General features: G+C 40.7%; 4 pseudogenes; 1 reads left to right on the forward strand and 3 right to left on the reverse strand.

The window, feature by feature from the left end:
- Window positions 1–1,647: 1,647 nt before the first annotated feature.
- LOC114095838 (neurofilament light polypeptide pseudogene) lies at window positions 1,648–36,414 on the reverse strand (annotated as a pseudogene).
- Window positions 36,415–43,158: 6,744 nt separating this feature from the next.
- LOC114095837 (cTAGE family member 2-like) lies at window positions 43,159–72,797 on the reverse strand (annotated as a pseudogene).
- A 3,897-nt stretch (window positions 72,798–76,694) lies between these two features.
- Window positions 76,695–77,748, forward strand: LOC114095836 (E3 ubiquitin-protein ligase SH3RF1 pseudogene; annotated as a pseudogene).
- A 44,497-nt stretch (window positions 77,749–122,245) lies between these two features.
- On the reverse strand, window positions 122,246–124,051 carry LOC114084097 (melanoma inhibitory activity protein 2-like; annotated as a pseudogene).
- Window positions 124,052–144,179: the final 20,128 nt, after the last annotated feature.

The following is a 144,179-nucleotide window of genomic DNA, read 5'->3' on the forward strand; positions in this document are numbered from 1 at the left end:
TCTAGGTTCCAGAGCTTTTTTTTAGGTTTTTCAATATTTTATTATGGCACACAAGAGAGCGATGGACAATGGACTTACTTCAACCAAGTGTTTCTCAAACCAGTTTCCATTTCGCTAATTGTTTTACATGTATTTTGCATCTGTCTTAGAATTACCACATGCATCATCCCATCAGCATCAATGGGAAGAACTTGGTTTCTGAGGAGACTCCTAATCTTTACCCAGGCTGATATGCTGAGAGCCTTCTTGGTACCATCCATATCATGGTAGATAAAGAAATATTTTATCTATTTTCTTAGTCACATATGTTTGACTAGATACAGTGCAAAGAGATCAAATAACTTTAAATGTAGACCACTTTGGTTTCAAGTGAAATCCATAACCTTTAAAGGCCTAAAAAACAGATATTGAGCAAAACTGGCTAACAAAGCAATTGCTCAAAAACAGAAGCAGAGCAGAAAATAATCAATAAATTTCATCTCTATTCCACACCAAATACAAGCGCAAGAGTCTTCATAAACTTAAGGTGCATGTGGACAGATGGATTGTACATTCAGTGAAACTTCCAACCAGGTAAGTTACCACTGGAATCCAAGTATTTCCCAATTAAGACATGCAGAACAATGCCAATGTAACATACAAATACATTATCTCCCCGCTAAGTGACTGATAACAATTTCATAACTGGTATCTGTAGTTTTTAAAGGGTTTAAAACTGTGTGGCATTAAATATTGTCTATTTGAGTCAATAGAAGGAAGCTAACACCACACTGAATCATGAGCTCGGGATTTCAGTCAACATCTTTCCAGTGGCAAATGACCTTTGGTATTCTTTCTTCTCCCTAAATTACATGCTAATTTTAAAAAAATATTACTCTTGACTACATCAATGCTCAGATTTCAACTTCTGACCATGATAATTAGATGAAAAATGTTAATAATGACAAATATATAGAATTCCTATTCTATACATATTTTGATATTACATACTAGTTTACAATAAAGGATAGACTTGTCACATAATTTCAGAATTGTCTCCTAGAAACCATTCTTCACATAATATAGTACACATATGGGACAAAGTATACTGTTACTTACTCTTGTTTAGTACCAATAAAATTTTTGAGAGAAAAGATTTTATGAATAGTCACGACCTAATTATAGCACTAAGAATTTCCAGTTAAAGAAGAAAAAATATTTTAGTTGTTAAATTTTTGATTTTACAAAAAAAAATTGTAGATCAATAGTCCACTTGTATATGGTTTATATCATGCTGCCATTAAGGTATTTTAATTAAGTCAACAACCACAACAAGAAATGTGTCATTCAATGTAACTTTATTTACTGTTTATTACACAAGGTCTTTAATTTCTAACCACCAAGGGTTCAAAGGACTATTTTTCCATGAATATAACATTGACATTAGTGAATTCATTTATTCATGTTGTGTTTTTATGGTAAACCTCTGAATGATTCACATTACCATAGATCCTGAACTCATAAGCTTGGACCATGCACAGGCTGGCAGCAAGCCATAAAGCCACTCTGCAAGCCAAAGGATACTCTGCCTAAGGAGAAAACTCATAGTATAACATTGAATGTCCAATCGAAGTCATCTTAGAATTATACATATATTGACTTCTTAATTTATATACGGTCTGGAACTCCACTGGTTGGATGGTGGTGAGGTTGACCTGATTTCAGGAGAATTTTTCCTGGAATAATTAAGGAAAGGGGGCTGGATGGATCTTTCTTCTTAGTTGCTTGTTCCTCCCCAGTACTTTCATCTTTCTTCTCATCCTCTTCGGCTCCTTTGGTTTTCCTCCTCCTCCTCCTCCTCCTCCTCCTCCTCCTCCTCCTCCTCCTCCTCCTCCTCCTCCTCCTCCTCCTCCTCCTCCTCCTCCTCCTCCTCCTCCTCCTCCTCCTCCTCCTCCTCCTCCTCCTCCTCCTCCTCCTCCTCCTCCTCCTCCTCCTCCTCCTCCTCCTCCTCCTCCTCCTCCTCCTCCTCCTCCTCCTCCTCCTCCTCCTCCTCCTCCTCCGACATTAAGAGGAGAAGAAGTTGGCGGACATCAAGTAGGAGCCAGTCTGCAGACTTCCATTTCCATAGGCAGATCAGCCAAACAGCTGGGAGCATTGGGAGTAGGTTAGCTGCCCACGCCGGTGAAACCGAGCCGGGTCTCCGCCTTCCAAGAGTTTACTCTAAACTGCAATCTCGATATCCAAAGCCATCTTCGTGTGGAGGAGTCTGGGTATTCTTTTAGGTAAGGTGCCATTTCGCTCTTTGTGGTTCTCAGTTCATTTTGTAATTTGTTGATGGTGTCCTGCACAGCACTGCTTGTCCTCTAGCTCCTGCAGCTGCTTCTAAAAGGCTTCGTCCATACCCCAGCATGCTTCAATCTCCAGGGTCTTGGCCTTGAGCAAGCAATGATGGCTCTCATCATCTCTCATCATCTCTTTCTTAGCGGCGCGCACCGCGTGGGTGTTCTTGGCTGTGCTCTCAGCATGGTGAAGTGGCTCTTGCACTCTTGGGCTTTCTGCATGTTCCTGGAGGCCAGCTTCCTTGATGGCGGAGAGGTCGGGCTTGGAGGACACGTCCATCTCCAGCGAGATCTGTGCGTACTGGATCTGCATCTGCAGCTCTGTGATCTCCTCCTCTTGCACTTTTTTTTTTTCAAAAAAGCGATTTTGTCCCTAGGGCTGATGATATGCTTTTCCAGTTCAGCGCGGGCCAGCACCGCCTCATCTGCGCCTTTGCGCCATCCCATCAGCCGGCCCTTGGCGTCCCAGCGACTCAGCACCTCCTCTTCATAGCGCGCTTGCAGGTTGCGCAGAGTCTCCTCCAGCACTTCGCGTACTCCCTGGAGCGCCTGCTTCTCCTTGGTAGCATCTTCCACCGCCAGGTGCAAGTCGCTGTCTCCCGCTCCTACAGCGCCCAGAAGCGGGACGGCTTGGAGTGCTTCTGGCGCAGCACAAGCAGCTCTGCTTTGAGCACCTTGTTCTGCTGCTCCAGCTCTTGCACGCGCTCGAGGAAGCTGGCAAAGTGGTCGTTGAGGTCCTAGAGCTGCGCCTTCTCCTGAGTGCGGATGGACTTGAGGTCATTGCTAATGGCGGCTACCTGGCTCAGGTCTAGGTTTTTCAGACTGTGCATCAAAGAGCCGGAACTGCATGAGCAGCTGTGGCGCATGGGGAGCTAGGAGACAGGCGCCAAATAGCTGGCTTGTGCGGAGCGCGTGGTGCTGTAGCAGCTGCGCTCCCTAGAGTTGTGCGCCCAGGGTGTCTCCACAAAGCGCCGCTAGTAGGGGATAAGTAGTAAGGCTCTTCCCTAAGGAACTCAGGGTGGTGGTTGGTACCCCCCTGGCCCGAGGCGGAGATGGGGGCCTGGAGAGGAGGAAGGACAGGGGAGGAAAGGGAAGGCTGAATTGCTGTGTGCCTGGGTTCCAGATCATACTATGCACTTTTGGTTAAGACTCAAATTCTCTGAGCCTTCTTTTCCTTATGCATAAGTTGGATAAATTAACACCTATTCCATTTTTTTGGGTTGTTAGGGAGGCTAACAAGGGTAATGTGAGTAGAACAACTTGCAAAAAAACCTAGCTGAAGATAGATATAGAAGGCCTGAGTTCCTGCCACCTCCCAACTGTAAATTAGTCTTGGAGTCCTTTGGGGGGGGGAGGGAAAAGGAGGGCGGTTATAACTTCATTGTTAGTTTATTTTTTTCCATTTTGAAATTGAATCATAGGCTATAAATTTTGAAAACGGGAGTGATAATCATGACCGTGGTTATCTATTTTTGAAGGGCCTTGTTTTTAGAATGTTCAGAATAGAGACATCTGCTCCAACTTTCCCCACAGGTAAACCAGGAGAATTGTCACTTTCGTTTCTAAACATGATCCTAAGTTACAGAATTTTAGAAGCCATTAATTACTTTCACTTAGTACGATTATATAGCCAGAGGGATACACTTTATCTTGGAAATTTATTTGGCATTAATCTGAATGCCAGTAGAACTTAGCCTTTTCCTTTCTCTTTGTTTTTATTGTCTAATTATTCTCTTCTTTGCAATTCAGACATCATGTTATGTTACTAAGCCTTGTTCTGGCAGCTTAAATAATATTAAACAGTATTCAAGGCAGACCAGATACAATTCTAATATCTGTTTGTATATTTTGAAGGACTTTAAAGAAGACAAAATGTGTATTTCATCAGCTCAAGTGTAAATTGTACTGTTGTGGCTAAGTGCACAGATTATTATATCATAAATACCTTGTCAAATCTAGATTTGACATTGTGACTTTGGAAAAAGTGTTTTCTCTGTAAGCCTTAATTTCTTAATTTATAAAAATAGGAACAATTATACGATCTCATAAAATTGTAGTAAGGATAAGGAAGGTCCTAGCACATAGGACATACCCAGTCTTAGCTCTTATCTATTATAATGTCACAAAATGTTTGAAAGTAGGTAATGTAAGTTGTGTTAAAAAATATTGCATTTAATCATATCATAGCTATTTACATTTCAGAATGTAAGTAGCTAAAAGATGAGTAAACAACACTGTGATCTTTTTACAATTGAACATTCAGTTTTTTGCTTTACCCACTTTCATGTGGTGATTCATGTGTGTCATGGCCTATGTTAAATTTCAGTGATATTTTTATTTGGATAAATTGTATTTAGCTTCCTATTTCTGTCAGATGATAGGAAAGTAATGAAATAATATATGAGAATTTGACCAAAGTGAACCTGAAGCCATCAACTGGATATTTTGTTAGAAAAGTAATAATGAGATAAAAATGTGAATTATCTTGAAATTCAGAATGACTTCATTCTTTGGTTGAATAATACTGATATCTGCAGTTTTCCTTTTGATGATAAAAGTGCATGAGAGGTAAGCATTTTTCTTTACATGAACAATATTTGGGTTTTACATAGTAATAGCTCTTTTAAAAAGTTTAAAATTGTTCCCCAGTATATTTATTGCTGTTTTGCTACTCTTAAACTTTATTAATAGGGTATCTTGTTATCCTAAATTATTTCTTCCCTATTAACATTATTTTAAATCCTGTATTATTTCTCTTTTATCTGATTTTTTATTTGAAAATATATTTTAGTGTATTTTTATGAATCTTTATACAAAAATGCTTTAGTGTTTATTGCAGGCAGATCATATGCAGTTGAATCCATTATCAATGTACTATTGCCAGGCTTATGATGAAAAACTGTGATTATAATTTACTATTTACTAAATATTATTTTATCATTGCCAACTAATGTTAGGACTATTTAAACATTTAAACATTCGCTGGCATGATATTTAGAATTTGTTATTAGAGTGTCATAGGAAGGATGTACTGGGTTGGTGGTGATTGGCTTATCCCCATCCACTGAACCTTCCACTCTTCTTCCACTTTGTCTTCCCTTGGAAAAAATTATGTTAGAAGCCCATATCTATAATTCGTTCCAGCAGTACCATCTTGTTTCTTGGCACCAGAAGTTAAATTGGTTCTTTGTGGTTGCTACTGAATTTGTCATATTGTTAGACAACCTATAGGGTGTTCTTACTATATGATCCTAATTTTCTTTCAACTAATTATTGATTATTATTTAGAGAATCTTCTTTTGCCATTTCTGAGAGCATATCAGGACTTTATTGTGACATAATTTTCATATATAAACAAATTGTATGTCAGCCTGGAGATTCTTTACCCTGTATTATTTTTTTGTTGAGTTCTCCATTTCAAGAGAGATTAATTTAAAGTTAACCATGAAGGTTTACTATTTCATTTAAAGCCTGTGTATCCTTTTAAGAATCATTAAAATGTATATTTAAAATCCTATTATTACTACCATCATGTCCCAATTGTGAATATTTAGAAATTTCTATCAGTGGCTCAGATAACCTTCTAAAATCCAGCAATACTTTATCCGTGTTTAAAGATAACAGCCTGTGTGACTATTGTTTTATTTTGTAGATGAGGTGGTTCTACTGTCACATCTAATAACATTTAGAAACAATTTAAAAGTAGAATTATAGAAAGTTCATCTGAATTTCAATAATTAAAAATAAATTCCCAAGCACATATTTCTACAAACTTCAGCAGTTTTTTTCATCTTACATTCTCAAATAGACACTTTTGATGAAATCAAAATTATTTGGCCCACTTTTTTCTAAAGTAAAGATCATAAACAAAAATAATATCTTAAGCTCTTAAAAAATCTGCATAGAAAACAGATAGCTTTTACAAATATTTATTTTATAATATTTTATTTGATTTATTTTTTTATTTATATATGACTGCAGAATGTATTACAATTCTTATTAAACATACAGAGCATAATTTTTCATATCTCTAAGTGTATACAAAGTATATTCACACCAATTCATGTCTTCATACCCTGTACTTTGGATAATAATGATCATCACATTCCACCATCATTTATAACCCCATGCCCCCTCCCTTCCTTTCCAACTGCTCGGCCCTATCTAGAGTTCGTCTATTCCTCTCATGCTCCCTCTCCCTATCCTACTATGAATCAGCCTCCTTATATCAGAGAAAACATTCAGCATTTGGTTTGGGGAATTGACTAACTTCAGTTAGCATTATTTTCTCTAACTCCATCCATTTACCTGCAGATGTCATGATTTTGTTCTCTTTTATTGTTGAGTAATATTCCCTTGTGTAGATATGCCACATTTTTTTTATCCATTCAGCCACTGAAGGGCATCTAAGTTGGCTCCACAATTTAGGTATTGTGAATTGTGCTGCTATAAATATTGATGTGGCTGTGTAGTATGCTCTTTTTAAGTCCTTTGGGTATAGATTGAGGAGAGGGATAGCTAGGTCAAATGGTGGTTCCATTCCCAATTTTCCAAGAAATCTCCATACTGCTTTCCATATTGGCTGCACCAATTTGCAGTCCCACCAGCAGTGTATGAGTGTACCTTTTTCCCCACATTCTCACCAACACTTATTGTTGTTTGTGTGCATAACAGCTGCTATTCTGACTGGAGTGAGATGAAATCTTAGAGTGGTTTTGATTTGCAGTTCTCTAATTGCTAGTGATGATGAACACTTTTTTTAGATATTTGTTGACTGATTGTATATCATCTTCTGAGAAATTTCTCTTCAGATCCTTGGCCCATTTATTGATTGGGTTATTTGTTTTTTTAGTGCTTACTTTTTTGAGTTCTTTATATATCCTAGTTGTGTCCATCCCATTTATTGATTCTTGATTTTAATTCTTGCACTACAGGAGTCTTAATAAGGAAGTTGGGGTCTAATCCCACATGATGGAGATTAGGGCCTACTTTCTCTTCTTTTAGACGCAGAGTCTCTGGTTGTATTGCTAAATCCTTGATCCATTTTCAGTTGAGTTTTGTGCATGGTGAGAGAAAGGGGTTTGATTTCATTTTGTTGTGTATGGATTTCCAGTTTTACCAGCACCATTTTTTGAAGAGGCTATCTTTTCACCAGTGCATGTTTTTGGCACCTTTGTCTAATATAAGATAATTGTAGTTTTGTGGGTTAGACCCTGTGTCCTCTATTCTGTACATTGGTCTACCAGTCTGTTTTGGTGTCAATACCATGCTGTTTTTGTTACTAATGGTCTGTAGTATAGTTTAAAGTCTGGTATAGTGATGCCATATGTTTCACTCTTCCTGCTTAGGGTTGCTTTAGCTATTCTGGGTCTCTTATTTTTCCAGATGAATTTCATGTCTTCATGCTGTTTTTAAGTCCTTTGGGTATAGACCGAGGAGAGGAATAGCTGGGTCAAATGGTGCTTTTTGTATTTCTATGAGGAATGCCATTTGGATTTTGATCAGAATTGCATTAAATCTGTATAGTGCTTTTGGTAGTATGGTCATTTTGATAATATTAATTCTGCCTATCCAAGAGCAAGGTAGATCTTTCTATCTTCTAAGGCCTTCTTTGATTTCATTGTTGAGGGTTCTGCATTTTTCATTGTATGGATCTTTCACCTCTTTCATTAAGTTGATTCTCAATAATTTGAGGTTATTGCAAATGAGGTAGTTTTCCTCAGTTTCTTCTCAGAGGATTTGTCACTGGTATACAGAAATGCCTTTGATTTATGGGTGTTGATTTTATATCCTGCTACTTTGCTGAATTCATTTACTAGTCCTAGAAGTTTTCTGGTGGAGTTTTTGGGTCTTCTAGGTATAGAGTCATATTGTCAGCAAATAGTGCTAATTTAAAATCTTCTTTTCCTATAAATATCCCTTTGATTTCTTTCATCTGTCTAATCACTCTGGCCAGTGTTTCAAGAACTATGTTGAATAGAAGCGGTGAAAGAGTGCATCCCTGTCTTGTTCCGGTTTTTAGAGGGAATGTCTTTAATTATTCTCTATTTAGAATGATGTTGGCCTGAGGCTTAGCATAGAGAGCCTTTATGATGATGAGATATACTCCTGCTATCCCTAGTTTTTCTAGTGTTTTGAACATAAAGGGTGCTGTATTTTGTCAAATGCTTTTTCTGCATCTATTGAGATGCTTATAGGATTCTTATCTTTGAGTCTATTGATATGATGAATTACATTTATTGATTTCCTTATGTTGAACCAACCTTGCATCCCTGGGATGAATCCCAATGGATTATGGTGCACGATCCTTTTGATATGTTTTTGTATTCAATTTGCCAGAATTTTATTGAGAATTTTTGCATCTATGTTCATTAAAGATATTGGTCTGAAGTTTTCTTTCTTTGATGTGTCTTTGTCTGGTTTGGGGATCAGGGTGATATTGGCCTCATAGAATGAGTTTGGAAGTGCTACTCTTTTTCTATTTCCTAAAATAAATTGTAGAGTATTGGTATTAGTTCTTCTTTAAAGGTCTTGTAGAACTCAGCTGTGTATCTATCCAGTCCTAGATTTTTCTTTGTTGGTAAGCTTCTGATTGTGTCTTCTATTTCAACACTTGATCTGTTTAAATTGGGTATCACTTGGTCTGTTTAAATTGTGCATGTCTTCCTGATTCAATCTGGGCAAATTTCATGAGTTAAGAAATTTGTCAATGCCTTTAATGTCTTCTATTTTATTGGAGTATAAGTTTTCAAAATAATTTCTAATTATCCTTGGTATTTCTGTAGTATCTGCTGTGATATTGCCTTTTTCATCACGTATGCTGGATATTTGAGTTTTCTCTCTCCTTCTCTTCATTAGTGTAGCTACTAAAAAGTTTCTTCTTAGCAAAAGAAACAATCTGTAAGGTGAACAGAGAGCCTACATCCTTGGAACAAATTTTTACCCCTCATACATCAGATAGAGCACTAATCTCTAGGGTATATAAAGAACTCAAAAAGCTAAACACCAAAAAAACCCAAATAACCCAATCGACAAATGGGCCAAGAACCTGAACAAATACTTCTCAGAAGAGGATATACAATCAATCAACAAATATATGAAAAAATGTTCATCATTTCTAGCATTTAGAGAAATGCAAATCAAAACTACTCTAAGATATCATCTCACTCAAGTCAGAATGGCAGCTATTATGAGGACAAACAACAGTAAGTGTTGGCAAGGAAGTAGGAAAAAAGGTACACTCATACATTGCTGGTGGGACTGTAAATTGGTGCAGCAATATGGAAAGTAGTATTGAGATTCCTTGGAAATCTGGGAATGGAACTACCATTTTACCCACCTATCCCTCTCCTTGGTCTATACCCAAAAGACTTAAAAACAGCATACTACAGGACACAGCCACATCTAAAGATAAAAATCTATGTTTATAGCATCACAATTCACAATAGCTAAACTGTGGAGCCAACCTAGATGCCTTAAGTGGATGAATGGATAAAAAAATGTGGCATATATACACGATGGAATAATACTCAGCAATAAAAGTGAATAAAATCATGGCATTTGCAGGTAAATGGATGACATTGGAGAAGACAATGCTAAGTGAAGTTAGCCAATCCCCCCAAAACACATGCTGAATGTTTTCTCTGATATAAGGAGGTTGACTCTTAGTAGGGTAGGGAGGGGGAGCATGGGAGGAATAGATGAATTCTAGATAGGGCAGAGGGGTGGGAGGGGAAGGGAGGGGGCAGGAGATTAGCAAGAATTGTGGAATGTGATAGATGTCATTATCTAAAATGCATGTATGAAGATACAAATTGATGTCAACATACTTTATATACAACTAGAGATATGAAAAACTCTGCTGTGTATATGTAATAAGAATGCATTCTGCTGTCACTTATTCTTTTAAAAAAACAATAAAACATTAAAACATAAATATTTAAAATTTAAAAAAAAGAAAAAAAATTGTAATGCATTCCACTTTCATTGATTTTCTTTTAAAAAATCAATAAAAAAAAACAAATGAGCACTCTTTGCTATTGCTCCTTTGACTTTTTTTTTGCATGAGTCTATGTGTGAAGTCTATTCTTTTCTATTTATTGATGCACTATCATTTTCTTATGATCACTCTCTAAATTCTTGGGGCTTTATAATAAGTACTGGAATGAGAAGGTATTATTTCTTTAAATATGTTATTCAGGATTGTGTAGGCTATTCTAGGTTTTGAATATTTGTGAAAAATCTATAAAAGAGGTTAATGAAAGTCTGATTTGGAATGTTGTATTGACCAAGTTGAGATGAATTGGCATCTTAAAAATATTCAGTTTATAAATAATGAAAAAGGTGATCTATTCATTTATTTAGATTTTATTTCCTTCCCACAGTATTTCACAGCTTTCTGTGGATATATTTTTGTACATAGTGTGCTATATTTATACCTGTTCCATTTCTTAGTAATTTTGTAAATGGCATTTTTTAAAGATTTAAAGTGAGTTGTTCATTGCAGGTGTAAGGAAACTCAGTGGCCTTTATGTCATGACATGGTAGGTCGTTTCCTGTTAGCTCCATCTACCGTCACTAAACCACGGGATACTTGCTTTGATGCATTTCCCCTTGCACTTTACAAAATTGTGACATTAAACACCTGTGTATCAACGTCCAACCATTTAGTGGGGATTCAACAGGGGGCAGCCAGGAACAACTCAACAGTGATCTCTGAGCGTTCTGTGCTATGCCCTGGCTGCCAGCAGGGAGAACATGAACCCATCTTGGCAGTTTCAAGGACAGAGAGCCTGTTTCCCTCAGGAAGGGAGCCTGTTTCCCTCATCCATTGCAGCTGGGGAATGAATTGCAGGGAGCTCACTGGAGGAAAAATCTCCTGTATGCAGCATCGATGGCAGAGAAAGGAAGTTGGTGGAGGAGGGGGGTTTGCTTGGCTTTTCCCTGATATTTGTTGACAGCCTGCAGAGAAGATCTCATTTCTGGAATGTTCCATATTGAGTTACCCTTTTCTTCCTGACAGAAAATTTTATGAAAACTTACTTTACAGAAATATCAATCATTGCAGGGGTTAAAAGGCATAAATCAACATGCTGTGTTTTTTTTTTTGTTTGTTTTTTTACAAATTCAATATGGATAGATCTTCCAAACAAAAGTTGAATAAAGAAACTATAGAGCTCAATAACACAATCAATAAGTTAGAATTAACTAACATATATAGAATATTTCAACCTGTATCAAGAGAATACACTTTCTTCTCAGCAGCACATGGATCCTTCTCTAAAATAGACCATATATAATGCCACAGGGAAACTCTTAGCAAATACAAAAGAGTAGAGATACTACCATGCATTTTTTCAGATCATAATGGAAAGAAATTGGAAATCAATGACAAAATAAAAAATTAAAATTTCTCCATCACCTGGAGACTAAAACAACATGCAACTGAATGAACTATGTGTTACAGAAGACATCAAGGAAGAGATTAAAAAATTCTTAGAGGTAAATGAGAACATAGACACAACATATCAAAATCTCTGGGTCTTTAGGAGAACTCTTGACACAGATTCAGAAAGGGATCAACATATTCAGAAATTACAAAATTACAGGACCTGTGGTCAATGAGTTGGGATGATATCAAAAGCTTGGTCTTTATCTCCATTGCCAATCTAATAACAAGGACAAGGTTTTGAGAAAAAGAAAAAAGGTTTTCTTGACTTGCTAGCAAAGGAGGAACTTGGGACTGCCACTCCAGAGGCTGTGATTTTCTCTGCCTGGAGTAACACAGGGCTTTTATAAGAGGAACACAAGGGTGGGGAATCCAGATATTATCAGTAGATATAAATCATTAATGTCCATCAGGTGTCCTTGAGTGACTCATTGCTCTGAACCTTAGGTATAGAGTTCCTCCCTCCTTCCCTCCCTCCCTTCTCCCCTTTCTCTCTTCCTCCTGGACAGTGAAGGACAGTATAATTTAGTACAGGACAGGAACAATTTTGGTCTGTTTATCCTATTGATATGGAGTGTGAGAGGCAAAACAAGAAGAAAAGGAAAAAGAAAAAGTTTTACAATAAGCTGCTTGTGATCAAGCAGCAAAGTTTATACTCAAAGCATGAAGTGGACCCCCATTACAGGGACAGGCCAGAGCCAGCAGAATCTTGTTGGAGCCCAAATTAAAAGGGAAAATGTGTGCTCATGTGTCCACCTGTCATTAACTTATATCATTTATTTTTCCTACAGTGTTAAAGTAGTTGCAAATATCTTTTAAAACAAGTGCATTTAAACTCATGTTATTTCAAATTTAATTATGTTATTTATACATAACCAATTTATTTTTACTTTCCTGGATTTTATGGAAGCAACCTCTCAATAATGTTTTTAAGATAACTTCTTTGTGTATCTGACTTTGAGAGCCACATTTAGTCCATATTTTTGGTCAAAAAGCCTTATTTGTACTCATTAGAGGAAAAGTATTATGTGGGAAAGTGAAATTCAAAAAGTCAAGCTGATTCCAAAGTATCTCAAAATAATTTAGAACACCAAAGACACCATAGCTGTTAACATATTATTCATACAGCGTCTCCTCTGTGCAAGCATTTAGACATAGGTTGATTAGTTTCATAACTGTTTCTGAATGGGATTTGGGTAGAACTTTATAACAATGTTGGATGATATTCTTACTTTACTGGTGTTGTATATTGATATGATCTTTTGTCTATTCTGACCTTTTGTAACTGCAATACTCTATCTAAAATTATACAAAATTAATCAATTGTTTTTCCTATGTGACTTTGAAAAGTCAACTCTACTGGTTCCAGTAAAGAATCAATTTTTAACATAATTAAAGTCATTTTTAAAGACTTATGTAAAATATCACTTTAGACTTTTTACACTTAAGTCTAATCCATTATAAACTAATGAGAATCTTAAAAAAAAAACCAACCTTTCCAGAATAAGTTCAATTATACCAGGTACAAATATGTAAGTACAAGGAGCTCACTAACTATGCTATTCCAAGTAGATGAAAAGCAAAATTGATATTATACTATAGTTCTATGGAAATAAATTAAAACCTATTCTTTCTCCATATATGAATGCTTGGATTCATAGGCAGATAACAAAATTCTCCATTTCATTCCCTTCTTGAGTAACTAGCTGGATATAACTTCTCAAAACCCTACTCCATAGTATTGTCTCTCTTCTTTTCAAGACATGAATTTTCACCTTTTTAATTTTTTAACAGAGGTTTCAAATCAATCACTGATGCCTTCCCCTGGGTTTTATTTGAGAACTTTTCTCTGAGATTCATTTTCATTCCCATGCCAAAAAAAAAAAAAAAAAGAAGAAGCAAGGCATGCCCTGGAAACCCCTCTTGTTTTACTGTGCTTACACCCGCCTACATCCACATTTACCCTCTTTTGATTAGTATGAAAAGAACTGTGCTCATATAAACAGAAGGGAAGGTCCATGAATATAATCAGTCACCTGCATCCTGGTCCCAAATCTGCACCATTATGCCAGTCTGCACAGGCGACTGGGCTCACATATGGGAGAGGTGTTCAACAAAGAAAGCAGTAGAGACATCAGAAGTACTTCCACTCTGGGTGGGGACATGTGGAGTACTTGTGGTCTAGCAACTGAGAACTGAAGGAAATTGGTGTGTATAGATATACAAAATATCACTCTTTTCACATAGGTCACATTCAACCAGAACAAACAGCTTAACTCAGTTCAATGCACAAGGAAGGATTAAAAGGAACAGAGTTGTAATTACTTTACTTTCTATTTTTATTTTATTTCCTGTGACTTAGAATCATATTGGGTAGTTTTAATGCACATTCCAAAGCAGTGTGTTGTGGGAGCAGCAGGTGAGTCAGTAAATGCAGAAAGTGATTTTTAAGCCTGACAGGCCAGAGAAACACCAGAATTTGACTAGATGGATTTTTTTCTCTAAGCAGAATTGAACCACAATGTATAAATTCATGGAATGTATTGTAAAGTGAGGGAAAGCGACTAGGCAGCTGAGATCACTCTGTGCCTGACTTTTGCCAGGTTCCAGCTAGGTGGGCTTCAAGACATGGTAAGGAGTGCATAGGCAAATTTAAGGACTTTACAAGCAAATCAGCTAATCCCACAGATAATTTTGACTTTGCCATGCTAAGTAGTCAGTATCTTTTGGGACCATGGTTAAATTATATTGATTGACAGGGTCCAGCCCAAAGTTATAGAGGGTAGGGAGGTTTATTTTGATTGTGTCTTTCTATACATGGAGGAAATTTCCTTCTCATTTACACCAGTGTTTCATGCAGCCACCACAAGCTTTCAAACACAGTGGACCCCAGAAAAAGCTTTGTCATAGTTATTCATTTCCACATATAATGGAAGTCATGCTATTTGGTTTCCTTAAAGGAAGATATATATATACATTCTGTTCCATAGGGCAGTTGTCCAGCTGTGTCCATGAGCTGCAGCTGTGGCTCTAGTTTTCACATTTGCTTCCTCTGCACCAAGGTGGCTGACTGAAGATGCCACAGGAGATGAGAAGAGGAGGACAGAGGCACCTCAATGTACAACAAGGAATCATTTTATTATGCACATCTGTTAGGATACTGTCTATTATATAAATACCTTAGCTCTAAGCGTAAAATGCAACAGGAGTGAATACATACAAATTGGATGATTCAGCAACACATAAGCAACCTGATCAATCTAAGTGAGAACAGTACCAGCCTGTGTCCCATCACCACATTTACAATACCATATTTCCTGTCCAAGTTGTCCCTATGGATTTGGCAAAGAAAATTATGATGACAGTGAGATGTTACACAACAAAGGAATAAGACAACCTCACTCAGAGATGAACAGTTCTCTATTGGTAATGTTTTCCTGTTTGTATGCCTTGTCTAATCCCTTTGCCCATGGACTAGCAACCCACACCACTGAGGCCCTTTTGCCATTCCCATGGCCAATAGACTCAGTTGGTTCCCTCTGGAAGCTCCTGTGGCAACAAGTACTGCTTCAGGTTTGTCCACAAGGTCAGAGCTGCCACAACCATCCCACAACCTATTGTCAAGCTCTGTAAATACAGTATAGAAGAAGAAAGCATATTGCCACTCTTCCCATAGGAAAGCACAGTCTGTTTTAATGTGGCAGTTGATCCCAAATGTCTTTCCTTATCTTTGGCCTCTTTCAGAGCTGTGACAAAGGCCCAAATTGAACTCATTTATTGCCCTTACAGTTCCATAGGACTCATTCAAAACCTATTAGGGCAGGAGTAAAAAAAAAAGTATAGGGATGTTCTTATGCTAATATACCCAAGGCATGTATTTCCTCTATGTCTCTATGTCGCAAGCCATCCATGGGCTATGTGTGGACTTTGTCTGCATTGCAGCCTAGTGGATAGTAATATCTGGTGTCTATGTACTTCCAGTGGACATTTCCTCTGTGTAAGAGTGCCCAGAGACATTGTGAATTTCTATCCTGCTCTTCCATGTCCCACATGGCACCTGAGATGGGTGTTACCTGCCAAGATGCCAATCAACCTGCTGACTGCAGGACAACATAAAGCAAGACTCTGCCCTTGAAACCTTATTCCTGCCTTTGATGTACCCCCCACTGGAACCATTTTCTTTGTGTAGCTCCAACACCTGTGTGGACTAAACCTATCAGGGGCTCCACTTTTGAAAACATATTTCTGATTCTTTGTCTTTTGTACTTCACTAATTATTCTACACTTTAACTTCTCAGATGCCTTACACCCTCCTCAGCAGGAAAAACAACTCCCCAACAAGATGCTGGCCATTCCCCATGCCACTACAATGATTTGTGTTTAGAAAAGCACTTGAGATGTTTCAATTCCCAGTAACATAAGACCAAGCTTTTATTAAGTCACACAATGTCTTTAAGATTAATCCTAATTATGGAGTAGAGTGATGTCAGCTTCTCAATATCCAGGAAGGTCTGTTTGAGAATTTAGAAAATTTATATACAACAGCAGGACACAACCAAATAACCCCTGAACACCAGAGAGAGACCCCAAGCCTTTCCAGCTTGGAGGAGTTTACACCCCATCCTCTGTCTTGGAGGTGTGCTAACTTTGAGCTGGTGGTGTAATGACACAGAAATTAAAGCCACATGACCAACATAATAAAATTTAAGTGCTCATTCAGTTTATGTCCACGTCACAGCTGCCACCACAATCACATAAAATAGGATCAGATTATGTAAATACACTTGTGGAAAAACAAAGACCATTGTTGTACTCCTCATGTGGAAGTATATTGACCTTCTTTTCCTCATTGGACCTCTTGTATTTCTTTTGCCTTCTAGTGTAGCTTGAGAAATATGAAGTGCCAGTAAAGGGCTCAGGAATGACTATAGACATCTATGACACTGCCTCATAGATGCTTGAAGAGTGGTCCTTCAGTTCTACTGTGAATGGTTCATTATCAGGACCAGTGCAGATTGCTGCATGAAGGGCCCGCTTCATCCCTAACTGCCTTAGGTCTTGGAGTTCTTCCATGGGTTTCCATCACAGGGTGCCATGTTTGACTCTGCCACATTGTCCCAAGCATAGTTTCAGGAAGCTATCACCAAGAAAAGTAAAGAGATGGCAGTGTCCTCATTTACAGCTTAATATATTCAGCTTAATGTAGGGCAGGTGGTGACTGATGTGCTCTTACTCTGTTAGATATACTCTAGTAAGAGTATATCTTCAGAACAAGTGCCCCAGATCCAAAAGAGCCATTCTATTGTACTTTCCACAGATTTTTGCCTAAAATTATTCCCCAGTTCTACCAGCAGAGTATCATCTCTCATGAAAATATGCATGTGCTGGTGGGGAGGGGGGAGATCATCATCCTTCTCTCCCAATGACATTGGCTACTGTGTCTTGGCCTTTTCAGTTATGACTATAAACTCATCTGTCACTTGGCATTGACACCTAAATTGGCTCATCCAATCTTCTTCAAAGATACTAGATGGACAAGGAACCAATATATGGAAGTCCAGTCCTGAACAGGTATTCCAAATTGTAAAATCTATGATAACCAGTCACCTCCCTTTCCTTTGAGTAATGAAAAGGGAGAGCAGAGGGCCCAAGTGCAGCCAGAGGAATCATGGTGAGTGAGGAGCAGGAGGAGGGTCACAGAGAGACAGATGGGCTGGGCAAAGAGTAAAGAATATCACCCTTTAAGCCTCTGGAGACCCAGGGAGACTTAATTGCCATGAAGCCAATTCCTAAGACAAAGGACTGAAGATCTTGCAAGAGAAGACCTGGGACTTCATTGCCTGACTAGTGTGTTGGTGATACTCTCCATTGAATTTTTAATTTGGCTTATTAATTCCTTCCTTTTGAGGATTTCTGACTCATTCTTCTTCAGGATCTCTATCTCCTTATTGAAATAGTCTATTACTTCTTGAATTTTCTCTCTGATTTCATTTCTTATGCCATCTTTTACCTGGTAGATTAGCTTAACCATGAATTTTATGAAGTCCATCTCTGACATTTCTTCCACTGTGGTGTCAATGGAGTCTATTGTCCATAGTTTCTGTGTTATTTGGGATCATTTGTTCCCTTGCTTTTTTATATTGTTGGCTTATTAATTCCTTCCTTTTGAGGATTTCTGACTCATTCTTCTTCAGGATCTCTATTTCCTTATTGAAATAGTCTACCCATCTATCTGGATGGGTCTGATGCTGTAGAGTTTTTACCTTATGAGTTTATAGTGGTTCCTCTATGTCATTAGTACCTCACAGATTGGAGTGGGGGGATCCCACTCATAACAGTAATGTATGTAAACATTGTATAGCAGTAGACTAAGTCCTTAGATCCTATTTGGCTTGCTAATGTTAATTGGTACAATATATAGATAGTGGGATTAACAACTTCCATTAGTAAAAACCATAAATAATTATGCATTATATGTGGCTTAAAATCAAATAATAGATGTTGTCTATGGTTTCCACCATATTAATTATTGCTATGGCATTGATGGTAGGTGTAGATGTCATGTATCTCAATTAGTTTTAACAAATATTAAGGATAGATTTGAGTATGAGGAAAGAAGGAGAGAAAAGAGAGTAGAAAACTATTTGCAATTTCAAAGGGTGAATAGGGCAGATGCAGTGGTACTTAGGATATGTTGTTAATGAGAAAATGAAGAGAAAACAGAAGAATCTAAAGGATGAAAGGGATATTGAGATTTTGGTGTCAAAAATAGAAAAAAGAGAACAGGAGATAAGGGAGATAGAGTAGTGGCAAAGTCGATACATAAAACAAAATCAAAATCAGCTAATCAGAATTGCTAACCCTCAAAATACAGAACAGGGGAAAATTATATCTTCAGGGGGAAAAAAAGAAAAATGAAAAGAAAAAAAAGGCTAGAAATGAGGAGAGAGAAATAAATATTAATGTGTGTAGGAGTTCTGGATCATTCAGTACACAAATAAAACAAAAGCCCTTCACAGATGTAGAAATACAATGGCCAACAAATATATGAAGGATATATAAATAATATTCAATATCTCTATTAGTCAGAGAAATTAAAACTAAACTGAGATTTAGTCTCACAGCAACACTAAATGTTGGCAAAAATGTGGGGAATAAGATTCACACACATATTGCTGGTGGGAGTGCAAATTGGAAAACAATAAGGATTCCCCAGAAAACTTGGAATAGAACCACCATTTGACCCAGTTATCCCACTACCTGGGTTATACCCAAAGGAGTTGAAATCAACATACAACAGTGATACAGCCACATCAATGTTTATAGCTGCTCACTTCACAATTGCTAAGCTAACAAACCAAACCTGGGTGTCCTCCATCAGATGAATGGAAAAAGAAAATGTGGTATATATACACAATGGAATATTACTCAGCCATAAAGAAGAATGAAATTGTGGCAATTGCCACTAAATGGATGGAACTGGAGAATATCATGCTAAGTGAAATAAGCCAATCCCAACAAACCAAAGGCTGAATGTTCTCTCTGATATGTAGATGCTAACCCATGATAAGAGAGGGTAGGAGAGGGAAGTATAGAAGTTAATTGGATTAAACAAAGGGAAATGAAGGGAAGGGAGAGGATTTTTGGCATAGAAAAGACAGTAAAATGAATTGGATATATTTGCCTATGCTTATATGGAATACAGGACTACTGTAACTTCACATCATGTACAACCAAAAGAATCATATCCAAATTGGAATAGGTTGCACTCCATGTATGTATAATACATCAAAATACACCCTACTGTCATGGGTATCTAAAAATATCAAATAAAAAAGAAAATAGAAGGTAGATCAGTGGAGTAGAGGATGGAGAAGGACAGGAAAAGAAGCAACTGTCTAATGAAATTGACCGAATTATGCTATATATATATATATATATATATATATATATATATATATATATATATATATATATATATATATACCAGGATGAATTTCACCTTTGTGTATACCTATAAAGCACCATTTAAAATAATGAATATGTAGGATACAAGTAGAGGAGGGGAAGCAGAACAAAATGAGAGGGAGGATGGGACAGATGAGTAAGTACTGAGGACTAAAATGGAGCAAATTATACTCCATACATGTAGGATTTTGCCAAAATGAGCCCCACTATCATTCATTATTGTGAAAAACTATAGTGCACTATTAAACATTTTAAAATAAAAAAGTAAATGCTAGGCTATGCAAGAAAAAAATTTGGGGTCCAAGTTTTCTCCCATAAACTACTACAGCTCTGATAGCCATGCTGTCCCCAGTTGGCACAGTCCTGCTGCTGGTACTGTTGACTTTTTCAGGCTGATACAGAAGCAGCAGTGCTCCCTAAGCCAACCCCAGGCTGCTCCACGCTGCCATAAAAGTGGGGAAAGAAATGCCTGAAAGAAGAATATCTGTCCCACCCTCAAGGCTCCTAAGAGCAGGAGAGCAGTGCTGGGTGAAAATCTTTCATCAGGCTGATTGGGGAGCTATTGTCAAATATAGCTGCTAGAGTGAGGCCACAAAAAGGAATAGGCCCATGCCAATGGAACCAAGGCTGCTGTGGTATGGAGGAGAGGGCCACCACCTCCTCAGCATCTTTTGGTTTCTATGGAAGAAAACCCAAGCACTCTGCAGAAGGTTCTAGATCTGAAGAAGAGCTGGATCTCACAGGATGATGTGTAGGCCTTGCAGAGTAATAATATGGCTGTGGAAGCCTGCACCATCATTCAGACTGCCCCTTCTCCCCCACACTGCCCCTTCTTCCCAAGACTGCCTCAGATGATGGTGTGGGTACCCACCCACTGTACAAGGCAGTCATCTTCCAGTCTCCTGCTGCCTCCCAGAGCAGCTCTGGCCCATGATGTGATGTGCATCATGGGTTAGGGATCTGCCATCCAGTGGTACGATTGGCATTGGCCCCTTGACTTTCATGTGGTGGGCACAGTGGGTGCAGAGACCAAGAGCACCTCTCTAACATCCCAGTAGCCACACGCCTGCGAGGAAGTGGAGAGTCCCCAGTATCTAAGAAGTGCAGCCCAGCAGTGGACAGTGGGCCTCGCCCTTTGCCCTGGGGACTTTCTCTTCACCAACTGTTCTTCCCTGCCAGATCCCTGCATGCCCTTTCCCATCCCCTGTTCCAGCCATACGTCAGAAGAACTGGACTCAATGCGCATTTGGGCAACGGAAGTTGGCGGTGTCCTAGCCCAGCTGCCTTGGTCTCTACACTCCTCTCTAGAATAAACCCTACCAAGTGCGCTGAAAGGGCAGCCTCTGCAAGCCATGTCGCGTTCCAACCGGCCATCTTGGTCTATTGACCGCCCATTAGCCTGACCTGCCAGCCTCCAGCTCCTAGGCAGGATCACCCTGCTGCCCCAACATCTACCACTTCCACCAAGAAACCTGTCATTTTGTGCATTGCTCATCTGGCTGCTACAGAGGCCCTCTCCTGCAGGTGGCGCTCTGCTCTCTATGGATCCTCCCGCTGCCCTCCTATTGGGGACCACAGGGAAAAGCAGGCACTGTCCACTGTTAACAAGGGAAGGTTCTGACCCTCCAGAACCTCAGGAGCCTCCTCCTGAGCCTAGACCTTTTGTCTTGCCTTCACCACTGAAGCAGGTCCATCATGCTGTGCAGCTCAGGACACCTGGTCACATATCTCCATTTTCCTTAAAATGAGGGCCCAAGAGCAGCCAGAGGAACTGATGGCACCAGCAGTGGAAGTGGCTGTGGTGACACAGGACAGAAACGAGGAGGAGGAGGAGGAGAAAATAGAAATACAGGACAATTTGGAAATGGTGTCCCTAACAATGGGGGAGTAGAACTCTCCAAGCCTCTAGAGACCCAGGAAGACATTGCTGGGTCCAGCCTCATACAAGAGAGGGACCAGGTGCCTCCAGTGAACTTGTCTGACAGCCATATTGCCCCAGGTGGCACAGCCCTGTTGCAGGTGTGCTGACTTTAGTGCAGCCTGATGCAGAGGCACCAGGGCTCCCTGAGCAGCCCCAGACTGCTCCATGCCTCCAGAGAAGTGGGTAACGCAAAGGTTGGATGAAGACCTTCTGCCCGGTTCTCTAGGCTCCCAGGAATCAGGAGAGGGGGTGGAGGGGAAAGTCTTCAACTAACCCATTAGTGAGATATCTTCCACTCATAGCTGCTAGCTGGAAGCCTCCCAATAGAAACAGGCCCCCCTGTAGCTACCACTGCCAGTGGCATTGAGGTGAGCTGCCACACCTCCTAAGTGTCATATTGTTCCTATGGAGGAAGACTTAGGCACCCTGCAGAAGAAGTTTTGGTCTCCAAAAAAAGAGCAGTATCATGGAGGATGACATGGAGGCCTTGGTGGGTAAGACCGACTGCAATGGCCTGCACCACCACTCTGAATTCTTTCTCCCCACTTGTGGTCCCTGCAGGGACTATAAATCCATGGCTCCACCCACTGATGCCTTCCAGATCCCAGCTATTCTTGCCACCACCAGTGGGCAAACCAGGCTCCTTCCCCTGATCCTGTCTGCCTACCTTACCTCAAACCAATTATTATTATTATTATTATTATTACCAGGTTGACTGATTTCTTTTTTATTTTTTTAATTTGTTTTAATTAGTTACACATGACAGTACAATGATCTTGACATATCATACATTTGAATTAGATGGGGTGTAATAGACATTATTATTGCTGTATGTATATACATGACTGCATGACCAATGAGAAATCAAACCAATTATTGATGAGGAGGTTGTCTTCATCTGTCTGCTCCTGCTACTCTCTGGATCTCTTGAGGCTCAGTCATAATGTGGGTGTCCTTGCTAGTGAGTATCAGTGCTCTACTCACTTGACAAGAGCTGCCTCACCCGCCATTTCCCTCCTCCTCACACATCATATTCTGGAGCCTTTCCCTTCAACCTGCCTCCTACAGAATGGAATCCCCAACCATCAAGTCTGTGGATTTTCCTTCTTCTCTTTTTTTTTCATTCCCAGCTCTCCTTTAATCCCTTCCACCAGCAAACCTGCTAGAATTGGCCAGCCTCCTAACTCTGGCAAGGAAATCTGCCACCTCCAGTACCAATGCATCCACATTCCTGATGCAGCAGCCAACTGCCCATCTGAGGTCCCTGCCATGGACACTACACCCTCTTCTATGGCAGAAATTGTTATAATTGTCCCAGGCTCAAATAAGCAGCTCCTGACATGCCCCCAGGTCCATAACTCTATCCATTATAGGCAGGTGGAAAATGGACCAGTCTCTCCCAGACCGCCTACTTTTAGGTTCTCCTGCCCCAACTCCTATGGGGAGTATAAAGTATAAATATCCCTTTGTTCCACACACCACTCTTCAGCCCACATCTGAAAACACTCATGAAGAACTAAGGAGAGCCTCTCTACAACACCCCTCTGCTCATGTTATTCCCAGTTATGGATCATACATTGGATGCGTTCTTAGATGACAGAGACTCTATATGATCAACATTAAGTCTGCCATCGAAGGTGCTATGGATACCACCCCTCTATGCAAGACTGCCATCTTCTAATCTCTCTTGTCTTCCAGCACTACTCCAGCCCATACAACAGGTTGCTCGCTGGTTATGGAACCTCTCACCCAGTGGCAGCATTGCTTCTCTCCCTTCATCCACAAGTTGACATGTACAGCTGGTGCAGGGACCCAGCTCTACTCTCCAGCATCCTAGTAGTGCTGAAACCACCTATCAGCACCCCCCCCCCCACACACACATACATTATACATACTATGGATTACAACTAGGGCTGCTGGTGGGCAGTGAATGACTGCACAACTCTCTCTCTTTGGGCAACCCAGGAAGCCCAGCCCCTGCTATGGGCAAAAGCTTTCTCACAGGTAACAGCTGAGTGGCAGCACAATGCATCCAGGACCTATGGGTATCACACCACTGTGGACAATTTTGCACACCAGCCCACAACCTGACAACCGAGGTACTATGAACATGGTGTAGCCAAAAGGTCAGACTTGGGACATGCCAGCAGGATGACAAGCTCTAGAGACAGCACTCCAATCTTTGCTAGCACAATTCCTAGCCCAGTGGTGTTCATGGGAACTGGGGCTCCTAAAGGTGGAGGGCACTATGGGTTTGCAATACCCACATCAGGATCTAGGTCTAATTCTGGACCCCACTGGCACAAGGCTGGATCTAAGGCAAACCAATGTGAAACATAGAGGAGAACTTTGTGGACACTCAGCTTGACACACATGGCTTGTCAGCTGCCTTGGCTGATGGAAGCTCTGGTCCATTATTCCTGGCCTTGGACCTGGTTAGGGTGTCCTCTGCTAGTGACAGGGGCTCCCTTTTCCTCACCTATTTGCCTCAGTAGCCATCCTCTTTCCCCAGTGATGTGCATACAATCCTCTTTTTTTCTAGTTCATCTGTCTCTGTTCATGCATCTTTCTAGTTCTTTGACTAAATGGTGGAGAAAGAAATGGCATGTGTGGGTGGCAATGTGTGGACCCCAAAATTGCACAAGAATCTGGATGCAGGGAAAAGTATATGTAGCAGCCACCTTTATGGAAGTCTGTGAGAAGACACTAGAGGAATGCCAACTAACAGACACAATGTCTGTATTCTTAAGTGATATCCATTGGTCCAAACACTACTGTCCCTAATTTTTTAAAGACAGAGTAAACAGATATATAATTTGTTGATGGGATTGCTAATTAGTGTTTCTTGTCTGGAAGGCAATATAGAGCTTCCTCAAAAAATAGGAAGGAACAACCATATCAACCAGCTCTCCCACTCTTTGATGTATAACCAAAGGAGCTAAAATCAGCATACTGCAGGGTTCAAGCACAACATATTTATAGGACTACTCCCATTAGTTAGCTATGGAACCAACCTAGGTTCCTGTGAACAAACCAATTGATAAGGAAAATGTGATATAAATGTGTATATATACACACACACAGCCATTATACATACTATGGATTATTACTCAGTCATAAATAAGAATGAAACTATGGCATTTGGCAGTAAATGGTTGGAACTGGAGATCATCTTGCTAAGTGAAAAAAGCTGAACCTTAAGTTGGTTCACAAGCTGAACCAAAGTAAGGAGAAAACAGAAGAAAAGAAAAATTGTGTGTGGGGGCGTGTTCCATGAAAATAGAAGAGACATCAGTGGAACAGAGGATGAGGACTGAGGGGAGGGAAGAGGAATGAGAGAAGAGAAGAACAGTGGAATGAATCTGACCAAACTTACTATGTACATATATGAATACTCCACAGTGAATATCACTTTCATTCATATCCATAAAGTACTAAAAATAAATAAACCAAAGAAACATCAATAAAATACAGGAAAGGGATCATAGGAGAGAAGGAGTATAAGAAAAGCAAAATACTTTGAACTGAATTGGCATAAGTTATATTCCATGGTTTTGCAGTTACATCAAGTGAACAATTCCTCATGCTCTTTCCTGTGGCCTGCCTTCCACCTTTGTCCATGCTACACCTCCACATCCCCAGGGTGCTGTGAATCTGATCTCCATGACTACAGATGTGTCAATACTTTTTTAAATGTATGAGTATAAATGAAGTGATCTGTTTGTCTTCCTTCAACAACCATGATTTTGAGAGGAAGAAATGTTTTTGTTTGCGTCAGTGACCCATGTGTGTGTTTTTCTGTATAGTATTCCATTGTAGGAGTGTACCATGGGAAGTTTTTCACTGAGCTATTCGTGGATATCTATATTGTAGTTTTCAGTTAGTAAATGTAAAGCAAGTGTGAATGTCTCTTGAAAAATATTATAAGAATATACAAAGGAATAGAAGGGCTATGTCATAAGCTAGAAGTAGGTTTTAATTTTAAGTGGCTGGATTTTCTGCTCTCAGAGGGATTGTACCAAACCACTAATGGTGCAGAAGTATTTTATTTCCTACACTTTCTCACCAACATTTTGTATAGTCAGACATTTAAGTTTTAGCCCTTCAACTGCTATGCTGTTTTGTCTTCTTGTGGTCTCAAATTTTATTATGATAATAATTTCATTATGATAAGTAATTTTTCATGTGATTATTTGATGTGTGTATAACTTTCTTAATGATATCTCTTTTGAAATTATTTTGCCACTGCTTTCTATTTTATTTTAATTTTCTAACATTTGGGCTTGGATTATTTCATATGGCATAGAACAAATTTTTATATGATTTGCAAACATTTCTATCAATCTTTTTACTGCTCTTTCATTCTTATAGAGATATCTTCAAATATCTCTTTGTCATCTCAGATGTCATTTTTGCTCCTTTCTTGTTCTTGTGATGATACTGTCTATAGGTAATCTTCATCTCACCCGAGAGCAAAAGGACTTTGTCCCACATTTAGACCCATAGAAATTTTGTAGATGTATGTTTTGAATTTGGGCTCTATCAAGTAGGAGACAAATCCCTATATTTTGAGAATGGTTCTCTAAATACCATCCCAATATGCTACCTGTGCACAGAAACTCTTCTCAAAAACTCTCCCCTTTCTCCACTGAACTTCCTTTGTACCATTCTTCAAAACCAGTTGTCCCTCTATGTTTGACTCTGTAACTATACTTTTCCACTGACCTATTATGAATGATTCTTAATCATAAAAAAATTTTCTCCCTGACTGCAGTTCATTACTTATGGACATTGGCTCATAGCATTATGGCATAAAATTTTACCACACATACCTAGATATATCCGAAATGCATTTTTATATAAAATGCATTTTATAGGTCTCACTGGGATTAGTTCCAAAAGACATTTTAAATATTAAAATATAAAACTTGCATATTATACAACCTAATAAGCTCCAAAACTTTCATGTTAATATATCCTAAAAAAAAGAAATTGTTTGGAATAGATGACATGTGCAATATTGATCACAACTCACACACACAAATGCATTAGAAATCCCCAACAACAGAGTACATCAAGCAAAACAAAACAAAACAAAAAAAATCAGACCTTGAAGGCAGCTCTCTTGAGACAAAGAAGAGAAACAAAATAGAAAACATGAGGGAACATTTGAGCTCTTTGTACACCATTAAATGCACAAATGTTCACATTTTCAGAACACCTGAATATGAAGAGAGTCAAGGTGAGGACATAGAAAACCCATTCATTGAAGTCATAGCAAAAAAAAAAAAAAAAAAAAAAAAAAAAAAAAAAAAGAAAAACAAAAACAAAAAACCTCTCCTCATCTTGGGAAAGATGTGAACATCCATGTACAGGAAGCATATAAGACCCCATATAGGCACTGCCTGAAGAGAAATTCACCATGCTGTATGATCCCCAAAAGTATAAGCCAGAGAAAGAGATACAAAATCTACATGAAAAAGGCACTAAGTTGAGTTCAAGCTCTTGTCCTGGAGCAGTGGAGCAGTGGTCTGGGAGGTCTTGCAAGTTCCTGAGATGTTCCCAAGCCATATCTCCTAGTGTCTCAGAGTAAACTGTTCAGCATCTCTATAGTGACTGTAATGCTTTGACAATCACATCTTCCTGAGACCCAGTTTTACTCTGACTTTTCTTTCCAAACTCCATTTACCCTCTCATTTCTACTCATGATCACAGTAAACCTGGAAAAAGTTTGGTGGCCATATCCATACAATAGGCTGAATCCTGGGCTGCCTTGAATTTCCTCTAGCAGAATAATGAGCACATCACCTCTAAATTCAGCCACACAAACAGTGACAGAACATGTGCAAAATATAGATAATCTCTATGCCAGAATGTAACATAAATGGCCTCCTTTTGCAATGGTGTCCTCCTCTGCTGCAATCTCAGGAGCACAGCCTTTCCTATGGAAAATACTATCACCATACTGGTCTTCTGCACCTCCACCAGAGTCACCCAATAAATTCCACTTGCAATGTTCAATTCTTTCCCACCTTGCATCTCTAAAAGTTTCAAAATTCCTACCTCAAATACCCCAAATCACCAGAAGCTCCTGAACAATGTGGTCACACTCACAAAAACAAGGATCTTCCCTTGGGGTACTAATTTCTGTTGTAGTCAGCTTTTTTCCATCATCACCAAAAGATCTGACAAGATTAGAGGAGGAAAATTTTATTTGGCTCACAGTTTCAGAGGTCAGTCCATAGATAACTGACCCCACAACTCTGGACCCAAAATGAGGCAAAACATAATAGTGAACAGAAGAGTGTGGTAGAAGTTCCCAGTTCAATACTTGGCCACCAGGAAGGAGAGAGAGAGCAAAGTCACCAATCCCCAAAATTTAAACCCCAAAGCCATCCCCCCAGTCACCTATTTTTTTTCTAACCTACTCTTTTCTGCCTACAATTACCCACCCTGCTAATCCATATCAGTGGATTAATGAACAGATTAGCTTAAGTCTCTCATACCCCAATTCATTTACATCAAAACTTTCTTGCATTGTCTCACATATGAGCTTCTGGTGGACACCTCATTTTGAAATTATAACACCTGATATTGGACTTATTCAAATGTGGTTTGTCCTGTGATGACAAGATTCCACGGAACCCAGACTGAGAGCAATGAGAACGGTCCCTGGAGTGACACTATAAGATCACAGTCTAATGGAATGTGACTGGATAAACTGAGATTCGGTTTTCAACAGATGGTTTGATGTTTCATTTTTGCTGGATTCCTTGGTTACTCCATATCCATATAGACAGTTCAGCCTGAATGTATTTGATAATGAAGAATAACTGGGAAAAACACAATTCTGACTTTGTCACCCACATTGGCTTCTTACACTGTGGACCAGTACAGGGACATGCTCTCCTAGGGGCCTCATAGGGGCTGGTAGTCTGGGTAGTCTGGTGTCCCTGCTGCCTGATGCATCACTGCCACCTGATGCATCATACCTCCACCCAGGTATGACCTATGCTAGACCCTGTGCTGCAGTGACCTATGTGCTCCCCCTTGAGAGGACAAAAGTGAGGAAGCAGGCTAAAGATGAAAGGAGAGGCCACAGGCCCCAGCCCCTCAGGAATTATGGGAAAGGGAGGGATGGGTGTCTGTTTAGGTCACTGTCAAATATTTGGGCTTATATTTTTTTCATATGGCATAGATCAAATTTTTGTACATTTTGCAAACATTTCTATCAATCTTTGCTCAACAGTCAGTCACAGTGATCCATAGGCTCAACTGACAGTTGCCAATAACCCCAACACATAGACAGGTAGTCAAGGTCACCCCTTTGGATCCCTAGTATGATTGGATTGTGGCAGTTGCTGCCACTCCTGCATTCCTGATAGGACACTTGCCCACAGCTTTGAGACTATTTATCTATGATGTCTGTGAAAAGCTTGCCCTACCACATCACTGCTGCTGCTTCTACTAGGCCATGATTAGGTCCTTTCAGGTGTCTTGGTTTCCCAGAGGACTCTGCTTGGCCTCTTCAATAGTCATGGGCACTGAGGACATTTGCTAGACCACAAGTATTCTATATGTCCCCACCCAAGTATTTCTGATGTCCACACTCTTTGAGAAACTCATCTCCCACGTATGACAGCCAAGATGAGGGAGCCTAATAAGCCTGTGCAGACTGCCATGAGAGTGCAAATGGGGTTCAGCAGGCTGGTGCCTGGCTACCTTCCTGCACCCACCCTATTGTCTATAAATGAACAATGACTTTTATGCTTATTGTGCTAGTCCGACACCTCTGTCCCTTGCACTGCTCACTTTTGCTACAGCATAGGCCCCAAGAAAGCCTCTTGCAGATGGTTTGATTATCTATTCATCAGTTCTCTCTTGGAGAGAGAGAGCTGATCTGCTTTCACCATGAACGGGTGAAAACAAGGAAACACTGGCCACAGAACATCTCATTGTCAACTCCAGACCCACTACTTGAGCTTTTGCCCTCAGTGGAATGCTCTTTGAAGGCTCCCACAGCTCCACTGGAGGTTTTCAGCTGGTGCAGAAGAGCAGAGCAGGGGACCCAACCCTGTGAATAACCCTGTTTCAGCCATAGTTGATCCTACTTTTACTCTATCACTGGGGCCAAAACACACAGAAAACCCACATTTCAGTTTGATCACCCAATCCCACTACAGCAAGGGTGTCTCCAGGGTGTATCATCTAAATAAATGGTTCATTAATAAAAAGAGTCCATGAGATGAGCCAACTGACCTATTTCGTATTTACACCACAGGAATATTATGTATGTACTGTGTTGCACGTGGAATACAAGACAAGAATGAGAAATGTACACAAGGTCCCCCTTCCCCACAGCTTTGCTTTCCATGGCTTCAGTTACCTGTGATCAGCAGAGATACAAAAATGTTATCTGTCTTAGAGAGAAAGACTACATTCAGATTAATTTTTTTGTGTATTATTATTACTGTGTGATTTCACTATTAGTTATTGCTGCTAATCTCTTCCTGGGCCTGCTTTAGAAGCTGAACTTTATGTTGGACACAGTGGTGCATGCCTGTAATCCCAGAAATTCAGGAGGCTGAGGGAGGAGTATTGTGAGTTCAAATCTTGCCTCAGCAAAAGTGAGGTGCTAAGCAACTCAGTGAGACATTGTCTATAAATAAAATGAGGGCTGGGGATGTGGCTCTGTGGTTGAATGTACCTGAGTTCAATCCCTGGCACCAAATAAAGAAATTAATTAAATTAAATTAAAGAAAGAAATTGAGCATTATCATATGAGTACTTGACAACAAGGTCATAGTCACTATGAAAAAGAAATATAGAGCTCAGCACACTGGGAATATAAAGCCCTATTCTAAACTTTCACTGCAAAGTCCCAAATCAAATGATCTATTCAGGAAGCAAATTCCTTGCCACACTCCTGAGTTATGTAGGTACTGAGAGATTTTCATGTCAGACTTTTGGATGTCTCAACCACAGAGAAATTCAGATTTAGTGGCTCTGTGTTTGATTCTCTAAGTGTGGTTCACAGCCTGCAGTATCCTGAATGACTTACCCAGTTTAGACTCTTTTCCCTACCAGTAACCTCAGGCAATCACAGCACTCTAAGTGTGGAGAATCCCCTGTCTAAACCACTCCAAGACATCCGCATTTATGTTCAAGATCACATGGTGATACTATGTGTTATCAGGCCTGAGAACCATCAATGACACCACAACATCAAAATTTCAGGAGCCAGGCTATACCTAGACCCCATAAGGAATACACAGTCAAATGCCCAGGTGATTTTTCATGGACCTGTGGGGGCAAGATGACAGGTTATACAGATGCCCCACCTTGGAACTTCTGCAATGTTGGGTTCACCTGCAAAGCAACTTGTACCTTAGCCTCTCTTTCCTCCATCTTGGAAACTAGCCCTTCCAACTGCATACTGGCAATGATATCCTTTTTCCTAGAGATCACAGGTCAGAGGAGACACCAGAATACCTACCCACCAAAATCCTTCTGCAGGGAATGAGGCAGTAGATGCGTCCACACTTCAGACACATGGGTATTTAAAGATATTTAAGGCAGACAGGACATCTGCATACTTTTTGGAAGAGTTTAGCCTATCCTTTTTGGGGTCAAATGCACATGAAAGGAAATTCCCATGAACTCATTGACCATTAATTTAAAAATACAGGACTTTTTGTATGCAGAGCTACTGTGTTGCAAGTTTGTCTTTACCAGAAAGACACCATCAGAGCATCTCCCTGTTTTCAGAGATTTAATATTGTATTTGGAAAAAAGTCATAGATGGTTAGTATGCTTTGAACTGAGCAAGAGAAATGGCCTCTGCTCCTGGAGTCTCTCAATCTGTGCAAATACATGTGCCCAGATATGACCTGGTGAAATCTATGTCAGAAACAGTGAAGGTGTATTGTCATCTCACCATGCACAAGGGATCCCTAGCAACAATCATGGATGCAAATAAGAGATCTGGTCTGTAGTCCCTGAACTGCATGCCACACTCTCTTCCTACCACTCTTAGAGTGTGTGATTCAGGATGATAATTAGTGAGTAGTCTGGCAGCACTTGTTGATTCAACCATTTACCAATTTCCTATGAGGTACATACACTGCTCTTTTCTTAACTGAGACAATTTCTTGCTGAATTGCTAAATTCCAAAGCCTGGCTTCAAACTTGCAATCCTTCTGCTTGTTTCCCCAGTAGCGGAGATTACATGCATGTACCAACCTGCCCAAAATTACTTTTTACTTTTTCAAAACTGAGGATAGAACATAGGGACACTTTACCAGTGTCCTTTATCCCTGGCCCTTTTTATTGGTTATTTTCAGACACGTTCTTGCTAAATTGCCTGCATCTGACCTCAAATTTATTCTCCTCCTCCCTCAGCCTCGCAAATAGCTGGGATAATAGGAGTGCACACCACCCCGCCTGGCTCATGTAACTTATAACTGACAAAAACTGCTAAAAACATAATTTTGGACTTGGCATGCATATTTTCCTTGACTGGGGGCCTTCTCTGGGAGGCACTTTCCAAGGTCTGCTTACTGCATGTGAATCTTGTGGCCCACTGTGACCTCCATCACTGTGGCCCAGTAACAAAACAGTCACCCCTGCCTTGCAGCCAACAACACCAATGCCACCTGTGTGATCTCCCCTAGGAACCACTTCATGATGACATCACAGTCTTCAAGGGGCAAACCTCTTCCTCAGTTCCCTACACATTTACAGAGGAAGTGAAGAAGTGTGGTGTTACCCTAAGAGTAAGCATATGTGAAGTCACTGAGGACATTCCTCTTGTGGAGAAAGAAGGCATTCATGGGCTTGATTGAACTTTTGTGGATATTTCACCACCCTCCAGCCAGATCAGTTTTGACCTGTTAAGTTTGAAAAATTTTCAAACACAACATTGTTGTTTCATTACTGCTGGTTGCAGTTGAGCCTTAGAGAGCTCCAGTACTGGGTGCTCTAGCATTAATTGATGGTGGAGTGAAGTATGGAAGATGCAGCACCGTCCCTAAGACAAAGACAGTGTGGGACTTTAAACAGCAAGCAACTCTCATATTTGGAGAAACATGAAGTAAAAATTCAGCTGTGTTGCATTCAAATTCAGCTGTGCTTCAAAAACTTCAGTTGCACAGAAGCAATTGCTGCATTCAGTAAGTCATGGTACCTGATGCTACTGCCTTGGAAGTGTAACTTGAGATGGGGCCTAATTGGGTGTTAATGTTATCTGAAGTGTTGATGTCCTCGATGTATCTGAGGGAGCTTCCATAGGAGTATTGGAAAAAAGTTTCACCAGGCCAAAGATGGGCAGAATTTCTCCCTGTACGTTTTGGTGATGATCAACCGACTTAGACACAGGCAAAATATTCTTACTGTTCAGCAATTAAAATGTGTTATACTTTGGGTATGAGTTGTCCCCCAAAACTCATGTGAGACAATGTAGCAATGCTTACAGTGAAGTGATTAAATCATGAGAGCTATGTCCTAACAGGGCAATAATACCAATGGCTTAATCATTTGAGAGGACTAAGGTACTAGGTAGTAACTGCCAGCAGGTGATATGACTCAGGAGGATGGAGGTCACTGAGGGAATGCCCTTAGGAGTTATATTTTCTCCCTATGAGTTTGCTCTCTCTCTCTGCTTTCCTGCTGTTATGAATGGGGGAGCTTTCCTCTGACATGTCCTTCAACCATGATCTTCTACCTCTTCTCAGGCTCAAAGCAATGGCACCAACTGACCATGGACTGAATCCTCTGTAACTATGAAAATGACTTTTCCTCCTCTAAATTGTCTTTGTCAGGTATTTGGGTCACAGTAACAAAAAAAAATGACTACCACAAAAATTGCTTTTCTTTTTCTTTTTTATTTTTCAGATGACAAAATGACACTCATTTTATTTTTAAAACTCTGGTGGAATTGTTTTCCATATGACATCCCATTTTAAAAATTTAATGTAAACCAACCTGTGGGTTACTTGCACTATACAGAATTGAGCGGCATGTTTACAGATGTCTAGAAGATTCACAAATGCTATTCATTAGGTAGTAATTTTTGTTGCATTTTTTTTTCTAGCATGTATTCCACAGTAAAAGAAAGGGAACATATTGGTGTTCTTCTATAAAAATCTTAATAAATGGAAAATGGCAATTTTCCTGAGAGAAGATTTTTTTTCTTGAAATGGTTTTCTTAAACAATTGGGAATATAGAAAGGAGATGTAAATGTAAAAGAAGTATAACAATGTCTAAGTTAACATTTTTCTTTTACAGGATTGAAAGAACCATTAAGGTAAAAGGTTTTCATTCATTATAAAACCGCTCTTGAATCTTATGTAAATAATGTAACACAGATTTCTGCAAAGCAAATTGCACTTTTTAAAACACTATTATATACATGGGAGAGAAATATCTTATTTGCCACCCTGTGTTCAAATTCTAGCTTATATCACTCAGATCAGTCAGGCAAGATGAACTTGGAGAAACTTCAGTCACAGTGTATGTTAGAGTATCTATGCAATCTTGAAAACTGAGAAATATTTTCACAAAAGATCCAGGAACTCACTCAGTTTCCAAGATGTGTCCCAAGTGGCCTTCAATGGTTTTTCCATGAATGCTTGTGAAATCTGCATATGGAACAGGTATGTAGAAATTCTGGAATAACCAAAATCAATCAGAAGAACCACAAGATTTGAGGTTATACACATGAAACCTTGTTTTAAAGAATCTCTCTCCATCTTCCTTAGCAGACAAGCCCCTGTCCCATTCCCAGTTTCTGCAAGCAGTGCAGGAGCCAACCCAGAGGCAGGCTGGCTGGGGGTGACACTGGCTAGATGGAGCCATTCCTGTTTTACTGGCCCACCTCTAGAGAAGCCTCATCTTTTCTTACTCTTCAGCAAGTCTCCTGGGGAAACACATCTCTTTTAGAGTCAAAGGCAAGGAAATCACCTTGGAGCAATGTTCTGTTGGCGTTTGCTACTGTCAGGGCTACTGGACAAAATCAGTCATAAGAGGTGCAAGGCCTTCTTCAGTGGTGTTCCTCCTTCCTCCTGGCAGCAGGGGCTCAGGCCAGGGCCAGAGCATACCTGAAATCCTGTTGCTCTGAGGATGCAATACCAGCAAGCAAGGCCAGACTATGTAGAGCCCTCCCATCTTGACTGGAATACCTGAGCTTGCTGTTCTGGGGTTGGTGCCCCTCCTGCACCACCCATCACTGGGGCACCTGCACCTGAGGCTGTTGGATGCATTGGAGAAGAAATATTTTTGCTGCAATCCTCTTAGTTAGAAGAGGTAGAAGTTGGTGTCATAGGAATACAATTCTTATTAGCAGAGCAAGTCTTTGACTTATTTAGGTCTTTAGGTTTTGTTTCCTGATTGAACTCCTTTTTTCATAGCATGTGGTCAAGACACCCCATGAGTTTCAAGTAGATTCCAAAAATGGCACACATAGTTTCACCCTCAGGGCTTCTTTTGTTCTTGGTGTGCCAGATGGCACAGGACAGTGGAAGCCTCCATAACAAAGGTATGTGCTTCTGGCTGATGAGGGGCTAGCTGAGGCCATTCAGCTTGTTGTAAAAGCCACAGGCTTTGCACAAGTTAGGAAAGTGTCCTCCAGTTGCCACAGCAGCATCTGGATGAAGCCACAATTCACACACTAGGGGCTCTCTGCCACATTCTCCAGCAGGTCTGTGCTGGGCACCCCAGGTGCCAGGAGTAGGATTCTATGTGGCCAGGCAGATATCAGTGGTGCAGCCATGTAGGGCAAGTATGGACTCAGTGTTGGTGGTGTTGATGGTGGTATGTCTGGTTCAGGGGCCCACCAAAGACACTGAGCTGTACTTGTGCTCCTGGCTGCTCATAGGCACCAGAATGCACCTGCCACTTCCTCCTATACTATGCCATGGGGTAGCCCCCAGGATCCCATTCTGTGCCATTGGCCATGGCAATGGCTCCACTAATAGGGGAAGCACCAAGGTGTGCACCTCAGCCTAGCCAGGGAAGTCAGGCTCTGTGGCCCAACCACTGGATACACTGCTTCTTCTGCCTTATGGGGGACTGTGCACTGAGGCTTGGGGACAATCAGGGTCCCCATTGAAGACAGGCTAGACAGCATGGAACACACATGGATGCTAGGCACGCAGACCAGGAACTGGCCATCTCCATAGCACCAGCTACTGTGGCTGCAGAATGTAGGAAGAGACAGGTACACCCTGGAAAGCTGCAAATCCCTAGCTGGAGATAACAGCGTACTTGTGGGTATATGCTCACTCACGCACTCAACCACCACCACTACCCAGCTCGGGGCGCCTCCAGCAGCAGGCCAGTTGGGGTGGACTGCGGCATTCAGTCCCCAACAACCAGCACCACTGGGACCAATGGTCAGAAGGACGCAGATGGCCATGAGAAGTCCCTGCCTGCTGTAGCTACTAGCAGCGCCTCCTGCAGGCCACCCACCTGCCACCCTCCGCATGGCCTGGAGCTCTTGCCCTGCAGCCAGCTTCTCAGTGGGCAGAAGGCACCCTACGTTCTGGGGGCGGCCACCAACTTTGTGCAGCAGCCACCAGCGCCTTTGCACACCTCCTAGCTTCGGGCTGAACACGCAGCCAGAGCCGCGCCCTCCATGCCACAAGCAGCCCAGGCAGGGGTACAGGGCGGCCCCAGCAGCGCCGCTATCCTGCTGGGGACCAGCCTCCTCGGGTACCTCAGTGGGATCTGGCAAGGCAGAAGACCATGGTAGACAGTGCATGTATTGCCAGCGAGGTCTGTACCAGTTTCTAGGGCCTCAGGTCAGTAGGCAACATAGCCAGCAGTGCACCGGCCATCCTGCCAAGGCGAGCACTGGACATTGCACCTCTTTCAAGAATTTTAAAGTTCTCCTTGAAGAGATGATTGATATAATAGAAGCAGATGGAGATACAAGGAAGCCAAATGATCATGAATCATTGAAAGAGAACAGTGGGGAGTTGACAAGACTCTACAATGGGCAGGAGGAGTGGTAAGATGCTGTCATTGAATTGTACAGTGCATTTATTATGTATTGACCCATTAGTGAATTCACCATCCCACGTTGGTTAGCAGGGTTTTAGCTGGATAAGCCAAGGCTCTGCTTCTCATGCCTACTGATCCATGCCTTTACTTTTCTTTGTCCACCACAGATCACGTCCCAAGCAACTCTATCTCTGGGTGTTTTTCAATCACCTCCAACCACTCCAGCCCTGTGTCTGTACACTGCTGCCTGAGAAATCTGCAACCAGACCCAAGTACTGACACTTACTTTATGTTCTTGTAGACCATCCTGTGGATCTTACTGAAGAGCTTCCAAATCAGAGGCATAGATTCCCCAAACTACCATCTGATTGCACAGAACCCAGGGAAGGACTGACAACATGGAAGTCAAGGCAGAAGGTGCTGTTCACATAGCATGGACTCAGAGGTAGGAGAAATGGCAAAGGCACCCAGTAGCCACACCGTGTTTATGTTTCTGTTTTGTATGGTTGGATCCTAGAGAGCATTTTTGTCTTCAGAAGTGAATGGGATGACCCACTAGACAGTCACACACTGAAGGTAGGACACTAAGGGATAAGGTCTCTATAACTGCTGGAGGACACTGCTGCTTTTGAACCTGGGGAAGGAGTTTTGAATCCAAAAATATGTCTGAATGCAGTTCTCTTTATCTTTTTTATATCTTAATGACCTTGTGTCATGAGATCTGATTCCATGGCCTTTGAGTGTGCTGTGTTTGTAACCACCTTTCCTAGCTCTACATGGAAAGTTGACCTTTTGCAGTAGATGAGCTCACTATCCCGTTGTCACCCAAACATCTAGATTTGGGCTCTGATTGGCGATGACCTCTTGGACAACAAGCCCAGAAGATCTTATTTGGAATTATATTTACTTCTGCCTAGACTCTTTCTGCTCTGCAACAAATTACCTGGGGATGGTCATTTAAGAAGAAGAGAAATTCCTTCTTCACAGCCCTGGAGACCATGGAGTAACAGATCCAGGTGCTGAGCATTGGACTGCTGAGGGCATTTTTGCTGTGTCTGCACATGGCAGAAGGCAGGAGGACAGGACACTGGTTTGGGGGTGGAATTCTCACAGGCACCACCTGCAGCCAGGAGACAAACTTCTTCTGTCATTTGCCAGGTGGAGGGAGAGCAGTGCACCCACTCTCTGCAGGTTCAGGATGTGCAGCAGCATCACCTTCTCTTCCTCACTGTCAACATCAGGGCATAGCGAGGACTGGATAGTTCAGGAATGTTTTGTCTGGGATGAGTTTGTGTGCCCCACCATTGTGGGGAGATGAGGGGAGAATAAAAACCTCCTGCACCAGAATCCAGTTTAATAGGAAGAAGGTGATGAAAGGATACTAAGAGGGGAAGTGTGAGATTCAGGGGGTGGATGCAGAGTAAGACAAATAGGTGCCTGTGTTCTAAAGTGCTTGGCTCACTTTTTTGGGAGTTGACATAGGAAGAAACTGGACACACTGAAGGGAGCTCTGCAGAGGCTGCTACTGTGTGAGCTCACAAGTGGAGACAAGAGGATGGGACAATCTACGAATTTCATTTAAGCAGCCCCAGAACACTCTCCCAGGGAATCCATCACCACTCCATAGCTGCTCCTCCTGCTGCCAGGCTGAGGCTCCATGTCTCCTTTATCCAGATTAAGAGGCTGCAGGTGCTTCTGGGACCAGAGTGTGTGACTCAGAGGGGGCTGCCCACTGTGTCCCTGATAGAGATGCCATTAGAGAGTTTCAATCTCTTACTCTGCAGGGACTGACAACCATCTGCCTTTCCATCCCCCAACTCATCAGGGCCCTGGTCAGTGAATCACTAGGTGTGAAAGGACTGAGAAAAACCTGGCCTTCAGAGTATCCCAGGCTCCTCATGCAGGCAGGACCACCCACTGCACCCAGATTTGCAGCCCTGTGGGCAAGCAGTCCTGGCCTCAAGCAGGGGCACTGTGGCTTCAAGGATGAGTGGGACACATCCCAGTCCTGGAATCCCACAGCTGCTGAGAATTCCCTTATGACCTGGGTGACACCCTGTCACCATTTCTCAATCTGAGGACTGATGGAGTTGGTGTTTATAGATATGTAATATATCATGTTTTGCACATATGACACATTCAATCAAATCCAATACCTATTCAGTTAAATGCAGTGCTAACATGGAAAGGTTAAAGGAACAGGATTGTATGTTACTTACCTTCCTTTTTCCCCCTTTTGTGACTGAAAATTAAATAATATATAGTCAGTTTTTTTGTTTTTCTAATTTGTTCTAATTAGTTATACTTGAGAATAGAATGCATTTTGACACATCATACATAAATGGAATATAACTCCTCATTCTTCTGGTTGTACAAGAATCAGAATAACACTGGTCATGTAATCATATATGCACATAGGGTAAAAATGTCTGATTCACTCTATTATCCTTCCTATGCCCATACCTCCTTCCCTCCCTTCACTCTCCTCTCTCTAATCCAAAGTTGTGAGTTAACATCTGCATATCAGAGAAAACACTGGGCCTTTTGTTTTTTGGGGATTGTCTTATGTTGCTTAGCATAATATTCTCCAGCTCCTTCCATTTTCCAGAAAAAGCCATAATTTCCCTCATCTTTAAGGTTGAGTAATATTCCATTGTGTATCCATAGCAGTTATTTTTTATCCATTCATCTGTTGAAGGGCACCTAGGTTCATTCCACAGTTTAGCTATAGTGAATTGATAAACTTAGATGTGGCTGCATTACTGTATTATACTGATTTTAAGTGCTTTGAGTATAAACCTAGGAGTGGGATAACTGGGTCAAATGGTGGCTCCCTTCCAAGTTTTCTGAGGAATATCCATACTGTGGTTGCACTGATTTGCAGTCCCACTAGCAATGTATGAGTGTACATTTTTCCCACATCCTCACCAACATTTACTGTTGCTTGTATTCTTGATAATTGCCATTCTGACTGGAATGAGATGAAATATTAGAGTAGTTGTGATTTGCATTTCTCTAATTGCTAGAGATGTTAAACATTTTCCCCTAAGATTGTTGATTGATTGTATTTCTTCTTAGTGAAGTTTCTGTTCTGTTCCTTAGCCCATTTATTAATTGAGTTATTTATTTTTGGTGTTAGGTTTTTTGAGTTCTTTATATATTCTGGAATTTAATGCTCTATCTGAGGTGCATGTGGTAAAGATTTTCTCCTATTCTGTAGGCTCCCTCTTCATGTTATTGTTTCTTTTACTAAGGAGAAGGTTTAGTTTGAATCCATCCCATTTACTGACTCTTGATTGTACTTCTTGCACTTTAGGTCTTGTTAGTGAAGTCATTTCCCCAGCCAATATGAGACTACTTCTTTTTCTATTGGGCTCAGGGTCTCTGTTCTAGTGCTTAAATCTTCATCCACTTTGAGTTGAGTTTCAAGCAGGGTGAGAGATAAGGGTTTAATTTCATTTTTTACTTATGGATTTTCAGTATGTCCAGCACCATTTGTTGAAGAGGCTATCTTTTCTCCAATGAATGTCATGTGTATGAAGTAAGATTCCTTACTACACAGGAGCTAGCCAATGCAAATGCAGGTAAATTTGCAGAAGAATTTAAGAGGTTTGGAGTTACACTAAGAGAAAGAGTATGTGAACCCACTCTAGACACTTCTCTTGTGAAGAAAGAAGGCATCCATATGCTTAATTGGCATTTTTATGATTTTGCACCACCTTCTAAACAGATTGTTTTGATCTGTTAAGTCTTTGAAAAATTAACTTTCATGCGGCACCTGGCTGTTTCATTGCTGTCTGTGGCTCTGGGGGACTTTGGAAGCTCTAGTGCTGGTTTTTCTAGCATTAATTGAAGGGGCACTGCAGTGTGAAGATGCAGCCCAAAGCAGTGTGAGGCTTTTAACAGCAAACAACTCTTGTATTTAGAGAAGCATCATTTAAAAATGCAGCTGCACATCAAAGACTCCAGTGGGCACAGGAACAACTGCTACATTCAGTAAGTCCTGGTACTGGTACCTGATGCTACTGCCTTGGAAGTGGTACTTGACATGGGACCTAATTGGGTGTATTTATTAGCCAGCATATTGCTGTGGTGATTCAGTCTGAAGGAGCTTTAGTACAAGTATTAAAAAGCAGTTTCACCAGGCCACAGGATGGACAGAATTACAGCATCTATGTTTTGGTGTGAGTTGTCCCCCAAAGCTCATGGGAGACAATGCAGAGATGCTCATAGTGAACTGATTAGATTATGGGTGCTGTGACCTAACAGTGAGCTAATCGTGATGGCTTTGACAGGATGATTTTAGAGGACTAAGGTACTGGGTGGTAACTGCCAGCAGGTGAAGTGAGTCAGCAGGAAGGAGGTCCATGGGAGCATGCCCTTATGGGTTATAGTTTTTCTCCGAGAGCTTGCTCTGTCTCTCTGCACTCCTGCTGTCATGGGACAGGGTAGCTTTCCTCTGTCATGTGTGTTGGCCACGACATTCTGCCTCTGCTCAGGCCCAGAACAATGGTGCCAACTGACCATGGACAGAAACCTCTGATATTGTGAAAATATGTTTTCCTCCTCTAAGATGTTCTTGTTAGGTATTTTGGTAACAATGACAAAAATGTGACTACCACAGAAAATATTGCATATTATTTTTTACAGAAGACAAAACAATATCCCTTTATTTTTAAAATTCTAGTTATATAGTTTTCCATATGACATTCCATTTTTCAAAATTAATGTAAGCCAACCTGTGGGGTAGTCCAGTATACAGACTTTATCAGAGAGTTTAAAGATGCTTAGAATATCTACAAATGCTCTTCATTATGTAGTAAAGTTTTGTTATTATTTTTCCAGCACTTATTCCACAGTAAAGGAAAGAGCATATATTAGTGTTCTTGTCTAAAAATTCATAACAAATGGGAAAAGGCAATTTATTCTGAAAGAAGATTTTCTTGAAATAGCTTCCTTAAACAATTGGGAATACAGAAAGGAGATGTAAACGTAAAAGAAGCATAAGAAGGTCTAAGTTCACATTTTTCTTTTAAATTATTTTAAGTACCATTATGTTGAAATATTTACATTCATTATAAAAATGATTTTCAATGTTATGTAAATGACTTAACTCTGATTGTTGCTATGCAAATTGAACTTTCTTTAAAAAATATTGTATACATGGAAGAATAATATCTGGTTTACTAACCTGTGTACAAATTCCAATTGACCTCAGATCAGTCAGGCAAGATGAACTTTTCTAAATTTTTTATTTATATATGACAGTGGAATGTGGTACAGCACAATTTTTCAAATCTCTGGTTGTATACAAAGTACATTCACACCAATTTGTGTCTTCATACCTGTAATTTGGATAATAATGATCATCACATTCCAGCATCATTAATTACCCCCATACCCCCTCCCTTCCTCTTCCACCCCCCCCAGCCCTATCTAGAGTTCACCTATTCCTCCCATGCTCCCCCTCCCATCCCACTATGAATCAGCCTCCTTATATCAAAGAAAACATTCCACATTTTGCTTCTTGCAAAATACTCTTCTTCCATGATAGTCTGTCTCACCTCATGACCAGACCAATGGAGCTGGCTTCCCATAGACTGAGACCTCTGAAACACAAAATTTCTGCATTTTCTTGGGTCAGAGCAGAGCAGACAGCCTAACATAGACAAGGAGATCTCTGAGAAATGTGGTCCTCGGCAACAGCAAGAATACTGCATTCCATCATTTCAGAAATAGATGTGTGTGTGTGTGTGTGTATGTATACACACACATATATACATATGTTAGAATAAATTATATATATGTTAGAATATATATATATATATATATATATATATATATATATATATATATATATATATATATATATATATATACACATATATATGATAGAAGAAGACCAGGAGGAGGAGCAGGGTGAGGACCAGTGGAAGGTGGAACAGATGGATGAGGAGGAAGAAGGGGAGGACAGTCAAGGCACCTGAAGATTGAGGATCCATTCTGCAGGGGGTAGGCTTGGAGTGGAGCGGGACCTGGATATGGGGTGTGGGAAAGTGAAAAATGGGAGGTGCCACAGTACTTCTCAGGTGAGGAGGGATATGAAACACTGGAGGGTAACTCCCTCATTGGGACTGGGCCTCATGGAAGATCAGGGTTAGTGGGATGAAGCAGGAGAAGAGAAGAAGGGATTCCCCACTCATCATTACTTAGTGAGGGGGAAGGAGGATGGACAGAGAGGTTTAGGTGTCCAGCAGGCTTAGTTGCCATTGATTGCTGGCTGGATATCTGGGATGTGGGAGGGGTCTGGTTTGGGGTCCATTAGTCATCTCACTAGGGCCCCAGGTGGGGCACATGAATACACAGGCAGTGTGGTGGTAGAGGCATCCAAAGCTTCTATTCTCACCTCCAAGACCTCCATCTTATTCTTCAACAACTTCTTTGCACCTAGAACCTCTGTGAGCAGATTGCCTGTGTTTTTTCCAGACACTGGAGGGACCTCTTAGCAGGTGGCAGTAGACCATCTTGATGGCAGGGCTGCTACAGTGGCAGGGCCATAGGCATTGTCTACTTTCTTCTTTTTGGACCTGCATGCAGAAGCTCTGGCTTGAGGACATCTTTCTGAGGGACCACAGAAATGATTTTCTCCATGCACCACATGGGTTGCGCCCTGGGAGCCTGGAGAGCTGGGAAGATGGTGTTTCTCCAGCCTTTCTTTGGCCCACTTGTCTGGAAGTGAGGAGCAGCTGGGGTCTGTCTCTGGCAACACTGCTGTGTCTGCATCAGCCTGAGCCATGGGCAGCCCTCTTGCAGCAGGTCTGTGGGAGCTGCAGATGACAGGTCCCCCTCACAGAAGATTTTGGGAATGTCCTGGGCCTTCTCTTGAAATGTGTTTCCTTCTCCAGACTCAGGACTGGATTTCAGAGAACTGAGGTCTCCTTGGGTCTTCAGAGGCTCTACTGACGTTTCTTCCTCTGTTCTCAAGGCATGCGGTTCCAGAACCTCATGACTGTTTCTTTGGGAATCTCCTCCTCTTACCGGTGGACCACTAATTCTTCATGCTGCTCTTTGATTGTCAGCTTCATTTTCTCTGAATGAGGAATAGGGTGTTGAGTAGGTGTCATGTTCTGCACAGCCCAGTGGACTTGCTCTACTCTTGAAAGCAGGAATACTGGTCTGCAGTGAGGAGGAGGGACCCTTACTGTTCTGGATGGTCTGAACATCTATAAGTTGGTATAAGACAGCACTGTTTTTTATCAGGGAGGCACCAGGAGACCAGGGGCAGGATCCCCTGAGAGGAGGGCAGCACCTGTAGGAGAAGGCCTCTGAGGCAGCTGATCCAGGCCTGGGAGGATGGCGATGCTGGCAGAAGTGCCTGGAGGCAGTTTTGATGGCAGCTGCTGGAGCAGCTCGGTGATCCTGCCACGGAATGGAAGCCTTATGGGTCAGGCATGCCTGATGGTCCAAAAGGGACAGGTGGCTTGGCCTGCAACCATACTTGCTCAGAAATTGACCATTCAGATCAGCTGGGGAGGGCCAATTTGACACCACTGAGAAGACCAAAGGAGCTTGGCTGGGACACCTGTTCCTCTGGAGACCAAAAGAGCACTGTTGAGTTCACCTATTCTGACTTCTGGATGGAATGCATGACAGAGAAAGGGCTTGGTACTAAGCCCTGTTGGTCAGAGGAAGGCCCCCAGATAGGGAGTAAGGCCCAATCCTGCATTCCTGCAGAACCAGCACCACACGCTTGAAGCCAGTATCTGCCACTATCTCAAGCAGTAAGACTCTGCACCAAATGATTCTCATCTCTTCAGAGTACTATTCTGGGGCTGCTTTCCTATTGGTTATTTGACATTCATACCATGTGACTCCAAATGATATCTGTATGGATTCTGCTTGACATGAGGAAGTCATCTAGATTTATCAATTACCCAATCAAAACTGCCACCAGTTACCCATGGACAGCTCTACTCATGTTTACTCAATCATTTCCAGAATAATATAGTTTTAGAAAATGATTAGAATGGTGTGTGAAAGGAACTCAGGAACCAGTAATTGTGCCTGCCTCTTTGATGTTAGATTGAGGCAAAAATATGGACATTTTGATTGGAAAAACGTCCAAATATATATATATATTTGGACACACACATACTCACACATACACACATATCTATTTCTGAAATGATGCGATGCTGTATTCTTGCTGTTTACTAGGACCACATTTCTCAGAGATCTCCTTGACTATGTTAGGCTGCTCTGCTCTGACCCAAGGTAATGCAGAACTTTTGTGTTTCAGAGGTCTCAGTCTATGGGAAGAGACAGACACTCATGGAAGAAGGGTATTTTGTAGGAAGCCTCTAAACTCATGGCTTGTATGAGGCAGAAAGAAAGGAGGACCAAGTGACAAAATATAATCTCCAAAGATGTGCCCACAGCGACCTCCTCCTTCCAGACATGCACCTTCTCCATTTACCACCCAATGCAGCACTTCTACCAAATTATGAATCCACCCAATATATTTATTCATAGATTATGGCACCCATATCATAATGTAATAAATTCAACCTCTGATAATTCCCATATTAGCTCACTTCAGCTTTTGAAGTACACTGAACTTCAATATTTTATATGCCACCCATGATCCCCCAAAGCTATTAACATCTCACCCTGGAAAATGTGTGCAGTATATTTCCAGGAGATGCCCAAATCTAAATAGTTTCAGCATTGCCCCACATTGCAAGTTCAGAGTCTCTTCTGGGACTCAAATTAAACTCTTGGCTTTCAGACCTTGTATGAATCAAAATCAACTCATGTATAACTAACAAACAGTGGCACAGAGTATGTATTTCCATTCCAAAGGGAGAAATAAGCACACAGAAAGTAAAGCTGTCTATGTTCAAAACCGAAATGCAGCTGGCTAAAAACTCCTCTTTCCCCATGCTCAGCATCTTGGCACATGTTGTGGACAGTGGGCTCCAAAGAACTTGGGCAGCCCTGACCCATATCCTCTCACATAGGCTAACTGTATCCTTAGCCAGCAACATCTCCTGACATATAGTCCACATTGCCAGTATCTCTTAGTCCCAGGGGTCACTACTGAAGCTTCAACTTCTTCTCCAACTGCACACATGTCCCTCTTAGGGCCTACTTACATGAATTCTCACTTTGTTAGAACTTTACCTTCCAGGCTGACCTTTGCAGTCTTGTGGAAGCCTTTATGACCATCTAACTCCAGGATCCTGCATTCCTGCAGAACCAGCACCACATGCTTGAAGCCAGTATCTGCCACTATCTCAAGCAGTGGCCAAGCCTCTGAGGACCATGGAAGGGGCAAGTTTTGTGTGGCTGAGTGAGCATGGAGAACAAACTTCCTAGTAGTTTCTCTTCTCAGTGGAATTTGTATTTTCATATCTTGTGAACATGATTTGTGAATCCGGCCGATTCCTGAAATGACCTTAAGCTACTTCTCTACTGTGTCTGTGTAATTTCTTTAGAATCTCTTTAGTGACTGTAATGCGTTAACAACCACAATTCCCGAGGCCCAGAATTACTCCCCCTTTTCTGACCAAAATGCAAGCTTACACTCTTCCTTGTGCTCCACATTCTCCCAGTAAACATGAATAAAAGCTTCTAGCAAAAATCCACATCACTGCTTGAATGCTGTGATTCCTTGACATTTCCTCCATCAGATTTGAGTATATCACCTCTAAGTTTAGTCACAGGAATGTGATAGGACATATGCATAAAGTAGACAATATCTTTGCCAGAATGTAATATAAATGTCTCCTAGTCCCTTTTCCAGCAGAGTCCTTCTCCTGTGCAAACTCATGAGCACAGTGTTTCCTAGCAACAATCCTATCAGTATTTTGTTCTTTAGAGCTTCCACCAGAATTACTTGATAAGATTCACTTACAATGTTCAAAGATTTTCTAGCTTACATCTCTAAACTATTCAAAGGATCTATCCCAGTTACCAAAGTCTCCACAAGTTCCTGAACCAAATATTCAGTCAAGTCACTGCAAACAACTCACATGTTGATACCTATTTCTATTCTAGGTGGCTTTTTTTTGTCTGTATGAAAGAGATGACTAGAATAATTAGAGGAGGAACAATTTATCTTTCTTAGATTCAGAGGTAGACCATTAGTCAGCTGTGTTCCTAACTCTGGGCCCAATATGAGGCCAAACATCATGTCAGAAGAGTGTTGTTTAAGAAAGCAGCTCAGGCATGGCCACTTGGAAGCATAGAGACAGCAACTCACCAGGCACAAAATGGAAACCTCCAGGCATGTTCACATGGAACTACTTCTTCCAGCCAATACCTACCTGCTTACACTTATCTCTCGTTTAATCCTATGCATGCATTAAAGCTCCTACAACTCTATCTTTTCACCTCAAAGCTTTCTTGCATTTTCTCACACAGGAGCTTCTGGGGGACACCTCATATTGAAAACTGTAACACTTTATGTGTCCTGTTCAAATATGATTTGTCCTGTGATGCAGAAAGTCCATTGAAAACATGCTGAGAGCAATGAGAATGGTCCCTTGACTGAAACTATAGGAGACCAGACTAATGGAAAGATTTTGAATAAAATGTGTCATTTCACAAGTGTTGGTTTGTTTTTGCTTTTTGCTGGAATCTTGTGTCACTCTATATCCAAAAGCAAAGAGAGTTCAGCACCCCTGTGTTTGCCAACTAAGATAAACAGAAAAGACACAGTCCTGACCTTGACACTCATATGGGTTATTTCCACTATGGACCAGTACAGGGACATCCTACTGCATGGTGTCTGTTGTCCGTGCTGCATGCTGCATCACTGATACCCCCTCACAGCTCTAATCTCTACTGGGACTGCACTGCATTGAGAGAAGGCAGGCTGAGGACCTTAAACTATACTACAGAGCAATAGTGACCCAAACAGCATGGTATTGGCATCAAAATCGCCTCATAGACCATTGGTACAGACTAGAGGACACAGTGAATGACCCACATAATTACAGTTATTTTATATGAGACAAAGGCACTAAAAACGTACATTGGAGAAAAAATAGCCTCTTTGACAAATTGTGCTGTGAAAATTGGAAATCCATATGCCACAAAATGAAATTGAACTCTTTTTAATCCTAGCTGTCGATCACTAAAATGACAGGGATGTAGCTCAGATTTAACCAAATTATGTTGTAAAAGATGAATAACTCATGAGCTTCCATGAATTACTAAGCATAATGGACAAAGTTCTATGACCCAAGGAAAGGTAGTACATGCTACATACAAAAGCCCAGTGTTGAGACACAGTGCACTCCTCATACAGGCATACCTGTCACATGTCATCTTTAGTAGAATCCTAAGTTACTTGATTGGAAGTGGAGGGGAAGACGGTGGCGAACAGAGTGCATCACCCCAGTGTACCGCATCACTGCACAGGTGAATAACGAGTTAGAACGACCAAAAGCTATCTTGTTAGGAATTTCCAGCAAAATTGGGGTGCACTGAAACCTAGAGGAAGGATTTCCATCACCGAGGACTGGTTACTGGGTCTCAAACGCGAGTGAACTGTGCGACCGGAGATCCAGGCTGACTGATCCGCGGCCCACCCCGCAGCTAGAGTCGGCGGGGTGCCGAAAAATGGCACTGCGGATTCTGTGGAGTCCTGCTGGCTGTGCCCTCACTGAGCTCTGGGCTGAGTTTGGGGTTTGAGACGGGGGAAGGAAGCGGTCCAGTTCTATCCCCCACACCGGACAGTCCACCAAGGAAGCCAGCGGCCACCATCTTGGAGAGCTGACATCACCATTGCCAGTTTCCGACAGATTGCAACAATAAAACAGGTGTGTGTTATTCAGCCCATCTCCCATACAGCTGGGAATTCGCATAAAATCTCTCCCTGGCTTTCCGGGGGAGGGATTATCAGAAGGAGCCTGAATAGAGACGTGGGGAAAGGTAAAGGCACCTGATCTCCAACTCTCCCTCCCATCAGCGTCGAAAACGAAACCTGTCTTGCCAGCTCTGGGGGAGGGGCAAGCAGAAGAAATCAAAACAATAAGGTGCCGGTTCCCAATAGCCACCCTCCACACCCAGCAAACTGCAGGCCCAGAATACAGTTAGAACTGCTGAGAGGCATCACACTGGGGAAGGCCTGGCTAGCAGGAGATGCCAGGGGACGAGAGGCCAGGAATAAACCTAAGTTAACAGGTTTTTGAGAGACACCATGGTGGGGGGGAGGAGGGAGCGGCCTCACATGGACTGTATCCAACAGCCAGAGGGCAAAATCTTGGCCTGGAAGGCACAGCACCACCTACTGGAAGCGAAGAAAATAGAAGCCTAACAGTGCCCTTTTTTTTTCTCTTTTCTCATTTTTTAAAATTCTTTAACTTTTTAATTTAAAATTTTTTTGTTAATTTTTTTTCAATTGTAATTTTTTTAAATTGTAATTTTTATTTTACTGCATTTATTATTATTATTATTTATCATTTCTTTTCTTTTCTATTCTTTTCTCTATCTTTCTTCTTTCACTCTCTCTTTCTTGGTTTGCGTCCTTACCTTTTCCCCATCTTTCCTCTTAAGCATGAACACCCAGATTACATATAACTTACTAAATGCAAATAGATGAATATTACAAATAGGCCTATAGTCCGCCTAAGCCCTTAACTACCCCCAAGTACTCCTGTCTATTCTCTTGTTAATATCCACCTGCATTTGAACAACCTCCCAAAGAAGCTCACATATACTAACCTCCATACCATCAAATCGCCTGACCTTAACATAAAATCCTAAGTCCAAACCTCAATTCTCTATATGCCATCAAAATATGAAGGATTTTAATGAAACTAATGAATTTACCTTAAATCACAATTAAATTCAACATCTCTAAACATTGTCTCCTAACACAAAGGAGAGATAGTGGAACTATAAAACCCAAAACAAATTTAAAGGAGAAAAGAGAAACACAGCAGTGAAACAGAGTTGGAAAGTAACTTGAGAACCATGAAAAAACAAGGGAAAAAAGGAGTACCTTAGAGAAGACTTTATACAGAAAGTTCAAACAATGAAAGTATATTTTGAAAATGAATTAAATAAGCAAATTCAAATGGCAAAGAACGAGCTCCACCCGGAAATAGAGATTTTAAAAAAAATCAAACAGTAATCCTAGAAATGCACACACATGGTCCTTGGAAGCAAGCAGGAGTGGCCATACTCATATCGAATAAAATCAATTTCAAACCTAGTTAATCAAAAGGGATAAAGAAGGCCACTATATACTGTTAAAAGGAACTATCCACCAACCAGATATAACAATTATCAATATGTATGCACCAAACAATGGTGCTGCAACATTCATAAAACAAACTCTCCTCAAGTTCAAGAGTCAAATAGACCACAACACAATAATTATGGGTGACTTCAACACACTGCTCTCTCCATTGGACAGATCCTCCAGACAAAAGCTGAATAAAGAAACTATAGAACTCAATAACACAATCAATAACCTAGACTTAACTGACATATATAGAATATATCAACCATCATCAAGTGGATACACATTCTTCTCAGCAGCACATGGATCCTTCTCAAAGATAGACCATATATTATGCCATAGGGCAACTATTAGTAAATATAAAGGTGTGGAGATAATACCATGCATCTTATCTGATCATAATGGAATGAAACTGGAAATCAACGATAAAAGAAGGAAGGAAAAATCCTGCATCACCTGGAAAATGAACAATATGTTACTGAATGATCAATGGGTTACAGAAGACATAAAGGAGGAGATAAAAAAATTCTTAGAGACAAATGACAATACAGACACAACATATCGGAATCTAGGGGGCACAATGAAAGCAGTTTTAAGAGGGAAATTCATTTCCTGGAGTTCATTCCTCAAAAAAAAAAAAGAAAAAAAAAAAACAACAAATAAATGAACTCATACTTCATCTCAAAACCCTAGAAAAGGAAGAGCGAAACAACAGCAAATGTAGTAGAAGTCAAGAAATAATTAAAATCAGAGCGGAAATCAACGAAATTGAAACAAACAAACAAACAAAAAAAAAACACTGAAAAATTGATAAAACTAAAAGTTGGTTCTTTGAAAAAATAAATAAGATTGACAGACCCTTAGCCATGCTAACAAAGAGAAGAAGAGAGAGAGCTCAAATTACTAACAAACGGGATGAAAAAGGCAATATCACAACAGACACTACAGAAATACAGAAGATAATTAGAAATTATTTCGAAACCCTATATTCCAATAAAATAGAAGATAGCAAAGACATCGATAAATTTCTTAAGTCATATGATTTGCCCAGATTGAGTCAGGAAGATACACACAATTTAAACAGACCAATAACAAAGGAGGAAATAGAAGAAGCCATCAAAAGACTACCAACCAAGAAAAGCCCTGGACTTGATGGATATACAGCAGAGTTTTACAAAACCTTCAAAGAAGAATTAACACCAATACTTTTCAAGTTATTTCAAGAAATAGAAAAAGAAGGAGCTCTTCCAAATTCATTCTATGAGGCCAACATCACCCTGATCCCAAAACCAGACAAAGACACTTCAAAGAAAGAAAACTACAGACCAATATCTCTAATGAACTTATATACAAAAATCCTCAATAAAATCCTGGTGAATCGAATACAAAAGCATATCAAAAAATTGTGCACCATGATCAAGTAGGATTCATCCCTGGGATGCAAGGCTGGTTCAATATACGGAAATCAATAAATGTTATTTACCACATCAATAGACTTGACCATAAGAACCACATGATCATCTCGATAGATGCAGAAAAAGCATTAGACAAAGTTCAGCATCCCTTTATGTTCAAAACACTAGAAAAACTAGGGATAACAGGAACTTACCTCAACATTGTAAAAGCTATATATGCTAAGCCTCAGGCTAGCATGATTCTGAATGGAGAAAAACTGAAGGCATTCCCTCCAAAATCTGGAACAAGACAGGGATGCCCTCTCTCACCACTTCTATTCAATTTTGTCCTCGAAATACTAGCCAGAGCAATTAGACAGACAAAAGAAATTAAAGGCATAAAAATAGGAAAAGAAGAACTTAAATTATCACTATATGCGGATGATATGATAATATATCTAACAGACCCAAAAGGGTCTACAAAGAAACTACTAGAGCTAATGAGTGAATTTAGCAAAGTGGCAGGATATAAAATCAACATGCATAAATAAAAGGCATTCCTGTATATCAGTGACAAATCTTCTGAAATGGAAATGAGGACAACCACCCCATTCACAATATCCTCAAAAAAAAAATAAAATACTTGGGAATCAACCTAACAAAAGAGGTGAAACATTTATACAATGAAAACTACAGAACCCTAAAGAGAGAAATAGAAGAAGACCTTAGAAGATGGAAAAATATACCCTGTTCATGGACAGGAAGAACTAACATCATGAAAATGGTGATATTACCCAAAGTTCTCTATAGGTTTAATGAAATGCCAATCAAAATCCCAACGGCATTTCTTGTAGAAATAGATAAAGCAATCAGGAAATTCATCTGGAAAAATAAAACACCCAGAATAGCAAAAGCAATTCTAAGCAGGAAGTGTGAATCAGGAGGTATAGCGATACCAGATTTCAAGCTGTACTACAGAGCAATAATAACAAAAACATCATGGTATTGGTACCAAAACAGGTGGGTAGACCAATGGTACAGAATAGAGGACACAGAGACCAATCCACAAAATTACAACTTTCTTATATTTGATAAAGGGGCTAAAAGCATGCAATGGAGGAAGGATAGCATCTTCAACAAATGGTGCTGGGAAAACTGGAAATCCATATGCAACAAAATGAAACTGAATCCCTTTCTCTCCCCATGCACAAATGTTAACTCAAAATGGATCAAAGAGCTTGATATCCAATCAGAGACTCTGAGCCTGAAAGAAGAAAAAGTTGGCCCTGATCTACATATTGTGGGATCGGGCTCCAAATTTCTTAATAGGACACCCATAGTACAAGAGTTAATAACTAGAATCAACAAATGGGACTTACTCAAACTAAAAAGATTTTTTCTCAGCAAAAGAAACAATAAGAGAGGTAAATAGGGAGCCTACATCCTGGGAACAAATTTTTACTCCACACACTTTAGATAGAGCCCTAATATCCAGAGTATACAAAGAACTCAAAAAATTAAACAATAAGATAACAAATTACCCAATCAACAAATGGGCCAAACACCTGAACAGACACTTCTCAGAGGACGACATACAATCAATAAACAAGTACATGAAAAAATGCTCACCATCTCTAGCAGTCAGAGAAATGCAAATCAAAACCACCCTAAGATACCATCTCACTCTAATAAGATTAGCAGCCATTATGAAGGCAAACAACAACAAGTGCTGGCAAGGATGTGGGGAAAAGGGTACTCTTGTATATTGCTGGTGGGACTGCAAATTGGTGCAGCCAATTTGGAAAGCAGTATGGAGATTCCTGGGAAAGCTGGGAATGGAACCACCATTTGACCCAGCTATTGCCCTTCTCGGACTCTTCCCTGAAGACCTTAAAAGAGCGTACTACAGGGATACTGCCACATCAATGTTCATAGCAGCACAATTCACAATAGCTAGACTGTGGAACCAACCTAGATGCCCTTCAATAGATAAATGGATAAAAAAAACTTGGCATTTATACACAATGGAGTATTACGCAGCACTAAAAAATGACAAAATCATGGAATTTGCAGGGAAATGGATGGCATTAGAGCAGATTATGCTAAGTGAAGCAAGCCAATCCCTAAAAAACAAATTCCAAATGTCTTTTTTGATATAATGGGAGCAACTAAGAACAGAGCAGGGAGGAAGAGCAGGAGGAAAAGATCAAATTTAAACAGAGACATGAGGTGGGAGGGAAAGGGAGAGAAAAGGGAAATTGCATGGAAATGGAAGGAGACCCTCATTGTTATACAAAATTACATATAAGAGGTTGTGATGGTGAAGGAAAAAAAACAAGAGAAAGAATCAAATTACAACAGATGGGGTAGAGAGATAAGATGGGAGGGGAGGGGAGGGGGGATAGTAGAGGATAGGAAAGGTAGCAGAATACAACAGTTACTAACATGGCATTATGTAAAAACGTGGATGTGTAATTGATATGATTCTGCAATCTGTATTTGGGGTAAAAATGGGAGTTCATAACCCACTTGAATCGAATGTATGAAATATGATATGTCACGAGTTTTGTAATGTTTTGATTAACCAATAAAAAAAATTCAAGAGATATCCTGTCATAGGAAAGACTCACATTTTGTTCATCCAGATCTCCCACTGTGCATACCAGAGATAAAACCCTCAGGTTTCCAGCAAGAAGAGTACAAAAGGAATAATTTTGAAATATTTCAGATAGCCAGAAGGGCATTTTAGATACCTCTTGCTTGAATTGCCTTCAGGAAAAAAAAATCGTAATCAGCATATAACCTGAAGTTTTGTCAGAGCCTTTCTTCCACTGGAGAGAAGGGAAGCATCTAACTCTAGTCCATCCTAGACATCCTGTCTCACCTAAGGTGCAAGATAGGAAACTGAAGGGCACAGGTGAAGTGCACAGGCTCACCTAAAGAATGAGACCTACTGATAGGATTATAGAACACTTTGCCTCTATTCCTTGCCACTGTATTACCAAGCAGAAGTTCAAGAAAACAAAACAAAAATAAACTATGGAATCATGTAAAAATGTGGATGTGTAATCAATGTGATAAAAAAAATAAGTTACTTGATTGGTATGTATTCCTCCTTCTTTTAAGTTACTAGTAGAAACTGGGGACACCTCTAATCCCAGCTACCCAGAGGCTGAAGCAAGAAGATCACAAGTTCAAGACCAACTTTAAATAGAATTTGTCTCAAAAATTTTAAATGTTGAGTTATTAGCACAATGGCAGAGTGCCTCTGGGTAAAACCCCCAGAACTCAAAACAAAGCAAAACAAATACAAACAAACTACTAGAACAGATACACAGTCTGTGCCTAATTTATTTATTTCCCAAATTATAGATTCTGAAACACTGTTTAAGTTTTATGTTCTGGATCCTTGGTAAAATGGCTTCAGTGAAAATAACTCCTTATCCTTAGCAAAACAGAAACCAAAAAAACAAACAAAAATGTACATGATAAGTGATCTATTTGAACAAATCCATTTGTACAAGTCATCAAAAATGAAAGGGGCCAAAAGAAAAAGTCACAGACTTTTCAAAATCATTTTCTGAACTTTTTACATAAATTTGAAGATATATTCATTTATTCTACCCAGCCCCAGTTTTACCTTTGCAAAACAAGATGGAAAATTCAAGAGATCAACAGGTAGAAAGCCAGTGATGAGCAAAAATCACCTTTGCGAGATTATTAAAAAAAAAAAAGCATCCCATCAGAACTTTTCCCAAAAGAAAAGACTACTATTCAGACAGGCAGTCTCAGAGGACTCTCTGAAGGGTGCTGTGACTCAGTATGCCTAGACACAGGTAAGGCTGCCTCTACCCTTCTTAGCTACTGACAGTACACAGATGTGAAAAGTGTGAAGTAAAAATGTCACTAACTTAACCCTTTTAACTCAGCACCCTTTAAACAGTTCAGATCAGTACTTCTAAAACCGTCCATGATAAGGGACTAGTTTTAAATTTCCAGTTTCATCATGGTCTGAATCTCTAATAAAATACAATAAAACTTCTAGAAGAATTAACATTTCAAAATGAAGTCATAAAGGATACATACCCACCATTTCAAGTTATTAGCTTAACAGGCATTAAATTTTTCCCTTAAACAGGTAAAAAATGTTTAATTTTTTACTCTTAATATCTTTACTCAGTTTGTCACAGACCAATAATCAGTTTTGACTGGCCTGGTTCCTGGTCCCTGGCCCATACTCTGAGTAGCACTGTATTGGATCACAAAATTCCCATGTTCTGTAACATCCATCAATACCTGTAGGATACCTTTTGGTAAATGCTGATGTAGAGCAAAAAGACAGAACATAACAGGGTTAGAGTCAAATTCCCAACAAATATCCATCCAAACCCCCTACACATTAATGGAAAGTTCTAGCTGGAATTCAGCTAACTTCATAGCTAATTTAAACTAAAACATTTCTTTCTGTTTTATTTTTTTTTTGTTTGTTTGTTTTTAGGCAAGTCAGATTGAAAAATGAGACAGATTTAAGTTGTAATTCTGTGCATGATTAGGCAGCTTAGAAAATTAACTCCACCAGACATGGGTGCTATCTTTTATTGTCATCTGTAACCTGGGACATGACAGGAAATAAAATACTCTCAGGCATCAAACAAGCAATGTGCTTCAATGGGTGGCAAGTGGAGAGCCAGAGCAAGAAGCACTCAGGGCTGTGCCTCAGGGAAGCTGCCTCAGGATCCCTGGCCCAGGTCAGATCATGTGTTAGTTGTAGGCCACCATACTCTGTGTTCCCTGCAGTCAACCCCCATCCATGCCTCAAGCTCCCATGGAACTCTGCCATGCATAACCTTCCCCTGATGCCTACACTGCCACTCACTTCACTCCTTCCAGCATTTGCTCAGATCTCAGTTTCTCCATGAGGCTCACTGGTCTTGCTCACAGGGCAGTATGCCCACCCTCTTTACTCCTTTATATTTGTCCAAAATACTCAATACCTTTAACAGACTAGATCCTTAACTATTTGTTGGTTTATTGTCTGTCTCCCTGCACTTGGAAGAGAAGAACAAAGGAACAAGAATTTGCAACTTTTGTTCTTCTTAAAAATATTTGTAGATGGACACTATATCTCTATTTCATTTTTAAGTGGTGGGCTGAGAATGGAACCTAGTGCCTCACACATGCTAAGCAAGCACTCTGCTCTACCAATGAGCCACAATCCCAGCCACAATCTTTTGTTCTTTGATGTTATTCAAACACCTAGAAGGTGCCTGATGCATGGCAGTCACTTAACAAGTTTTATAAATTGAAACAAATCCTGTGTAAGAGGGAGTGATAATTACTTAGTTTTAATTTGCTGTAATTTTTTTTTCTTTTTAGCACTAATCTGATTAGAGACATCAATAAAAAACATGATTAACCTGTACTAAGCTTATGTTCATTTCATCCCTTGAAAGTCATCTCTACTCTCACAAATCACTCTACTGCCTTAACAAAACCAGTTAGCTTAACAAAGCCAGTATTTATAGTTATCCTTGAAGTGTATACAACTGTCTTTCAGAATCCACAGGGAGTTGATTCCAGACCTCTTCATGTATACCTAAGCCCATGGATGCTCCAGCTCCTTCTTTAAAATGGCAGTGTTTGCATATAACCTGATAGCACCCAGCTGGATACATTAAATTACCTCTAAATTATTGTATTAATCTGATAGAAAGTAGTTAATTGGTAAATAGTCATTACACTATACTGTTTAGAAATCATGACAAAAAAAGGAGTTCACATATGTTCAGTGAAGATGAAATCACTTTTCTTTAATATTTTGGATCTGCAGTTGGTTGAGTCCATAGATGTGGAACCCAAAGATAACAGAGGACCAACTTATCAGCCATGGCATTAAACTAAATTTTAGATTTTAGGAGTAAGGAAGACATTCCCTATCCTTGCATTTGTAACTATATTTTCTATCTTCTTAAAAACCAATATTATAGCATTAGTGCCACAGTGGCACTGGATGACAGCCATATGCTGTTAGGAAACACATTCCTTCATGGGAATAATAACCAGTTTCTCTAAATGCTGAAGGGAAATTTTGCAAACACAAATGAGGACTTTTTTTAAAAAAAGTCTTCATGTATCACCAAGTTAGAAATAATGTCTTCATTCTTTTCTTTCTTGCAATCATTACAAAGGTATAGGACTTATACATGAAACTGAGTTTTAAAACTTAGTTCTAGAAATCTCTAATCTTCAAATCTAAATATTAAATAAAAAGTGAATGTGTGTCAGTCCCAAGGTAATCCCTGCATGGAACTACTACTTCACTTCTGCTTCAGAGAAAAATGAATGTCACTGTCCTCTCAGGTGCCTGGAATGAAACAGGAACCTACCCTTTCATGCAGCCTTCTTGAATTCTGAGCCACCTCCTTCAATCATGCTCTCTGTTCCCAGGCCATACAGAGTGGGGACACTCACTGCCCATCCCCTGGGCAGAACAGTACAGCTTCCCTAGTGTAGTAACCTGAGAATATTACCTCCCTCCTCAGCATTATTCAAGCTCTTACCCCTTACAGAATAAAAGCACACTGCCCAAAACCTCTGTGACATGGCTCCTGACTGAGTAGCTAGACTTACCACTACTTTGTACATAGAGCACTGTCCTCCCTGCTATGTTACTTAAAAGCCAGTGCAAATGCCCAATTCCTTCCCCTCCTCACTTTACAAATGCTGGTTCCTCGGCCCACAATCTGGTCCTGCGCCAACTGCTTCCAACTGGTACTGGACTCAGGGCTAACATTTATCTCCTGGAAACTTCCTAGTTTTCCAGAAAAGTCCTATGTATTCTTTTTCTCTCTGTAACTATTTGTGTGTCTTCACTGAGCTAAACAGAAAGGTCCTAAAAGGTAAACAGAGCACCTTTAGGCCAAGGTCTTTCTGAATTTATCTCCCTAGTATCAAGCACAGCCAGGCTAGCAGATGGCAAGCAAAAAATGTTAAAGGGACACATAAATAACAGAGGGGACCTGCCTGGTGTTATTCTATAACACAGAGCCCTTACATGATGCTCCTGTGAAATATATCCCAGATCAACTACAAAATCTATGCAGAAAACTACCAATTTAACACACCAGACAGCTGAGCATAAATTCCTAAAGACACACATACACTTGAATACTTTATTTGCCCAGAAGGGGTCCTGAGAAAACACAAGGAAGTATTTATGAGCACAGCCCATGAAATGGGCAGATGGCAGCAGGACTTCAGGGACCCAGGGCTCAATCTCTTCCTGGAGCCACATGAAGCTCAAGTTCCTTCAAAGCATCTTGGATCAAGAAATAGTTACTTGAGGCAATGGGCTATGTGTTATATGTGTGTGTCTCTAGGCGACTGTTACACTTCAGAATCTGGAAACTCAGAGTGCTTTGGATACAGCAGGAAGAGCCCTTATGACATTGAATGGAACTGAACCAAAGTTAACCAGAGTAACAGTCATGGGAACTTTCCCTCAGTTTTTGAAGAAGATACATAACAAACACTTCACTGCAAAGCATAAACATTGAGGTAATTTATGAGCTTGCAAAGGACAGTCTCTTCACTGAGCACAGCCTCAGAGAATGGCTGCTCTTACCACAGGGGCATTGGAGTTCCTCTTCTATTTTTCTGCATGAGCTCTTTTTTCAATCTTCTTATCCTATAATCATCTTTCCTTAATCATGAAACTTTTGGTGAATATTGTCTAATTCCTCTGGCAATCAACAATGTACACATTTACAATCTCTCCTACTGATTTTAACTGCTGGCTCTTTTTATTAAGCATTTATCCACTTTCTCAATTTTTAAGAGTCAATGCACACAACACCAAATTAGATAACAAATAAGTGTTTTCTGATGTAACAAACATCTAACTGTTGTTTAGTTAATGCAAGGATCTCATTTTCTGGACATGCTTTGACAAGTTTTGTAGTGAAAACCAGTTCTCAACTGTAAATTAGAAAACCTGGGTTGCAGCACTATAGATGCTACACACTAGCTATAGAACTCCTTAAAAAGCATTTAAAAAGTCTGCAAAGCGCCTCAGCTATGTATTCAGTTAAACAAATAACAACTCATAACCAGTGCTCTGTAATGACAACTCAACCCGATATTCTGTGAGAGTACAAAGCAATCTACAGAGGAATTCTACAAAGTGGTGTGGAGTAGCTGATACTACAACTCACATTAGTAATAAATGCTCTTCATTCAGACCTCGTAGCAATAGACTATTAATTGGAAGAACAATTTCTATGTTCAATCAAATACAACAAAGTTCTACAACATTTGGGGTATTTATAATAACAATATTATAAAAATAAGAATATTAACAAGGTCCTACTAAAAACAGATCTTTCAATTTACTGGAAATTTCTAAACTAAGATCTTTAGAAAAGTCAGCATTTGGAAGCATTTAATCACAGATCTTGGACTACTATGTACAGCTGAAACTAAGAGGAGAGGAAGATTAGACACAGGAAAGAAAATTGACTTACTTCATTTACTTCAGGCTTGAGATGTTATTTAAGAGGCTCAGAAATCTCTGCCCACTGTCTGTTAATCACAATTTTAAAATATAACTTTCAGCCCAAAGACAGATAACAATATCTGAATGTGCTGTTATTTATTTGACTTTTAATTTTACAATGCAGATAGCAAATAAAATAGCCATCTCACCTCTGAAATCACCAAATAAGGAAATGAAATCAGCTGTGCAGACTTCCACTCTTGGAGCAGTGAACATACCACAATTTATGACAAGTATTCCTCTGGAAACTGCTCCCAATTCCTCTGGAACTGCTGGTCTTGTTATGGTCTTTGATGGAGTTCCAGTGGTAGACTCTGAAAGAACCCTATCTGCAATGACTGATGGTGATACTTGACTGGTCTGTTCTGTAACTTCTTTACTATTAATTGGTTTTGCAAAGATCAGCTTCATGATTACTGGACCACAGGTTGGTATTCTAGGCTTCTTAGCAATTTCATCTGGCACCACCTCTATGATCACCATTGATTTCAGTGTCCATCATGGCTATTAGATTTTATACCTCACATTTCCAATTATACAGGCCTGTCCTGTCTATATATTACATACTTGGTATCAAACTGGCATTTAAACAAATTTGCACTCATGAATTGAAATTTAAATAAGTAAATGGAGCCAAATAATTCAATTCAAATCAATTAATTAAATAAAAATATAGATGTCTTTAAAATTCTAGCTCACAAATTTTTTCTAGATGGTCAGACATTAAAATCTTTATTTCTAAAAAATGTCTAAAATGTAATATAACATCCACTGCTTCTTAAATTTTTCAACAGAGAAGAGATTATTAATACTGCTAATCACATTGTTCTGATATTATTATTTTATAATTAAAATAAGTTAATTAAATTTAAAATAATTGGGATTAAGTTTCATCAATATGGTTTCTTAAATAAATAAATTACAAATTACAACTGAAGCCCAATTACTTTCTCCTTTTTCTTTACAATTGTTAAAGAAACAGCAGGATCCTGCCTCAGATCTCTCCACAGCAAGCTGAATTGATTGCCATTATCCTGGCATTGAGATTATTTTCTACTTCTTTAAATATTGTTGCAGATTCTTAATATACAGTTAAACCTGTTCCTCATATTTCTGTAGCTGTGTCATCCCCTCGTTTGGATTCCAACTGACTGTCTCTTTTTTTAACCCTTCAGACTTTTTCACAGCATCATATGTCCCCCATCTTCCTTGCTCATATACACAGCCACACTAAAATTCCTGGACCTTTGATAGAGAATAATGCCCACACAGATACAGCTGTGAGATCACTCTATCTTTTATTTTCAGATGCTGTAGAATCTCATGGATTTTTTCATCAAAATGCTCAATCACTAATGATGATGTTTTCCATTTCTTCCAAACGGGCTCGTGTCATTGTCAATAATTGTTTTTACTGTACACCCTTCCAGACCCCTATGTGCGAATCTGACAATCCATGAGGCCTGCATTCTAATGCACATTGACAAGTGCATATTACACATTTCCCTCCTTTTCATCCTTATTTTTTTCATATTTCCACTGATACTCATTCTGGGTTTATCTGGCTATTATCTATTGATCTAAAAATGTATCTGCTTAGATTTCTCATTTATTACTCTGCTTTGCCACTGTGGACAAGGCCACTTATTTAAAGACACATAAATTCCTGCATATACAACCTGTGTTTTGCACAATTTTATACTCATGGGAATGTAATTTTAACCCATGGAATTCCCCATTCTACCACACAAGTCTTCATTGAATGAGCACATTGTACCCTCAAGACATGCCTCTCAATACAAAAATAAAAAAAGGGGGAGCATCCAACATGGCGGCCGGCAAGGAAGCAGCACTTTCAGTATCTCCACATTAACCGGATCAGAAACACCCATTAAAACAGCTACATTCTACCTACTGAGGAACTTCTAGCAAAATTCCGCTGAAAGGAGACCTGCCAGGAAGTAGTAAGTTATATTAGAGGTGACAGTTGGCCCCAGACAAGTGAATCTTGGCCGGCCGCGGGTGCAGAGGTCCAATCCTGCAGCCACCGCCCAACCGGCTCTGCAAGCGGCCACCGGCGGCCCGGGGCAGTGAGAAGGGTCCACGCCTGGCCCAGGAGACGGCTCCCGCCATCCTGGCTCTCCTGGCAGCCCCGCTCCCTCGGTGATCGGCCACCCCGCCCGCCCGGCTCTTAGCCACGAGGCCACTGCCTACCGGGTTCTACAAGCGGCCCCCGGCGGCCGGCGCGCCGAGAAGGGTCCCTGCCTGGCCGGGCAAAAGGCCTCCGCCCTCCTGGCTCTGCTAACAGCCCCGCCCACCCGGCAAACGCCCCCCCCACCCCCCCTCCCGGCTCTGTTGGCGGTCCCGCCCCCGGCCAGCGCAGGCTCAGCTCTGCAGGCGGCCCCCAGCGGCCCTGCGCAGCGAGAAGGATCCCAGCCTGGCCCAGCAGACGGCCTGTGCCCTCCCAGCGCTGCTAACGCCCCGCCCACACGGCTAACGGGCCCCCTGCCCGCCTGGCTCTGCAAACGCCCCCCCCCACCCGCCCTCCCGGCTCTGTTGGCGGCCCCGCCCCCGGCCAGCGCAGGCTCGGCTCTACAGGCGGCCCCCGGCGGCCCGCGCAGCGAGAAGGATCCCCGCCTGGCCTGGCAAACGGCCTGTGCCCTCCCAGCGCTGCTAACGCCCCGCCCACACGGCTAACGGGCCCCCTGCCCTCCTGGCTCTGCAAACAGCCCCGCCCACCCGGCAAACGGGGCCCCCGCCCTCCGGGCTCTGCTGGCACCCCGCCCGCGGCCACCACCCCAGGCTCTGCAGTCGGCCCCCAGCGGCCCTGCGCTTCGAGAAGGGTCCCTGCCCGGCAGACGGCCTGTGCCCTCCCAGCTCTGCTAACGGCCCCGCCCCCACTGCGAACGGCCCCGCCCACCCGGCAAACGGCTCCCCCCCTGAGACGGCGTGAAGGAAATCTAACCAAGCCTTTATGAAATAGCGAACTGGGAACTAAAACCAGAGATTGGGTCAGACCAGAGACAAGCCAGTTCCACCCCTCCCTTCGGACACTCCAGCAAGGAGGCAGGGGCCCGCCATTGCAGAGAGGGGAAGTCACCAAAGTTTGGCCAAAGAGATTCCTTCCCAGCGGAATCTACTTTGGCAGGTGTGTGACTCCCACCCGCATCAGATACAAACAACCGGGAAACTTCAAAATCTCTCCGTGGGCGTGACTGTAAGGGCCAAAGGACTCTCGACCCCCAACTCCCAATACTGCCAGTGATGTGGGCGTGACTGTAGGGGCGGAGGGAAGCAGAGAAGACTCCCCACCCCCAACTCCCCCAACCGCCAACTGAGAGGGCGTGACAGTAGGGGCGGAGGGAAACAGAGGACACTCCAGACCCCCAACTCCTCCTACTGCTAGCGGAGTGGTCGTGATTGTAGGGGCTGAGGGAAGCAGATGGGATCCTCGACCCCCAACTCCCATTACCACCAGTGGCGACACCAATGGTCTTAGCCGCCAGACTCCGAAGGTGTGCCCACCAAAGGGGTCAGGAAAAATTAAACTATTGACTCCCAGAACACAGCTCCACAGCACTGGGGCTTAGATGAATGACAGAGAGAGTGCTCAGTCGTTAGGGAAATAGAGCACCCAGAGGTGCTGAAAGTGTAACCAAATCCTTGGAGAACCTCCTCCGGTGCACAGGACCTGGCTGGCTGGCAAGAGGAAGGGGAGGAGGGGCCGTAGAAGTGAAACGGCTCTGGACCAACAGGATTGAGAGACTCCCAGGAGCCGCCTTACAGGGATTGCTGTTGACATATTGAGGGCAAATCTCAGCCTGGAGGGCACAGCTTTGCCTACGGGAAGAGAAGAAAATGGATCTCTAAGACCTAATTTTATTTTTTATTTTATTTTATCTTTTCTCTCCCTTTTTCCCTCTTTCTCTCCCCTTCCAAGTTTTATTGTTCTTTCCATTCTCCTCTATGCTATCTAACTCCCCCTCCTTCTTACTTTTCAAGAGCACCTTCCTTTCCCTTCCCCCCAACTTTCATCCCAAGCATTACGTCCTCCATTTCGTGTAACTGTCTAAATGCAAACAGGTGAATGTTTCGAGGCCGTCTATAGTGCTCCTAAATACCTAGCTACTACCAACACCCTGATCCAATTGACGGTTAGCATCCCCCTTCAGTAGAGCAATCTTCTAAAGTAGCCAAGACATACTAACCCGTATACCTTCATAGCACCCAACATAAAGTCCTAAGAACAAAAAACAAATCACCATATGCATTCAAAATCCGGAAGCCCTTTATAAATTGAATGAATCAGCTCTAAAGTACAATAAAGCCCAACATCTATAGGCATAATCTCCCACCACAAAGGAGAAACAACAGATATAAACAAAGCCAAAACAAATGTATAGGAGAAAGCAGTTACAAAGCAGTCAAATAGAGCTGGAAAGTAACGTGAACAACATGAAAAAACCAGGGAAAAAAGGAGTACAGATAATGCAGGACAACTTAAATCTACAGGAGGACCTAGAAGCATCAGAAACATGGACAGGGAAAGAAATCAAGGCATACCTAAATCAGATGGAATGGAATTTTAGAGAAGACATGAGACAGCAAATCCAAGAATTGAAAGTATATTTTGAAAACCAACTAAACAAACAAATACAAACTGCAAAGAACGAGCTTTACCAGGAGATAGAGATCTTAAAAAAAACCAAACAGTGATTTTAGAAATGCAAGAAACCATAAACCAGATTAAAAATGCTAACGAAAATATTACAAATAGACTAGATCAAGTAGAAGTCAGAACATCAGATAATGAAGACAAAGTTTATCAACTTGAAAAGAATATAGTCAATACTGAAAAGATGCTTAAATCTCATGAGCAATCTATCCAAGAGATATGGGATTTCATCAAAAAACCAAATTTGAGAGTCATTGGGATAGAAGAAGGCACAGAGATTCAAGCCAAAGGAATGGACAACCTATTGAATGAAATAATCCTAGAAAACTTCCCAGAGATGAAAGATGGAATGGATTGCCAAATCCTGGAAGCCTACAGGACCCCAAACATCCAAAACTGTAATAGGCCAACTCCAAGACATATAATTATGAAGATAGCCAACATACAGAACAAGGAGAGAATATTAAAAGCTACGAGGGAAAGGAGGCAGATTACATTCAGGGGTAAACCAATTAGGTTAACGGCTGATTTTTCATCACAGACTTTGAAAGCGAGAAGATCCTGGAACAATGTATTTCAAACGCTGAAAAATAATGGATTCCAACCAAGAATACTGTATCCAGCAAAATTAAGCTTCAGATTTGACAATGAAATTAAAATCTTTCACGATAAACAAAAGCTAAAAGATTTCGCAGCCAGAAAACCAGCACTGCAAAGCATTTTGGGCAAAATTCTACAAGAAGAGGAATGGAAAAACAGTGCCCAAAACCAACAGCGGGAGGTATCTCAGTAAAGGCGGAGGAAAACAACCAAAAAGTAAAAACTAGCCAAACTAAAATAAATAAATAAATAAACATGACTGGAAGTACAAATCATATTTCAATTGTAACCTTAAATGTTAATGGACTAAACTCACCAATCAAGAGACACAGGCTGGTAACCTGGATCAAAAAAACAAATCCAACAATATGCTGCCTTCAGGAGACTCATATGATAGGAAAAGACATACACAGGCTGAAGGTGAAAGGTTGGGAAAAATCATACCACTCACATGGCCCTCGGAAGCAAGCAGGAGTGGCCATACTCATATCGAATAAACTCAACTTCAAACCTAAGTTAATCAAAAGGGATAAAGAAGGACACTATATCCTGTTAAAAGGAACTATTCACCAACAAGACATAACAATTATCAATTTATATGCACCAAATAATGGTGCAGCAACATTCATAAAACAAACTCTCCTCAAGTTCAAAAGTCAAATTGACCACAACACAATAATTATGGGTGACTTCAACACACCGCTCTCGCCATTAGACAGATCCTCCAGACAAAAGCTGAATAAAGAAACTATAGAACTCAATGACACAATCAATAACCTAGACTTAACTGACATATATAGAATATATCAACCATCATCAAGTGGATACACGTTCTTCTCAGCAGCACATGGATCGTACTCAAAGATAGATCATATATTATGCCATAGGGCAACTCTTAGTAAATATAAAGGAGTGGAGATAATACCATGCACCATATCTGATCATAATGGAATGAAACTGGAAATCAATGAAAAAAGAAGGAAGGAAAAATCCTGCATCACATGGAAAATAAACAATATGTTACTGAATGATCAATGGGTTACAGAAGACATAAAGGAGGAAATCAAAAAATTCTTAGAGATAAACGACAATTCAGACACAACATACCGGAATCTATGGGACACAATGCAAGCAGTTTTAAGAGGGAAATTAATTTCCTGGAGTTCATTCCTCAAAAAAAGAAAAAACCAACAAATAAACGAACTCACACTACATCTCAAAACCCTAGAAAAGGAAGAGCAAAACAACAGCAAATATAGCAGAAGACAAGAAATAATTAAAATCAGAGCGGAAATCAACGAAATTGAAACAAAAAAAACCATTGAAAAAATTGATAAAACTAAAAGTTGGTTCTTTGAAAAAATAAATAAGATCGACAGACCCTTAGCCATGCTAACGAAGAGAAGAAGAGAGAAAACTCAAATCACTAACATACGGGATGAAAAAGGCAATATCACAACAGACACTATAGAAATACAGAAGATAATTAGAAAGTATTTTGAAACCCTATATTCTAATAAAATAGAAGACAGTGAAGACATCGATAAATTTCTTAAGTCATATGAGCTGCCCAGATTGAGTCAGGAAGACACACACAATTTAAACAGACCAATAACAAAGGAAGAAATAGAAGAAGCCATCAAAAGACTACCAACCAAAAAAAGCCCTGGACCAGATGGGTATACAGTGGAGTTTTACAAAACCTTCAAAGAAGAATTAATACCAATACTTTTCAAGCTATTTCAAGAAATAGAAAAAGAAGGAGCTCTTCCAAATTCATTCTATGAGGCCAACATCACCCTGATCCCGAAACCAGACAAAGACACTTCAAAGAAAGAAAACTACAGACCAATATCTCTAATGAACATAGATGCAAAAATTCTCAATAAAATCCTGGCGAATCGAATACAAAAGCATATCAAAAAAATTGTGCACCATGATCAAGTAGGATTCATCCCTGGGATGCAAGGTTGGTTCAATATACGGAAATCAATAAATATTATTCACCACATCAATAGACTTAAAGATAAGAACCATATGATCGTCTCAATAGATGCAGAAAAAGCATTCGACAAAGTACAGCATCCTTTTATGTTCAAAACACTAGAAAAACTGGGGATAACAGGAACTTACCTCAACATTGTAAAAGCTATATATGCTAAGCCTCAGGCTAGCATCATTCTAAATGGAGAAAAACTGAAGGCATTCCCGCTAAAATCTGGAACAAGACAGGGATGCCCTCTCTCACCACTTCTATTTAATTTAGTCCTTGAAATACTAGCCAGAGCAATTAGACAGACAAGAGAAATTAAAGGCATAAAAATAGGAAAAGAAGAACTTAAAATATCACTATTTGCGGACGATATGATCCTATACTTAGAAGACCCAAAAGGGTCTACAAAGAAACTACTAGAACTGATAAATGAATTCAGCAAAGTGGCAGGATATAAAATCAACACGCATAAATCAAAGGCATTCCTATATATCAGTAACAAAACTTCTGAAATGGAAATGAGGAAAACCACCCCATTCACAATATCCTCAAAAAAAATAAAATACTTGGGAATCAACCTAACAAAAGAGGTGAAAGATTTATACAATGAAAACTACAGAACCCTAAAGAGAGAGATAGAAGAAGATCTTAGAAGATGGAAAAATGTACCCTGTTCATGGATAGGCAGAACCAACATCATCAAAATGGCGATATTACCCAAAGTTCTCTACAGGTTCAATGCAATGCCAATCAAAATCCCAACGGCATTTCTGGTAGAAATAGATAAAGCTATCATGAAATTCATATGGAAAAACAAAAGACCCAGAATAGCAAAAGCAACTCTAAGCAGGAAGTGTGAATCGGGAGGTATAGCGATACCAGATTTCAAACTGTACTACAGAGCAATAGTAACAAAAACAGCATGGTACTGGTACCAAAACAGGAAGGTGGATCAATGGTACAGAATAGAGGACACAGAGACCAATCCACAAAATTACAACTTTCTTATATTTGATAAAGGCGCTAAAAGCATGCAATGGAGAAAGGATAGCATCTTCAACAAATGGTGCTGGGAAAACTGGAAATCCATATGCAACAAAATGAAACTGAACCCCTTTCTCTCGCCATGCACAAAAGTAAATTCAAAATGGATCAAGGACCTAGATATCAAATCAGAGACTCTGCACCTGATAGAAGAAAAAGTTGGCTTCAATCTACACATTGTGGGGTCGGGCTCCAAATTCCTTAATAGGACGCCCATAGCACAAAAGTTAATAACTAGAATCAACAAATGGGACTTAGTCAAACTAAAAAGTTTTTTCTCAGCAAGAGAAACAATAAGAGAGGTAAATAGGGAACCTACATCCTGGGAACAAATCTTTACTCCTCACACTTCAGATAGAGCCCTAATATCCAGAATATACAAAGAACTCAAAAAATTAAACAACAAGATAACAAACAACCCTATCAACAAATGGGCGAAGGACCTGAACAGACACTTCTCAGAGGAGGACATACAATCTATCAATAAGTACATGAAAAAATGCTCACCATCTCTAGCAGTCAGAGAAATGCAAATCAAAACCACCCTAAGATACCATCTCACTCCAGTAAGATTGGCAGCCATTATGAAGTCAAGCAACAATAAGTGCTGGCGAGGATGTGGGGAAAAGGGTACACTTGTACATTGCTGGTGGAACTGCAAACTGGTGCGGCCAATATGGAAAGCAGTATGGAGATTCCTAGGAAAGCTGGGAATGGAACCACCATTTGACCCAGCTATCGCCCTTCTCGGTCTATTCCCTGAGGACCTTAAAAGAGCATACTATAGGGATACTGCCACATCAATGATCATGGCAGCACAATTCACAATAGCTAGACTTTGGAATCAACCCAGATGCCCTTCAATAGATGAATGGATTAAAAAACTGTGGCATTTATACACAATGGAGTATTACGCAGCACTAAAAAATGACAAAATCATGGATTTTGCAGGGAAATGGATGGCATTAGAGCAGATTATGCTAAGTGAAGCTAGCCAATCCTTAAAAAACAAATGCCAAATGTCTTCTTTGATATAAAGAGAGCAACTAAGATCAGAACAGGGAAGAAGAGCATGAGGAAAAGATTAACATTAAACAGAGACGAGTGGGGGGAGAGAAAGGGAGAGAGAAGGGAAACTATGGAAATGGAAGGAGACCCTCATTGTTACACAAAATTACATATAAGAGTTTGTGAGGGGAAAGGGGGAAAAAAAAAACAAGGGAGAGAATTAAACAACAGCAGATGGGGTAGAGAGGGAAGATGAGAGGGAAGGGGAGGGGGGATAGTAGGGGATAGGAAAGGTAGCAGAATACAACAGTCACTAATATGGTATTATGTAAAAATGTGGATGTGTAACCGATGTGATTCTGCAACTTGTATTTGGGGTAAAAAATGGGAGTTCATAACCCACTTGAATCAAATGTATGGAAGATGATATGTCATGAGCTGTGTAATGTTTTGAACAACCAATAAAAAAAAAAAAAAGGGGACCTAACTCAGAGCACAATACAACTCTTAATTTTATAAAAATGGCATAAAATAAAGGATATAAGGGACAATGGGGGCTGAGTGAACTTAAATTGTGGTTTCCAATTTTGAAAAGTTTTCTGAGAACTGATTTTTTTTTTACATTTGAAATCTCCTATTTACACGACATAGTTGTGTTTTCTTCTTTACTCTTAATATGCTCTAGTTATTCTTCTTTTATGGAAAAACTACCTGATTTTAATTATTATTATCAATGGCAAATAAAACTGTAAATCAATTAAAATTTTTCAATAAGCATACAGTTATGTTCACATTTGCTACAATCATAATAAGTACATTTAATTATATCGAGGCAAAAGCTTTGTTTAGATTTTAAAATATCCCTGACTGCAAGATTATGTATATATTATTCCCATTGTTGCTTATGTAATAGTAAATTAATCAAATTAAGTTACACTATCTAGAATAAAATAAAATGCAAATAATTGACTAATAAGATTCATATTTAAACCATCTTTATTTACAAAATGTTATTCTAATAATTGTAATTCCATTAAGCTTCAATTGGAGCAAAAGTATAATCACTTGAGTAAAAGTAGTTAAACTAAAAATGAGAGATAAAGTACTTTTGAAGGCAGGTACAAAATATTGTCAGGATTATTGTTGTGCTTCTGGATGTTCAGTAGCAGGCTCATTTGAAAGTGGAATCAACCCTGAAAGGAACTCACTTCTACTTTCAGAATGTGGGAGAGGGAGGGGGGAAATACAGCTCTTCACGGGGGAGATAATGAGGAAAACACCACAATCCCATTGGGAATGGAGTGGATGGTGGGCCCAGTGGAAAATATTGTTGAAATGCTCCATATATGTTTCCTGGAGGAGGTGGAGGAAAAAAGTTACTCTTATCATGAACTCATTCCTTGGATTACCTGGAAACAATGGACCTCTGATTGGAGGGAAAGGTGAGAAAGCAAAGCCAGAGCCAGTTGCTTCACTTTCAGCAGGGAGAGATAAATTAGGCACATTGGAATCACCAAGATCAACTTTGGTATCATTTCTACTGGATTCCATTTCTGAAGACATAGGCCCATCCATTTTATCCAAAGGCAAAATAGTAGAACTTCTGAGTTCTGTTTGTCCAAATGGTCTACTATAATTGGAATAACATCCATCTTGCCTTAGTAGAGTAATATGTAGATCAGAATATGGTTGGACTGGTGGAGCCATCATCAACTTAGGGTTCTGTTCCCATGGAGTTGACAGGGACCCAATGTTATAAGACACTCTCTGAGGATCACTTATCCCTTCATAGCCTGATTCTCTTCTTTCATTGATAATCTGAGGGTCCAGAGAATCCTCTGAGCCTCTTCAGCCTCTTCCTCCTATCCTTGGAAGCAAAGGTAAGAGTCTGAGTGGACACTTCTTTTCCAAAAGAGGATCTCTCACTTCAGATGAAGGTCAAACCAATGGTGAGGGACCATTTGGGGAATTCTCTCTGCCAAAAGCTGTATCTGAATCATCAAGTGCAGAAGGGTCTTTTTCTACAAGCTTAAATTCAAACTCATTTTAAGTTAAGTTTTGTCTGTTGTGGGCATTTTGTTTCCTTAAATCATTGAGGTATCTTTCAGCACTCTGAACTGCCAACTCATTATCATATGCTTTTTTCTCATAGTACATAATCAGCCCCCGATTAGAATGAATGGTTCTCTCCAATTCTTCTTCAAGATCTTTGACTTGGCTTCTGAAGTTCTCCAGCTGTTTAGTCACATAGCTGATGTTTTCCTCCATTTTGGAAGTGTCTCCTCTCTCTCTACCTGGTAATTTTCCTCTACTATTTATTTCCTTTGGAGTTTCATTACATTTTCTTGATATAGTTCAATTATGACTTTAAGTTGCTGCTGCAGATTCTGATTCTCACTTTTAAATTGTGAATTTTTTGACTGCAAAGATGCTTGCTCTGTCTTAATATTTTTAATATTCTCTATAAGGTCTTCCTTTGTTTAAATGAATTCAGAAAATAAAGTAAAAATTTTATTTATTTATTTTTTGAAAGAGAGAGAGAGAGAGAGAGAGAGAGAGAGAGAGAGAGGGAGAGAGAGAGAGAATTTTTTAAATATTTATTTTTCAGTTTTTGGTGGACACAACATCTTTATTTTACTTTATGTGGTGCTGAGTATCGAACCCAGCACCCCGCGCATGCCAGGCAAGTGCATTACCACTTGAGCCATATCCCCAGCCCTGATTTTGTTCTCCTTCTAAGGTTTTAAAAGAGGTCTTTAACTTAGAAGCATAAAATCATCCCTTCAAATCTCCTTTTGGCTGACCCTCTAAGTGAGCACCAACACTCTTCATTTCCAATTCCAAGTTACCATCATCTGTTAGGTCTTCTCCAACCACAGAAGCCCAAGCTTTCATCTGCAGCAAGTGTTCAGTCAGAGACTTAATGTGATTTTCTTTATCTCTTAGAACTTGTTCTGCATGTACTTTAGAGTGTTCAAATGTCATTTTCTGTTTATTAAGACCATTTGCTTTTTCTTTCCATACTTCAACTTCTTGTAAAAGCTGTTTCTGACTTTCTTGAAGTTGGGAATTTTCATTCAAAACCTCTTTCATTGCTTCCTTTAATCCTCCTTCATTCATTTGAAATAGTCTCAAGGTTGTTTTATCATCAGGTATTTGTGATCTGAGGGACTTTGATTCATCTTCTAGGAACTTAATCCTTTTTGATATATCCACCATCAATTCATCCAGTTGAGAATGTTTAGTTTTCTCTTCTTTTAGCTCTTTTTTCTAGAAAGAGTATTTCATCCTCAAGTTTAAATACCAACCTATCCAAGTTTTCATAAATTGCCTCCAAATTTTCTGCTTCTATTGACTCCTTCACCACAATATCATCCTTTAAATATGACTCTAAGCCTTCATACTCTTTTTGAACAAGGATAACTTTTTCAAGTAGATCACATTTTTCTTCATTGAATCCAGAGTGTTTTAGAGCAAGCTTTTTTCTCTTCTTATGCAATACCTGCTTCTCAGAGACTGATAACTTCTCCACATAAACAAAAGAACAACAAAAAACCCAATAGCTGTACATATCACCAACTCCCACAGACAGCCATAAGGAATAGGGTGTGTTTCCATGTCTTCCAACAATGCACACCACAACCCTGCTTACTTCTTCCAGGACCACCCCATGTAGGGGTGAGGGGCAGCCGATGCCCCTCCATCACACTAAGGCTACTTTGGCTATTCCCTCTGACACCACACCATGTGCTATCTTCTACCACCTTATAACCCAGTAGGACTCCACAGATGCCAGAAGCATGCTCTTTAACTTCCAGAGCCAAGAGCTAAATAAATGTATTTTTTTCCTATAACTTACTAAGGGTGATATTTAATTATAGCAACACAAATCATACTAAGTTTCAGAGAGATTACTGGTCAATGCATACCACTAAAAAGCAACAGTTCTGGGACTCAAACGATTGTCTTTAGTTCTATACCCCAATAGAAGCAGTTATCCATCAAGTGAAATACACAGAAACCAGGCTGCAGATTCCTCTTAACTTTCCAGAGTTGTTTTTGTTTGGATGTAAAAGCCACTAAATGAGAGTAGCTTCTTTGCATCTACTGCACCTGTATCAATCTACCTACTTTCAAATCAACTTCCTGAGCCTTTTCCTCATCTGAACATGCAGCTCAATCACACTTTAGTAATGCTAATAATAATATTCACTAATAGAGTTATTCTCATAATTAAATGGACAGACAGAACAGACATCAAATGTTGTTCCATTCATTTCCACTCTCCTTTACCCGTTTTTAACTAGAGGGGAAAAAAAGGAAGAATTCTTAAAAATAATTTCTCTTTGAAGAATTATATAATTTTGAAATGGCAAAGAAACTTTGATAGCATATCAAATAGTAATAAGATACTGAACCACACCCAGCTAAAAATTGAAGTCTGGGGTAATTACCTTTGAGACTTTCCACTCTGTGGAAAGGGCCCCTGGTCTTACAACTTATTTAAATTTAAGAAAGTTTTGCACCATTCATATAATCATTCTCCAGATCACCAGAGATGATGATGACAGATGCAGTACCCCATGCAATTCTTGAATATTTCCAGAGTTCAGAAACAGCTATTTGTGCACTTTTCTACAACTTATAATTTCATTTCCTACCAAAATTCTAGTACTGAAAATTTTGCTTTATAAAAGGTATGCATTGTCTTGTAGGAAATCAGTAGCACCTATACTTAGAAAATGGTAAGCTCTGTGTGGTGGTGTATGCCTCTAATCCCAGCAGCTCAGGAGCTAAGACAGAGTATTGTGATTCAAAGCCAGCTTCAGCAAAAAGCAAGACGCTAAGCAACTCAGTGAGACTGTGTCTCTAAATAAAATACAAACTAGGGCTGGGGATGTGTCTCAGTGGTTGAGTGCCCTTGAGTTCAATCCCTGGTATTCTGCTCCCCCCCCCAAAAAAAAAAAAAAAAAAAAAGATTAGTGTTTCCTTTTTGCCACATGTTACCCTAGGAAATGGGGAATCTTCATTCCAGAGAAGGTACTGTGTATAAATTGTTAACTGAGAGATGTCAATTTGCTTGACAAAGGATTCCCACCATCAAAGTACCATAAGGAGTTTGAAGGAGACAGAAGAAGACTCAAGGAGAGATGATATTGGCATCTAGGGAATCTGAAAGATGGCTATTGTAAGTTCCAGCAGCATCCATTAATCAAATATAAACGGAGGGAAAATCAGCTCTCATGATTTTTACAGTAGAAAATAACTATCCTTCTTGGTGTACATCAGCGGACCTCCCCAGGGGTCCTCCAAGAACCCTACACAAATCACTCAGACCACCCAACCTCCAGTACTCTGGCTGCCAGCCACTCTGATTCACTGGTATTTATGCCAAAGCAGTTGTAAAATATTTTGAATATCTCCTGGGTATCATCAAAACTGCTTAAATAAGAATCTTTCTCACCCCTAAAAACTCATACATTTTTCCCTTGAGCTATTTGACAGTGTTTTCTTCCTAAGAAATACTAGCATCTGAAAGAAAGATCCAGCTCCATGAAATGCATCTCTTTCCTATCTTAAGTTTTCATCAAATTATGCATGTTAAAATTTAATTTAGAATTCATTCACAGCCTGATTAAAAGTCCTAAGCTGTGATGCTAATATATTTTAAAATATAGAGCTATAAGTTTTGTACATGTGTAAAACTATATGTTACAACACAATTAATCATTCATTTTTTTGGAACCATGTATTATTAATCTCTATTCTGATCTCAACTAGAATAATAATTCAACAATGATAGCAATTGGTTCTACTCCAGGAAATACTCCAGTTTATTAAACTACACAACAGTGCAGCACTTATAATGCCCTTAAAAATTATAGAGAAGACCAAAAAATGTGACCATTTACCCTTCTCCTTAATTCTAAACAATGAATTTGTTACCAATGGGTACTACCCAGTCAGTAAGAGTTTGTCACATGGAAAGTAATTAAAATAACCAGATAGATTTTTGAAGGAAAATATCTGCATTTGAAGACAGAAATAAAAGTCTTAATTTTCAAAAGAAAATTATTAGCTATTTGCAAATTTACAATTCCTTAAAACCATATCACCATGATTTCAATATCTAAAGTATGTAACAGTGCCATGAAATTTTCCTCATCAAACAACAGCTTAAAACATAACCACACAGTTAACAGTATTTGACAATAAATAATGGTATACAACAAAGATCCATGCACAAAACAACTGGTCAAAACAGGAACAAACCTCTGAAGATGCAGGGAGATACACAGATGCCCAAGAAAGGCTGTTTCCATGAGCACAACAGGCAGCCGCACAGATCACATTGCACTTGGATTTCTGTTTTCATGTTCAAGATATGATGGGGTGCTGGGTAAAGCAGAAGGTCAACCCCAAGGGAGTCACAAGTTAAAGTCATTGACTTATCTCCACAAACATGATTTCCAATACCTGTAAGAGCCACCATCCAACAGCAGCTGAACACACTAAAAAACTCCAGTCTAAAGTGTATTTGCCCCTTCCAGCTTCTCCACCATGTTAGCCAGCATCTCCTGCAAGTTCTGCACCAGGAGGAACTGCTCTAGCACAAAGGTACAGATGGACAAGTCCTGGGAGATGTTCTGCAAGGAAAGTGGGAGAGGCATAAATATTTCACGAATGTCAAGCATCCAGGCCCATCTACCTTGGTGTCTTCCAGCTGCTGTCACAGAAAGAGTGATGGTGCTTGCTATTTCTGCACTGTCAGCTGCCCATCACCACAAGACACTGTCATTACTGCTCTTGTTTAAGAGCATGCCATGTCTAGAGTTTATATCCTAACATGCACTGCACTGTAGCTTTGTCTGTAGTTCCTGTTGTTCTCTACAACAGGGACTCTTTCTACCACCAGAGAATAAGAAAACAAAGAAGTTATGTCACTTTCCTAAAGTCACATAGTCACAAAATAATCAAGCCAGGCATAAAAGTTGGATTTTCCAATTCTCACATATTGGTTTCAAACCTACCAAGCATTCTGTTGATTTAAAAAATAACACTTAAGGTTGGCAAGTGGGAGGCAGTGACATACTTGTGTGTGTGCATGAAGGGGGGCAGCATAGAAGAGTCTTGAGGGCATCGTGGCATCAGAGACACAGCTAACAGTGGGTAAGACTGGGCTGCACAAGGGCCTAAAAACAAAGGGGAGTACTCAAGGCACAAGAGCAAAGTCTGAAATGCATGTTACACAAAACATTTTAATAGCTACACACAACTATGGACATTTCTGAAGACTCTTTCTCAGCACAGTAAATCAAGATGGATGAATCTGCCTTCTTGGATCCTTTGGAATGTCCTGTGTGTCTAGAGTACCTGGATGCTTCTGCAAAAGTTTTGTCTTGCCAGCACAAGTTTTGCAAGTGATGTTTGCTGGGGATTCTAGGTTCCCTCAGTTGTTCTGAGTGGAGGACCCTTGTTGACTCTGGTGTTGAGGAGTATCCCAGTGACATCCTGATGGACAGGATTCTGGAGAGCATCAAGCAAAGGCCTTGGAAACCTAGCCCTGGTGGGGGCAGTGGGACCAACTGCACAAATGCATTCACAGCTCAGGGCAGCACTATGGCTTATTGTAGCACAAATGATTTACAGGGTTTCCAGTATGGACAGCAGCCTCAGGTGCAAGCCTGGAGTCCCCCAGTAAGGGGTACACCTCAGTTACCATGTGCCAAAGCATTATATAACTATGAGGGAAAGGAACCTGGTGACTTCAAATTCACCAAAATGACATCATCATTTTGCGACAAGTTGATGAAATCTGGTAACTTGGGCAAGTCAGGGGGACCCATGGCTCTTCCCCCACCAATTTTTGCACATTGTTCAACCATTACCTCCACCCCCACCTTAGTGCAAAGAACTTTATGACTTTTAAGTACAAGACAAAGAAGTAGAAAAAGATTGCCTTCTGTTTGCAAAGGATATTTTTTCTGACTGTGATACCCAGAGTGGATGAAAACTTGGCTGAAGGAATGTTGGCAGAGAAAGTAGGCATATTTCTGATTTCCCACATTGAGTTTAACTCAGCTGCTAAACAGCTGATGGAATGGGATAAGCATCCCCTGCCAGAAGTTGATGGCGGAGAATGTCCCTCAGCAACAGTCCAGAGCAGCACTGCCCCAAAGCTCTCTGACACCAAGAAGAACAATGAAAAGTGGCACTCCTTCACTTCCCTCACCATGGCAAAGAAGTCTTCCCATACATCCCAGAACTGCCACTCCATGGAGATTAGCCCTCCTGTCCTCATCAGATCCAGCAACCCCACAGCTGCTGCGAGAATCAGTGAACTGTCTGGAATTCCTGCAATGTCCCTTCTCAAATTCATATGAATACCACTGAGTTAACTGTGACCTCATTCCCAAGCAGCTCAGTGACAACTGGCTCCTCATTCATTTTCCTGTTAGATGTGCCCCCTCCAGCTGCCCTTGGAACTATGAATCCTCCCCTCTACCACCACATATCCTGGCTGTCATTGTCCTCATCTCCACACTACTGTTGGTGTTCCTGCTGCTGAAATGGGACCCATGGATCCACTGTACAGATTGCACATTTTCAAACTCAGACTCACCCAGTGTGTATGTGGCTATCCACCCATAGACTCCCAGAAAGCAGACGAGCTAGAACTGGGAATAGGGGAGCTGATTTTAGTGTTTGATCATTGCCAGAATAGCTGGTTCAAAGGGATGTCAATGCATACCACTGAGATTGGGGTTTTCCTTGGCAATTATGTGGCATCTGTCAGAAGGGAAGTGATAAATGCTACCCATGCTAAATTTCCTATATCTACTGTGGGTCAGACAAGTTAGGGGATGACAAAGGTCAGTCCTCCACTGCAGGAGGGCCTTCCCAGAAGCTCCAGAGAAATGGTGTGGCTGCTACACCCATGGTTGTCTCTCCAGCTATAGTGTCAGCAGCTCACAACCAAATAAGTGGTCAAACTAAGGTCCTGTTGCACCTTCCTGGGCAGATTACAGTCAACCAGGCCTGCAATGCAGTGATGGCAGTTGTGGCACATAATCAAGAATACCAAACAGGAGCACTGATGCCCATCCAGGTTTAGAATGCTACCAGCATTTTTGGGCCTGTCCCACCATTTGCTGGCCTCCCCACAGCCTCTGCCACCAATGGCAGGCTCTGCTGCCCATGCTGCTGCTGTCAGTTTCAGTCAAGCCAGTACCTCACTGGCCTGTGCTTCAGACACTTAATTGACCTCCCCAAGTATCATCGCTGCCTCTCATGAAACCAAGCCCAGTGGCTAGACAGTGACCATTCTCCCTGGACATCCCACAACTCCACCTGATTCTTCATCAGCTCGTGGGAGCAGTTCAGCAAGGAAACTTGACAAGGACAGTAAAATAGAATAACAGGGTTACTGAAGCTGCCTTCTGGTTCTGCCACCAAATGGAAGCCCTGAGTATCTCCTCCAGCATTGCTGAAGTTGAAGTGGAGCTGGAAGCAGGGCTAAATGGTGATGAGTCACCCCTACAGGGAGCCATGGGTCCTGAGCTACCATTTGGAGGGAGGCCATGGCAGGGCCGGCTACAGCCCCATGGATGGGAATGGCCCAGTCACTGTAGCACCAGCAGGAACAGCCCTGAACCAAGAAGCTTTCCATCTGAAGACTAGCTCCCTGGACTTTGCAGGCCCATTGCTGCACCTCCTCATCAAGCATGTTCCTCACTGGGTCCTGTCATGAATGAATCTAGCCTGTTCACCTAGGTGGTGGTTTTCTATCCTCCCCAAAGTGAGGCAGAACTTGGGGACTTGAAGGAGATATTATGTTTGTTCATAAAAAGTGAGAGGATGGCTGGTCCAAAGGCACATTACAACACTATGGGAAAACTGGGCTTTTCCCAAGGAGGCATTGTGGAAAACATCAGAGGAAATAAACACTGAGGACTTGAAATCACATCACAAAAATGAAGAGCACAAAGAAGTCTGATGGAAAGAGCACATGTGTGGATTTCCCGAAGGTCAGGAGCTGAGCAGAGGGTTGGTGTGTGGCTCCTGAGTCTTAGCACAGCCACACTAGCCAGCAGAGTGAAGCAGGTGTCTGGGTTTCACCACTCAGTTGGGATTGTAAGGTGTACTTTTGCTAAGTAACCATTTTTGTATTTGTTTATTTTGTTTTGTCTTTACTTTTTTTATATTTTATGTAATTTTATTTTTTTTATTGGTTGTTCAAAACATTACATAACTCATGATATATCATCTTTCATACATTTGATTCAAGTGGGTTATGAACTCCCATTTTTACCCCAAATACAAGTTGCAGAATCACATCGGTTACACATCCACATTTTTCCATAATGCCATATTAGTGACTGTTGTATTCTGCTACCTTTCCTATCCACTACTACCCCCCCTCCCCTCCCCTCCCATCTTCCCTCTCTACCTCATCTGCTGTTGTTCAATTCTCTCCCTTGTCCCCCCCACTTTTCCCCTCACAACCTTTTATATGTAATTTTGTGTAACATTGAGGGTCTATTTCCATTTCCATACAATTTCACTTCTCTCTCCCTTTCCTCACACCACTCGTCTCTGTTTAATGTTAATCTTTTCCTCATGCTATTCCTCCCTGCTCTGTTCTTAGTTGCTTTCCTTATATCAAAGAAGACATTTGGCATTTATTTTTTAAGGATTGGCTAGCTTCACTTAGCATAATCTGCTCTAATGCCATCCATTTCCCTGCAAATTCCGTGATTTTGTCATTTTTTAGTGCTGTGTAATACTCCATTGTGTATAAATGCCACATTTTTTAAATCCATTCATCTATTGAAGGGCATCTAGGTTGGTTCCATAGTCTAGCTATTGTGAATTGTGCTGCTATGATCATTGATGTGGCAGAATCCCTATAGTATGCTCTTTTAAGGTCTTCAGGGAATAGTCCAAGAAGGGCAATAGCTGGGTCAAATGGTGGTTCCATTCCCAGCTTTCCCAGGAATATCCATACTGCTTTCCAAATTGGCCGCACCAATTTGCAGTCCCACCAGCAATGTACAAGTGTACCCTTTTACCCATATCCTCGCCAACACTTATTGTTGTTTGACTTCATAATGGCTGCCAATCTTACTGGAGTGAGATGGTATCTTAGGGTGGTTTTGATTTGCATTTCTCTGACTGCTAGAGATGGTGAGCATTTTTTCACGTACTTATTGATTGATTGTATGTCCTCCTCTGAGAAGTGTCTGTTCAGATCCTTGGCCCATTTGTTGATTGGGTTATTTGTTATCTTATTGTTTAATTTTTTGAGTTCTTTGTATATTCTGGATATTAGGGCTCTATCTGAAGTGTGAGGAGTAAAAATTTGTTCCCAGGATGTAGGTTCCTTATTTACCTCTCTTATTGTTTCTCTTGCTGAGAAAAAAACTTTTTAGTTTAAGTAAGTCCCATTTGTTTATTCTTGTATTTAACTCTTGGGCTATGGGCGTCCAAAGTACAGCATCCCTTTATGTTCAAAACACTAGAAAAACTAGGGATAACAGGAACATACCTCAACATTGTAAAAGCTATATATGCTAAGCCTCAGGCTAGCATCATTCTAAATGGAGAAAAACTGAAGGCATTCCCTCTAAAATCTGGAACAAGACAGGGATGCCCTCTCTCACCACTTCCATTAAATTTAGTCCTTGAAATACTAGCCAGAGCAATTAGACAGACAAAAGAAATTAAAGGCATAAAAGTAGGAAAAGAAGAACTTAAAATATCATTATTTGCAGTTGACATGATCCTATACCTAGAAGACCCAAAAGGGTCTACAAAAAAACTACTAGAATTAATAAATGAATTCAGCAAAGTGGCAGGATATAAAATCAACATGCATAAATCAAAGGCATTTCTGTATATCAGTGACAAAACTTCTGAAATGGAAATGAGGAAAACCACCCGATTCACAATATCCTCAAAAAAAAAAAATACTTGGGAATTAACCTAACAAAAGAGGTGAAAGATTTATACAATGAAAACTACAGAACCCTAAAGAGAGAGATAGAAGAACTTAGAATATGGAAAAATGTACCCTGTTCATGGATAGGCAGAACTAACATCATCAAAATGGTGATATTACCCAAAGTTCTCTACAGGTTCAACGCAATGCCAATCAAAATCCCAATGGCATTTCTTGTAGAAATAGATAAAGCTATCATGAAATTCATATGGAAAAACAAAAGACCCAGAATAGCAAAAGCAATTCTAAGCAGGAAGTGTGAATCTGGAGGTATAGTGATACCAGAGTTCAAACTGTACTACAAAGCAATAGTAACAAAAACAGCGTGGTACTGGTACCAAAACAGGCAGGTGGACCAATGGTACAGAATAGAGGACACAGAGACTAATCCACGAAATTACAACTTTCTTATATTTGATAAAGGGGCTAAAAGCATGCAATGGAGGAAGGATAGCATCTTCAACAAATGGTGCTGGGAAAACTGGAAATCCATATGCAACAAAATGAAGCTGAACCCCTTTCTCTCGCCATGCACAAAAGTTAACTCAAAATGGATCAAAGAGCTTGATATCAAATCAGAGACTCTGTGCCTAATAGAAGAAAAAGTTGGCTCCGATCTACATATTGTGGGGTCTGGCTCCAAATTCCTTAATAGGATGCCCATAGCCCAAGAGTTAAATACAAGAATAAACAAATGGGACTTGTCTTTACAATGTATAACTAAAATGGACACTTGTTTACAAGGCTTAGCTAATGTATTTGATTCTTTAAAACTGAAATTTTCTTGTAATAGATAAACTCTTTGGATTATGATTTTAAGAAATTAATTTATGAAATAAGAGCCAAGGAGAAGCTGTATTATCTCCTACTTAAGCCAAGAGATTCATTGTGCTGTAGAATGCATCTTCCTTCTCTCACCCATGTTCCCCATCATTACATTTTGCTTCCTTAAGACAGAAATGTTGGTACTCTAACTTGGGTTTTCCTCATTGGAAAACTAAACATACAACTCAGTCAGTATCAGTAAGGGCCTATGGTAGGGAGGAAAAACTCAAGAAAAAAAAGTTAGTGATTCTTTCTTTCTAGTTTGATCATGAGTCAACCTAAAGACTTAATCCTCAACTTTATAGGTTTTTAATTTTCCTATAATGAAACCAATAAAGTGATGATTTCAAATCATTGATTAGAAATGTATTCAGAAATAATATTTAATTTTATAACAGAAGCAGATCAATTCATTGGTTGGAAAGTAGGCAACATTAATCTTGCCATCAGTCACTCCCAAAGCCACTCCTGACCAAGGTCTGCTGAGCACACTCGCTCCCTCCCTGGCTAAGATGTCCATCAGCCATCAGAGGAGTCATGAATAAAAATGCTCTTTGTGTTCTCAGCAGACAGAAGGAAAGGAAGAGTTTACCCAGGAGCTGTTCTGTGGAAGCTCTGGAAGGCTTGGAGGGAGCCAGTGTGCCCACACCTTACAATTGTGGCAGGATCCAGCTCATCCTACTTTTTTATATTTATATCCATTCTTTGTCATTGGCCTCTTCCACCAATTTCATTATGGTGCCATACAGTTATGGGTTTTCAGAGTCCTGAGAACAAAACTAGGGAAAGCAGCCTGGTAGTGAGGTAGTTACTACAGTTTTACCATGGGAACTAAGTACTGAAACAACAAATTTAAAAAAAAATTAAGAATTAATGCTTGGAAATAGAAACATGAACTGAAAAGACTTCATCCAATAGCAAGAGGGCTCATCATCTTAAAAAGATGTAGAATGTGGGGCTGGGGCTGCAGCTCACTGGTAGCAAACTTGACTGGCATGTATGAGGCCCTGGGTTTGTTTCTCAGCACCATATATGAAAAATAAAATAAAGATCTATCAACAACTAAAAAAATGTAGGATGTGGTTGAAAATAAAATCATTCCTAAGCTAACCACTGATTTTATAAAACACTGTACATTATGTTCCTGTGTGTTGAAGTAAAAAAAAATACTGGCATATCCATATAATATATGAAGTTTGGTGAAATAAACAAGTTAGGCAAAAAAGCTGATGCCAGCTTTCATCTGTGTAAGTTGACATCAATATGTCATAATATTCTTTATTTTAATAAATTATTGTATTTTATACGAATTTTAAAATGTATAAAGACTACTACACGTTGAGTTAATTTTCACCTGTCTTCTCTTTATATTTTAAGCTATATGATTGAAGTATATCTTTTATTAGTTTACTAGTATAAATTTGTATAAAATTTCATCTGTAAATAGATAATTAGCTAATATCATATATGGGTTTTCTATTGTTTTTTTGAGACAGTAGATGAATTTTGCAAAAAGGGCTTGTTACTAAAATCATAATTTATCATTCTTTTTATTTAATAATTTGAAGACTAGATAAAATGTTTTAAGATTAAAATTTAATGTTCCACATTAAAAAAATAAATAACATTTAAGGGACAGGGAAAAATGCTTGCCTCAAATTGATAATGCAGTTAAGCAAATATAGAATTGCACTGGTATGCAATATTCATTTACACTGCTTCTGCTTAGGCACAAAGATAAACACTTTCACTGGGTGTCACATTTTGCCTTTAATCTGGGTTATAGTCATTGGGCTCCCCATTCTGCACACGTGTGATGCTTTATCTTCTCATCAATCATTTTCCCTTTTTCTTTCTGTTAACCTTCCAATCTAATGAAAACCATACATTCTGGAAATCGCCAAAGGTGACTGCCAAAGAGAAGAAGGAACCAGGATAAGAACTGATGGGTGATTTAGAGAACTGAGCCTTATTAATCATTCAAGCTTCTGCTTGATATAACCAGGATCCAGGATGCACATAGTCCAACTGAATATGGACTGGTGCTCAAAAGATATTTTCATAACAAAAGGACATTATAAATACATAAACACAAAATAAAACCCAGACTGTCTTCTCCATAAAAGGAATATTCTAAGGGTAAATCTGATAAAGTGATTTAGATACTGAACAAACAACTCCAAGACTCTGGATAAGCTGTTTCTAACATGTCCTTGGAATGATTTCAGACTGACATTCATGAATTTCTTTAAAGTCAGCATAGTAAGATAGCTAAGTGCATGTTTTCTATATAAATGAACCCTCTGAAAAAGAATCCTGGCCTAACTACTTACCAGTTCTTACCTTTCTATTTGTTTTAATTTCCTTCTCTTAAAAAAGACACCATAAAAATTATACCACCTTCATAAGGCTGTTTTTAAAAATAAGGAGTCAGAGTACATGAAGAGCTTATCATGATTTCAAGAACACAGCGAGAATTTAAAATAAGCAAGAGGGCATCACTGGTCTCACATATGATGAATTCTCTCTAGTTGAGGCACATTTCTTAGCAATTGTTTTTATCTGTATTCTATTTTGACAACTCATAAAAGAACACAAATCTATGATCATACACCTGCTCATATCATCTAGAATATTCTAGCATTTTCATGGCAATTTCTAGATAAACATTCACACACTGGGGATTTGTGAACTCTTTCATGCCTTTAACTCGAATCAAACTCTTCAAGCATGGACTTCCTGAACAGCTTATGATCTCTTAAAGATCCTCAAACCCCACACAGGTTTGGAACACTTCATCCTGTCAAACCAACTTCATGTTTCCACAGTGTTAGGCCTTCTGCAGGGACTCTCAGAACATGTGAGTCAGTGGGAAAAAACCTGCCAGTGACCCTCAAAAGCAATGCTCTGAGACTTGGATTCTGACTCCTCTCTCTGGGCCACAACCTTCTTCCAAAACAAATGTAATAGAAGAGCTGTCAGTAAAAGACTTACACTGTCCAGGAAAACTTGAAGCCATACAAGTCAGAGCTTTGTGACACTGTCTACTTTCTCTCAAGAACATCAGAATTATTTCCACAACTTCATTCCATTTAAAGTCAACTATGGAATGTATTCCTCAGATCAAATCTATACTCCTCCAAATAACCTTGACATGTTTACAGTAATATTCACTATAGCACTGATGCTGAGCCTTTTTCTGCTTCCTAAAAACCAGAATGGTCACTGGAAAATAAAGCATCCTGTTCATTAACCAAAACCAACTGAATGGCTCAAACCCAAATGACTCCCAGCACCTACACAGCAGAGAAGGCCTAACATTTGTGGACATCCATGATGGAAGCTACAACCCACAAGCACATGCACAATATCAACTTTAGTTTTAAATTTTTCCTCCAGTCTCATTACTGAGAAAGTTCATATTTAGAACTTCACTTTGGAAGAACTTTACTTGTCCTCCCTGTGACCATGCTTCCCAAGTCATGAAAGAAATCTTAATCCTCATAATGGGCTCTTCAGAATGCCCAGATCACAGCAGAACATCCAGCTTGTCACCATGGCTGAGTACAGATAGCCACTTGCCTCTCAGGGTTTACAAAGCATTCACTCTCAGTCACTGTGATTCTGACTGCGTACATGTCTGGCCCAGCTTTCCAGAATGCCCCAAGTAAGTATACAGGTGGTTCATGCTTGCTTTATGGAGACACCAGTTTCATCCAGACATGTGGACAGTGGCAAAAGCAAAGAAATTCACCTTGCAGAATGTCCATGTGCCTCCTCTTTTCAGAACACAAACTGGTTACCCTTCTCCTCATCCTGACAAACATCATGCAACCTTAGGAAGAGAAAAGACTCTAAGCCAACCTCAAAGCAGTATCTGGCCTGCTGGCACTGGAGAGGCTGTGTAAAATCAATTAGGTGTCCTACCAAGGTATCTATCAAACATTTGGCTTCCACAGATGTGTCTGCCTAATTCACTTAAAAACCAATTGCAACAGGGTATCATTTTTATGGCAATGGAGGATTGGCATCCCAACCAGCCCTGTTGTATAAATGGATATCTAGCCCATGTCATGCCATTTGCAAACTGCTTACACCCTGCATTATTTGGTATTATTTGGTTGACGGCATGAGTTCCTGCTGGGTTTAAGAGCGTTGGGGGGAAATTTGGTGGCAAGGTGCTGGATTATTTGGTGGGAAACAAGAGATGGACGGAGGGCGTGGAGCAAGAAGGCAATTACTGAACATGTGGCACAGAAATTGGAAGGAAATGGAATTCTCAGGAGGTTGCCAAGTATGACAGGGAACTGCAAGATTGAATAATTGTTGGGGAGGGAAGACCAGAGAGGTATGACTCTGAAGGTGTTTTCCTTTTTTGAAATTATTTACTGGGATAAAACTCATCATCCTAAAGTACACGAATGAGAAAGCAGTTTGTAGTATACCCCTGGCCTCTGGACAACCATCACCATGTCATATTTGAAATACTTCCATCACCTTCGAAAGAAGACCTACAGCTTCTGCAGTCACTACCAGAACTCCCACCCCATCCCCCAATAGCTCCCCTACTTTCTCTCTCTATGAATTTACCAGTTTTTGACATTTCAAATAGAGGGATCACACCTATTCTTTGATGGAGGTGTCTTTATTTAGCTCAATGTGTGGAAGAGCCCTGCGGGACACATACCACAACTGTCTTCCTCTTCAACTGGAATATTCCATATTCCACCTCCCTCATCCTCTCCATTGTTCTCTCCATTTTTATTTGGGTTGTTTCTGTTTTTTAGGCTTTCTGGACAACTGACATGGCTCCCTGCAGCTGCATAGCCAGTCTACTGGTCCCTTTCATGAAGCAAAGTGGCAACAGAGCAGTGGAGCAAGGAGTGGTGGCCCCATTGGGGTCCAGGTGGTGAGCAGGACCTAAAGCCATGTGAACCTGGCACTGTTAACCATAGCCCAGGCCAGTCAAGCCATGCCCACCTGTCATCCTTGGTCAGCCAGGCCTGGGCCCAGTACTGAGACCTGTGGCAGAAGCCCACTTCCTGCAGTGCTGCATTCCCATTCCAGCACCTAAACCTTCCCCTTATGACCTGCCCTGAGGAAATGGAAGTTGGCGGATCTGAATGGAAGTCAGGACTCCAGAGCTGACCAATAGCATTATTGCCTTTCCAAGCTCTCATTAGCATAAGTTTGGACCAATAGCAGTAACCCAAGAGCTATATACAACCTGAAACATGCCTTCCCTGACAGGTCAAATCTGCTGTTTCTGTCACCAGCATCTTCTGTTTTCTGACAAGTGTTTGGTTTTCATTCTTCAATAAATGCTATGGTTACATTGATTCATCCTGGTTTGTGGATTCCATTCATCAAATGCACAAGGTAATAAGCCCAAATAGAAAAAAAGTGTTGGTGAGCTGCTGGGGTCTGCTGCTGCACTTCATGGCTCCACTGGCCAACAACGATAGTGAGCTTGGTTTTGTCTCAAAGCCAAGGTTTTGTAATGTAGCTATAGACACTACACACTCACTATTATCTCATTGTGTGGCTTTAGTTCTCCAGAGTGTATACTTAGAGGAGACTTGTTGGGTTACATGGCAACTCCCAAGTTCCACTCCTTGAATAGTCTACCCTGATGTGACATAATAAAAACAGGACTAATGGAGGTGGGGCATCTCTGTTCTCCTTGGTGCCCTACAGCCCCTTGTATCTACCACTCTGGAGGCTCTCAGAACTGTAGCTTTTAGGGTCAACTGGAGGTTCCATTTTGTGGTGTGGATGGGGACTCACTGAGAGAAGTGAATATCAATCCCTGGCTCCCTCTCTTCCTGGAGATCCAGGGGTGAGCTCAAAGTTCCACCCTCCGATTACCTGCTGGCCACCCTGGAACCCAGCCTGGTTCTCCAAAGGCTCCTAATGATCCCATAGTCAGGTAAGGCCAACAGGGTGTACTGAGTAAGCAGCCAGCCAAGCACTGTGCCTTGACACTCCATTGTAAAGGGAAAGAATGCCCCATGGTGGGAAAGGCCAAGGCACACCAGAGACTGCTGTCACTACAATCACTCTGCCTCTGCTGCCACCACCACAGTGCCTCTCTCAGGACTGCTGCAAAGGCCCCAGCTGCCCTAGCACCCACTCTGGTCCTCCCACCATCTGCTCCATTTATCAACCAAAGTGATTCCTTTAAAACCTGTTATGTCACTCTCTAGTCAGAGCCTCCCAGGAACTGTCTCCCCACCACACCAGTCTTCACAAGACCTCTGGAGCACAGCATGATCTGGCCCTCTCTGCCTCACACTCATACTGGACTGTCTCTGAATCACCTGCCTCTCACCCTGGCTCCCCTTGCTCCTCTAGTACTTCACACACAACCTCACTCAGGAGCTCCATAGGGTCCCACAGTCCCTTGATTAGCCCTGTGACCCCCAGAACTCCTGCCTTTACAACTGTGTCCCACAGAACACCCTGCCACCAGCACTGTGTCCCCCAGGACACCTGTCTCTTGCATTGTGCTCCACAGACTCCCTGCCTTCAGCACTGAATCCGCAGGACCCACAGTCCTCCTACACCTTTCTTCAGGTTTCTGCTGTTATCATCTATCATCATATCAGGGATCCCTAGAAAGTGTTGAGTTCCTCTCTCAATGCCCTCTCTGACCCCTTCCTAGGTGTGACTATGTCCTTCCAAGTTCATGTGCTGTAAACCTCATTCTGGGCAACAGTTCTAGGATGAGAAATCGTTAAGAGCTGACTGGTCTGTGCAGGTTCCACCCTTCTTTCTCTCCCTTAGCCTTGGCCTTCCCAGCCCCAAACTGTGAGCCAACTAAATTTATTTTCTTTATAAATTATTCAATCTGTTTACATGTTGTTACAGCAGCACAAAATAGACTAAGGCACATTTAACCTGGCTTCACAGTACTAAGCAATGCAGAAGACACTACCCTGTTACCTGCATTCTTGCTTAGGCCTCTCTCCCCAGAAATGAGAGCAAGGACTTTGTTTGTTACCGCATATGTCCATCAGTGTCTGGTGGATCTTCAGACACTGATGAACATATGCGGTGAATCAAAAACACAGGAAGCATAATGGCCACAGCAAGTTCCTTATTATTAAGTGTGACCTTAAGAGATAAAGAAATGCAAACTCATAACACAGATAGTTTGATAAGACAGGAGAAAGTACAAAATAAATAGTCATCATTAAGACTGCCTTGGTAGTCTAGACATCCTGGGGTAGTGAGAGCTTCAGGCTGTCATATGTCCCCTGTGGCTGAGTTAGTGTCAGCCCCCAAGGCCTGAACCTGACTCTAAGGACAGCTTCTTCCACTCAGACCTACTGTGGTAAGAAACTCCATGCACACGTCAAGCAGCTGCGCTCTCACCAGGCTCTGATTCCCTTTTCTGTGTGGGCCATAAATACTACCCTGTGGAATATAATGTAATTTCGATGATTGGAGATAGAGTCTTTTAATTCCCATAAATTAGACCATAGCCAATGATTCTGGATGTGGTCCAAAGCCATTAATTACATGCCAGTGAGGAGGTACAGAGGTGGGAGGAACTGTTGCAGATGTTAATGTTTTAAAGCATCTTCTTTTCCCCTCTCAAGGTCTCACCTACTCAATGAAACTCTGCACTTCACAAAACTGTGTAACCAGGAATGTTACAAATATCACTAAACATGTTATATATTGTGACTCTAACAAGAAGAGTCTGTTAAACTGGACATTTCCATCTGTCCCATGAAGGTCCCACTTGAGGTAGGCAGAATGGCAAAGATGGAAACCATGTGAATTTGGCAGTCTGAAGACAGTTCCTTGGGTTCTATAATCCTTACAGGTTCCAGGCCAGATGGGGAGGACACAGCAGAGTGAGAAAAGGGACCTTCCTGGGTCCATGATGGGAACATGCCTTCTGAAAACATTCTAAGATCCATGTGCACTGTGTGCTGGAGACTTTCAACTGTTCTGTTCTCCAGAGTCCCAGGCACATTGTGCCTGGCTCACAGCTCCTCAGGAAGTATTCCTCAAGTGCCAGCACCTGGCAGAGGCTTGCCTGCTGCTGATACATTAATGAAGAGTGGTTATCCAGGTGCCTGGAGCCTTCTATGCCTGCTCTCTGGTCCCTTCACACACAGGAAAGGGAGTGTCTACACCTTTGAAAGGATGCTGATGGTATCCAATCCATGCCCTGTGTACTCAGCAAGAGACACTCTCTAGAAGTCACCTGAAGACAGGTAGCCACTCTGAACCTATTTCCTTAGATCTCAAGTGGGAGGTGGAGTGGGAAGCCTCAGGTCCTTCTAGCTCCAGTCATCTCCAATAGGAATCATACAAATCCAGACAGTGAAGAGGAGCATTAATGGTTATTATTAGCCATGAAATTAACAAGATAGACTGACTTGTCAAGGAGTAACATGAGAAAGATATCAGCTATGACATTCTGAGAAAAATGCAGAAAATAGACACTTTATATATAAATAATGGAAAAAGGTGCTAACAAAGGAAGATCTTCACAACAATTATATGAATGGTTCCTCAGGTTCTAGGATCATTACACATTGTAGGCCAGGTATAAAAACACACATGGAAACTATCTAAAAATTAATTTAAAAAAATTGTGGACACACCCAACATTCTGTTATATTTGTACATGGCAGAGAGGACTAAAATGAGTCCAGACCACATGGGTTCGGCCTCATACTGCATGTTCAAGAACCAGCCAACAAGACCCTAAAACAAGACAAAACATCAGAAATAAGACTGGACTTTTTACAATCTGGCCTGCATGGTGGGCATACACCTGGATACTCTCCTCAGTGCACAAAGGCCACTGGTAAACAAAGGCCTTGTAGGGTCCCTGGTGTGCTGTGCTTTCCTGTTGGCAGGGTAATGGGCAGCTACCTGGGTGGCAGGTGCAGGTGGGCCCTCCAGAGGGCCCCATGATGAAGAGCCTTCTGGAGGCACAGCAGGATTCATTCCATACAAGAGGACGCTGACCTTCACGCACAGTTCCATGCAGGTAAGGTCAATGTTGGCAGGACAAAGGAGTCGGCTTGAGTCCTGCAAGGCAATGTGCTACACAGACTCCGCTCTGGCTCCTCATTTTGCCTTCGCCACTGGGGCTAATGTCTGTGGGAGTCAGTGGAGTAAAGAGCCCAAGGTAGAGCTACCTTGAGCCCTGTGTGACCAAAGCCAGCTGCAGGGAGAAGGAAGCCTTCCTGAAACAGCACAGAACATGGTAGCCATACATGGCCCCACCTGGTTGTCTGAGGCTTATCAACAAATAGCATGGCCTGTCAGGGACCATGAAAGTCCCAGCTGTGGAAGACCACAGACATCAATTGCTGGTAGAGGCAAGGTTGTTTGACTGCCATGGGGAGCCAAGTGTGACACCTTAGAGGCTTCAGGCCCATTCTGAGGACCCAGGGACACTGAGGGCCTTTGTGAACCCTCATGGGGAAGCAGCCTACTTGGACTTCTGTGTTTTCACAGTGCTTTGCTCCTGCTCCCATCCAACCTCCTCCCTGTGCCTGCCTCTCAGGAGAGAGCCACTGTTAAAGTCAATCCTTAAACTAGATCTGCAGAATAGCTGCCCCCAGGTCTGCAGCATGGGCAGTGAGCATGAGCTGCCACCCGGAGTCCACCATGCTGCCATGGGCCCAAGGTGGGCTGAGCCAGCACCAAGGCAAACTAGGGAACATAGATCCACTGAGCTGAGGCAGCCCTGCTGGGCCCAGTGTGGATACCTGCTCTACACAGCACTGCAGCCAGAACCTCCAGGCTCCGTGATCCCAGGACCTCAACCTCCTGCTTGACAAAAGTGAGAAAATGGGAGTGGGGTGAACATGAATGTAAATTGAGGCTCAAGCATTGTTACAATAGCATCAGTACTTTTCCAAACCCTGATTAGCATAAGTTTGAACCAACAGCATTGACCCAAGTGCTATATAAACCCTCGCCTAGCACACTTAGAGATAACCTGATATTGGGTCTGTTTTTGTCTCTATAGGAGTTCTGCTTTTATTTTCACTCCAATTAAATTCTATTCAATTTACTCTTGCCTTCCTTATGTCATTAATTTAATTCTTTGGATGTGTGAGGCAAACCTGGAAAGACATTAGAGGTAAACTGCTAGACCTTATTGCAGCACTGGAGAGCATAGCAGACGTTCAGAGCTATAACACTGAGAGCTATGATAGGCCACTTAATCATAGTTGAGAAGATTCAGACTTTACTGGTTGCAACCTTCAAAGCTGACACTTGTAGATGATGTGGATTCCTGGCTGCTGAGCCAAATCAGCCATCCTACTTGTTCTTGTCAAAATGCAGATATAGAGCTCATGTGGCCTGTGGCCCTGAGGAGACTGCTATGTAGCCAAGGAGGTCCTCAGGCAGGGCAGGCCAGTGCTGAGGTAGATCAGGGCAAGCTGTTCTGTCACTCTGCTGAAGCCTGGATTATGCATGGGGGAACACCTTCCACATAAGCACACTCTATAGCAGTGCCATGGCTTCAGATACCCACTGAGCATGTGCAGTCAATGACTTCAGTCTTCTGCTTCCCAATGCAGGGAGCAAAGTAAAGCTAAATGTGGATGGAATTCAGGACTAACCAATTTCATTATTGATTTTCCAAGCCCTAGTTAGCATAAGTTTGGACCAAGAGCAGTGAACCAAGGTCTCTATAAATCCCTAAACTAGCACACTTTGCAGAGAAACCCGGCTGTCTGTTCCTCTCTTGTGTGGCATGAGTTGTGTTCCTGTAACTCAATGAATTCTAATATTACACTCACTCATCCTGGTTTGAGAATTTCATTCTTTGAATTCATAATAAACAAAAGAAAAATGGAAGGTGAGCTGCTGGGTTATACTGCAACACTGGTGGTCAGGGCCTGCCATTAGAAGCTGTAAGCACTTTCTGAGTTCAGATGCTTGCAGCTTGTGCAGACCCCACCTGGCAGCAGCAGAAGTGAATTAAGTTTCACCTCAAAACTGTGGTTTCCTAGGCATCCCCTCTTTGATTAGCTGCTAACACTTAAAATGAGCCAGCTTGGCTGCAGTGATCTGCATCTTCACAGAATGCTCATCAGCAGAACTGGTGAATTCAGCTTCTTAAACTCTAGCTGTATTACTTCTATCATTGTTGCTTGGGTATAGACAACAACTCTAATGAGTGGCTACCTTATCTGCATGTGGTGTTGAGATTTAAGACAAGTTTCAAGAGGGAGCCCTGCACCAGAATGCAGGGACCTAAAGATCTCTGCTAGGTTTTGCTCTGTTGACTTTTCCACACTGGGTACTTAAAACCCTTGCAAAAAATGACCATGGTAGCTCCAGCCCCTTGGGATTACTACAGAAAACACTTTATGAAGCCCCAGATCCTCCCCTGATACCCAAACCAGAGCAGAATGGTGCCTAGTGCCAGTAAGCTGAACATCACCTGAATAACCAACCTGGTGGTATAACTGCAATTTATGGACAGCATGTGTAGTGGTTTACTTCATCATTTTATTGTTATTTCACTATATTTTCTTATGCTGAAGTCCATTGATCTACAGGAATGAATTTATCATATAGAAAATCATCTTGCTCTGGGAAGGCTGTGTTGGGAGGAATCAAGCTGGAATTCAGAATCACCTCCAGAAGAGGACTGCAGTCACTGCATTTGCATCACAGGGGGACATGGCCTCCTTTCTAGCACAGTCATAAGACCAGTTTGAGATGAAACTCTACCACTTCTGTTGGTGGGATGAGTCTGTGCACACTGCAGGCCTCTTCAGCCAAGAAAGCCTATTTCAGTGTTTGCTGTGAATCACAGCAGGGGATGCCTGCCCTTGTCAGCTCTGAGGGTCAGAACAGGCCAGGCCATGTCCTCCACTACCACTGAGCAGTGTGTTTCAGTTTTGTGCTAGAACTCCCTGCCTGGGGAGGGTCTCCAGTATTGCACAGACTCTAGAAATTTACTACCAACTTATTTCCAGGTTGTTCTCACACAAATCCAAAGAATGTCCCAGAAGATATGTGTGAAAGCAGTAGAATTTATTTAAGTATGAAAAATAGAAACAGAACTCTTGCAATGGCAAGAAGGAATCCAACAGTAGGTTTTCAGTCAAAGTGAGCTAGTCTAGGGGATTATCTAGCACTTGGGTCAGTGATATTGGTTCAGACTCATGATAATCAAGAGTTTGGAAAAGTACTAATGTGATTGTCACCACACTGAAGCCTGAATTTCCATTATAGTTCACCCCAATGGTATTTTCTCACTATTGGTTGGCCAGCAGGAAGTTGAGGTCTTCGGATTGTAGAGGCTGGAGTTCTGGAAGCAGTGCTGTGTGCAGTCAGCATCCACCCTGGTCTAAGCCTGGTCTTGGTGTCTCAGGCCCACACCAATGTGATGGGCTCCATCTGGCTGCAGCTTGCCACCCAAACTCCAGGACCTGTGGGCAGCCATTCCACAGCTATGGGACAAGGGTTGGTTCTAGTCAGGCATTATGATACAGGAATTTTATTCTAAAGACAACAATGAGGAAAACATCAGGAGACTAAGGCACCTTTCTTCCACTCTCCTTCTACTATGAGCGTGGGACTGTTTTCCAAATGCCATGGAGCTGAACATGACAGCACTTGGGTAACATTGCTGACCTATGAGGCCAGCTATCTTGCAGAAAGCCAGACATTAAAAAAACCAAAAAAAAAAAAAAAAAAAAAAAAACAACAACAACACTTCATCCTTATTAATTTACTCTGGAAATAAATCTATTTTTCATAAAATATCTATTCTAATGTGCGATGAGTTTAAAATAACTTAAAACAAATTAATAAATATTTCTAAAATTTCCCATCTTTGTTTCACTGCAAATAGATAGTTATTATCCACTCACAGGAAATAGTTTGTGGGTCCTTATGATCTTTAAGAATGTGAAGGGATTCTGCAGGACTGGGAGGAGCTGAAACAGGAGTGTTCCTGGGAAAGATGAACACAGTAAAGTCACTGGGGTCAGGGTCTGTGAGTGGAGGGCAGGGCTCACATGGATCTGCAAACTTTTTTCTTTAAAACTAAATCCAGGTACAGAATTTTAGCATTCTGTGGAGCTGGGTGGTTGTTATACCATACTTCTGATGTGTTTTTTTTAAATAATTCATAATAAAAATAAATTGTTGGGGGATAGAGAGGGCAGCAGAATACAACAGACATGAGTACTGCTGTATGTATATATGTGGCTGTATAACCAATGTGATCCTGCAATCTCTACATGGCGAAAAATGAGAATTCATACCCCATTTGAAACAAATGTATGATATGTTAAGATCATTTTATTATCTTGAACAACTAATAAAAAAACATAAAAAAATTAATTGTCATGAACATGTCATTTAGAGTTATGGAAGCAATTACCAGAAATACTATCAACAAACATGGCTGAGTTTCTGGTGCAGTGTGAGACCAATGTGGGCAAGCAAGGCTGGAAGAGGAGGCCCCATGGCAGGTGGGCAGGTTCCATTCCACTTGATATTAGATACACCTCCTCTGCACCTCAACAAATTAGAATATTCAAACAAATCAAGTGAAGAGAAAAGGGGGAAATGGCAAGCACCATGCAGAACTTAGAGATGAGGAGAAAGTCTGGAAGGAGGAGGAACTGCACCATGTGTTAGGATGTGGGACAATGGGGGCTTTTTCTTCTCCTTCATTTTTCATCTATTCTGTTATGTGGCTGTATAATTTCATGTATAGCATAAAATTATTTTTAAAATTAGAAATAGTTCAAAAAAGACAGATAATGTTTTTTCTCCTGGGAAAGACTGGCTACCACATGGTTCTATATCTCCTGGTTATTCTCACATGAATGCCTGGTGGCTGCCATTTTTCTGATCCTTAGAGACTATGATCATAGGTGGATTCTTCATCTCTCCTGGTCTCTTCTTTGGCTAGTTGTCCTCAGCTGGTGCTGCTAAACCCAGGGCCTCCTCTATCTTGACCTGGTCTTCTTCTCTGTCTCTCTGTGTCATCTTCTTTATTTAGAAGGTTACTAATCTTTGAATTTGGGTACAACCTTAATAATCCTAAATAAACTACATCTGCAGACCATGAACCTCACATTCTTAAGTTCAAGGTGAACATGAATTGGGAAGTACATCATCCAACACACTATAAAGACCAAGCAAAATAAATTACTAAAGGCACATGCTACAAATATAATTGTTGCTTCAAATGAAGATGTACATGGGTTAAATCTAGGCTCACTTGATAGACCTCTAAAGCAACACTGCCCCCCCCCACAAGCTGTTTAACTTTTCCAAAACAACCAAATCAATTCTGATGTGATCTGCATATCAACCATACATAAATCTAAAGATGTACTCATCAATATAAGTACTGAATACCTTCATGCTTTTACACTGTTCCAGGAATATTCACTTGTAACAGAAACTGAGTCTTCACCAAAACCAAGTTCAACAGAAAATGATTTCATTCACCATCCAATTGGCAAACAGAAACTTTGTTATATAATGGACAAGACACTAGTATAATATTTGTAGGTATAATTATAAAATATAAAAGGGAATGGATATACAAAGTTTAGATGCATACAGGACACCAAGCACACAAAATCACAGTAGACCAATGCCAAGACACATTGTTATGAAGATATCCAATATACAGAACAAAGAGAAAATATTAAAAGCTACAAGAGAAAGGAGGCAGATTACATTCAGGGGTAAACCAATAAGGTTAACAATGGATTTTTCATCACAGACGCTGAAAGCGAGAAGATCCTGGAACAACGTATTTCAAACACTGAAAGACAATGGATGCCAACCAAGAATTCTGTATCCAGCAAAATTAAGCTTCAGGTATGACAACGAAATAAAAATCTTTCATGACAAACAAAAGCTAAAAGAATTTGCAGCCAGAAAACCAGCATTGCAAAGCATCTTGAGCAAAACACTACACGAGGAAGAAATGAAAAACAATAACCAAAACCATCAGTGGGAAGTGCCTCTATAAAAACAGAGGGTGGGGGGAAAGCTAACCATGGAGAAACAAACTAAATTAAATAAAAAAAGAAGATAAATAATCAAACATGGCTGGAAGTACAAACCATATATCAATAGTAACTCTAAACGTTAATGGCTTAAACTCTCCAATAAAGCAACATAGGCTGGTAACATGGTTTAAAAAAACAAATCCAACAATATGCTGCCTCCAGGAGACACATCTGATTGGAAAAGACATACACAGGATGAAGGTGAAAGGTTGGGAAAAAATATACCACGCACATGGTCCTCGTAAGCAAGCAGGGGTGGCCATCCTCATATCGAATAAAATCGACTTCAAGACTAAGTTAATCAAAAGGGATAAGGAAGGACATTATATACTGTTAAAAGGAACCATTCACCAACAAGACATAACAATTATCAATATTTATGCACCAAATAATGGTGCTGCGACGTTCATAAAACAAATTCTCCTCAAGTTCAAGAATCAAATAGACCACAACACAATAATTATGGGTGACTTCAACACACCTCTCTCACCATTGGACAGATCCTCCAAACAAAAGTTGAATAAAGAAACTATAGAACTCAATATCACAATCAACAACCTAGACTTAACTGACATATATAGAATATATCAACCATCATCAAGTGGATATACTTTTTTCTCAGCAGCACATGGATCCTTCTCAAAAATAGACCATATATTATGCCATAGGGCAACCCTCAGTAAATATACAGGGGTGGAGATAATACCATGCATTTTATCTGATCATAATGGAATGAAACTGGAAATCAATGATAAAAGAAGGAAGGAAAAATCCTACATCACATGGAAAATGAACAATATGTTACTGAATGATCAATGGGTTACAGAAGACATAAAGGAGGAAATAAAAAAATTCTTAGAGATAAATGAAAATACAGGCACAACATATTGGAATCTATGGGACACAATGAAAGCAGTTTTAAGAGGGAAATTCATCGCCTGGAGGTCATTCCTCAAAAAAAGGAAAAACCAACAAATAAAAGAGCTCACACTTCATCTCAAAGCCCTAGAAAAGGAAGAGCAAAACAACAGCAAATGTAGCAGAAGGCAAGAAATAATTAAAATCAGAGCGGAAATCAACGAAATTGAAACAAAAGAAACTATTGAAAAAATTAACAAAACTAAAAGTTGGTTCTTTGAAAAAATAAATAAGATCGACAGACCCTTAGCCATGCTAATGAAGAGAAGAAGAGAGAGAACTCAAATTACTAACATACGGGATGAAAAAGGCAATATCACAACAGACACTTCAGAAATACAGAAGACAATTAGAAATTATTTTGAAAACCTATATTCCAATAAAATAGAAGATAGTGAAGACATCGATAAATTCCTTAAGTCATATGATTTGCCCAGACTGAATCAGGAGGATACTCACAACTTAAACAGACCAATATCAATAGATGAAATATAAGAAGCAATCGAAAGACTTCCAACCAAGAAAAGCCCAGGACCGGATGGGTATACAGCGGAGTTTTACAAAACCTTTAAGGAAGAATTAATACCAATACTTTTCAAGCTATTTCAGGAAATAGAAAAAGAGGGAGCTCTGCCAAATTCATTCTATGAGGCCAACATCACCCTGATTCCGAAACCAGACAAAGACACCTCAAAGAAAGAAAACTACAGACCAATATCTCTGATGAACCTAGATGCAAAAATCCTCAATAAAATTCTGGTGAATCGGATACAAAGGCACATCAAAAAAATTGTGCACCATGATCAAGTAGGATTCCTCCCTGGGATGCAAGGATGGTTCAATATACAGAAATCAATAAATGTTATTCACCACATCAATAGACTTAAAGATAAGAACCATATGATCATCTCGATAGATGCGGAAAAAGCATTCGACAAAGTACAGCATCCCTTTATGTTCAAAACATTAGAAAAACTAGGAATAACAGGAACTTACCTTGACATAGTAAAAGCTATATATGCTAAGCCTCAGGCTAGCATCATTCTCAATGGAGAAAAATTGAAGGCATTCCCCCTAAAATCTGGAACAAGACAGGGATGCCCTCTATCACCACTTCTATTCAATATAGTTCTCGAAACACTGGCCAGAGCAATTAGACAGACGAAAGAAATTAAAGGCATAAAAATAGGAAAGGAAGAACTTAAATTATTACTATTTGCAGATGACATGATTCTATACCTAGAAGACCCAAAAGGGTCTACAAAAAAACTACTAGAACTAATAAATGAATTCAGCAAAGTGGCAGGATATAAAATCAACACGCATAAATCAAAGGTATTTCTGTATATCAGTGACAAAACTTCTGAAACGGAAATGAGGAAAAACACTCCATTCACAATATCCTAAAAAAAAAATAAAATACTTGGGAATCAACCTAACAAAAGAGGTGAAGGACTTATACAATGAAAACTACAAAACCCTAAAAAGAGAAGTAGAAGAAGATCTTAGAAGATGGAAAAATATACCCTGTTCATGGATGGGCAGAACTAACATCATCAAAATGGCGATATTACCAAAAGTTCTCTATAGGTTTAATGCAATGCCAGTCAAAATCCCAAAGGCATTTCTTGTAGAAATAGATAAAGCAATCATGAAATTCATATGGAAAAATAAAAGACCCAGAATAGCAAAAGCAATTCTAAGCAGGAAGTGTGAATCAGGTGGTATAGCGATACCGGATTTAAAACTGTATTACAGAGCAATAGTAACAAAAACAGCATGGTACTGGTACCAAAACAGGCGGGTGGACCAATGGTACAGAATAGAGGACACAGAGACTAATCCACAAAGCTACAGCTATCTTATATTTGATAAAGGAGCTAAAAGCATGCAATGGAGGAAGGGTAGCATCTTCAACAAATGGTGTTGGGAAAACTGGAAATCCATATGCAACAAAATGAAACTGAATCCCCTCCTCTCGCCATGCACAAAAGTTAACTCAAAGTGGATCAAGGAGCTAGATATCAAATCAGAGACTCTATGTCTGATAGAAGAAAAAGTTGGCTCCGATCTACATATTGTGGGGTCGGGCTCCAAATTCCTTAATAGGACACCCATAGCACAAAAGTTAATAACAAGAATCAACAAATGGGACCTACTTAAACTGAAAAGTTTTTTCTCAGCAAGAGAAACAATAAGAGAGGTAAATAGGGAGCCTACATCATGGGAACAAATTTTTACTCCTCACACTTCAGATAGAGCCCTAATATCCAGAGTATACAAAGAACTCCAAAAATTAAACAATAAGAAAACAAATAACCCAATCAACAAATGGGCCAAGGACCTGAACAGACACTTCTCAGAGGAGGACATACAATCAATCAACAAGTACATGAAACAATGCTCACCATCACTAGCAGTCAGAGAAATGCAAATCAAAACCACCCTAAGATACCATCTCACTCCAGTAAGACTGGCAGCCATTATGAAGTCAAACAACAACAAGTGCTGGAGAAGATGTGGGGAAAAGGGTACTCTTGTACATTGCTGGTGGGACTGCAAACTGGTGCGGCCAATTTGGAAAGCAGTATGGAGATTCCTGGTAAAGCTGGGAATGGAACCACCATTTGACCCAGCTGTTGCCCTTCTCGGACTATTCCCTGAAGACCTTAAAAGAGCGTACTACAGGGATACTGCTACATCGATGTTCATAGCAGCACAATTCACAATCGCTAGACTCTGGAACCAACCCAGATGCCCTTCAATAGATGAATGGATAAAAAAAATGTGGCATTTATACACAATGGAGTATTATACAGCACTAAAAAATGACAAAATCATGGAATTTGCAGGGAAATGGATGGCACTAGAGCAGATTATGCTTAGTGAAGCTAGCCAATCCCTAAAAAACAAATACCAAATGTCTTCTTTGATATAATGAGAGCAACTAAGAACAAAGCAGGGAGGAACAGCAGGAATAAAAGATTAACATTAAACAGATACATGAGGTGGGAGGGAAAGGGAGAGAAAAGGGAAATTGCATGGTAATGGAGGGAGATCCTCATTGTTATACAAAATTACATATAAGAGGTTGTGAGGGGAATGGGAAAATAAATAAGGAGAGAAATGAATTACAGTAGATGGGGTAGAGAGAGAAGATGGGAGGGGAGGGGAGGGGAGATAGTAGAGGATAGGAAAGGTAGCCGAATACAACAGTTACTAATAGGGCATTATGTAAAAATGTAGATGTGTAACCGACGTGATTCTGCAATTTGTATTTGGGGTAAAATTGGGAGTTCAAAACCCACCTGAATCAAATATATGAAATATGATATGTCAAGAGCTTTGTAATGTTTTGAACAACCAATAAAAAAAATAGAACAAGATAAAAAAAATAAAGATGTCGTGTCCACCGAAAACTAAAAAATAAATATTAAAAAAATAATTATAAAATATGCTGTAGGTGTACTATTCTCTTTGGAGTCATGTGTATGTCTGTGAGTGTGTACATGTGGAGATGGGTGAGTGGATAGATAGATATTGAGGGATGCTGGACAGGATCAAGGTGGACAGCTGGATTGGTGCTCTCAAGTCCTGCCATCTCTTCCTGGCACAGCTCCCTTTGAAGTTGGGCTGGGTGCATGTGACTGAGCCCTCATAGTAGATTGGATGGATCATCTACCTCACTTTCAGGCCTTGAGCAAATTCCTCCAGTTTCTCTATAAGGTGCAGAACAGATAGCCATGAACCACAGATGGCTTCAGTGCCAGCTCGAATCAGCATGAATCCCTGGGTCAGCATGAGTGGAGAGACCACAGAATCACTGGATTCATAACTGGGATGGGAGTGAGGAACAGCCATGCTTGTCCATTTCATGGATCCTCTAAGCATCTTTCCTTGCTATAGTTTGGGTATTGACAGATCTTCCAAGGACCATTTACTGAGGCTTTGTCCACTGGGTGGTGTAATTGGGATGAAGAGGAACCTTTGAGAGGTAGGCCTAGTGGTAGGTCCTGAGGCCCTTGAGGTGTGTCCTTGAGGAGGAGTGTGGGACCCTAGCTGTTCCCTCCTCCCCTTTGACTTCCTGGCTGATGACAGGAGCAGTTCTGCTCTGCCACACCCTCCCACCATGATGGGCCACTCCACCACAGGCCCAAAGCCACAGCACCAAACCATTGTGGACTGGCATCTCTAGAACTGTGGGCCCAAAGAAACCCTTTCTCTTCATAAGCTGATTAGCTCACATATTTGTTACAGTGAAGGAAAGTGGACTAACACAATTATCAACTTTCTAGAGACTCTGAAGCAGTCATGCACGCCCTCCTCTTTGCTCTTATAGCCCAGCCTCCACAGTGCCTCCTTGCAGCAGGCCTGTGCCTGTGCATGGCCTGTTTTCCCTATAGATAGAGCTCTTTCATGAGGCTGGATCCTCTGCCTTATTTGTTGTTATTGCCCATCCACAGGCATAATGAGCACATGACTTCCTTATTTGACTTCCTGGATAAAAGAGAAATAATTTGTCAAAATGTCATTTATAAGCCAATTTTCAAGAAGAATTTATTATAAAGTAGATGCCTCTGTTATTACCAGTGAAGTCTCATGCCTGAGTTGTCACAGGTCCAATTGGGTCTTTAGCTCCCGACGATGCACTGTCTGCACTGGTTTCCAGACACTGCCTCTCTGTGCTTCTGCATCCCAACTCCAGCCTGCACACCTCTCTGGGCATACATCTTCCCACTTCCCAGGAATGAAGGTGACCTGGAGTGAATGGACCTTTCACATCTTGGCACACATAGCTGCAGGAAGACACACTCCTGTTCATGTCACTTCCTGCAGCTTCAAGAAGTATTCCACCTCCTGTCTTTACCAGTGGCCTCTGCTCTGTAGAGTCTCTTGTGTGTCCGTGTTGCTCCCTGCAGTGTGTAAACATTCTGAAGATTTCTATTTCTTGTGAGAGACAGGGGTATAATTTTATTTTGTTACATATGGATTTCCAGTTTTCCCAGAGCCATTTGTTGAAGATGCTATCTTATCTCCAGTCTATGTTTTTGGCACCTTTGTCTAATATAAGATAATTATAATTTTGTTGATTAATCTCTGTGTCCTCTGTTATGTACCATTGGTCTACAAGTCTGTTGTGGTGCAAATACTGTCCTGTTTTTGTTACTATTTCTCTATAGTATAGTTTAGGTCTGGTATAGCGATGCCACTTGCTTCACTCTTCTTACTAACTATTCCTTTAGCTATTCTGGGTATCTTAATGGATCAAGGACCTAAGAGTTAGATCAGAGACTCTGCATCTAATAGAAGAAAAACAAGGCCCTAATCTTCATCATATGGGATTAGGCCCCAACTTCCTTGATAAGACTTCTATAACACAATAATTAAATCAAGAATCAATAAATAGGGTGGAATCAAACTCAAAATTTCTTCTCATCAAAAGAAACAATCTCAGAGGTAAACAGAGAGCCTACATCCTGGGAGAAAATTTTTATCCCTCACACATCAGATAGAGCACAAATATCTAGGGCATACAAAGAACTCAAAAAGCTAAGCACAAACAAATAACCCAATCAACAAATGGGCCAAGGACCAGAAAAGACACTTTTCTGAAGAGGATATATAATCAATCAACAAATATATGAAAACATGCTCATCATCTCTAGCAATCAGAGAAATGCAAATCAAAACTACTCTAAATATCATCTCACTCTAGTCACAATGGCAGCTATTATGAAGACAAACAACAATAAGTGTTGGCGAGAATGTGGGGGAAAAGGCACACACATACTTGCTGGTGGGACTGCAAATTGGTGCAGCCAATATGGAAAGCAGTATGGAGATTCCTTGGAAATATGGGAATATAACCACCATTGGACCCAGCTATCCCTCTCCTCATACTATACCTAAAGGACTTAAAAAGAGCATACTACAGGGACACAGTCACATTAATGTTGATACTAGCACAATTCACAATAGCTAAACTGTAGAGCCAACCTAGATGCCCTTCAGGAGATGAATGGATAAAAAAATTGTGGCATACATACAAAATGAAATTTTACTCAGAGAAAAATCATGGCATTTGCAGGTAAAAGGATAGCGTTAGAGAAGATAATGCTAAGTGAAGTTAGCCAATCCCCCCCAAAAACAAATGCCAAATGTTTCTCTGATATAAGGAGGCTGACTCATACTGGCTGGGATAGGGAGGGGGAGCATGGGAAAAATAGATAAATTCTATATAGGGAAGAAGAGTTGGAGTAAAAGGGAGGAGGCAGGGAATTAGCAAGAATGGTGGAATGGGATGGACATCATTATCCAAAGCACAAGTATGAAGACATGAATTGGGTGTCAACCTACTTTATATACAACCAGAGTTATGAAAAACTGAGGTATATATGTGTAATAAGATTTTTTTTTAATTTATTTTTTAGTTATCGGTGGACACAACATCTTTGTTTGTATGTGGTGCTGAGGATCGAACCCGGGCCGCACGCATGACAGGTGAGCGCGCTACCAATTGAGCCACATCCCCAGCCTGTAATAAGATTTTTAATAAAGAAAGTACATTTATAAAAGACAGAAATGGTGTGAACATACTCTCTATAAAAAGATATGAAAAACTGTGCTATGTGTAATATGAATTGTAATGCATTCTGCTATCATGTATTTTAAAAAATAAAATCAATTAAATAAAAAAAGGTTTCCATTTCTTAAAGTGAAACTCCCCTCTGGATCCTCCTGGTGACAGGAAGAACAAGGGAGCTACTCTTGCCCCAGCCCTCAGACAACCTCATGTATACCAGAACAGTCAGCATTCCCTTTCAGCTGTGTCCTCTTTTCCAAAAGGATGCTGTTTAGCAGATGGAGGAAGCTAGTGGACACTCTACAACAGGTTTCTACCATTATTGGCTTGACCACAGTCAGGGAGACTGACAGCATCTGAACTTTCCTAAGCTTACAGGCTCAGGTTAATCCTTCTCTTCAAAAAACCTTCCTACTTCTGCAGAGCCCATCCCCTAATGGTGGAGCTGCAGAACACAGTGGCTCTGCCTCTGACTACTGCTCTCTTCACCTGTGGAATCCACCTGAGGATCACCACTGGGAAAGGGAGGCCCTGCCACTGCAAGGAGAGTGGAGGGTGAGCCGGGCAGCCTCCAGCCAGGCCCTCTGCCTAGTGGTCACAAGGCCTGGCCCTCCTCTGTGTGGCCCTCAATCCTGTGGTCAGAGAGCACACAGCTCTGTTCCTGTCTGCTGGCCAAGCTTTCAATCCATGTGTGCAGTTTACCTGGATTCAGTACCTCAATTTCTTTTTCCTGCCAGCCACATTTTGTGTTTTTCTCCTGAAAGATCAATTCCCCTCTTGGATCATGGCTTTGATAAACATGGTATCCCAACATGCTCTCACCACCAAAGGGCCTTGCCAAGAACCTAGTGTGTCCTTCTGTGGTCTGCCTCCCTCCTAGGAATGTGAGACCCCTGAGCTGGGTGATAAAATGTGCTATGTTCCCAGTGAATTTTTGTTAAATGAATGAGTGGAAGGAACAAAATTATCCCCCTTTTATCCCCACAGCTTGTCACCAAGTTTGATCCATTCTGTTTCCTCAAAACTCTCATGTCCATCAGCTCCTTTCCCTGCCTTCCCGGAGTGAGTTACTCCAGGTCTCATTTCTTCCTGCAGAGCTTGGAGCACAGCTCCTGCTACACCTGTCACTCAGCATCCCACCCTCCTTCTCAACACCACTCCAGATGGCCTGGGACATACCACCCATCACACTGCTCTGCCCCTCAGAGCCTCTGAACAGCTGCCCACATCCACACCGGGTGGGGCATGAGGCCAAGGCAGGCCATGAGGCCCTGTGTGATGCGATCCACTCCTATTATCGGCATCTCCCACATGACCTCCCACTCACTCTCCCTGCACCAGCCAAATGAAAGTATCTCCTGTGCCCCATGCCCAGGCTTTTTTCTGAAGATAAACTTTTACTTTTAGAACAGTTTTCGTTTATAGAAAAACTAAAAAGACAGTGCAAAAGATTAATGATACCTCTCAGCTAGTTTCACCAATGGTTAGCATAGACATGGCTTTGAACATCTGTCACAATCAATAAATCTATACTGACATGTTGACTAATTTACTCACCCTGTATTTCTTGTCTTTCTTCTGACTGTAGATCCCACCCAGGATGCTATGTTATGGGGCGTGGTCATGTTGTGTGGGCTCCTCTAGACATTCATGGTATCTCAGTCTTCCCTGGTTTTGAGGACCTTCACAGAAGCATTGAGAGGCCCTGGTCAGGGGTTTGTAGGTCCTCCTCAACTGCTCTGCTTGGAAGCCATTTCCTAGCCTATGATCTTGGGCTTTTACTCTGTTCAGAAGAAAGAAATTCATTCACAATGAAAATAATTTCTGTAGCACTGAAAGAATTACTGTAATAACAATCTTCTCAAGCTAATGATCCTGGGAGTTATTTAAAGAGAAAGAATGAACTTCAAGAGCAGTCAGAATTTGAGCAATTAGCTAATCCTCCAACTGCCAGTTTAGAATCCAGGAAAAGTACAATTTCTAAAACAGAAAAGAAAAAAAAGGAAGGAAGGAAAGAAAGGAGGCTGTGAGAGGGAAGGAGAAAGAGGAGGAGAGAGGGAGAAAGGAAGTGTACTGTGTCAATTGAAAGTTAGAGTTTTCAATTTGGGAAGAACAAGAACTTAGAAATAATTATCCACCTGTGCCCATGATTTTATGGAGACTTCTAAGTACAAAGAGAGAAGTTTGTTATGACAGAAGTGGAAATCCATCCTTAAGGGCCTTCATCCAGGGATGAACAAATAGGAACCACAGAGGAACATGGAGCCTTTGAAAGTCTATAAAGAGGAGTAGGAAAAAAACATGTTAAAAATTAGTCAGAAAGACTGAAACTGAACCACTATGACATCCCCTGGATAACAGTAAGGAAGAGTCCCCTTGTGGCTGGGGGCTTAGTCTTGCGGGGGCAGGGGAGTGGGAGCTGCTGTGCAGGAGCTTACCTAGGTGGTTTTTAGGTGGGCCCCAGAGGCACAGATCAAGCCTGTTGTCTGACTCAATGTCATTGTGTTAACTTTGGTTTCTGCTTGAAGAGTTTCCTAAAGCAGCAGATACCTGGCTACCTTGCAACTGAACCTGCCCTTGAGTGGACCAGGGAGTCTGTCTCTGACCCACTCTCCTCCTCTTGGAACTACAGAATTCATATTCCTCAGGTCAACCATCCACCCATTGGGTGACTTAAATGCCACACACAGTGGAAGTGTGTTTTATTTTTTATTTTTCCTCAGGCTGACCCATGGGTGTTGGGTTTGAAGATACCTGGCGAGAGGAAGGGAGTGTGAAGGTCAATCCTATATGTCCACATGGCCAGACTATGGTGCCCACGTGGTCACTCAGCCTTGATATTGCTGCAAAGGTATTTTAAAGATGTGACTGACACTGAATTCTGCAGATGGAGAGTTAAGCCGATTGCCTTCCATAATGTGAGTGGGCCAAAGCAAATAAAAGGCCTTAGGAAATAAGACTGGGCTTCCCTCTGGAAAAGAAACCTCTGCCCGCAAATTGATTCCAGATTAAGCTGTAACCTCAGAAGTTCCCTGGGCCTCTAGCCTGCAATCGGCCCTGCACATCACATTAAACTTGTTACTCTCCAAAGTTGGTGAGCCAGTTCCTTAAAATAAGGCCCCCTCTCTCCCTCTACCTTTCAGTACTGCAACTCCACAGTTCAGGAGATCCATGCTTCTTGACATGTGACCACCGTGATCCTACAGGTAGGTTGGGACATGCTAGTGACAGGGAGTTCAATATGCTGAAGCGGCAATGAAGTCATCAGAGGTCTCCTCTCAGGCCTGGCTGGAAGTCACCCTGCCTTGGACTTTGGTTCCGGCAGGCCCACACTGGGCATGCACTCTGGCCACATTGCATGTGCTTCTACCTGGCCAAGTTGGGAAGTGTGCAGGAACAGAATTTTGCTATTCCATCATCTTCAAACCATGGGATGCTATTTTTTGAACTATCAATGTAAGTGATTCTTGCAATTCATCCTCTCCAGAAAGGCATTCTGTCATCCAGAAACATAACCAATAAGGAAATTACACTCAGAGAAAAGGTAGATGCAAAAATCAAAGAACTTCCCTGATGACCCCAGACACCTGTCAAGGTGGGACCTGTTATGAGGAATATCCACAGAATTGAACTCTGGCCAGTGCTCAAGTTTCTGTTCATATGAGTGAGTCTCCTGGCCAAGCAGGACAGGGAGGTCAGCAGGATGACGTGGGGATCTCCAACTGGGCTCAACTATATGTCCATGAGGTCACCTGTCTCCTGCAGCTTGGCAGATGCATGTCTGTCTTATCCTCCCAGCACCCAGTGCTACAGCTCCTCAGAGATGGGAGATGGCATGTGCTCTTTGTAGCCACTGTTATACTTCAATCCAGACCCTTGCAAATGTCAAGAAGTATGAAAGAAAAGAAAGGAAAAGACAAAGTATAGGAGGAAAGTGGGGAATGGTTGGCACAGAGCAACCTAGAGATGGATTCCTGTTTCCCATGCTTCCCCAGGGCACTCTGAAAAACTTCAAGATGGAAGGGAGGTCTCCCTGTGCCCCTGTCCTTCAGTACCTTTCTAATAACAGCAATAGTAACTGTGAACATTTTCCAGGTGTAGCCAATCTTCATTATTCATATTCTGTTTTTGCAAGTTTACTGCTTGTAAAACTTACTTGTGACCCCCAAATCAGTGCCCATGTGCCCAAAGCCACCTGATAGCTATGCTCCCTGCTGAGACTGAATGAGGCCTCTACCTTCCTTTTTGAAAAAAAAAAAGACATTATAAACAAGTGTCTTTTTATCCACCTGCCCAGGGCTCTGTTTAAAACACCCTCCATACATCATGCTGAAGTGCTCTTGTGCTCTTGAGAAAGGAAGACTGAGATTGCCTCACAGAGAACACACAAATCAAAGAATCTCCCTTCCAACAAGCTGTGGTGCTGCTGGCCCTGTTTCATGCTAACCAATTAGCAGTGTGTATCAATTAAGATGTCTCAAACAGAAGCACACATTCCACAAGATGATGTGTTGGTGGGTGGCTGCCAACAAGTTCAACCAGAGGCTGGAAGGCACCTGCCCCTGCTGCTAGTAGGATCAGCACCCCAACATTCCCCAGCTCAGGTTTCCAGGTGACTTTACAGAACAGTAAAGTAGCAGTACAGGTAACGATAAGTATTACGCAGTTGACTACTGACTTTTTGGCAACCTGATCCTGGCTGCGTGCTGATTCCCCTACAGCAACTCAGTGCTCACAGGGATGTGAGGGAGCAGAGCCATCCTGAGTGAGGGTCAAGTGCTTCCCACATTGTTCTGTATAACCCTCCCCGGTAATCCTAAAAAGTACATCCTGTTGTTGTTCAGGGGTTTCATGAGCTTAAGTGACTTGCCCAAGGTAATCACAAAACCCGTGACTGCTGGGTCCAGAACTCCAGCCCTAGCAGTCAGACCATAGAGCCCTGGGTGCACCCTGAGCAGTACTGCCTGCTCAACTTCCCTTCCTGCCTGGGAAGAGTTGTGAGTGTCAGGGGACTAAGACAATGTGTAAGCAGAGACCCTAGACTGATGCTCTCATGCAAATGACATGTGATCCCTTGGGGACATACTCAAACCACAGCACCTGGTATGCTACTTGTGTTCTGTGCTTTGAGGTTGATTTTTGCTTTGTGGTTACCACAGCTTATATAAAAATCTTAGACAATTTTATGCAGATAACAACTTAATCTCAATCATATACAACTCTGTGCTTTGACTAGCTACTTAAAACACACATTTTATGCTTTTGATGTCAACATTTCCATCACTTTGTACTATGTATCTTGACAATCAGTTTGATCTATAGTTGTCTTAAATATTTTTTCTCTCTCCACATACTGGAGAGAAATATTGACTCAGTATTACTTATAGTATTGCTGTCTGTGCTTTTATATATTTTATGTTGCTAATTAGTAACTTTGTTTGTCTGCTTCAACTTCATTCCCCCTTCAGCAGTTCCAAGGATAGACTTCATTGTAGGGAACATGGCTTTTCTTTGGGAGAGTCATCACCTACTTCCTCCTCATTTCTGAAGGACAGTTTTTCTGGACAAAGTACTCTTGGTTGGTTGAGTTTTTCCTTTGTTCCTTTTAGCACATTGAACTTATTCTCCTGCTCTCACCTAGCCTACAGGGTTTCTGTAGAACAAGTCCTGAGTGACACCTTGGGGCTCCTTTGTCTGGGATAAAGGGATATTTTTAAAGCACCACAGTTTCTGTGCACTACAGAAAAGCATAGTCTCAAAGAGTGACACGGTTCTTCCTGTACCTGAACCCTGCCAGGTGAGGACTGTGTTGGGAGCTGCAGGAGTCTTGTGTGGAGCAGGGCAGACATTATGGCTCAGTAGAGCTGAGTGAGTTGTTGGGCTACTCCTTATACCTCTAGCATGGAGGCAGGAAATATGCTCTCTCACTGGAGCTCTCTCCCTCTGCTTTTTTTTTTTTTTCAATTGTTGTTCTTGCTCTGATCAATGAGATGAAAATGATCTTAGGCTGGGATAAGCAAAATTAAAAAATGCAGTTGGGAGGAACCCTAAGTGATGCCATTCCTCTAGCCAGTGTGAGACAGCCACAAATTTAATGGAATTAGGAGCATTGCACTTGAATCAGCTTAAATTTGAAATAAATTTGTAGCAGGTATCCATGAAAATTAAATCCCACAAGAATCTTCACACAAAATTGCCGGTGGCACCCATCATGGACCTCTGCAATGCTTCCTATGACACCTGGAAGCCTGAAAAAGGAGAAAAGGAATCTGCCTCTGTTTCCTGCTCCAAGGCCTCTTTTTATTTAAAAAAATGCATCAAATTGTCTGGTCTGCTTTTGTCAGTAGATAGGAATTTTAGGAAACACATACAAAGAAATCCACTGTGATTCTGGTTAACTTTTAAACACAGCACAAAAGCCTGGTAACATAAAAAATGAAGAAAGATACCTTTTTAGAATATTATAATATTCATTTTATTTAAGCCATGTGAGTTATATAACATCCAAAACAAAAACAAAACTCAAAACATGGTTTTATCCTTTACCTACATGTGCCCCACTTCTTAATAAAAGGTATGAGAAATCTGGGGATCAGTCTGCAAACTGAAGGAAGATTTTTGATTCTGTATTGCCCTCCATGTCAAACAGAAAAACTTCCTTAAGAAAAACAAAAAGGCACAGGACTGTAACCTCATTCCATTAACAGCTTCCAGACTGGAAGCTGCATGCAAGGAGCACAGCTGGCCCTGAGAACAGGCTGGCTCCATGCAGGCCAGTGGTGAGGGCTCCCAACAGCTTGCACAAGGGGGAGACTGCTATTCCCAAGCCTGCAGCACCAGGAGGGCTTAATTAGGACAACAGCCAAGAAGATGCTGGTACACCAGAACCAAAGAGGATATCATCTGTGCTCACTTCCCCAAGATGAGAAACAGAATAGTCACTCAAGAGACTGAAAGGTGCACAACAATGTGTAGGTTATGCCATCAATCTGCATCCTGCCATCTTTCTTGCTGGACTTTTCTTATGCACTGACTGGGGAAAGATTCTTTATCTTTAGCACCTAGAAACAGCACCCAACTGTAAGACACTCACCACGGTCTCAGTAAAAACCCAAGAACTTCTGCTACCCTAGTCTTCTCATGTTTAAAATAAGAGTAACATCCCCAAACCCCACCAGAGTTATGAGGTCCACAGCAAATATCTAGGCAAAATACTTGTAGTCTTAAAAAACACAATACAAATGAAAACTTCCATCAGCATGACTGGTAAAAATGAGGACACAGCCATGCACTCAATATTGGATTTTCAATATCTGATGCTTATCTAAGTACAGATGAACAGCAAGTTCCTTTGACTCATTCACATTTTCCAGAACATTTTCACTGAGTGTTGCTTGCTTATCAAGGGCTGTTTAAAGGGACAGATACCACATTGCATTACTGGCTTTCCCAGTTAAGGAGAAATGTTCAGATAGGACAAAAGCATGATAACATCACCAAATGTGCAAGTACTCTGAGGTTTGCTGGTAGTTTCCCTGCTGCTTCTCTTGGCCCATTACAGGTACCATGCCTCAGAAGAAACAGCTTTCACCAGGGTTTGCTGTGCAGCCACAGTGTACATGGGCCAGCCCTCTCTGCTCTTGGCTCCTTTCCATTTGCAGGTTTCTACAAGAATGCTATTCTCTTTATTCTCCTGCGGAAGTCCCATCCCTTCTCTTTGTCTCATCATAACTTAAATTATAAACCCCCAGGGGAATGTCATTGTTACTGTCAAGCAGTAGCACCCATCTTCCCTTGATGTGAAAACAGCAATGAAAACCAGGGGAAGGAGATCTCACCATGAATAAAAACATTAGCTGCCCAAGAGCTCCATGCCCCTCCTGGCCTTTTCCCTGAAACTCTAACAAAGGCCCCACTGCACATCTCACCCACAAGCTTGATAATGTGCTAAATTAATTTTCCACAATAGAAACCATAAACAGCTGGATTTTAAGATTTCCACTTGTAGTCATTTCAGACCCTTCTTAGCTTTTGTTCCATTACCATTTTTAGTCACAGAGCAGCACTCAACAGGTGTTTTTATAGTTTAATACAGAAATCACCAGCACTCCCTGTACACATTGATGACTTATCAAACCCTGTCTCGTGTTATGATGGGTGTCAGTGCGTCTTTCTTAATAAGCCCTGTGGTACCTCGCGCAGGGTCATGCCATCAGGATATCTGGTAAAGACACTGATGACAGCTCTGCTAAGCAGCAATCTGTCCCGGGCTCAAATTGGGAACAAAAGCAAGTTGCTTTCTTAGAAGTGTCAACACTGCACCTAAATCTGAAGCAAATTCAAAGTGAAGTCAACAAGGTAAATTTCACTTTAAATTCTGCTTTGGGCTGCAAGCATATGCACTCAGTGAAGCAGGAGCTGATGCTGTCTTTCATCAGCAACAAAAGAAACAGCCCATTTTTCCAAGTGTTAGCTTGCAGGAATCATGTGGGGGCTGTGCTCTCCACAATGGCCATCCTCACTTGGCAAATATTTAAAAGTTCTTGTTACACAGAGACCTGTGATTTTGTGAAGAAGAGATACATTCTGTGGTTTCATACACAAAGGACTTCCCTGGAGAAACAGCCACATTGTGAGTGTCTAGGGGTCCTTCTCATTACGAAAGGACCCTGCTCTAGAAGGACCCAGATCCTGAAACTGCTGTTAACTTCCTCACTTGTTTTAACAAATCTTCAAGTTTAGAAAGCAAATCCCTGGACATAAACACTCTACAAGACAGCCAGACGCAAACTCAGGCAGAAACAGGTGTAGGGGCAGTGAGGAGGCTGGGCCTTCTCCAAATGGAGTTAGTGCTTGCCTGAGCACTGGGGTCACAGCTCTGGGAGGAAGGAGAGCCAGGAGACATGGCCACCTGGGTAGGGCAGGAAGGGAGAATGGAGGCATTGTGGATGGGAAGGGCAACCAACAAGAGCACTGTGTGGGAGCTGAGCATGTGCTGGGCCCCAACGGCAAGGACACAGGGGAGCAGGACCCTGTAAGGGAGAGGGAGATGCTGACTGACTAGATGCACCCACATCCAAGGAAGTGTGCTTTGACCTCCAGGAAAGAAGGAACCCTGGAGGAGCTGGGCAGCAACACAGCAAGACCATAGCTGGACTTTGGGAAGTGGCTCCTGTGATCTGCTGAATCAAAGAGGGAGCCAGCGAGGAGCCAGACACAGAGCACAAATCCTGAAACCTTTCAAAAAGGCCAAGAAGGAGCACGGTGCTCAGACCATCATCCAGGGTGCTAAAACATCTGGCACTCTCAGACAGTGGGCAGCAGTACTCAAGCTAGAAAACCAGCAATGACCCCAACATTGTGTCTCAGGAACACAGCTGGGATGGGGGTGCCCTGACTGCAACAGTCCACTCTGTCCTCTCCAAACTCAAAGAGCAGGAGCTGTGGGTCAGATGCACATCTCCCCTCCCCACTACACACTAAGGACCAAGGGTTGAGAAGATTGACTACTACCATTTTCTAAGAGCACTCGCTGAAGGGCCTTGCAGAGATGTCTTGTCTCTTTCACAGTCCTATCAAGAGATGCCACCAGCTTTGCCATGGAGGCAAAGAAACCCAGCACACAGTAGGCTGCTTTGGCTCCTTGCTAAATGTTTGCTAAATTACTTATCATTCCTAAGTATCAGGATGACCATTTAAGGACACAACAACAACAACAAAAACTATTTTTCACTATCAGCAGACATCATCTGCTCTTACATCCTGCCACAAGCCACACATGACCATTTAAATTTAAATTAATTAAACTAACAAAACTTAAAATTCAGTTTCTCCATAAATCAGCCACATTTACACAATCTGCAGTTACATTCCCCAGCTGGACAGTGCAGCTCAAGGACCCCTCCAGCACTGCACAGTTCTCTATAACCGAACATGAGCTTCTGGAGGAAATTCACTCCTAAGTGGAAAATCACTTCCCTAGACAGGTGCATCCTGTCCTTGGAGAGGCTGCCATATGGCCTGGCCAAACCTCCAGAATTCATATGACTGTGTACTGCATGGGTGGAAGCTCATCAAGTGCTGGAATACAGAGGAAACTCAAATAGTGTTTCTGCCCCATAGGAGTTTACAGACTAAGAGAAAGAAGAACGATATTAATGTAATTACACTATGTTGTGTTGTAATACTTATCAGTAAGCATGAACCAAACAGGGCAGAGGAAGCTACCCAAGTCAGAGAAGAATGACAGCAGTGTGGACTCGGGACAGTGCCACAGGGGCATACTACACATCACATGTAAAGAACAGCACAGCACAGCACAGCACAGAGGGGTTGCAAAATCAGACACTGAGGGGAAAAGTAAACCATGGATTAGTGTTTACAGTATGAGCCATCAAAATGTAAATAATATGTTTTGTTTGTGTGCTAATAATGGATGCATATGTCTGCTTAGAAGGCTTTAGTTTTTAAATTAAAATACCCATAAAGCAAATTAGAACCCATTAGTGTGTTCATTACCACTTGGAATATTGTATTTTTCAAAACAAAAGAAAGAAGTAAAGGAACACAGAGAAATGGTGGAAAAAAGGATCAGTTTTATGGTGCAAAATGAAATGAGTCCCACTGAGGTAAAGAAGGAGGAAGTGGATCTGGAGGGCAAGAAGATCTAGAAAGAAGGTGAAACTGGAGACAACATTTGCCCAACATAAAAATGGCATCAGAAAAGTTGCCCTGTGTCATTAACCATAAAAGATATGCCCCACAAGAGAGAACTTCCTGCCCATCAGGATGGCTTCTATCAGAGGGCAGACAGAAGGCAACCATGGCTCTGTAGCTGGTGGGGATCAGGGCAAATGCATAAGAGTCTCAAAAAAAAAAAAAAAAAAAAAAAAGAACTACCAGATGACCTGGCAAGCCCCCATCCAGGCTTCTGTCCACAGAAAGGGAAACCAGGACCTTACAGGACACCACACCCCAATGTCAGTGTAGCAGTATTTACAGGACCCTGAACATCTGGCCCCCTGCTCACACAGGTGTCCCCATCCTCTCTGCATACTTCCACAGGCTCCAAATGGCCCACCCTGGCCATCCGGGTGATTCCTTTCATGCCTCCCCTGAGGCATGTCCTTAAGCCTTGGGAAAGGGTGGCCTTCTGGGTTTGTCCACTCTTGGCTCTCCTCCTTCAGCACCCCCATACCTGTGGGCTTCTCTCACGGGCATGGTGTTTCATCAGAGCCCAGACATTCTATACTCAACTCCTGTCCCACACACCTGGCTCTCCTGCCACCCTCTGCCTACCAGACTACTCTCCCTTCTCGCCTACACACACTGGACAGAAATCCTCACTCCTCAAACTGCTAGGCCTCTGTGCCTGGTTCTGCCCCATGGTAAAATGCATCCATGAGTATTTTATCAGAGAGATATCTTCGGTATATCCTCCATGGTGAGCTCTAGAAAACATTTACCCCACCTTGCCCATAACAGTTATTCTGTTAGTCAGATGTCATCACCATGACCAAAATACCTGACAGGATGCACTTAGAGGAGGAAAAGTTTATTTTGAGTTCTGGTTTCTGAGTTTCTGTCCATGTTTGGCCCACTCCACTGCTCCAGGTCTGAGGTGAGGGAGAACATCATGGCAGAAGAGTGTCACGGAGGAAAGTTGCTGGACTCCTGGCAGGAAGGAAACAGAGGGGGGTGGCTGGAGACTATAGCTCAGATGGTAAAGTGCTGCCTCCTTTGCACAAGGCCCTAGGTTCAATCCCCAGCACCACCAAAAAAAAAAAAAAAAAAAAAAATGAGGCCAGGGACAGATATCATCCAAGGCCACATGCATAGTGACCTATTTCTTCCAGCCACACCCACCTAAGTTACCACCCAGTAGTTCTTTTAAATTATTAATTCACCAGACAGACTAGCCCAACCATGAGTTACAGCCCTCCTCATCTAAACATCTCCCCTGTGAACCACCTTCATGGCCTCATGAGGAAGGCTGTGTGACTGGAACTGCATGTCCCGCCCACTCTGTTTCCTTAATCCTCCCAAGGGCAGTTGGATATGCAGCATTCTATTTTTACACACATGAGATCAGAGGCTTATGCAGATTAACTTAATGAGATTTGCACAAGAGGCCAAAGTGCCAGGATTCAAACCCTGGCAAGCCTCCTCCATGGCCTACATTCTTGATGCTGGATTACCATGTCACTTCCAATGTCCACATTCCTTGGAGTGGAGGAGTAATTTTTAGACCTAGAGGAACCCTAGAAATTACCATTTCAAGTCTTCCACTTTTGGAGATGAGGAAAGGAAGCTACAGAAACCACCTGTTCCAAGGTCACCTGGAGACCCTGTGTGAGCCTGGGCCCAATGTGGCTGCTTAAGATCCATTAAAGGCTCTCACTCCACTAGCTCCTTGGCACAGCTACCTGCCTCCCCTCTGGAATGAGCACAGGAGGGCACAGAGGCTTCACAGCCCCTTGGGCTGCGTGGACCCCTCAGTCAAGTTGAGCATGCTGGACTGGATCCCAGCTTCACCAGGCTCTGCTGTTGTGTCGCACAGGCCATCCTTTTCAGGGTCAGTCCACTGAAGCATTCTTCATTCCACCATTTTTGTGGAGCTGCTGGAGGTCCTGTCACTAGCTGCACACAGCCAGGTCAACTGCGAATGCAGACACATCCATGCATGCTTTCCTGGTTGCTCTCTGGGCTATATGCTATCTCCTCCTTGGTCTTCTCATCTGTAGAATGGGGACAATAGACATGTGTACTTCAGAATGCTCTCATAAAGTGTCACAGATCACACAATGAGTGCCTGCCTGCTCCCCAGCAGAGGCTCATGAAGTTTATGTATTAATCCATTGCCACTCTTCTCCACTGTCCTGTACACATGGGCTGTGAAGAGGTGAGAGGAGGCCTTCACTGGAAGTGACAAAAACTTTCATGTGCCAGTGACTTGGCTGGTGGCTCCACACATATGGCATCATGGTGACAGTGGAATACCCCACCTTCAGGGACACACAGAGCCCTGTCCCTTCATGGTTCTCACTCTGGTAACCAGGCAACTGGCAGTAATCTCAGTCAAGGAGAATGCTTCTCTGGCTCCACCTGCCTTTGCAAAAGGGTCAAGGGCATAGCTCACCCTTATAGAGGGGCCAGGAACAGATATCATCCAGGGCCACCATTCCAGAAAATTGCATTTTCTTTTCTTTCATTTGAAGTTACTTGCAAGCTTTGATGATCAAAGAACTCCCCAAGTAAATAGCAAATAGAAAATTAGGCCAGGTGCAGGCATTTCAAGTGCGTTTGAATGACAGTGTTTCCCTGAAGGCTCTGCAGCAGGAGGGCAAACATAGGGTTGATGTTTCTCAGGTGCTGCTCAGGGGCCCTGGAGAGCACCCTGTCAGGCCCCCTTTCTGTCTACTCACCCCAGCCCCACTCCAGAGGCCAGGCTAAAATGCCCATGGAACCCAGGGCCTGACACAGACCCTGGAGACAAACTCTTGTAAAACTACTTACACATCTGGATTGCTAAAAAATGGGCTCCTTTCCCTAATACAATCTTAGTTCCTCATTGCACTCATTCAGTGTGATGGAACAGATGATCTCAAAGGAGCCAAGTGGAGGAGTGGTCCCTCCTGCCCCACCCACCAGCCCAGTGGTCCCATACCCTTGTCCACAGAGGACCAGGGCCCTCTGGGGCTGGAAGGTCATTCACTGTGGCTCAGGTCCTGTGTTTCCTTCAACCGTAATCCCATTTCTCCTCAGTTCAATGTAAGCTTTGGCAAATAGACAGCATTCAAAGGAACAGAGAGTGATTTCTCTTTGAGTGACAAAAATTAACTGACTTACCTCTTAATTTTATTCAACCTAGTTCTAAAAGAGAAGTCATGGCATTTCATAAAAATATATAATTCAGTAACATAAAATTATAAAGACAGAAATTCAGAAAATGGAAAATAATAAAATTAATGATAATTAAGAGTAGCTGGAGACCCTCTAACCATCAAATATTAGTCAATGGGGTTCCTAGTAGCCAGAGCAAAGAAGAAAATAGACTTGAAAGCTTCACAGAGCCTCTAGGTAGGAATCAAATGAGTGCAGCTTCTCCTTGAAGCCAGATTGAGAAGCCACCCCAGGAGGCCATAGCCAGCAAGAGGTCCAGAGTTTTCTGACCTGAGGGAACCAGCCAAGAGTGCAAGAGGTGCTGAGCATGCAGTGAATTCAGAGGGATGTGGGTTCCAGCTCTTTTGCTCACCAAGGCAGCGACTTTTTGGAGAGCCACTGGGGGTTCTGAGGTACAGTTACCAGGGAGCACAGGGAGAGGCAGGTCTGGCTCTATGCCCTTGCCACCTTTCTAGGACCCGCCACCAGCATCATTTGACAGCCTGGCTTCTGCTAAGTGAGACCTGGAGAATCCCAGGTACTCCTCTAGGAAACCACCTGCACTAGAGATGTGGTCCTGCACCACACTGGAAAGGCTGGCAGGCCACATTGTGGCCCTTGACTCTGGCCACAGCCCTGTTTCAGAATTACTCAGGCACTAGATATGGAGCAGTAAATATTTTCTTGGCATTTAGAGACATTACACTATATAAATATGCAAGTTTGTTTTTTCAGCTTCACTGAAACATAATTCATAAAATGGTGTATATTCAAGGGGTACAACATAATATTGAGAAGTGTGTTAACACCATGAGGTGACTTCCAGTCAAGCAATGAGCATTTCCATCACCTGGCATGGTTACCTTCAGATGTGTGGGGAGAATCACTAGTGAAACTGGAGTTTTGAGATGAAACACAATTCACTTCTTCCATTGGCAGGTAGAGTCTGCACAAGCTGCAGTTCTCCAGCCCAGAAATATCATAGCCCTTAAAAGTGGGCCATGCCATCCAATGTTGCACATACCCGAGAAGATTACCCTCAATTTCTTCTTCCTAGGTGCTGCTCTCCAAACTTCAAAGAATGAACTCCTTAGAGCAGGATGAACATTAATCTCTAGGATATATATAGAACTCAAAAAACCTTAACACCCCAAATACCAAATAACCCAATCAATAAATAGGCTAAGGAACTGAATAGATACTTCACAGAAGAAGAAATACAATGGATCAACATATGAAAAAGCGTTCAACATCTCTAGAAATTAGAGAAATGCAAATAAAAACTAATATTTAATCTCACTCCTGTCCGAATGGCAATCATCAAGAATACAGGCAACAATAAATGTTAGCGAGGATGCAGTGAAAAATGTACACTCATACACTGCTGGTGGGACTGAAAATTGGTGCAACCACTATGGAAAGCATCATGGAGATTTCTCAGAAAATTAGGAATGGAATCACCATATGACCCACTCCTTGGTTTATACCCAAAAGACTTAAAATCAACATACTGTAGTGATGCAGTCACATCAGTGTTTGTAGCACCTCAATTCACAATAGTTAGACTATGGATCCAAACTAGGTGTCTCCCAATAGATGAATGGATAAGAAAATGTGGAATATATACTCAGTTTTGAAGAAGAGTAAAATTATGGAATTTGCTAGTAAATGGTTGGATTTGGAGAATATCATGATAAGCAAAATAAGCAATCCCAAAAAAAACAAACATCTATTATTTTTTTACTAATATGCAGATTCTAATTCACAATAAGGCAGGGGTCAGTAAGGAAGAATAGAGTTACCTTAGATTAGGTAGAGAAAAGTGATGGAAGGGGAGGGGAGAGGATGTGGAGATAGAAAAGAAAGTTGAATTAAACAGACATTTTTACTGTATTTTTACTGTATGTGACTGCATGACCAATATGATTCTGCAACATGTACACTCACAAAAATAAGAAATAATATCCCATCTATGTATGATATACCAAACTGCATAATTGCATTCTACTTTCATCTATAACTGAAACAAACAAACAAAAAAGAACTAGAGCAGAGCCTGCAGCCTCTAATTCCATTTTCCCTTCCTGTCATAACCCTCTAAAAATAACCCTATTAGCAATATAGGAATGCATTTTTTTGTGTCCATTTTATATTTTATGTATATGGAATTATATAGTGAAAGAAGTAACCTTTTATCTTCAGTATTGTTTGTAAGAATCACATGTCCCACTGCCTGAAGCCCAAGTCTCTTCATCACCTTTTGATAGCCTCCTATTGTGTTTTTTTTTTCTATGAATAAGAGGTGCCTTGAAGAATTTTACCACCTGTGGGCATTTGGGTTGCTTCCTCTTTGGAGGATGAAGTATTCTCCTATGATTGCTGTTGTAGATGTGTTTGGGTAAATTGCATGTAAGTATTCTTGTTATTTATATCCTAAGAGTAAATTTCTGGATCATCAGTTACACATATTTGAAATTTAGTATATATTACCAATGCTTTCCAAAACAACTGTATGAATTCAATCCACTAGTATCATGGATATCCTCAATTAAACTTATTGCAGTCTGTATTTTGTTATCTTAGTAATTTACATGGGTGAGCAATAGTGACATATTGTGTTTTAATTTGTATGCCACCAATGAGTAAGAAACTTCTGCATATAAATAAATTTTAAAAAATTCTAGATGGCCAGAAAATAAAGTCTTTATTTCTAAAAAAAGTTTAAAATGGAACATAATGTCCATTGCTTCTAAATTTTTCTTCTACAGAGAAGAGATGATTAATACTGTTAATCATATTTTTCTGATATTGTAATTTACAATTAAAATAAGCAAATTAAATTTAACATAATTGGGCTTAATCTCCATAAATATGATTTCTTAAATGAATAAATTAGAAATTACTACTGACATCAAATTACTTTCTCCCTTTTAGTTCAGTTGTTAAAGAAACAACAGGATCCTGCCTCAAATCTCTCCACAGCAAGCTGAATTAACTTCCATTATCATGGCACTGAGATTTTTTTCTACTACTTTAAACATTACCACAGATTCTGAAGATATATCTAAATGTGTTCCTCATATTTCTGTAGCTGTGTTATTCCCTCATCTGTATTCCAATTTACTATCTCTTTTTATAGCACTTCAGACTCACAGCATCACAAGTGCCCCATCTTCCATGCACATATGCATGGCCACACCAAGATTCCTGGACCTCTGACAGAGAATAATACCCACAAAGACACAGCTGTAATGTTCCTAATCTTTTATTGTCAGATGCTGTAAAGCTCATGGATTTTCTCATCAAAAAATCATGGATTTTCTGCTCATGAATGAAGATTTTTCCATTTCTTCCCCAAAAGCTCAGGCCACTGTCAATAACTATTCTCATTGTACACCCTTCTGGGTCCCTATGTGGGAATCTGTAAACCCACAAGGAGTAACGTTCTAATGCACTTAGGCAAATGGGTATTAACCCATTTTCCTCCTTTTAATTCTTTTTCCTTTCTTCATATTTCCATTGATATCTGTCTGGGTTTATTTGGGCTACTGCAGATTGATGTAAATATTTACCTACTTACAATTCCCATTTATTACTCTGCTTTGCCACTATGGACAAGCCTGCTTATTTAAAAACAGATAACGCCCCTGCATATATACCCTGTGATTTTGCACTATTTGCTGCTCATTGGAATATAATTTTAACCCATAGAATTACTCATACTCCTACCAAACAATCCTGGCATGAATGAGCACATCTTAACCTAATGACCTGATATATATATATGCCTTTGTAGAGGAAGATGTGGATCAGACTATGCTTGGCCTGGTGAAGGGATCCTCATCCTACAGGCCTTTTCCCATGGAGGTGACAGGGGCTCAGTATTATAAGGCACTCTCTGAGGATCAGTTTACTCAACATAGCCTGATTTTCTCTTTTCATTGATAAACTGAGATTCTAGAGGTTTCTCTTGGCCTCTTGAGCCTCTTTCTCCTCCCACTGGCACCAAAGATGAGAATATGAGTGGATTCTTCTTTTCCAAAAGAGGACCTCTCATTTCAGTTGAATTCCCAATACTGGGGGACCATTTGGGGAATGCTCTCTGGCAAAGGCTGTATTTTAATCATCAAGTGCATAAGTATCATTTTTTTCTAAAAGTTTAAATTTAACCACATTTTCAGTTAATTTTTGTCTGTTGTGAACATTTTATCTCCTTAAATCTTGAGGTATCTTTTAGCACTCTGAACTGCAAGCTCATTATCATGTGCTTTTTTCTCATAGTACATAATCTGCCCCTGATAAGAATGAATGGTTCTCTCCAATTCTTCTTCAAGATCTTTGACTTGCTTTCTATAGTTCTCCAGCTGTTCAGTTACATGGCTGATGTTTTCATCCACTTCGGAAAGTTTTTCCTCTCACTCTACCTAGTAATTTTCCTCTACTATTAATTTTCTTTGGAGTTTCATTACATTCTTTGATTTAGTTCAATCTTGACATTAAATTTCTGTTGAAGATTCTGATTCTCTCTTTTACAATTGTGTATTTTTGACTGCAAAGACGCTTGCCCTGTCTTAAGATTTTTAATATGTTCTATAAGGTCTTCCTTTACTTCATCTACTTCAGATAAGAAAGTAAACATTTTATTTCTTTCTCCTTCTAAGGTTTTAAATGGGGCATTTAACCCTGTTCCTTCAAAGCTCCTTTTGGCTGATCATCTAAGTGAGCACCAATTTCTGATTCACTCTTCATTTTGAATTCCAAGTTACCATTATTTTTTAGTTCTTCTCCAAGAACAGAAGCCCAATCTTTCATCTGCACCAAGTGTTCGGTAAGAGACTAACATGTTTTTCTTTCTCTCTTAGAACTTGTTTGCATATACTGTAGAGTCTCCCAATGTTATTTTCTGTTTATTAAAGTCATTCCCTTTTTCTTTCCATACTTCAGCTTCTTGTAAAAGTTGTTTCTGACTATCCTGAAGTTGGGAATTTTCTTTGAAAACCTCTTTTATTGCTTCCTTAAATCCTTCAGCATTCGTTTGAAATATTCTCAAGGTTGTTTCAGCTTTGGCTAATAGTAACTTGAGGGGTTTTGATTCATCTTCTAGGAACTTAATCCTTCTTGATATATCTTTCATCAATTTGTCCTGTAGAGAATGTTTAGATTTCTCTTCTTTTAGCTCTTTTTCTAGAAAGAGTATTTCATCCCCAAGTTTAGATTAAGACCTATCTAGCTTTTCATATATTGCTTCCAAATTTTCTGCTTCTATTGACCTCTTCTCCAAATTGGCATCTTTTAAAGATGACTCTAAGCCTTCATACTCCTTTTGAACAAGTCTAACTTTTTCAAGTAGTTGACATTTTTCTTCAATTAGTCCAGCAAGTTTTAGAGCCACCTTATTTTCTCTTCTCACATAACACCTGCTTCTAACACACTGACAACATCTCCACATAAACAGAAGAACAGCAAAAAATCCAACAGCTGCATGTATCACCAACTCCCAAGGATACCCATAAGAATGAGGGCCCAGTTTCATATCTGCAGACAATGATGCTAAAGCCATGTATACTTCTTCCTGGACCAACTGCAAATACAGCTGAGGGGCAACCCTTAGCCCCTCCATCACACTAAGGCTGCTTGCAGTGTGAAGGAGACATCAAAAAACTCTAAGAGAGATGCTATGGGCATCCAGGGAGTCCACAAGATGATTCCTATGAGGCCCAGCAGATTCCATGGATCAATCAGCTACTGCAGACACAGCCTGCCCATCCATGTCCAAAGGTGTGGACACTCGGGTCTTTGTTCAGGAACTCAAACCTGCACCAGGCAACAGAGCATACCATTGTGAAAAAGCTCCAGGGGTGCAGGGTGGTGTAGCTGTGGGCATAGACATGGGAAGCCACAGTCATAGGCTCTCAGGGGCCTAGCACATTCAAGTGCCTGTCAGGGAAGTCTGGGCCCCTTCACTATGCTGTGCATCCTAAAGCAGTGCAGGTTCAAGTCTGTCCCAATTGAGCCAGAGAGGGCTCCTTTCCATCCCACCCACCCCTTGGTTTAGTTTCATCCAGGCCATGGTGGAGCTTATTATGTGCTATTGCATTAGTCATAATGTCAACCAGTTTAATGTAACTAAAAATCTAAAACTTTGTAAAATAATTTGAAGAGCTAGTATATCACATATTTTTATTTGTACCACTTGCCCTTTTATTGTAATGGCTCATTCCTTTTCCACCCCTCTTGTCCTCTCTCTTTTTTTCTTCCTTCCTTCCTTCTTTCTCCCTTCTCTCCCTTTCCTTTCCTTCCATTGTTGTGAGTTAAACCCCAAGGCCTTCTCCATGCTAGGCAAGCTCTCTACCACTGAGCTACATCTGCATCATTTTGAAACTTACTATAGAAGTAATCTGATTTATTTCTATATAAAAACTCTCAAGTGAGATTATTTCAAAAGTAATTTTTTTTTTTAGAAAAGCTACTAACATGGGCAAAAATCAGTTGTAACAAGTTGCTTTTTAAAAGTACTACATATGCAATATTTCTAAAAAAAAAAAAGTGGGGTTGGGGATGTGGCTCAAGAGGTAGCACGCTTGCCTTGCATGCACATTTGCACTGGTTTCAATCCTCAGCACCACATACAAATAAAATAAAGATGTTGTTTCAACTGAAAACTAAAAATTAAATGTTAAAAACACTCTCTCTCTCTCTCTCTCTCTCTCTCTCTCTCCCTCTATCTTTAAAAAAAAGGAACTTGGAATTTGAGTTGGCTTTCATGTCAATTTTTCTAGAATACCACTTATTTAAGTCTTCAAAATCATTTTTTCAGATGTTCTTTTGACCCCTTATAGGATGAAAAACTTCTAAGTACCTGGGTAATTATAAATATATAGCAAAAAGAAGGATAAGATGTGACTCTTTGAAATGGCTTTAGTTCCTGTAGATGAATTATGTTGTTGTTAAGATAGAGTTCATTGCTTGATGTAAATAAAAGACACCTAATATATTTTTGTTCCTAGTTATGCTTGAGTTTTTGATCAGCCAAATCTAATGTTTGAAGGAAAGCATTCTCTAGTAGTCTTTGGTTTCCTAAATGTCTCTAAATTTCAAAGGCGTTATGCCACCATGTATGATTAGACCAATTCTATTGCTAAAGCCAGAGTTTTATCAACAAAAATTAAAACTCTTGTCCAGTTCCAAAGGGTATAAAAGTTTAGAAACATTTTAACAAATGTAATTATGTGAGGTTACAAATATGTTAATTAGTTTGTGGTGAATATTTCACAATATACATACATGTATCAGAATCAAATTATCAATTGGGCATGGTGTCACACACCTGTAATCCTAGTAGCCATTTAAGAGGCTAAGGCAGGAATATCACAAGTTCAAGTCCAGCCTCAGCAATATAGGGAGACCCTGTCTCAAAAAAAAAAAAAAAAAAAAAAAAAGACCACAGGCTCTTCCAGATCCATTAAGATGCAACACCACGTCCTGCTGTCCTCTGTCACCTCATGACCCTGTAGGCCTCTCTGGATGCTAAATAAAATGTCTTTTCTCTATAATTTACCAAGGGTGATATTCAATTATAGAAACAGAAATCGTAGTAAGTTTCAGAGAGATTACTGGTTAAGGCACACAACTAAAAGGCAACAACTCTCGAACTCAAGCCAATTGTCTCCAGTTCCATACAAAATATAACCAGTTAGCCATCAAGTAAAACACACAAAAACCAGGCTGAAGTTCCTCTTTATTTGCCAGAATTGTTTCTGTTTGGATGTAAAAGTCACTAAATGACAGTAGCTTGCTTGCATTTACAGCATCTGTATCAAGGTACCTACATTCAAGTGAACTTCCTGAGCCTTTTCCTCATCTGAACATGGAGGTCAATAACAATATCATCATCATCATCATCATCATCATCATCATATTCACTATAAAAGAGCTATTCCCATCATTAAAAGGACAAACAGAACAGACATCAAATGCTGTTTCATTCCTTTCTACTCTCCTTTTCCTGTTTCATTGTAGAAAAGAAAAAAAGTAAAGATTCTTGAAAATCATTTTACTTTGAAGGATTCTAGGATTTTCAAATGATATAGAAACTATAATAGCATATCAAATACTAACAAGATACCAAACCACACCCAGCCAAAAAAGTTAAGTCTTAGTCAATTACCTCTGACTTTCCACTCTGTGATATGAGCACCAGGTCTTACCACTTATTTAAATGTGAGAAAGTTCTGCACCATTCACATCATCATTCCCCAGATCACCAGAGATCATGATGACAGATGCAGTACCCCATGTGCTTCCTGAATATTTCCAGAGTTCAGGAACAGCTATTTGTGCACTTTCCCAAAACTTGTAATAACATTTCTTACCAAAATTCTAGTACAAACTGTTTTTCTTTGTAAGATGCAACATTCTGTTGTAGGAAATCAGTAGCACCCTACAATTAGAAACTAGTTAACTGGGTATGGTTGTGCATGCTTGTTAATTCCAGTTGCTCAGGAGGCTGAGACAGTAGGATCATGAGTTCAAAGACAGCTTCAGCAAAAAGTGAGGTGCTTAGCAACTCAATGCGACCCTGTTGCTAAATAAAATACAAACTAGGGCTGAGGATGTGGCTCAGTGTTCAAGTGCCCTTGAGTTAAATCCCTGGTATCCCCCCCACCGCCACCACCAAATGAAAAGATTAATGTTTCCTTTCTGACACGTTACCCTATGAAATGGGAATCTTCATTCCAGAGAATCTACTGTGCAAAATTTACTGAGACATGTCAATTTGCTTGACAAAAAGATTCACCATCATAGTACCATAAGAATTTGAAGGAGACATCAAAAAACTCAAGGAGAAATGCTATGGGCATCCAGGGAGTCCGGAAGATGTTTCCTATGAGTTCCAGCAGAATCCATGGATCAAATACAACCAGTAAACACTCTCATAACTAAAATTATTGTTACAGTGGGAAAAAATATCCCTCTTGGTAAACATCACTGGATCACACCAGGGGTCCTCCAGGAGCCCCACAAATAACTCAGACCACCACAACCTGCAGCACTATGTCTTTACTCTGACTGACTGGTACTCATACCAAGGCAGTTGTAAAATATTTGAATATCACTCCTAGGTATCATCAAAACTGCTTCTTAAGTAAGAAACTTTCTCCCCATTAAAATTTTAGACACTTTTCCCTTGAGCTACTTGACAGTGTTTTCTACCTAAAAAATACCAGCAGCTGAAAATAAGATCTAACTCCATGAAATGCATCTCTTCCCTAGAGGAGATTTTCACCAAATTATGTATGATAAAATTTAATTTAGAATTCATACACAGCCTGATTAAAGTTTTAAGCTGTGACACTAAATTTTTTTTAAACTAAAGAGATATAATATTTCCTTGTGGATGGTGCAAAACTATAAGTTACAACATAATTAACCATTCATTGTTTTGGAACCATGTATTACTAATCTATTTACTCATCCCAACTAGGATAACAATTCAATCATAAAAGCTATGCAGAGATCATTAATGAAAAAGAAAAAAAAATTGGTTCTATTCCTGGAAATACTCGAGTTTATTAAACTACACAACTGTGTAGCACTTATAATGCTCCTAAAAATTATAGAGAAGACCCAAAAAGATGACCATTTATCCTTCTGCTTAACATTAAACTGGATGCATTGGTTAAAAATGGGCACTACCCACTCAGTAAGAGCTTGTCACATGGAAAATAATTAAAACCATCATATAAATTTTTGAAGGAAAACATCTGAATTTGTAGACAGAAATAAAAGTCTTAATTTTCAAAAGAAAATGATTAGCTATTTGCAAATTTACAATTCACTAAAGCCATATCACCGTGATTTCACAACCTAAAGTAAGTAACAGTGCCATGAAATTTTACTTGACAAAGAACAGCTTAGAACATAGCCACACAGTTAAAGTTATGACAATAAATAATGATCAATAAGAAAAATCCATGCACAAAACAATTGGTCAAAACAGGAGCAGTCAGAGCTCTAAAGATGCAGGGAGACATCTGTGCCCAAGATGCCCAAGAAAGGATGCTTCCATGAGCACAAGAGGCAGCCACACAGATCACATTCCACTTGAATTTCTGTTTTTAAGTTAAAGATCTGATAGGGTGGCTAGGTAAAGCAGAAGGTCAACCCCAAAGGATTCACAAGTGAAAGCCATTGACTTATCTCTGCAAACATGATTTTCAATACCTGTAAGAGACACCGTCCCATAGCACTTGAGCACATTAAAATACTCAAGCCTAAAGTGTACTTGCTCCTTCCAACTTCTTCACCATGTTAGCCAGCATTTCCTGCAAGGTCTGCAACCAGAGGGACTACTCCAGCCCAAAACTCTAGATGGACAGGTCCTGGGGCACACTCTGCAAGAAAAGGGGGAGAGTTGTGAATATGTCACCAGTGTCAGGCATCCAGACCCCATCTACCTTGGTGTCTGACCTTCAGCTGCTTCACAGAAAGAGTGAAGGTCCTTGCTACCTCTGCACTGGCAGCTGCCCATCACCACAAGTCACTGTCATTACTGCTTTTGTTACATAGATTATTAAAATCAGGGTAACAAGTTCTGCCATGTTCTGAAGTGTGTATCTTGACACGCACTGCATTGGAGATTTGTCTGTAATGCCTGTGGTTCCCTACGACAGGGACTATTACTACCACCAGAGAAAAAGAAAGCAGAGAAGTTAGGTCCTTTTTCCAAAGTCACACTGACACAAAATATTCAAGCCAGGATAGAAATTTGTACTATCCCATCTCTCATGTATTGGTTTTTAACCCACCAAGCATTTGATTGATTTAAACAATAACATTTAAGGCTGGGCAAGTGGGAGGCAGTGACATCTGTGTAATGTGTCTGCACAGAGAGGGGGGCAGCAGAGATGAGGGTATCCAGAGGCCACTGTGCCTGCTTTAGAGAAACAGGGATCAGAAGGCAAGGCTGGATGGAATCTGCATTGGCCAGGGCCACCACTGTAGGATCAGGAACAAGGAGGAGGAGCCAAGATGCAAGAGCAAATTATGACATGGATGTTACACAAATCATTATAAGAGCTGCACACAACTATGAACATTTCTAAAGCCTTTTCTCATTAATGTACATCAAGATGGATGAATCTGTCTCCTTGGATCTTTTGGAGTGTCCTGAGTGCTTCTGCAAAAGTCTTGTCTTGCCAGCATAGGTTTTGCAAAGCATGTTTGCTGGGATCGTAAGTTCCCTCAGTTGTTCCAAGTGGAGGACTCTTGTTGGCTCCCATGATGAGCTTCCAGGTAACATCCTGCTGGTCAGGCTTCTGGATGGCATCAATCATAGGCCTTGGAAACCTAGCCAGTGAGGGCAGTGGAACCAATTGAACAAATGCATTAAGGATTCAGGGCAGCACTATGGCTAATTGTAGTGCAAAAGATCTGTAGAGCTCCCAGTGCGGATGGCAGACTTGGGTGCAAGGCTGGAGGCCCCAGTGAGGAGTACCTTTACCATGTCCTAACACATTACAAAACTATGAATAAAAGGAGCCTGGAGACTTTAAATTCAGCAAATGATGTCACATTTTTTGATGACACGTTGTTGAAAACTGGTTCCACAGGATAAGTCAATGGGATCCATAGCTTTTTCCCAACAAACTTAGTTCAGATTATTAAACCACGGCCTCAGCCCCCACCTCAGTACAAAGCACTATATGACTTTGAAGTGAAAGACAAAAAAGCAGCAGATAATGACTGCCTTCCGTTTGTTAAGGATGATGTTCTGACTGTGATCCAAAGAGTGGATGTAAGCTGTGCTGAAGGAATGTTGGCAGAATAAATAAGAATATTTCTAATTTCCTACATTGAGTTTAACTTGGATGCTAAGCAGCTGACAGAATGGGATAAGCCTCCCATGCCAGGAGTTGATGCTAAAACATGTACATCAGCAGCAGCCCACAGTAGCACTGCCCCAAAGCACTCCTGACACCAAAAAGAACACCAAAAATCCCCACTCCTTCACTTCCCTCACCATGGCAAACAAGTCCTTTCATGCATCCCACAACTGCCACTCCATGGAGATTAGCGCTCCTATCCTCATCAGCTCCACCAATCCTCAGCTGCCACAAGGTTCAGAGAACTTTCTGAGCCTTCCTTCAGTGCCCCTTCTCAGATTCAAGTGAGTACTGCCATGTTCATTGTGACCCCACACCCAAGCAGCCCAGTGTCAACTGGCCCCTTATTCACTTTCCCATTAGATGTCCCCACTCCAGATGCCCATGGGACTATGAAACCTCCCTTTCCAGCACTCCCTTTTCCTGGCTACCACTGTCCTCTCATGTCCATCCTGCCAGGTGCTGTGCTGATTCTGCTGGAATGGTATCCTGTCTCATGGCAAAATCCACTGCTCACAGGTTAGAAGATTGAATAGTATGAAGATATTAGTTCTCCCCAAATTTATCTACATATTTGATGCCATCTCATTACAAATTCTTGCAGTCAGTTTTGTGGAAAGGGGTATGTTAATTATCATATATTAATTTCCAAAATTTAAGCAGGTATACAACATCTCAGAACCTTGGATAATAGTATGGTAAAAGTAATTAGGAAGGGATGAATTTTGAGTATCAATTATTCCTGATTTTTAATTGATGCACTTAACTTTTAATAATGGTAGTGTTTAATAATGATTTGCAAAATTTATAAAACTAATCCCATCAATAAATAAATGAGGGCTGACTTTAGCAAACCAATGATTCCAGGTATCCAGAGAAGTTTAGGTATCTATGATTTTCTTACCAGCCATTCTTAAGTACTAGAAGAATATTAGCACAATTAAAAAAAATAATAAAGGAAAATAAAATGAAAGAAACTTCAGCCGTTGCCCCAGAATATATAATTTGATTTTCAAGAGTAAGCAGGTTTTTGAAGTTATAAATAGGTCAAAATTTTTTACTACAAGGCTGGCTCTCCATACATATTATATGTAAAGTCTACGGATTTAGATCTGGAGAAAACTTCATATAATGTTCTGCAAGTCACTTAAGAAAAGGAGGGTCATGAAGTGTTCACGCTTCCTTTAAAACAATATACATTTTGCCCAAAATCTACTCCTCTGGCCCCAGATTGTAAGTCGACCATTGAAGTTGCAAATTGCAGACAAAGTTGATTTATAATGAAAGTAATCTCAAAAGACTAGAAATTTGTTTACCCATTACATCATAACAAGTACAGAACCCTTTTATCCATCAGATAAATGTTGGTTGATGAATGAAAACTAACAAGCCATTAGTTTTCAATATGCCTTCAGGAGAGCCCTAGAAATGCGACTATGCTGCAGTCTTGCAGGAGGTTTCCTTCTACCTATTATTCTCTAAGGTTGACACTAGCACAAATTCCTTAAATTTTAATTGATGGACAGCAGCCTGTGTCTTGTGCTTTGCATAAGTGCCAGTTTCTGAGGTGTCAGATTGTATATATGGAAAGAAAAGCCCCCTGGCTAACACAGGAGCAGTAAGAGCTATTTTGTTCCATAAATATTTTTGGACATGGAATATAATAAAGAATGATGATTTGACTGAAGATGGATTTAAAAGGAGCAGTATATAAATAAGAAAAAGTCTAATAAAAGTGATGATTATCTCACTGCTCTGAATGATTGGAGAAATGAATCCTATTTTAAACCAAAGATAATACTCTGAAAAGGCCAAATTTTAGGTTAATATGAATCTATAGTTTGCTTCTTGCATGCACTTGTCTTCAACATATTTACAGAACACACCTGCTTTGTTGTGTGACCCTCTGGCTGAGTCCTCATTCCTCACGTTTCCAGATCTGACAGACCTGTAACACCCCAAGTTACTGAGGTCAACATGAGGATCCTAAGTCAATGAAAATAAATCTCTTGTTCACATTCTGCAATTAAAAACAAGTTAAAAGAAAGGGATTCTTAACCTAGGGTAACTCCTTTTTGAAAAGTCAAGAGGCTGTGCTACATGATTTCAATTTTAAACTATCATCTTGATATGTTTAGGGCTTTAATTTATGGAACAATCAGGCAATCTTTATATTTAACTTTAAATACCTGAATATTAAAAATCACCGTAGATGAACATTTAAGGGGGAGTTTCAGTGAAACTTCTGAACAACTTGTGACTTTTATTTTACAGCAATGATTTGTAAAAAATGATATGATGTAATCCTAGAGTATAATGTAGGGACACAAAAACAACTGTCAAGAATTAGGCAGAGATTACATTTAATCAATTTTTGCAGACTAAAAGTAATAAGTATTAAATTAATCAACACAGCTTAATTAAAGCTCTATGTGTAACTTTTTTTTATTAGACTTGTTATTAATGGACCTTTAAATGATACCACAACTTGAACTCTGGGTTAAATCTAGATAATGAACCACTGGTGCCAAACAAAAAAAAGAACAAACCCTACTTTAATAGCCCTTTGTTTCCATGGGCCTTTTCCTGTTGTGCAGAGTGAAGACAAAGAAGACTCCCTCCTTTCTTCCCAGGGTTATCTACATTGTTGGCAAGATATCATATTGAAAGCTGCTGAAATCACGAAAGCAAAATCCTGAAAAAAGTAAAAGTGCAGTAGCTAAGGCTGATAATGATAAAAGAATTTTCGTTGTCTTCAAAGATACTTTTTTCAAACTGGTGCTTCTTGTGTTTTTTATTTAAATGTCACCATAATATACAATCATATGCCACCTAATATTTTGGTAAACCAAAGACCACATATATAATAGCATGTACCACATAGCTGAGCATGCAGTAGGCTATACCATGTAAGTTCCAAGATGTGTGCACAATGATGAAACCACCTAAGATGCTTTTCTCAGAGGTATCCCTGTTGTTAAGGGCATGACTGTATATTTAAGGATGCTCCAGTATATGGTGGTAAAGACTTACCTGAACATGTCTCCCAATCCCTTCAGCATTCCCTTATTGGCTTTCTTTTTCTCTTTTTTTCCTTCTCTTTTTCCAGTTTTGTTCTTTTTCCTATCAGTATGGTCCCCCTTCTCTTGGTTCCCATTCATTTGTCTCTCCAGAGAGTGCAAAGACTGATCACTGGCTGTGGATATAGATTCTTTTCCTGATTGTGAACTTTATTCTCTGTCTTCTTCCACTGGATAATAAAATAAAATAAAAATAAGAAATATGGTGAATCACAGCCACAAAAATAAGTAAGCAAAAAAATTGAGAACTTTAATTTTCCACATTTTCTACAGCAAAATGGTCCTGCTCAACTTGGATGGCAACACTCTTTAATGTTGTGTAGAATTAGAAGGAAATATGTGATGGAGCTGGGGTTGTGGCTCAGTAGTAGAGCGCTCACCTTGCACATGAAGGGTGCTGGGTTCAATCCTCAGCACCACATAAAAATTAAATAAATGTATTGTGTCCAACTACAACCCAAACAAAACAAAACAACGACAACTATAAATAAACATATATATATATATATATATATATATATATATATATATATATATATATATATATATATATATATGACCTTCTTGCCACCAACATTGCTACTTGCCTTCCCTTCCCCCAGTGACACATCTCAAATCCATGGTCACAAAACTCATAATACTTTTACTTGAAATTCTTCAAAAACTTGTAAAGTCCCTTAGAATAAAATGTAAACAATTAAACAATTCACCTTAGACTATGATCTTCTCTCTACATTCATTGGAAACTCATTCCTCACTATGATCTTACAGATACTGTATACAACATCTTAACAGAGCTGGGAATTACAGAAATCCAGGGATGGACCCCATTCCATATGCTACATATAGCCCCTCTTCACCCAGTTGAAGACTCTCAAACAGGAATGCTGGACTGAAACAATATCTCTCTGGGAAACCTTCTCCACTTCTGCATCTACTTTCTTCTCCACCTGAATTCCACACAGGGTGGGTGGCCCACACTTTGATGCCATAAAGACCTGTACATTATCATTACACTCAACCACACAGCTTATCACAAGTTGGTTACAACTGGGTTGGATTGCTCCTGGACCCTCAGGATCTTACAGCAAAAATATCAGACTATAGGTGCCCTGTCTCATTAATACATGCTTAAATACTTAAGTAGTATTTGTATAATGGGATCTCACATTTGGAAGACTGTTTAGATATTCCAGAAAATCACAGGATTGCAAATCAAAAAAGATGTCTTCTCAGAGTGATTTGGGTCAAATATTTAAATACTTTACTCTTAAAAAAGGTTTTTATAAATAAGAATTCTATAATTCACACACTTTAGATATGATTTTCATGCACTTTTGCTGAAGTTACTTTTAATCTGGAAAAAAGAAATTTAACAAAGAGTTTTCGCTACTTCACATGCACACACCCATGGTATATTCACAAATTTCCTAAACACAAAACAAAGCTCCTTTTCTTAAAGTGAAGTCTTAAAGTTTAAAAATACAAGTTAGCAAAAAATTATTTATTTTTTTATACTGGGGATTTAACTCAGGGGTACTCAGCTTCTGAGCCACATCCCAGCACTATTTTGTATTTTATTCAGAGACAAGGTCTCACTGAGTTGCTTAGTGCCTCCCAGCTTCTAAGGCTGGATTTGAACTAAGAATCCTCCTGTATCAACCTCTCTAGCTACTGGGATTACAAGCATGGGCCACCTTCCCAATATTGTACATTTTTGTTGTTATTTTGTTTCTTTTTTTTTTTTTTTTTGCATTTCAAAACATTCAACTAACTGTTAAAAGGATTAAATAAAGGGAACAATACATAAAGTACTTTGACTTTGGAATGTATATCTTGAATTTTTTTCATAGTAGTTTTATTTTAATACAAATGGATCCTGGTTTTGATAAAATTAAACGTAGGGGCTGGGGATGTGGCTCAAGCGGTAGCTAGCTCACCTGGTATGCGTGAGGCCTGTGTTGCATCCACAGCACCACATACAAATAAAGATGTTGTGTTTGTCGAAAACTAAAAAAAAAAAAAAAATCTATATATATTAAAATTCTCTCTCTCTCAAAATAAATAAATGAATAAACTTAGTATGTGTTTTTCCTCAAATGTGTAATGACAAGTTAAAAAAAAATCTTAAGTTATCAAATACAATGTGCTATTATTTAGCTAATTAAACAACAAAATTCCCCTAAAAGTTCTCATATTACCAACGTAAATTTAGTTTCTTCTAATCTCAATTATGTGTGTTTTAGAGCAATGCTTTTTTACCTCCTAAGAGAAGTATATGAAAAAAAGGCAAGCTACTCAAAAGAAATATGTCCATCTTTGCAAGATAAAGTTTTTTTTGCATTTAAAGTTCTAAATATGATGTACCTTAAAATCAACAGTTACAATTAATAGGAGATGTTTGGTTCTGTTATGTTTCATCAAACCACATAAAAAAAAAATATTACTCCATGCATTTTTTTGGTTACAACAGAAGTGATTCATTGTGTGGAATACAGAAGCTGCTTGCTGAGAGCCAGGCTGGGTGTATAATTTGCATAGAAAATGGAGCAGATTATACATGCCCTGAACTGTGAAACACAAGTAGGGACTCAGAGATAAGGGGTCCTAGAATATAAAGTTCCATTTCAATCCAGAGAGACACACACAACATGGAGAGGCCAGATAGATTAAATGAGACACAAATGCTGGCTATTACCATCTCTGCAGGAAGAAGATAAGTGCTACAAATGATGACAGATACCAGATACCACATGGATCCCACCCCAGTCTCTTGGCCCCCAGTGTGGGGCCTCTGCCATGATTTCAACACTGTGGAGAAGAGGCAAGCCTGTTCAGTGCCATGAAATGCAGTCACTGGGGACATGCTAAACCCACTTGATGAGTACAATCAACCAGGCCTGTGTATGCATCTCTCTAGAAAAGAGGAAACATACCAGTAGAAAACAAGAGACTGAATCAGTATGGGACTTTCTGCTCCTCACCAACTGTCCTCCACTACCTCTTAGTAGCTTTTCATCTTTAGCCCACTCTCCACAACAGCATTTGCAGGATGTGCTGCATCATTAAAGATGTCTGTCTAACCAAAAGGCTCCTAAGACAATGGTCCTCTTCTCTGAGCAGTGGTGATATGGCATTTTAAGTTCAACATGTGACCGGAACTGAGTCACAGCATGGAACAAGAACCTTCTGGCACATTATCTAACAGAGTGCCAACAGTGGAGGGCGAGTTGCTGAGGCATAGGCCTGAAAAGATGAGATTGCAAGAGCAGGGTCCACTGATGGAAAGGGTGCAGAGCAGGTGGCAAAAGCCTGAACAGACTTGAAAAGAATGGCATTGGGAAATCAGAGGAGGAGCTAATGGAGTCAGCTGGCCATGCTCATAACCCTGTGGCATAAAAAGCATTTTTGTCTCTCGTCATCATGACCACCAGCACTGAGGGCCTCCTTCATTATTTGTTTGCTTGTTTTTAAGAAAAAGAAAATTTGCTAAGATGCAAGGCTCAGTGTAGGATACAACATGGTTAATGAAATGTCACTGATGACCTATTACAACATAGTGAAAATCTTTCTGTGTCCCCTTCCTTTCTTGCACACTGGCAGCAGTTAGCCCAGAGCTCACTCACTGATTTGACAGACATTCATGAAATACTCTGATTTGCCCAGCCCTGGGCCTGGGATTGTGGGATTACAACAGATCTCAGAGATGGTATGAGGGGTTATCAGGCAGGATGTATGTCATTATGCAGGTAAGAAAATGGGTACAGATAATCAGGGACTGTTAAAACTAAAAGCAACCTCAAAAACAATTGAACTGCCTAAGCCAGAACTTTTTAAGCTTTTTCCTAAAAATTGCAAACCGTAGATTTTCAAACCTAAAATTTACAAAGAACACTGATTCATAAAAGCAATTCAAAAGTAACTCTTAAGGCAGAGAAGAGTAAAAGCAGGTAGTGGGATAAAGCTCAGAGCCTCCTCCAGGGCCCCAAATTAGGAAGTGCATCTCCTTACCAGAGGTCAAATCACACAGTTTGAAAATCAGTGACTTTGTCATCAAACTAGATGGTGGTGATGGCTAAGACCTCTGGGGCTGTGCCAGGATGCATATCCTGAGGAGGGAGAGAGGATTGCTTTACAGGGTAGATTTAATGATGCGTGGGCTAAATTGAAAGAAAGCAAGTATTTAAAAATGTACCATCACCTGAGTTTGCACACATGTCCTTTGTCATAAGCTGAGCATCAATGGGTCAGTTGCTCAGGGTTAGGTATGCAGGACCTTGCTCACCAGGCTCATTAAGGATTTTCAAAGGCTGATGTGACTCCATTGGACTTAATCTTTGAGTAGCTACAGAGACTCATGCCCCATGGATGACACCCAGCCACAGCCCTCAGATGCTGGTCAGTGAGAAGAGAATCCTAGCCAATGAAGACAAACTCTAATGATACATTCTGCAAAGTAATGGGCTCTGGTGGCTCTGGGCATGGCCAGTTTTCACCTTTCCTCCCCCCCAAAAAAAATACACACATGTTAGTGGTTCAGCACTCCCAGGACTACACTGAAACTTCCACCTGATGTGATCAGAAGATTGAAAGTGAATTTGAACTGAACCAGTACTGGATGGGCTGTGGTCTTGCCCATTGCTAGGTCCTGCAACCCTCCACTCGTCTTCAGTACCATTACATCCTCAGCTGCCTGAAACCCTGAAGCAATTTTATCTGTGCATTTTGCCAAAAGGAAGTACTAGCCCTGGCCATTATGGCCACCTACTAGTCACAAGGCCCTGTGAGCGTGGAACAGAAGCCCATGTACTCCTTTCCCAGCCTGTTGCTGTCCACTGAACACCTCATGGAGAGGAAGCACTCTTGCTCTTGAAAGAGTGACCAGCCCTGTTATCATTTGGATGTGTAGTATCCTCCTAAAAGCTCTTGATAGGCAAGGTAGCAGTGTTCAGAGCTCAAATGATTACAATACAAGAACCATGACCCTAATCAATGGATTAATCCATTTGATAGATTTGAAGACTACTGTACTGGGTGGTAACCATAACCAGGTGTGGCATGGCTGGAGGAGTTAGGCCACTGGGGACATGTCCTTGGGGATTATATTTTGTCCGCCAAGCTCCTCCCTCTCTCTCTGATTCCCAGTTGCCAGGAGCTGAAAAGATGTCCTCTGGGATACCCTGCTGTATAATCTCTCTCCCTCACTCTTAGGCCCAAGGCATTAGAGTTGGGCCAACCATGGACTGAGACCTGTGAACCCATGAGTCTAAATAATGTTTTCTTCTTGTAAATTGTTATTGTGGGGCATTTTGGTCACTGTGATGAACAGCAGGTGAACACAGGTCCTTGAAACAGCCAACTCCTTCATCTGGACTCAGCTTGGATAGGCTGATGCCTGTCCCTCCCTGATAGGTGACACACTTAGACACACAGAGCTCTATCAGTATTTTGGAACAAGCCCCATTTCTGTCTTCTAAGCCATCTGTAGAACATAGTCATCATTGTTCCCTAGGAAGGTTCCAGTTCTGGCTCACAGTTAAGGATCCCCTATGGCGTACTTGCCTCCTTCCAATTGTTCTGCAGCCTTCACTTGTTAATAATCAAGATGGCCCAGGGAGGCACATGTTCTCACCAATGCTCCACAACCAAGGACATGGAGGCACAGGGAGGTTAATTAAATTACCCATGATTACACAGTTAGCAAGAGGGGCAGCCAAGATGGGAGTTCCAGGGATGCTTTTCTAAGCCATTCTGAGGACTGGCCTGCTGAGTAGACAGGACATACTGTCCCCACTGCTGCCTGAAGAGGCTCACCCTGTGGCCTGGCCTCCATGTATACAAGGAAGCCTGTGGCCTAGTGGAGGGACCTGAGTGAGCACAGAAGCTCCTGACCAGCTTTGGTAGGGACATAAGTGACGGGAATCCACCACGTCCATGGAGCATCTGGGCGCTGTCAACCCTGTGAAGAGCAGCTTATCTAATGGAATTGATGTTATGGAGATTCCAGGTCCCAGCAATGCACTCTTGGTGTATCCTCAGCAGAAATGCCATGGGACGCATGTTCAAGATGTGACATTAGTGAGCAGCATTGGGCAGCATGGAAACAGAGGAACACAGGAAGCCACTGCCTGAATCACCAAGTGATGACTTTAGAGGCTGTGGTCAGGAAAGGGGACAGAAGCATTCCAGGAGCCCCTGCATCCTAATGTGGCACCTGAGTGTTCATTACAATTGCCTGTCAATGATCATAAAGGCATGTGCTCTTTCTGGATGTGTGTCCTATTACACAATTTTAATAAATTGGTGCAGCCAATTTGGAAAGCAGTATGGAGATTCCTTGGAAAGCTGGGAATGAAATCACCATTTGACCAAGCTATTCCCCTCTGGGACTATACCCAAAAGACCTAAAAAGAGAATACTACAGGGACACAGCCACATCAATGTTTATAGCAGCACAATTCACAGTATCTAGACTGTGGAACCAATCTAGATGCCCTTCAATAGATGAATGGATAAAAAATGTGGCATTTATACACAATGGAATACTACTCAGCACTAAAAAATAACAAGATCATGGCATTTACAGGGAAATAGTTGGCATTAGAGCAGATTATGCTAAGTGAAGTTGGCCAATCCCTAAAAAAACAAATGCTGAATGTCTTCTCTGATATAAGGGATATGACTCAAAATGGGATAGGGAGGAAGAGCATGAGAAGAAGGTTACCACTAAATAGGGAAGAGAGGTGTGAGGGAAAAGGAGGGAGAAGGGGAATTGCATGGAAGATGGAAGGAGACCCTCATCATTATACAGAAAACATGTATGATGTTGTGAGGAGAAAACAAAAAGAAGTATGTCACATTACATTGGGTAGAGAGATTTGAGGGGAGGGGAGGGGGGATAGGAAGAGCAGCAGAATAAAATAGACATTATTATTGCTGTATGTATATATAGGTGACTGTATGACCAATGTGAGTCTGCAATCTGTACAATCAGAAAAATGAGAATTTATACCCCATTTGATTCAAATGTATGAATTGTCAAGAAAATTGTACTGTCATGTGTAACTAATAAAAAATGTGTGTTTTTATTACAGAAAAAGTAACAACTTTATATTGCTCTGACTTCCCAAACAAAAACAAGGTGGTGCCTGATGAAATCTTCTGTGAATTTCCTCAACAATATTACAGTCCTCAGCACTGTAGTTATTAACAGACATACTGTCTTCTAAGTTTCAGAGTAACATTGAGGTAGGTGCTATGATTATCCTACTAACTTCATTAAGTTCCACGGAAGCATGGACTTGGCCTATTCTCTCTGTACTCCACACCTAGTATAGTGCCTAGCACACAGACGTTGATCAAGCAAAGTGATTAAAGGACCCAAAGAAATTTTCAGACACAATTAAAAGTTAAAAAAAAAAACCCAGAAAAGTATCCCAGGATGTGCATTGGCAAAGTGTGCCTGAACCAAGACCTCAGTACCAACATGCAGAGTAGACTCAACTCTAAGACACCATTAACACCAAAATGCAACAAGTAACCTCAGCTTAGCAACCATCAAGTGTGCAGGACACAGTGGCTGGGTTACGGACACCAGTGACCAGACAGCTGTCAGGTCCATGGTGAGCTGGGATTCTTTTTCATAGTTTTAACTAATTTGTGCTTGGGCATAAATTTTAATGGAATTCATATAAAAATCCCAAAGACAACTCTTCACAGAACTAGAAAAAGCAACCATGAAATTCATGTGGAAAAATAAGAGATTCAGAATAGCCAAAGCAATACTTAGCAAGAAGAGTGAAGTAAGACATATCATAATAGTATAGCTTAAACTGTACTACAGAGCCACAGTAACAAAAACAGCATTGTATTGGCACCAAAACAACACAGAGACCAATGAATGGTACAGAATAGAAGACACAGAGACAAACTCACAAAATACCATTATATCATACTAGACAAAGGCACCAAAAACATACATTAAATTTAAAAAAGTCTATTCAACAAGTGGTGCAGGGAAAATTGTAAAGCCACATAAAACAAAAAAAGAAAGTAAAGCCCTCTCTCTCACTCTTTACAAAACTCAATTGAAAATGGATCAAAACTTAGGCACTAGAACAGAGAACCTGTGCCTATTAGAAGAAAAAGTAGGCCCAAATCTTGACTATGACAGCCTAAGACCTGACTTCCTTAAGGAGACTCCTACATTCCGAGAAGTAAATTCAAGAATCAATAAACAGGATAGATTCAAACTAAAAAGCATATTCTCAGCAAAGGAAACAATCAATAATGTGAAAAGAGAGCCTACAGAATGGGAGAAAATCTTCCCCACATGCACCTCAGAGCATTAATCCCTAGGATATATGCAGAACTCAAAAAACTTAACACCAAAAAAACAAATAACCAAATCAATAAATGGGCTAAGGAACTGAACAGACACTTCACAGAAGAAGCAACAAATACATGAAAAAAAAAAAGTTCAACGTTTAGCCATTAGAGGAAAGCAAATCAAAACTACTCAAAGATTTTATCTCACCCCAGTCACAAACATGATTATCCAGAATACAATCATCAAGTAACAATAAATGTTGTTGAGAATGTGGGGAAAAGGTACATGCACACATTGCTTCTGGGACTGCAAATTGGTGCAACCATTATGGAAAGCAGTATGGAGGTTCCTCAGAAAACGTGGAATGGAACCAACATCTGACACAGCTATCCCTTTCCTCATTTTATACACAAAAGACCTAAAATCAACATATTACAATGACACAGCCCCCTTATGTTTACAGCAGCTCAACTCATAACAGCTAAACTATGGAACTAACCTAGGTGCCTTTCAACAGATAAATGAATAAAGAAAATGTGGTGTGTATGAGTATAGATATACATATGTGTGTGTGTGTGTGTGTGTATATATATATATATATATATATATATATATATATATATATATACACACACACACACACACACACACACACACACACACACAAACACACACAGACACAAAAAACAATTTACACACACATATATATGATGGAAAACAACTCAGCCTTAAAGAAGAATGAAATTAGGATATTTGCTGGTAAATGGATGGAGCTTATCATGCTAAATGAAAAGCCTATCCCAAAAGACAAAAGGTTGAAAGTTTTCCCTGAGATGCTTATGCTAATCACAGTATGAGAAGGTGGGGGAGTAGGAAAGTATACAGCTGCTTTAGATTGCATAGAGGAGTGAAGAGAGGGGAAGGAGTATATTGGGTAGAATGGATAGTAGAATGAAAGACATTATCATCCAAAGTACATATACAAATGCATTATTAGTATGATGCTACATCCTGCACAACCAGAAACATGAGAAATCATACTATATTAAGTATGATATGTCAAAGTGATTAAAGGACCCAAAGAAATTTTCAGACACAATTAAAAGTTAAAAAAAAAAAACCCAGAAAAGTATCCCAGGATGTGCATTGGCAAAGTGTGCCTGAACCAAGACCTCAGTACCAACATGCAGAGTAGACTCAACTCTAAGACACCATTAACACCAAAATGCAACAAGTAACCTCAGCTTAGCAACCATCAAGTGTGCAGGACACAGTGGCTGGGTTACGGACACCAGTGACCAGACAGCTGTCAGGTCCATGGTGAGCTGGGATTCTTTTTCATAGTTTTAACTAATTTGTGCTTGGGCATAAATTTTAATGGAATTCATATAAAAATCCCAAAGACAACTCTTCACAGAACTAGAAAAAGCAACCATGAAATTCATGTGGAAAAATAAGAGATTCAGAATAGCCAAAGCAATACTTAGCAAGAAGAGTGAAGTAAGACATATCATAATAGTATAGCTTAAACTGTACTACAGAGCCACAGTAACAAAAACAGCATTGTATTGGCACCAAAACAACACAGAGACCAATGAATGGTACAGAATAGAAGACACAGAGACAAACTCACAAAATACCATTATATCATACTAGACAAAGGCACCAAAAACATACATTAAATTTAAAAAAGTCTATTCAACAAGTGGTGCAGGGAAAATTGTAAAGCCACATAAAACAAAAAAAGAAAGTAAAGCCCTCTCTCTCACTCTTTACAAAACTCAATTGAAAATGGATCAAAACTTAGGCACTAGAACAGAGAACCTGTGCCTATTAGAATAAAAAGTAGGCCCAAATCTTGACTATGACAGCCTAAGACCTGACTTCCTTAAGGAGACTCCTACATTCCGAGAAGTAAATTCAAGAATCAATAAACAGGATAGATTCAAACTAAAAAGCATATTCTCAGCAAAGGAAACAATCAATAATGTGAAAAGAGAGCCTACAGAATGGGAGAAAATCTTCCCCACATGCACCTCAGAGCATTAATCCCTAGGATATATGCAGAACTCAAAAAACTTAACACCAAAAAAACAAATAACCAAATCAATAAATGGGCTAAGGAACTGAACAGACACTTCACAGAAGAAGCAACAAATACATGAAAAAAAAAAAGTTCAACGTTTAGCCATTAGAGGAAAGCAAATCAAAACTACTCAAAGATTTTATCTCACCCCAGTCACAAACATGATTATCCAGAATACAATCATCAAGTAACAATAAATGTTGTTGAGAATGTGGGGAAAAGGTACATGCACACATTGCTTCTGGGACTGCAAATTGGTGCAACCATTATGGAAAGCAGTATGGAGGTTCCTCAGAAAACGTGGAATGGAACCAACATCTGACACAGCTATCCCTTTCCTCATTTTATACACAAAAGACCTAAAATCA

Source organism: Marmota flaviventris, chromosome 3 (genome assembly GCF_047511675.1).
Source record: "Marmota flaviventris isolate mMarFla1 chromosome 3, mMarFla1.hap1, whole genome shotgun sequence".
Classification (NCBI taxonomy): domain Eukaryota; kingdom Metazoa; phylum Chordata; class Mammalia; order Rodentia; family Sciuridae; genus Marmota; species Marmota flaviventris.